General features: G+C 51.5%; 1 protein-coding gene across 4 annotated transcripts; it reads right to left on the reverse strand.

Moving 5' to 3' along the window:
* Window positions 1-43,683: 43,683 nt before the first annotated feature.
* Window positions 43,684-108,266, reverse strand: UMODL1 (uromodulin like 1). Of its 4 annotated transcripts, XM_074389232.1 has the most exons (21): window positions 108,186-108,266; window positions 103,713-103,955; window positions 96,933-97,094; window positions 95,781-95,902; window positions 91,980-92,166; window positions 90,025-90,165; window positions 81,273-81,527; window positions 79,161-79,273; window positions 77,337-77,556; window positions 72,135-72,272; window positions 70,010-71,086; window positions 68,212-68,469; window positions 66,140-66,252; window positions 62,374-62,587; window positions 60,508-60,645; window positions 59,488-59,804; window positions 57,418-57,563; window positions 56,637-56,873; window positions 56,061-56,220; window positions 54,992-55,076; window positions 43,684-49,262 (listed from the first exon to the last, which is right to left on the reverse strand). In XM_074389232.1, exons 1-21 carry the CDS (start codon window positions 108,259-108,261, stop codon window positions 49,081-49,083), a joined length of 4,584 nt encoding a protein of 1,527 aa, XP_074245333.1. In that variant the 5' UTR covers window positions 108,262-108,266; the 3' UTR covers window positions 43,684-49,080. The 4 variants fall into 4 exon arrangements, with proteins under 4 accessions (XP_074245333.1, XP_074245332.1, XP_074245331.1 ...); XM_074389231.1 differs by lacking the exons at window positions 103,713-103,955; window positions 108,186-108,266 and having other exon boundaries at window positions 43,684-44,587; window positions 49,060-49,262; window positions 96,933-97,036; XM_074389230.1 differs by lacking the exons at window positions 103,713-103,955; window positions 108,186-108,266 and having other exon boundaries at window positions 43,684-44,617; window positions 49,060-49,262; window positions 96,933-97,036.
* Between the last annotated feature and the right edge of the window lie 35,101 nt (window positions 108,267-143,367).

The following is a 143,367-nucleotide window of genomic DNA, read 5'->3' on the forward strand; positions in this document are numbered from 1 at the left end:
CCGAGGCTCTGATTAGCGATGTCTGCCACGGAACAGGGCAGGGACACTCTGCTGGAAATTTTCCAACCTTCATCACATCTTCACTCGGAACGTCAGTACCTGCCATACTTTTCCAATTCCCCGTGGAAAGCTGTGCTCTTAAATGCAAGTCGACACTTGGGTCATTTCCAGAAGTCCATAGTAGAAGCGTTATTTTGCAAGGATTCTACAACTGGGCACATACATCTAGAAATGTTCTGTCAGATGGTGTCTATGCAACGTCAGGGGAAAAGCACGCAGTCGTGTTTTGGGGAAAAGGTTTTGCTTTTCTCTACACAGAATTAAGTGTAGGCTAGAGAGCTGAGATCACTAGTTTCAAAAAGTTGAATGTTTCTCACTTCCGTGTCCAGAAAAACTTAGCTACAAAGTACATTCACAGCTACCATGTGTCACACCTGAGCTGTTACTGTAATGTTATATTGCCATACTTTATATCTCTTTAAAGCTGTGTAGACACTAATATATTTTGGGAAGTTAAATAATATATTGCCAAGTGATTTACAACATAGTTTAAAAGGCGTATTATAACTAAAATGTTACAATTCAATCATTCTGTTTTATTTATTGATTGATTTTTATTTTGAGATGGAGTTTCGCTTTTGCTGCCCAGACTGAAATGCAGTGGCACAATCTTGTCTCACTGCACCCTCTGCTTTCTGAGTTCAAGCAATTCTCCTGTCTCAGCCTCTCAAGTAGCTGGGACTGCAGGTGTGCACCGCCACGCCCAGCTAACTTTTGTATTTTCAGTAGCGATGGGGTTTCGCCATGTTGGCCAGGCTGGGCTCAAACTTCTAACCTCAGGTGATCCACCCATCTCGGCCTCTCAGAGTACTGGGATTACAGGCAAGAGCCACTGCACCTAGCCCAATCGTTATCATTTAAAAGTGTTTTTCATCTATGACTGTCCTCTAAAATGTTAGGTATCAGTGAGTCTGGGAACTTCTCCATAAGCAGTTCTTGAGGGGCAAACAAATGATTAAAGGTCTCAAGGCGAGTTTCCTGGGACTCTGAGGATAGCAGAGGATTGTTGGCTGACTGCAATATTCATGCCACCCCATTGCAAGAGTTTGCACCATGGCACTGCTCAGCTCAGAGCTAAGCCAGGGATCTGGAACTGTTGACCCGGAAGCACTCACAGGGCTTGCAACCGCTCCCAGCAGATGTAGGTGTTGGGCCTGGGGTTCATGTGGGAAGGGCTGGCTTCTGACCCCACAAACTTCAGCTTTCCACTGAAATCCACTGCCAAATGTTCATGCCTCTTAAATTTAAAAAAAAACCACTTTTTAGCAACATAACTGAGCTCAACCCATATGAAGTAACCCTATATAGGACATCTTTTTGAATGAAGGAAGGAATGAATCCATGATGAACAGACAGATAAAGAGATAGATGATAGACACACAGATAGGAAGGCAGGGAGAGAGAAAGAGAGAGGGGCTAGATTTCTAAACGAGCGAATGCCGAGCCCAGCCCCCTTCTTGCTGGGCTATATCTGACTTCCGCTCTTGGTTTCCATCTTAGCCCGAGGCCGGAGCTCTTCCTGGTTGTCAGCATTTAAGAGCCAACTTCTTAACCACTGCCTGTCTCACTGTTGCTGCCTAGGCTGTGCGACCTGATCACAGGAAATACCCTGGCGTCTCTTTCTGGCTGAGTTGTTGCTAATGTTCCTGCAGCCGTTCCCTACCTACAGAAGAGAAGGAGGCAGTGGGTGAGGCCCCCACAAACTCTAAAAGCCTAGCAGTTCCAGACTGGGGGTGGTGGGCAGTTTGCCCTCCTGGAGCACTGTCCCCACCTCACGTGGCCTTCCCGAAAAGCAGCTGCTATGTGTGAATTCGACTTAGAGGGCGCTCGGCAGGAGGAAGGAGGGGTGCTTTTCAGCCAACACTGGCTGTACACAGTTAAGTAAAATAGAAATATGGACTTCCGATCAAGCCGCTTAGATTGGCTCCTTTATCATCACTGATCTCTTCTGTCAACCAGATTTTAATGTTTCATACTTTCTTCTAAGCAGGTATCTATAAACTGCTTCTGTTATTATGAAAACAATAATAACCTGTTATCAAGTGCCTGCCCCATGCTCAGCACTCTGCTCTTAGGACAGCCTGGCACATGGGAATTATTTAGGGTGACTGACTGTCCTGGCTTTGCCAGGACTGGGAAGGAGGGGAAGGAGTTCCTGGAAGGCAGGAATTTCAGTGCTAAAACCAGGACAAGTTGGTCACTCCAAAGTGATTCCCATTTTTCCAGGTGAGGCAACTGAGGCACAGATGAGCTTATCCAGGGCACACAGCGAGTGGGGCAGCTGAGTCCTGGCCCCATTTACTCAGATTCTAGGGCCTGTGTTCTTGGCCACGCTCTCAGAAGCATAGGCCTCCTGCTGCATGTTCCTATGCACACAGAACTGTCCACTTGTCTTTCTCAGTGGTCTGGACACAAGCTTTCAGGCCATGGATGAACCCTGAAGATATAAGGAACAGACATGAGCTGCAGCGTTCAGCCCTCCTGTGGGGCACCCACCTGTCCCTTCTGGGGTACCCAAACCTTGAGTCAGCTGCCCCCACCAATGGATGCCTCCCAGCCTCCCCTGGCTCTCACCTCTACACCAGGCCTCGCCTCCATGAGCACGACTCTCAACCTACTCAAACCCCTGTCTCTCCTGTAAGCCAGGGCACTGCACTACCCATGCCAGAACAGACAACTATCCTGCTCAGCCCACCTTGCGACTTTAGGACCAAAATACTCAAAAAACAAAAAGAAGCAGAAGATCTCTTTCTAAAATGTAGGATAGATTATAACAAAATAAATACACACGAAGCGAGGCTTACAGCCTTTTTGACTCCCAACACACATATCGGACACCAATGTTAAAAACTGGGTGTATTTCTGCTGTGGACTCCCAAAACGCACATGCTGAACCCGTGATCTCCAATATGATGGTGTCTGGAGGTGCAGCCTTTGGGAGGAGATAAGGTCACGAGGGCGGGGCTCTCACGTTTGGATTGGTGCCCTTTTACAAAGAGAAAGACACCAGCACGTTTGTGCTCTGTCATCCCTACCCACCGGAGGACACAGCAAGAAGTCTTCAGTCGGTCCGCCTCAAAGAGGGCCCCCACCAGAACCTGACCCTGCTGCCACCCTGATCTCACACTTCCCAGGCTCTGGAAGTGGGAGAGAGAAACGCCTGCTGCTCATGAGCCGCCCAGTCCCCATGGCAGCCTATGCTGACTGAGGCAGACAGTGGCCCTGAGGAGTGAGGTGCTGCCGTAACCGAGACCCACAAAGACTGATGCAGCTTTGGAGCTGCATGCTGAGTGGGGGCTGGAGGAATTTTGGGGTCCATGCTAGAAAAGGCTGAGACGGCTGTGAAGGAACCCCTAAAGTCAGTTTGCTGAGGGCTCAGAAAGGAGAGAGGGGAGCTAGAAAGAAAGCATTCGTCTTCTCAGAGGACACGCAGGCGACCGTGGGCAGAATGCTGGTAGGAATGTGATGGCAAAGGCCATGTGGGTGAGGTCTCGGGAGCAAGGAGAAACGTGATACGGGACAGCGAGGAAAAGGGCTCTTTGTGACGAAGCCGCAAAACCTCGGCTGACTTGTGTTCCTGCTCTCGTGTTTTGTGGAAGGCGGAACTTGCAGAAGATGAAATGGGATCTTCAGCTGGGGATATTTCCAAGCGAAGTTGTGAAGGAGTGGCTTGGTTCCTCCGGACTGCTTACAGTGAAGTGTGGGAAAAGAGAATGGACTGAAGAAAGAATTGCTGAGCAAAACGGAACTAGAACTTAAGGATTTGGAAAAATCTCAGCCTATCCATAGCGTAACAAATGAGAAAGCACGTTGAGAAGAGAGCACAGGGTGCAGCCTCCAGAACTGTGGGAAACAGCTTTCTGTTGTTTAAGCCACACACTGTATGCTGTCGTGCTACGGCAGCCTATGTTAGTCCGTTCCCACGCTGCTGGGGAAGACATACATGAGACTGGGCAACTGGGCTCGCAGTTCCACGTGGCTGGGAGGCCTCACAATCAAGGTGGAAGGTGAAAGACACATCTTATATGGTAGCAGAAAAGAGAAGAGAGCTCGCGCAGGCGAACTCCCCTTTTAGAGCCATCGGATCTCACGGGACTCATTCACTATCACGAGAACAGCAGGGGAAAGACCTGCCCCCATGATTCGGTTACCTCCCACTGGGTTCCTCCCACAACACGTAGGAATTCAAGATGAGGTTTGGGTGGGGACACAGTCAGACCATATCACACCCAAACAGACCAAAACATCCTTCCATAACTTTCTCTTTAGTCATAACACATATGTAATTGTGAATGTGTGTGCGTGTGTGTGTGTGTGTGCGTGCGTGTGTGTTTTATGTAAGGTAGTTTTTCTTTTAAATCACTATGAAATTGTACTAGCTATGTTACTTTTTCCATACTATGAAAGCATTCCATGGCCATATGTGCAGATCCTAGCCATGATTTTATTAGCCACATCATCTTTCATTGAATTGTAAGTGTCACGATTTATTCAGCTATTCTCTGATGTAGGAACATGAAATCTGCTGCCATTTTTTTTTCCTGCTGATTCTGGCAACTCTAGCTTTTCTTTTGTGTGTGCATTCTAGAAATGATGAAAAATATATTCTTTCTCTATTAGCCATGGATTTTCCTTAACTAATAGTTTGTTTTTAAGAAATTGACTGTTTTACATTATTTTTTCCTCTTATACTTGAAATAACTGGGGCTTATTTGGTTTTGAATGACCATGTTGTTTATCCTGGTTGACGTAAGATACTGAGATACTCACATTTTAACAGAAAATAGCTTCTTGTATTGCTACGGGACTATTCTGACTGATACAAGGGAATAATGAGGCCTCATCAATCTGAAAAGCCAAAAAAGCCATGGCTCTAAGCAGTGGTGCTGATCCATGCTTAACAATCAGCTTTTGGGGTTAAAACAAAAATCCCTGACTTTTCGAGTTTGCCAAATTCCGTGGTGTAAATAGTGCTACCACTGACCAACTAAAAGTGGCCAACGTGACTTCTCTGGACACGTCAGGAAGAGAGAGGTGCAGTTGCACCCCATCACGGAGTATTTCCACCGTCAACAGCCTCCAGAACCAACAGAATAAAATGGGATAACGTAACCAGGAATTGATAAGGTTTGAGGATTTAGTACTTTGGGTTTTAAAATAATCCAATTTTGGACAAAGAGTGGGTTTAATGATTGGTCCCTGCTGGCTCGTGGAGGCTACTGCCACTTCCACTGGCTCCAAGTCCCCGCAGTTTCACTGGAGCCTTCGCCTCTTCCTCCTCTTCTTCCCCCACCACAAAATGCACACCAATGACACGTGTGAGGCTTAGCACAGCAACGAACTACTCTGCCCACCGAATTCCTCACTGCTGGGCACAGAAATTGCTTATAGTGCAAAAAACGATTTCCCCATCTTCTAACCACTAATGTTATTAAAAAACATGAGGTCCAATTGTCCAGTGGGTCCCAGGTATGTTAACTCAGAGAGCTTCTCTTCACTTTTCTAGACACACACACCACATATACACCACAAACCATGCACACAAACTATGCACACCACACATATACCCCCATATACACCACATGCACATTACACACCACACATATATACCACACACACACACATCACACACCACACACAAACCATACACACACAACACACATTTACCACATGCATATCACACACACATGCACACACAAACCAAACATATACACCACACACACAACACATACATCACATACCACTCACACCATACACACACACCACCCATGTATGCAAACACACATTCACTACATACACACCACACACATGTGCACACATATCACACATATGAACCACACACACAACACACACCTCAGATACATATCACTTATACAACACACAACACACACATCACACATGCCATAAACATAAACCACACACATCACACACCTAACACACATAGCACACCACATAAACACTCCATACACACACATACCCCACCACATACACACACTACACACACCGCACAGACACACTCACACCACACACACATACACGTTTCCCTCTTCTAATAAACATTTAGCTTTGAAGAATTTATCCACTAAGCCATTTCAGAATAGTTGGCATGTTTTCACTCTTGTCTGCCTAATTTGTTTAATGTCATGAAGTCCCAGGCCAGAGTGATGTGTGTGCTCTGAGAGTCACGCCAGCAGGCCTGGATTCCGGCCCTGGTCCCTCAGCTGAACCGTCCGTGATGCTGTACAGCCACACCACCTCTCCAGAGCTCTTCATGAATAGGCCGGATGGTGCTGCCCCAAACATAAAACCTAGAAGAACAAATCCACAGCCAAAGCCGGGTTTGGGACGCTCATGGCCAAGGATGGCACGGAAGTGCAGAGTCATGGCTGGCTGGGCTCTGGGGCTGGAGGCAGGTGTTGAAGGGTCAGGAGTGAGATGGGGATGGAGGTGGTGTCCCTGCTTAGAGCAGGGGTCAGGCCAGCCCTGCTGACGAAAGCCACTGGATAAAAATCTGCTGCTGCTGGCTGGGCTGGGCTAGGGCTTCTCGGCGGAGAACTGTGGGCAAGGGAGGGGACAGGCGTCGCAGATACAGCACGGAGACTCTGCTGGACAAGCCCCAGCCCCTGGGAAGAAGGAGGCTGGCCTGGGTGAGCCTTGGGAGGGGAGGGAGCTGGCAGTGAGAGTTGCTCCTTGGTGGGGACAAAAAAACCAGAAACCTCAGTTCTCACGCCACGGGAGCCTGCAAACCAGAGTTCTAAAACATATGGAGACGTCTAACAATCCACAGGCTTTGAATACCTTACTAAGCAGTTTCATCATAGAGTTTTCATAGTTGTCTGCCTAATTTGTGATGCTTTTTTTTTTTTTTTTTTTCTGAGATGGAGCCTTGCTCTGTCACCCAGCCTGGAGTGCAGTGGCGTGATCTCGGCTCACTGCAACCTCCACCTCCCAAGTTTAAGCAATTCTCCTGCCTCAGCCTCCTGAGTAGCTGGGACTACAGGCATGTGTCACTGCGCCTGGCTAATTTTTTTGTGTTTCTAGTAGAATTAGGATTTTGCCATGTTAGCCAGGCTGGTCTCAAACTCCTGGCCTCAAGTGATCCACCTGCCTCAGCCTCCCAAAGTGCCAGGATTACAGGCATGAGCTGCTGCACCTGGCCTTTCAAAGACTTTTTTAATGCCATGGAGTCACATAACTAAGTGCAGAGCATTCTGAAAACCGGGGCTGGCAGACCTAGATTCCAGCCCAAATGACCAGCCCCCAAGCCAGCACTGGAAACATCAGAAACATGAATTCACATCAAATAAAATTAATTTTATAGGACATTCTGGCAGAAATACTGAAGAAATCATTTAAATGTAAAAGAAGTAGAATAAATTATTAAGTAAAGAAAAAAGATCTAAAAAGAGAATCACCTTAAAAATTTTGGAAGAGTAGAATAATTAAAATTTAAAAAACAAATCTTTATACCTGGCCAAAAAAAGTAAAAACAAGAAATTGATATAGATAAAAGTAGAAATCACTGAGTTAGAAATCAGACATAAGTAGAATGAATGAATTGTCTAGTTCTTTGAAAAATATCTCTGGGATAGAAAATTCAAAAGCCAACTACAAAAGCTGGTTTTCTGCTGAATCTTGAAGCTGCATCACTGTAGTTTGTTATATGATTCTACTTTTATGTTTAGAGATTTGTATATAAAAAAGAAAGAGAGAAGAGAAATAGCAGGAAAACATTAACCAAAGAATACATGTAAATATAAGAGAAATAAATGTAAGGCAAAACCATGAGCAGTAGAGTGTCAGTACTCAATGACAAAGCTTCAATTCACCAGGACAATGAAACATATGCATCTGTAGGCAGGAGGGGGCCTTTCTCCAGCTCTCATCCTCAGGGTCTGCTGGCTTTTCCTAGGAGTGTCAATTCCCAAATACTTCTGGCCTGCCCTGCTTTCTGTAGTTCCAGAAAAGCCTTCAGACACAGAGATGCAGCCACTGCTACTTGTGAGTTATACTGAATATCCCCAAATGACGGGGCCCCAGGGACATAGGTGACACCAACCGTGTCTGCGACATGAGAGAACACAGGTATGTTTCAGGCACAAGCAGAACATTTACAGAAATTTACCTAAATCCGGACAAAGAGAAAAACTCAAGAAATGTTAAAAGTTTGGTTTCATTAACATCTTATTCTTTTCCACAATTAATAATTAAACACAAAAGAACTGGGGAGAGGGGACACATGTTTATGAATTAATAAATACACTCTAACTCACTGATGAGTCAAAAAAAGAAACTATGTTGAAATTAGAAAATAATACAAAAATTAACTCAAGGTGGATTAAACACTTAAATGTAAAACTTAAAAGCATAAAAACCCTAGAAGAAAACATAGGCAATACCATTCAGGACATAGGCATGGGCAAAGACTTCGTGACACAGCAAAAGAAACTATCATCAGGGTGAACAGGCAGTCTACAAAATGGGAGAAAATTTTTGCAATCTATCCATCTGACAAAGGGCTAATATCTAGAATCTACAAGGAATGTAAACAAATTTATGAGGAAAAAAACCAAGCAACCCCATCAAAAAGTGGGCCAAAGATATGAACAGTCACTTCTCAAAAGAAGACATTTGTGTAGCCAACAAACATATGAAAAAACGCTCATCATCACTGGTCATTAGAGAAACGCAAATCAAAACCACAAGGAGATACCATCTCATGCTCATGCCAGTCAGAATGGTGATTATTAAAAAGCCAGGAAACGATAGATGCTGGAGAGGTTGTGGAGAACTAGGAACACTTTTACACTGTTGGTGGGAGTGTAAATTGGTTCAACCATTGTGGAAGACAGTGTGGAGATTCCTCAAGGATCTAGAACTAGAAATACCATTTGACCCCGCAATCCTATTACTGGGTGTATACCCAAAGGACTATAAATTATTCTACTATAAAGACACATGCAACATATGTTTATTGCAGCACTATTTACAATAGCAAAGACTTGGAACCAACCTAAATGCCCATCAATGATAGACTGAATAAAGAAAATGTGGCACATATACACAACAGAATATCATGCAGCCACAAAAAAGAATAAGTTCCTGTCCTTTGCAGGGACTTGGATGAAGCTGGAAGCCATCATTCTCAGCAAACTAACACAGGAACAGAAAACCAAACACTGCGTGTTCTTACTCATAAGTGGGAGTTGAACAATGAGAACACATGGACACAGGGAGGGGAACATCACACACACGGCCTGTAAGGTAATGGATGCAAGGGGAGGGATAGCATTAGGACAAGTACCTAACGCATGCGGGGCTTAAAACCTACATGATGTGTTGATGGGTGCAGCAAACCACCATGGCACATGTATACCTAGGTAACAAACCTGCACGTTCTGCACGTGTATCCAAGAACGTCAAGTAAAATTTAAAAAAAAAAAAAAGAGAGAGAGAAATTAGAAAATAATATTTTAGCCATAATACACTATCTTAAATCTTTATTTTATTGTATTTGAGACAGAGTCTCACTCTGTCGCCCAGGCTGGAGTACAGTGGCACGATCTCTGCTCACTGCAACTTCTCCTGCCCAGATTCAAGCGATTCTCCTGCCTCAGTCTCCTGAGTAGCTGGAATTACAGGTGCCTGCCACCGCACCTGGCTAATTTTTGTAGTTTCAGTAGAGATGGGGTTTCACCATCTTGACCAGGCTGGTCTTGAACTCCTGATCTTGTGATCCACTGGCCTTGGCCTCCCAAAGTGCTGGGATTACAGGCGTAGCCACTACATCCTGCCAACTCTCTTAAATCTTAAAGAGTGTAGGTTAAATGTTTCTTAAAGAGATATCGGAAACCCTAAAAGCTTACATTACAAAACAGGAGAGGCTAGAAATATAATGAATTAAGCTTCCAATATAAGAAATCAGAAAAAGAACAGCCAAAAAAGCACAAAAATCCCAGAAGGAAGAAAATAATAAATACCAAACTGACGTTGGTAAATCAGAAAGCAAACGGCACCAGGTGCCTGTACACAGCTCAGATCTATGAGGTTTCTGTCTCGTTCCAGCTGTGGCCTCAGCCAACAGCTGCATGGAGACGCCATTCTCTGGCAGCTGACGGCCCTCTCTTGTTCCTTGGATGAAGAAGTCTGAGAGAATTCCATGACCTCCTCAGTAGGTCCCAGCAGGGCCAAGAAAAAAAAAATTCAACAATCGCTCAGGGCAGTGGCCAACATTTTAGAATCCAAGAAATAAAATAATTCTTTCAAGTACATGGAACCAGGTTAAATAACTGTAAATAAAGTTTTTTTAAAAAGTTTCAGCAAATTTTAAAAATTACTACCATCCAGGGCACTTTCTCAGACCTCAGCGCAATTAAATAAGAAATCAACAGCACGAGCACTTCAAAAGTATGTTTAGAAATTAAAATGTCCTGTTAAGTGACTCTGGGGTTAGGAAATGACAATTCCTAACCCAAGAATCATTTGGGTTAGGAGATGCCAGTGCCACCTGAATGGACAGAGAACACGTCATATTGTCATAGATGAATATTACCCCTAGAAGCAATTTCAAAAAAAATCAACAAACTCAAAAGTGGGTTCTCTGTAAAAGCGAATAGAATAGACAAACATCTAGCCAGAATGATATAGAAGGGGAGGGAGTGGAAAGAAAGAACAGGGGAAGAGGAAAAGGGAGTCAAGAGATCAAATGATGGCTAATGGAAAGGGGATTTACTGACAGCGAAAAGTAAAACGCATCTAAGAGATACTATGAATAACTTTGTCCAGTGAATCTGAAAGCAGCAATGGAATGGAGAATCTTCAGAAAAGTAAACATCACTAAAACGGAATCAGTAGGAAATCAACAGCCTGGAAAAACCTATAACCATTAACATGCATTGATTTGGTAATCAAAATTCTCCCACCTCCCTAGAGATTCTAGATAGAATTTCAGATAAGTTTTTATCAAATCCTCAAGAAATAGATTATCTTCATCGTACACAAGTTTTGCTATACATATACACATTAGCATTTATAAAAATGCGAAATTGTTCAGAATCCCTGAAATCAAGTTCGAAGAGTATTGGTAGAAAAATATTCTTCACAGCTATGCTTTTAAGATGCTAGTATAAGTTTAACTAGGGGAATATTCATGTACAATTCAACGAGACCAGGCCTCTACAAAAAAATACAAAATTTAGCTGGGACCTGTAGTCCCTGCTACCCTGGAGGCTGGGGCAGGAGGATCGCTTGAGCCGAGGAGGTTGAGGCTGCAGTGAGCCAAGATTGTATCACCGCACGCCAGCGTACACAACGGAGACCCTGTCTCAAAACAAAACAAAACAAAAACTGATATTATAAATGTGCAAAGAATATAAATAGGAAATTCACAGAAGAAACTCAAATATCCACCAAGCACATAAAAAGGTGTTCAGATTTGTCAGTAAACATGGAGCTGTAACTTAAAACAATGATAGACCATGTCATACTTGTTCATATGCTTAGACATTTGGAGCCTGTCAATAACAAGTGTACCCCAGCATGCAGGTAACAGGATTTCTAGCACATTCTCAGTGGAGAATAACATGATACAACCATTTTGGAGGGCGGGTTCATGGCATTTGGTGAATTTGAGGATGCGCATCCTATGTAACCTGGTCCTTTTATAGGTAAAGGAAAGAACGCAGGTGGTCAAGGTTACAAGATCAGGTGTGTGGCAGTGCCCAGCTCCGTAGGGCTCTGCTCTGCCCATTAGGCACAACTGCCTCTCAAAACAAGGGAATTAATCATGGGATTATCAATCTCTAGTGACATTTGGGCATTTTAACAAGTCCACGTTTTATTCACTCTCATGACCTCATGATTTGTTTTCTAATAACATAAAAAAGAAACTGCCGAAGTGTTTAATCCAAATGGAAAATCTAAGCACCAAATGTTAGCTCCTTGAGTGTGTCGGTACAAGAGATGTCAACATTACAAGCAGAGAAGAATAAAAAAACAGTGGGTATATTTTTAGCTTTACTGTTAACACAAAGTATTCAGTGCAATCATGTGAGAATGTTTCCAAGAACATCTCAACCACTTAAAAATGGCCTGTTTTCTAAAAAGAAACCAAATGTATTTTGCTGGAGGAAATCCATGCTTCTACGAAGTCAGTTGGACTGTTCCACCCTACAAGGGCTGAATCATGTAAGGGACTGCTTTTAAATGATTCCTCACCAATCCTAGCCATGTCTTTCATGCCCCTAATATTTTTAGCTGAAGGAACATGGGAATCCTCATCTCCAGCACCTTTCTCCAGATAAGGAAAATCCTCTGGCGTTTCCCCTATTTCACTGTGAGTGTGAGGTTAGCCTTTGGCAAGCGTTTATCCACAGCCATGTTGTGGTCCTTCTCAGCTCTGGGAAGCGCTTTGGCAGCCCAGCAGGAGGGCTCTGGTGAACCTCAGCTCTTCCAGAGGATGCACTGGAAGTTCACTTTGGGGTCTGCGTGTTCAGATCTTGACTCTTAAAGCATGCACCACTTTGAGGTTCCAGAAAGAAACACCGAAGCAGCTGCACTGTCTCTTGCTGTGACTGTGTGGCCATCAAAAACCTCCAGAAGGCTCTGGCAGCTGAGCGGGTGTAAGAGCAGGTTGCTGCTGGGGGGACTGTGAGCTTATGATCCGGGAGGGCAAAGGGCAGACCCGGGAGTAGAACAGAAGGAAACACCTTTGTAAATCTTGAAGGAAGCATGTCTTGGGTTCATTTAAAAGTGTTTACTGAGCACTGGCTAGGAAGGCACTGTGCAGAACCCGAAGCTCTGGAAAACTTGGTCCCCAGCCTCAAACTGACAGGCTAATTAATGAAGCCAAGTACTGTGCACTTGCATACACATGCCCAGACACATAAACACACATGCCCACTCGAGCCTTCAAAACATGACCAACATTTAAGCAGCATTTGATCAGATGTCCATATTTTGCAGAAGGCCAAAGGAAACAGAACTTGCTGTGAGATGAAGCAGGATGGCTTCTAGAAGGAAGAGGGAAGTGTGCCATGTCTATATTGGGGTTAAATCTGCAAGCATCACGCCCTGTATGCGGAGAAGAGCCCACTTAGTGGATGGCCAAGTGAGCAAAGGAGAAAGGTTAGGTTCCCCGATTTGCAAGAGCTAAAGTGCTTTGTTAGTGCTTCATAAAGCCAACTCCAAAACTATGGTTTGAGGTCATTTCTTACTAAAACAATCAGATTTTAAAAATCCACATGGTAGCCAAGAGAAAGCTCGCGGAGCCAAGAAGCCGAGAAGCTGCAAGGGGAAGTTGGAGTGACTGGGAGGGTTCAGCAGCAGGCAGGCGGCTTGGGTGGAGGGGTGCAGACAAGTGCTTGAAGGATATTGGGAAAATGGATTGACATTTTTAAGGCCATTGACAGGAATAGTAAGGACATCCATGGAGCTCACCTGCAGGAGGAATTCCTGGCAGGTTGAAGGTCAGTCTGTAAAGGAATTCAAATAGCCAAGGACAGTAGGTGGAGCAGCAGAAATTGCCAGGACATTCCAGTGTTAAAAAGCTCACTACTTAGAGACATTGAGGGGTGACTTGGCTAAATTTCTTAGAACTCTTTTTCCTCCCTCCCCCCCACCTCTCTCTCTCTCTTTTTTTTTTTTTTGAGACATAGTCTTGCTCTGTCGCCCATGCTGGAGTAGGGATGGGATTTCACAACATTGGCCCGGCTGGTCTTGAACTCCTGACCTCAGGTGATCCACCCTCCCCAGCCTCCCAAAGTGCTGGGGTTACAGATGTGAGCCACTGTGGCCAGCCTCTCAGAATGTTTGAAATCAAGTTTGAAGTGTATATTGCTAGAACAAATGGCCTATATGTGAGCAGTGTACATTTATGTATTGAGACCCAGCCTTGTTCCAGGGAGGATCAGGAGGATATCATCCACGCTATTTGTAGGCCTATCAACATTAAGGTCATTTAAGTCATGAACAAGGGCCAGAAAAACAGGATCTGGTGAGTTTCGTGTGTAGAGTGCCCTTCCATGTCTTTCTGATGTCAACCAACCCTCTTTCCCAGGAGGGATTGTTTCCACCTGGCCCAGGTGGGGCTGACATCTTGCCAACCACATGATCCAGCCCTGACCAATCAGAGCACCCCGCCTGCTGGCTATGGTATTGGTTTAAGCCCACTCACGTGACTCAGGCTGGGCCAATCGGACTCTCTCCTGGGCCCCAGGCAGTGGAGCCAATGGGAAAAGCTCTCTCCCTTCATTGGTGGGTTGCACCAGGGAGAATGTGTAGCCTGAGGGTCCACCTGCCTCCTCTCCAGCCTGGCCCAGAAAGTGCCTTTGAGAGACAGGAGGATGGGAAGGGGCTGGGGGAGACGAATGGCATCATTAGAGCCTGGCCAAGGCCCACTTGGGTGCACCCCGGACTTTCCACTCGTGTAAGCCAAGGGGTTCCCTGTTTTGCTTAGGTCGGTTTGAGGCGGCTTGCTGCTTAGACTAACACAGCCTTTCACCATAATGGGGTGATAAACAGCATTTTAAAGAAATTACAGAAAATAATCCCCCAAAATAGAAACTGAACCAGCTGTTAATTCAGGCCACTGAGAGAGGAATGAGCTGTAGTTTAGAGGTATAGAGAAATCTTCGCATTTATACGTTATTTCTCTAAACTAATTCTCTGTGTCTCTCTCCTTCTCTCTCTCACCCACACACACTTTAGTGAGTGTTATGAGATGAAATCAATGTTCTCGGGTGCTAGAATGTCATTAAATACTTCAGAGTAGTAATTAACTAAATGGTACCTGATCATTTTGGAAGAGTTCACGGAACTTCTCAAACAATACCTGGCTCACTTTCTTAGAGTAGTTTTTGAATTAGTTGAATCAGGCTGAACACTTCCAGAAAACTCTTAAGCTCTAGGGGTGATGACTTCTTTAAAGGCAAAGGTGATACTGACCCTATCTTCTGTGGTGGAGTTGTTGGGATTCTTAGATGATCTGGAATGTTCTGGAACAGATGTGTTGCCTCTCCTCCTTGAGGAGCCACGTGGGGTGTTTCCTGAGGAAAAAGCCCTATCCCAATTCTCCTTGGAGGACCTCCTGGGCTCGCTGCCATTCCCTGGGCAACCTCTAAATGAGAGTTCCCTTCTCCCGTGCCACCACACCCGGCAGCTCTCCACACTGGCCAGGGGCCAGATGGGCCAAGAACAGGCTTTCTCACAGGATCCTGGCCTTAGCCTTCAGGCTCAGAGAGGTTCTGGGTTCCAAGGCCCCCTGGATGCTGGGAGCCCCAGCCACTAACTCAGCTGGTCACCACTGCTCACCTGGCTGGGGCCTCACCCACGTGCTCAGAGGTGTCAGCGCTTCCCAAGGGATGCCCCTCCTCCACACTGCCTCTTCTGCCCACTCTGAGAATGCAGGTGCAAGAGAGACCACACCGGCCCAGGAGTCAGAAGACCCCTACTGGGGCCAGCTCTGTCTCGGCAGGGGTTGAGGGAGGGGTACATGGGACCTTGGCAGGTCACGGGAGGTCTCTGAGCTGTTGAACTTAATTTTAATTTTACATTTGAAAGAAAATTATTTAGCTTTTTAAATAATGTTATCGATGCCTTAAATATGCCTCTATGAAATAAGTCCTGTTCTATAATAGAAAGTTTAAACTAGCTGGGGGCTGGACACGGTGGCGCATGCCTGTAATCCCAGCACTTTGGGAGACCAAGGTGAGTGGATCACGAGGTCAGGAGATCGAAACCATCCTGGCCAACATAGTAAAACCCTATCTCTACTAAAAATACAAAAAAATTAGCCAGGAGTGGTGGCACGTGCCTACAGTCCCAGATACTCAGAAGGCTGAGGCAGGAGAATGGCTTGAACCCGGGAGGCAGAGGTTGCAATGAGCTGTGATCACGCCACTGCACTTGAGCCTGGGCAACAGAGTGAGACTCCATCTCAAAAAAAAAAGAAAAAAAGAAAAGGCAGGATGCAGTGGCTTATGCCACTGTAATCGCATCACTTTGGGAGGCTGAGGTGGGCAGATCTTCTGAGGTCAGGAGTTTGAGACCATCCTGACCAACATGGTGAAAACCCATCTCTACTAAAAACACAAAAACTAGCCAGGTGTGGTGGTGGGCATCTGTAATCCCAGCTACTCGGGAGGCTGAGGCAGAAGAATTACTTGAACCCAGGAGGTGGAGGTTGCAGTGAGCCAAGATTGCACCACCGCACTCCAGCTGGGAGACAGAGCAAGACTCCATCTCAAAACAAAACAAAACAAACAAAACTAGCTGGGGATGGGGTGAGTGGGGAGAGTATTATTTTTGTTTATTTATTTATTCATGTAGAGGCTTTTATTAAAGCACATTGTGAACATTTTTCTAATCACTCCAACATTCAAAGATTTAAAAATTAGAGAAAGGTCAGTAAAGCAGAGTGAAATATAACATAATGCTATAGCCAAGCGCGGTGGCTCAAGCCTGTAATCCCAGCACTTTGGGAGGCCAAGGCGGTTGGTCAAGAGATCGAAGTCAAGAGATCAAGACCATCCTGGTCAACATGGTGAAACCCCTTCTCTACTAAAAATACAAAAAATTAGCTGGGCATGGTGGCACATGCCTGTAATCCCAGCTACTCAGGAGGCTGAGGCAGGAGAATTGCCTGAACCCAGGAGGCGGAGGTTGCGGTGAGCCGAGATCATGCCATTGCACTCCAGACTGGGTAACAAGAGCGAAACTCCGTCTCAAAAAAAAAAAAAAAAAAAACATAATGCTATAATTGTTCTGAACTCAAAATGCTAGAAGAGAAATATTTCCACATCCTCATTTTTAGAACTGAGAGCACTGTTGCACATTGTGAGGCAGCTTTAACTATTCCTGTGGCACACAACCGCTTTAGAAAGCATTGGGGGTATAACTTTAAAGCTCTGGGCAAGAAATTTTCATATCCCAAATAATTAATAACACCCACACTATTAAGCATTCAGTGCTCCACTTTAGTTGCAGAGAATTATTTGCAGTTGATGCTGCTGCTTAGATGCCTCAGTTTCCCCAGTGAGATGTGAGGGCTAGCACGCACTCTGGGCCACTTTCCAAGCGCAGCTAGAACACAGATCCAGAGTGACCCACTCTGTTTCCAGACCCCACCTGCAGTCACATTTGTTCACAACACAGACACACCCAAGGCCTCCAGACACAATGACGCACCAAACAGGGCCACGTTCAGCAGTCCCCGGCAGGCAGCCAAACTCAGCGTCCACCTGAGTCCTGATTTGTGACTTCTGAAAGTCTATTCTTTTGAAAGCATTCTGTGACGGACATGATTTCCTCTTTCCTCTTGCCACACTTTGAATGAGAAGCTGAGCATTGGGAGGCGAGGACGGGGGGCAGGAGGCACACATAAAAGTTATCAAGGGGAGGGTGTTTATCTGGTTGTGTGGGCTAGAGCCTGCCCCAACCTGCGTGTGGCATGTGTGTTTCCGCAGGCTCGTCATTCCTTCCTTCAGTCTGCCGGTCACTCGGACAGTCAGAAAATCAGTGATGATACACGTGTTGACCTCCTGCCGAGTGCCAAGCATTGTGCTAAGGTTACGAGATGAATAGATACTGTTTCTACTCTCAAGGGCCTTATTGTCTAATGCCAGAGAATGACAAATAAATAATAACAGCATAAAAATGCTGCAACTGAGGTACAAACAGTACATTCTGGAAGCAAGAGGAAGAAGCCATGTAGTTGCTGTGTCATTTTGACATCTTATGTTAATGATGTTTGTATTTTAAAATTTTGTTTCCGTTAAATTGTGATTGTAAAAGAAGTGCTTAAAAATGATGTGGAATGTATTGTGGGATTCCTAACGTGTAAAAGTAAAATGTATGAAAACAATAGTACAAAGGAAGGGGTGGGGAAATGAAAGTACACGGTTATAGTTGTAAGATTCTTAGACTACATGGTGAACAAGTGTCCTGTCGTTTGTAGCTGGCCTGTGTCAAACTGAAGATGCCCTACAGCCTGACATTAAAAGGCAACAGACCAATCACTAAATAACAACCAAAAAAAGTACAACCAACAAGCCAGTTGTAGAGATGATATGAAACACTAAAAACCACTCAATTTAAATTTAGGTTATGGTTATTTTACCATGATTTTTAAAAACGCTAAGTAATTGCTCAAAATAGGAGAGGAAAAAAGGAAAAAGGAACAAGTAGATGATGGAACAAATGAAGCAAATCACAAGATGGTAGACTTAAACTCAGCCACACCCAAATTATCTCACGTATGATTGGGCTAAGCACTGCAATTAAAAGACAAAGATTCTCAAACTGGACAAGAAAGCGGGGCCCAAATTTATGCTGTCTACAAGAAACTGATTGTAAATGAACATAATGGCACAGATGGATTAAAAGTTAAAAAATGGGGGGAAAATATACCATATGTGTATTGGGCATGAAATTAGCTGGCATAGCTATGTTAACATCAGGCAAAGTAGACTTTAGAACAAGGAATACTACCAGGGATAGAGGGGGACATTTCAGAATGATAAGGGAAGAAATGTATTATGAGGCTATAACACTTCTAAAGGTGAATGAACCTAATTATAGAACTTCAAAAATACATAAAGGAAAAGCTGACAGATCTCAAAGAAGAAACAGACAAATCAACAATTAGAGTTGGCAATTAAACATTCTTCTCAGCAATGGAGAGAACAAGTAGACAGGAAATTAGAAAGAATATGCTTCTTACTCAGGAACAAAGTATCAGCCACTATCAACCTGCTTGCCCAATTCATAGCTACTGACACTCTACCCAATTACTGACAAATACACATTCTTTCCAAGTACATGTGGTATGCTAACCAAGACAGACCATATCCCAGGCCACTAAACAAATCACAATAAAAGTAAAGTGGTTCAAATTATGTAATACCTGTGTTTTAACCATAAAATAATTAAACTAGGAATCAGTAAGAGAAAAATATGTGGAAAATCAAATTTTAAGTATTTGGAAAATATAACTCACTTTTCAATAGCCCATAGGCTAAAGAAAAATTACAAAGGAAATTGGAATATACTTTGAATTGAACAAAAATAAAATCACATCACATCAAAATTTGTGGAATGTAGCTAAAGTAGCACTTAAAGGGAAATTGATAGCATTAAATGTTTCTGTAACAAAAGAACAAATGCCTCAAATCAGTTATCTACATTTGAAACAGAAGAAGAAAGAGAAAAACAAATTAAACTCAAATTTAGGAAGAAAGCAAATGATAAACCTAAGGGTGGAAATCAATAAAACAGGAGACAAAAAAGGAATAGAAAAATCAATGAAAATAAAAACAAGTGCTTTGACAAGATCAACACAATTAATACATCTCTTAGACAGGAAAATGAACAATTTTTTAAAAGGAGAAAAGAAAGAAGTCACCAATATCAGGAATTATAAAAAGGGCATTACTACAGATACTACAAACTTTAAAAGAATAATTAATAAAGGAATATCATGAATAAATTTACGCCAGTAAATTTGACAAATTGGTTAAAAAACGTTTCTTGAAAAATACAAACTATCATAGCTTACTCAAGAAAAAAACAAATAACCTGAATATTCCTATATCTATTAAAGAAATTGAATCTGTGGTTAAGAGCCTTCTTCAAAGAAAACTCTAGCCCCAGATGACTTCACTGGTGAATTCTAAGAAGTATTTTAGGAAGAAATAACATCAATTCTGTAAAACTCTTTTTAAAAAGCTTAGCATTCTTTTTTTGTAGAAATTGATAAGCTGATTCAAAAATTTAATATGGAAATGCAGAGGAGCTAGAACAGCCAAAAGTTTTTTTGAAAATGAATAAAATTAGAAGACTTCCACTACATACTTTCAAGGCTTATAAAGCCACAGTGATCAGGACATTGTAGGATGGATATAAACATAAACGTAAAGGTTCATGGCACAGGACAGAGAGTCCAGAAATATACGCTCAATTAATTGTTGACAAAGATGCTAAGGTAATAAAATGGGGGAAGGGATAGTCTTTCCAACAAATGGTACTGGAACAACAGGGGATCCATATAAGAGCAAGAAAAAGTAACCTCAAACCTTCCCTCACCACAAATGCGTTGAACTGTATACTTACAATGGGTGCATTACTTAACATGCAAATTACATCTCAATAAAGTTAATCTTTTAAGGGCTGTTTATTTTTTTATTTTTATTTTATTTTATTTTATTTTGAGATGGAGTCTCTCTCTGCTGTCAGGCTGGAGTGCAATGGCGCAATCTTGGCTCACTGCTTTCCCTATTCAAGGAGAATCTAAAGCCATTCTTTTATATTGCTGCTTAGGGTATTAAAACAAGTTACTCTGGAGGTTAATGCAATATGGTTGGTAAGTAAACCCTGTAAATGAACAAAGCATGAGGAAATGTAATTTCTCCACACAAGTAAGTCAAACAAACACCATAGTCTCCAGGTGAAGAGTTACATAAAATAAACCATCTTATTTTATTTATTTACTTAGCGAGTAGACTCTCATAGGGAAATTACTTCCAATAAGTGACTCTGTTTTATTGACAGCAAGATGCAGAAGTAGTTTTATATACAACTTTCCAGATAACTAAAGGTCTTTTTGTTCTCTGCAAGTGAACAAAAAGATCTACACACATTTTCAGCACAGTCTGCATATCTACACGATGTCAGACACGCCCACACTGGGACTCGAACTCTCAGATGCATTTGTCTGGCCCCTCTGCACCTGAACGTTCTCGCTCGAGTGTCCTTGCAACTTCTGGGCTCTGGTGCCAGCCATAATTTTACCCAACATCAAACCAAGATCTGGGGGTCAAATTAGTCTGTGTCTTTCTCCTTCCTCTGGCCACAGTTGCCTGACTGGACAGCTGCCTTTGACCCTGGGTGTAGGCTTAGAGGTTGTCAATCAAGAAGCTCCACCTCCTGGCCAAGTGTGGGACTTGGGCACAATCCAGGCCAAGGGGACTCTAGTTTGGAACCCGATCAGGGTGATGGAGGGATGGGGCTGAAACTGTCAAGACCAATTCCTCCCTGGGCAGTGACCTGTAGACTCAACCACCTGGACCCCCAGAGCTGCCCGGAAACTGCCCTTTCTTGCTTGGTTCTTTAGCTCCGAGTTCCCACATACCCTAGCCTCTGGGATTCTCAGCCAGATCTGTATTCCAAAAGCCTTGACTAGCTCCTCTGATCATTAGCCCCATTCTAAAACCCGGAGGCCCACGCCAGGGCTAAGGATTTTCCCAGGTAGTCGGCAGGTTGGTAGGCCAGGCTTTCTAATTAGGTCAAAGATGGCTTGGAAACCAAGATCAGGAAAGTCAGGGGCACAGCCACCATGAGGAGAGCCCAGGGACCACCAACACACGGCGGAGTCCTGAGTCAGGCAGGGCAATGGGAGGCGGCACGTGAGCACTCTCTGCGTTATTTCCCATTAACTAGTATCTTATCTACTCTTCTCGTAACAATTGTCTCAAAATAAAAAGTTTTAAACGTAGAAGTCAACAGGCTCCCACCCATTAACTACCTGCCGTACTCCCCAGGCCGCACGCAGACCTGGAGCTCAGCTCCGGCTGCACTGAGGGCTGGGCACCCGGCACATCCCCCATAACCAACTTCCACTCCATCAGCAGGCCCAACCCTGCACCCCACACCCCCCACTGAGCCCTAACATCTCCATGTCCACTCCTGTTCCCTCCTTCACCACTACCTCTTCATCCGAAGCTGGCAGGGCCCTAGGTTCACAGAGACCCTGCTCCCCATTTCTCCAGCAACTGCTCCTCAAACCCTCCTCCTCTGTCTCATCCAGGCTGTATTTTCGCCTCCTGCCCTCCAGCCCACAAACCTGTCCATCTTGCACAAGGCGGAAACAAACCCTTGGCTGCCTCTTACCATTAGCAGCCCAGGTCGCTAAGGAGCAATCTGCTTTTTGCCTCTATTCCCCATCCCTCACCCACTCCTGCACAGCCCTGTGAGTCTCCCCTCACTCACCCCTGCACAGCCCTGTGAGTCTCCCTCTGTCATTCACCCCTGCACAACCCTGTGAGTCTCCCTCTCTCACTCACCCCTGCACAGCCCTGTGAGTCTCCCTCACTCATTCACCCCTACACAGCCCTGTGAGTCTCCCTCGCTCACTCACCCCTGCACAGCCCTGTGAGTCTCCCCTCACTCACTCACCCCTGCACAGCCCTGTGAGTCTCCCCTCACTCACCCTTGCACAGCCCTGTGAGTCTCCCTCACTCACTCACCCCTGCACAGCCCTGTGAGTCTCCCTCTCTCATTCACCCCTGCTCAGCCCTGTGAGTCTCCCTCTCTCACTCACCCCTGCACAGCCCTGTGAGTCTCCCCTCACTCACTCACCCCTGCACAGCCCTGTGAGTCTCCCTCACTCACTCACCCCTGCACAGCCCTGTGAGTCTCCCCTCACTCATACAGTCCTACTCAGCCATGGGAGTGTCCTCCTCACTCACCCCTGCCCAGCCACATGAGTTTCCCCTCCCTCACCCCTGCACAGCCACGCAAGTCTCTCCCCACTTGCCCCTGTACAGCCAGGTGAGTCTCCCCGCACTGCACAGCCTTCCAAATCTGCCCCTCACTCACCCGTACTCCCCTCTTTCCTACCAAGTCCGCCTGCAGAATCTGTGGCTGTGCTGGTGCTCCGCCTCACTGGTGGCTCTGCGTCTTCCCTCCCCTGCTCCCCTTCCCTGGGCTGCTGGAGGCTCTGCTCACCCCCGCTCTGCTACTTCCTCTGTCTCCTCCGAGGTGTCTTCTAGACTCTGTTTCTTTGTCTATAGAATAAACTGGGGAAAGGCAGCCTCCTGCAGACCTTGTTGGAGTGAGGCTATCATAACTATTTTGAAAACTCAAAAGGGCTGATGAAGGGGATGTGTTTGGTGGTGTTTATACAGAGGCCTGTGGAAGGTGGGCGCTGTTTACGCAGTGTGGCCTGAGGACAGTGTGTGTGCCTGTGTGTGAGAGTCTGTGTGTCTGTACATCTGTGTGTGTCTGTATGTGTATCTGCATGTCTTGTTTCTCTGCGCATGTCTGTATGTGTGTTTGTGTGTTCCTGTATGTGTTTCTCTGTGTGTCTCTGTGTGTATCTATGTGTGTCTCTGTATGTATCTGTGTGTCAGTGTGTCTCTGTATGTTTGTGTGTGTCTCTGTGTGTTTCTGTGTGTGTCTGTGTGTGTATTTGTGTGGGTGTCTGTGTATATGTCTGGATGTATCTCTCTCTCTCTTTTTTTTTTTTTTTTTTTGAGATGGAGTCTCCCTCTGTTATGCAGGCTGTAGTGCAGTGGTGTGATCTCGGCTCATTGCAACCCCCCGCCTCCCAGGTTCAAGCAGTTCTCCTACCTCAGCCTCCTGAGTAGCAGGGATTATAGGCGTGTATGACAACGACTGGCCAATTTTTGTATTTTTGGTGGAGACAGGGTTTCACCATGTTGGCCAGTCTGATCTCAAACTCCTGACCTCAAGTGATCCGCCAGCCTTGGCTTCCCACAGCTGGAATTATAGGCATGAGCCACTGTGTTCAGCCTGTGTGTATTTCTGTGAGTGTGTCTCTGTGTCTCTGTATGTATCTGTGTGTGTTTGTGTGTGTGTCTCTGTATGTCTGTGTGTTGCGCATGTGTAACCCGCTGAGGTCAAATACACACACACTTGGTAGCCCATGCCAGTGAGTCATTATCACCCGAAGCCCAGGGCTCCTGAGTGGAGGTGTCTCAACTGTGTTTGCAAACTCATTGACAAATCTGTGATGTTCCCAGCCAGGGCTGCCTGAGAACAGTTCTTGCCCCTAGCTCACCGTCCACTGCCCTCAGTTTCTCTGGACTACAAGGAACTGTGGTTCTTCATGCCACAATCACCTTGTTGTCTCCAAAAGGAGACCTGAAAGGGGAGGTTGGCAGGGGGCAGAGGCTGGGCAGGGCTGCTAGAGGGCAAGTGGGAAGGGCCCATCTCTCCCCTCCATCTCTCCTCCTGAGCGACCCTCAGGCCAGTAAAGCTTCCTGGAGAACATTCAGGGGCTAGAAGCACTCAGGCTCCCAGGCTCATCCAACACATCCCCAGCACGGGTTGTTCCCCTGGCCTGGCACCAGACGCACACCCAGCACCTGCATTGCCTCAGTTACTGCCCTACGGCCCCAGGGAGGATATTTCCTTCCGAGATGAGGATGTGGGAGGCCCTCACGCTGGCTCAGCACCCCCCCACCCAGCCTCCACCCAGCGCCTGCCTGCTGGGCTTGCAGAGTGAGCGAGCATGGGGGCCAGCACTGCACTCTAACCCAGCACATGTCCACTGATTTCACACTCCAAGCAGAAGAGGAGGCAGAGGAGGTGGGAGCCTCCCGGGATGGGGTGCCACCACCTATTGGGATGGCAGAGACAGGAGAGGAGGCCCCGCCTCCCAGCCACCAGGGCTCTGGAGGGAGCGTGAGGGCAGAGGATGCCACAGGCGCCGGGCTCTGTGGGAACCGCAGCCTGCATCAGAGGAGCTGGCAGGTGGTACTGGTGTTTTAAGATCACGATGTGGAGTATTTTGTGTTGGTTTCAGGGCCTCGGTGGAGGGGTTGTGCCGATGCTGACACTCACCCAGCATGCGGACTCCAGTCTCCCCGCCCAGGTGTCAAATGAGCATAGCCCTGAGAATGCCCATGTGGACTCGTGCGCAGGGAAAGGGTCTGCCCCCTGCCTGGCTTTGGAGGCTGCCAGCCAGCACGGCTATCATTGTGATGACCTCACTTGGCATCTCTAGGACCCATTGGGTCTCCCCTCCACTCCCCCACTGTCATCCCATGATGAGGAGCTGCACCCACCATGGGAAGAGAAGGAACACCGCATGGCCCCCAGGGCCCCACCAGGACGGAAGCCTTCACACCTGGCTGACTGTGCCGGGGCTCCTGGGGCTGCTTCCCAATTAAATACCTCGCCTGTTTATCCTCTGAGCACACCTGGCTGCAGGGTCATGGTTCCCAGGGTCCCCTGGGGGGAACACGAATCTGCCCCCTCTAAGTCCTGGGTTCCGCATCCCTCGTGCCTCTGCAGAAAGAAACTCCTCTGTTAAGGATGTCGGGTGCCTGCTGTATTGAAGCAAAAGGGTCCAAAGGGCCCTCCAGACATAGGGGCTGAGACGAGGCATTTTCCAATGCTCCCCACCCATGTGCCAAAAGTCTTCCTGCGCCACGACCCAGGGCCCCTTCAGAACCACGTATCCATCAGCGCGTTCCCTCCCCTTGTCTGTTTCGTTCTGTGCCCAGGAAGAGGCCTACACTCTTTCTTCAGTCAAGAGCAATCCTAGCGCCTTAAGTAAATATTCTATTTGTTCTGTTGAGTGAATTGAGCAGCTGCTATGTAGGAAATGTGCTAGATTCTGAGGCACAAAAAAAGAGTTGTACGGCTCCACCATCGAGGCAGCCCCAGGCCAGTCCTAAAGCCAGAGAAGCAAGCATGATTCCCACAGGGTGGGATGGGGAAAGCCTGGGACCCTGAGAACACGGAAGGGCACTGAGCCAACGCGGAGCCGGGACAGGCTCCTGGGGAGCACAGCTGCTGGGCTGTGCCTGAGGGACCAGCAGGATGGGCCAGGCAAGGGGACGGGGTGGATGGCGTGGGTCATCCCGTGCTTGGCAGAGGGCATGGGTGCAGCAGGAGGGCTCTGGAAAGTGTGCACAGCTCGGAGGACGAGAGCACAGAGTGTGGGGTGGGGAAGGTGAGGCTGGCGGGTGGGGTTGCGGGGGAGGCCGTGGTGTGCTGGTAAATGTTTAACAACCAGCTCTCTGCAAAAGAGATGTGCGTATAAACATCCATACATCCGTTCATTCTAAATTTTATCAGTGCAAAGGAAGCATGCAATTTACCAACTGACAAATACAGAGTAGTTTTTATCCTACATTCCGTAGAGCCAGCTGGTCCACACAGAAGCTTTTGTTGATTTTTTCGCCAAAGTCTCTTATTTGTAGCTAACCTGTGGCTGCAATTCAACTACGATTTGACAACTTGTTGTGCTATTTACAATGTAACAGTTACAAGCATAAAACACTAATATTTCATTTCCTTAAGTCTAGATAATCAATAAGACCTTAAAATCAAGCTCTGATTTGTAGCACATGCTGACTTCCATGATGTAACTACTCTTGGACTGTGAGTTCCAAGCCGTCAACACGACAAAGCTCAATGCAGAGAGGTGCGCCGCAGCAAACCACCTGCCAGACGGGACTTCTGCCAAACAGAGACAGTAACTGCTGCAGCATAATTAACACAAAATTGTATCATAATAATATCATAAGATGTACAATTAATAGATTATATTAAAACGAAGGTAACAAATGCTCAAGACTCATGTTATCTTTGTTGTAATGCAATTTATTAGTTGTACATTTCAGCCGTTCCCCACTGGGCCCTCACAAGCCGGTGTGAGCTGACTCCTGCACATGCTGCCGGCAGGGACGAGACCCCGGGAGGACCGCCAGGCCAAGGCACAGAAAGGCCACAGAGAGCACAGATCGGAATGTGTCAACCAGCTGAAGCCCTTTCTGCTCCTAATCCTGGAAACCGTGGGTTGCCTTGCATGGCAAAGTGAATGAAGGCATCGGGGGAATGGAAATTGCTAAGCTACTGACCTTAACATCAGGAGATTATTATGGGTTATCCTGGTGGGCCCAAAGTAACCACCAAGATCCTTAGCTGTGAAAGAGGAGGCAGAGGAGAAGCTCAGATCAGAGGTCCTGGATGCCAGCGCTGCCTTTGGAGAGGGAGGAGGGGCCGAGAGCCAAGGCCTGCCGGGCGGCTCTCGAAGCCAGAAAAGGCAGGAAGTGGATTCTCCCTAAGCCGAGCCTCTGGAGGAAGCAACCCCACAGTACTTCGATTTTCGCTCAGGGAGACTGCTGGGCTTCAATCTCTAGACCTTCAAGAGAAAAAGTTTGCATTGTTTTAAGTGACCAGTTGTGTGGTCCTCTGTCACAGCACCCGGAGGATCCTAGCACAGGAGCCCTCTGCATTTGCACATCCCATTCGTTCAGGCTGTGACCCCAGGCTCTGTGGGCTAACAGCTGGGGGGCTCGGGCTGACCCTGCCCCATGCTCATCTATCCTGGGGCCCCAGGGCAGTTCCTCAGCTTCACTGAAGAGGAGCAGTGACGGCAGTATTGACCTTGTCCGATTGTTATGAGGATTAAGTGAGATTATAAATGTGTAGGGCTCAGTACAGGATGGAGCGCTATGAAGCTCTCCGCGGCCGTGAGCTGTGATTATCGTGAGCACAGAAGGGTTGTGTCCTTATTAAGCCCGCTTCTCTGGGAAGACTGGGCTCTCTTTTTCCTTACGCAGCAGTGATTGGAAGGCAGCCTGCGTCCTCGGGACAAGGACCACTGTGCATTGTCTCCCAACAGATGCAGCCGGAGTCTGCTCAGTCCCCCGGGCGCCATGGCCCGGGGCCAGCCAGGCTGATGGTGTTTTCGTGTTTGCCTCTGTCCATCCATGACTTGGGAGAAAGCCATCTTTGGGTGTTATTCCCTTCAAATAGATCAGCAAAGTGGAAAATTCCCCTTTTCTCGGCCACAGCTGGACGCGGGGCATCAGGACTCCCACACTGGAGTCCCCAGTGGCTCACATTTTAGGAAGATCGAAGGTGTCTGCCTCTAGCCTGACTTGCATTCTCGACTGGGAGAAGGTTGGAAAGGCCGGGCAGGTAGAACCGCCCTCCAGACCCAGAGGCAGAGACGGGCACCTGCTGAACAGCCCTCATCCTCACAAAAGCATCTTCTGAGAGAATGAGGGATAAACACCCCAGACCCAGTCTTCTGTGTCCGAGGCACCCCACACCCTGCCTCAACAGACTCCACCCTTTACCCTCTAGTGTCTGACAAGTTGGCAATCTCAGTCCTTCCAGATCAAAGGTTTGGGCTTCAAGGTCTGAACAAACCCACAGATTGGACTTGCTACCAGCAGGGTAGACCAAGGGCAGCTGAAGTGGGGGATCTTGGGCTCCCCTTTTTGTTTTGTTTGTTTTTTGAGATGGAGTCTCCTGTGTCCCCCAGGCTGGAGTGCAGTGGCGTGATCTTGGCCCACTGCAACCTCCACCTCCCGGGTTCAAGCGACTCTCCTGCCTCAGCCTCCTGAGTAGCTGGGATTACAGGTGCCCGCCACCACACCCAACTAACTATTTTTGTATTTTTAGTAGAGACAAGGTTTCACCACGTTGGCCAGGCTGGTCTTGAATTCCTGACCTCAGGCGATCCACCCACCTTAGCCTCCTGAAGTTCATGCTGGGATTACAGGCGTGAGCCACCGCGCCTGGCAGGCTCCCCTCTCTGCATCTGCCTCCTGGCCCCTCCTCTGCCCACCCTGGTCTGCTGTCTCTGATCTGTTCCTCTCTCCAGCCTAATTGGCGTCCAGGCAGATCCGAAGTGGAGGGTGGTCTGGGAAGGAGGACAAGCTCCATGGCCCTGAGTGTGAGAATCTGGGGGCCACCTCTCCCTCGCCAGCAGGTCGGGGAATGGCCTTTTCTCCAGGGGGAGGTTGGGCCTTAGGAAGAAGTGAAAGCTTTGCCTGGGGAGGCCATCTGGACGCTCCCATGTGAAATCAGTCCTGGAGAGCTGCGGCCTGGGTGGCGAGCTCCCAAGTTGCTGGGTCGTGAAGTGTTGGGACAAGGTTTGAGTGTCCGTGAATTGCAGGGAGACCCGCAGCCTCTCATTTCCGCGGCATTGCAGGGGGTGCAGAAGCTCACTGCAGACAAGGGAGAAATGCCTCCTTGCTCTGCTGCCCACGGAGAAGGCAGCCACAGGGCGCTGTGGGATTTCAGTGACCAGGCAGTTGGGGGAGGGACCCTCAAATCGCGGTTTCTCAAAAGGCCCCAAGTGTATGTGGGATGTCTCTCGGGGCAAGTTCAGACACTGGAAGGATCTCAGGTCCAAACTCAGTCGGGACATTCTGGCCATGCAGAGGGGCCATTTGCGGGGCTGGGCCAGGCCCCCGGGATGTACCCGGCCCCTGCTTGCTGCCCCATGACAAGCTCCGGGGCCAGAGCATGGGCCTCCCCTGGCTGCCCCGGGCCTCCTGCAGACCGCTCTCCTGATGGTCCCCAGCAGCTGTCTGTCCTGACCTTCGTTCTGGCTCCACGCCTCCCCACCCTCTCTGCTCCCGAGAAAGTTCTTTGGGGATAGGGCTGTGTGTCTTATTTCTCTTTATCTCCCCAGAATGTCGCTTTGCTTTGGGCATAGTAGATGCTCAGTAAATATTCACTTCACACAGCAGCTCCACGATTTATGGCACAACGCCCCACAGAGGCAGGCCCTGGGGATGGGGTTGCTGAACTTGTGACTCAGATTATCACCACTGGCAGCTGTCACACTCCACACCCACGTCCAGTCACCGGGAGCAATGGAGCCTCTCTCAGATTCTGAAATCCGCAAAAAGGACTTCAGACTTGCTTGCAGCACTGTGGAGAGAGGGCCGCTTGCCCTCCAACGCCCCCAAAACACTTGTAAGAAGCATGCTACACCACCAACAGATGCATGGATAAGGAACGCGTGGTAAATATACAGACCGGAATCTTATTTAGCCATGAAAAAGGAACGAATCTTGGCATTTGAGATGGCGTGGGTGGAATTGAAGGACATGGTGGCAAATGAAATAAGCCAGGAGCACCAAGGTCAGCACTGCATGAACTCATGTGTAGAAGCAAAAAAATTTCATCTTATGGAAGTGAAACGTGGGACAGAGGATGCCAGAGGCTGTGAAGAGGAGCAGGAGGGACTGAAGGATACAAAATTGCAGCTGTCTGAGAGGCATAGGTTCTGGCAGGCTACAGCCACAGCTCACAGTCACACAAAGTTTCAAATAGCTGGAGGGAGGAGGTTGATGTTCCCAACATGAAGGAATTCGTTCGAGATGATGAATCTGCTGATGACTCTTATCTGATCATCACACATCATCCGTATCTAACCATCACCATGTACCCCATCGATGTGTACAATTATTGTGTCAAAAAACGCTTTAAAAAGGGCGGGCGCCCTCTAGTTTATTGAATCAGAAAGCCTGTGTGTGGGGCCCAGGAGCTGCGGACAAGCCCCAGGTGGTCCTAAGATTTGGGAAAGCTCGGGAAGACCCTTCCGGGATCAAGTGCACGATGTGGCCCGGAGTCCCACTAAGAGTGTCCCTGCGGCATCACACATTTTGATATTCTGACTCCACAGATGGGCAAACCGGGGCCAGCTGCCTGCCCTTGCAGGAAGAGCCCAGTCCAGCAGGGCCTGCACATCCCCGCTACAGAACCAGGAAGGCTTCCTCAGCCACCGCCTCCAGTCAAGCCGAGCTCCCTGAGGGTGAGTTCACGGCCTCATTCTCTGTGGCCACGTGAGCATGTCGCGTGGACAGTGGAAGGGATACTGGCTCCCTCAAACTCTCCCCAGGTTGTCTCCTCCGGGCCTCCCCCAGGCCCAGCCTCTTTCTCAGCCCCCAGCAAAGCCTCTTTCACACCCCTCAGGGGTCTGTGAGGGTGATGCCTGGGTCGCGCACCTCTGGGAGCTCCGGCAGGCTGGCCCCTCTCGGCTCAGCCCTATAGACACAGGCGCCTCAACACCTAGCCTCGTGCCTCTTCCTCCATCTGTTCACTGGGGCCAGAGAACTTTCTGGATTCCATTAAATGGGAATTGCAAACCCTCAGGAAGGGAACCTCGCGTGCTCATGGCTTGGCTTGTCTAAGAATTCTAAAATAACTTCCACAAAACATTTCTTCTACTACCAGTCACAACCCCAGCTAAGACCACGGAGACTACGCAAACACACACAGACCTTCCCACCAGCCACCGGCCATGCCTTGGGAAAGGCTCAGGGTCTCTGGCCGCCTGCCTGGTGGCAAGTCCCCTTCCCCGTGGCTTCTCTGCCCACTGCTGCCTAACACAGCGCCCCAGCCGTCTCCTGTTACACGGTGGAGAAGGTTCAAGCCTCAACATCTTCATCCTAACAGAGCGGGGGACTCCCACGCCGTCACACCCCACTCTTACGGATACCCCACAGCCATGACCTGGTGGGATCAATCAATTTTCCACAGGAAATTCTGCATGTGAATTGTGTTTTTCTCACCTGTAGTTCTCTGGAGTGTTGCTGTAGTGTCTCTCCCTCGAGTGCGCTGGTGAACTTTGCAGTTCTTGGGCATCCCGGCATCATCGCTGTGAAACAGAAGCCCAGGCAGGTCAGGGGTCTGGACCTGAGGGAGGAAGCCTGGCTGAGCAGTGCCCAGGTCTCCTGCCCTCGGTCCTAGTGAGGTGAAGCCCCTCCCCAGGAAGCAAGGCGTGGCCTCAGGAGACCTGCCCAGGCACCAGCAGCAACAGCCCTTGTCACTGTTGGGGCTTCACGGGTCATGAAACAGGGCAGACACCAGAAGGGAGCCTGGAATTCCACCATCAGGAGCTGTAAAGGTTTTCAATCAGATCTATTCCACCTTCATCAAACCCATGTTCAGACCCACGTCTGCGCCCCTCTGCGTGCGCCTGAGGTCACTTCTGCCCGTGCTGGAAGGCCAAAGTCACCGCGGTTACCGATATGTTTATTTTTGCTGGGTTGATGGAGGTTTCTGCTACTTAAGAAAGAGCATTTATGAACACCCTTGGAGATGTGTAGAAGAGAATGTGGCCACAGGGCCGAGGGCGCCTGCTCTCAGCTGTGCGCTGTCAGCCGCACACGCCAGCTTTCCTTGCGGCAGGTGCGCTTCGGTTCTGCGCAGCTGAAGTCAAGGAGCTCCGAGCTTGAGCTGACGCCCACCTTGACCTTTAGAACAGCTGCGCCTGGGTGCTGGGAGCGGGGCAATTCCCCCACCCTGCAAGCAGATCAGCGCCAGCTGAGGGGCTGACCCCCAGCAGCTGGGACGCGTCTGCACGGGACTCATCCCATAAAGAGGGCTGCTCCATGGGCGCAGGCACCCTCAGACACACCCTCTCCTCCAGACCGCCTGTCCTCTGTGCGGGGAAGGGCTCACTTGGTGGGGTTGGGGTGTCCAGCCCTGCACACTCCATGGGACTGGCTCCTGCTGGGCCTCGGGATGACCTCCAAGCCCTTGGAATGTCCCGCCCAACAAGCATGTCTTTGTAGACCTGGGACCTGGGCGCTGCTGGAGGGTTTACCCTAACTAGGGGATTTAGGGTGAAGGTTTGCCTGGATCTTCTGGGGCCCTGGGCCACACAGTGTTGCACTGACCTCTTGGGGACTGGGGGCTGAGAAGCCGTGGGTGGTCAAGTGGGCGCTCCACGCCTTCATGGCTGACATCCAATAAAAACGTGGACCCCAAGGCTCACGTACATTCCCAGGGTGGCAGCAAGGTGCCGTGGGTGTTGTCACACATCAGTGCTGAGAGGACGAGCACTGTCTGGTGACCCCACTGGGAGCGGAGCCAAAAGCTTGCACCCGGCGCCTCCCAGATCCCACCTCGGGAGCCTTTCTCATCTGCCGATTTTAATCTGCCTCCTTTTGCTGTAAGAAACTGTCACTTCTGTGGTCTGTGGGTCTTTCCAGAGAAGCATCAAGCTAGTTCTGGGGACCCCAGCACATCCTTCTTCCCCCATAAACTGCCCCTGACTAGAGCCTCTGTTGAAACAGGTCGGAGATGATCCTGCCCCTGTATGACAAAAGGATTTGCTGTCTGAGATTTGACACATTTTATCATAACAGGGGTTAGGGGAAGGTAGCTATGGGGTGATGGGGAAAAGGACAGACTGGTTCCCCAGTCCTCACAACCTCCTTCCCTTGCCACTGAGACCTGAGAGAGGCCCTCACATGGCCCGGCTCAGGTCCCGGGGGTCAGGCTCCAGAGAAGCCGGGCATGAGCTCTCCCGTCCCGTGCTCCAGGGCTCCATCCCACACAGCCTGGTGCTGCTCCTGCTGATGCGCTGGGTCTTGCTCCCAGCCCGGTTTCTGAACCTCAGGGCCTTGGCGACCCGCCTAGATGTGGTGTGCTTGTCAGGCTCGACGCTGCTCGCGGATGACCGTGGGCAAGCGCTCCCTTCTCTCTGTGGCCAGTTTCTCTGGCTGAAGAATAAGGAAAACGTTTCCTGCCGCCAAGAGCACATGCAAGGGCATCCTCTCTGTGAAGTGCATAGTTCACTGCCCAGCACAAAATAAAAGTTCAGCAAACATTCGCCTTAGAAACCTTGCCTCTGCCAAAGCCAGGGAGTAGAGTCTCACTCCTGTGTCCCAATCAGCCAGCGTGGCGGTGGAGAGCACCACCCCTGAACGGGTGTCCCCAGCTGGCTGCCCGCACCCCCAACCCCGGGGCAGCCTGCTACTGAGATTTGGACACGCCCTTCCTTGCAGTGCCACCCTGTCCCCTCTGACCTGGTGTGGCCTTCTGTACAGTGGCCACTCTGCTGAGGCCCGAGTCCTGCCTGCAGCTGGGGCCACCCCCAGGATTGTCCTGATAGAGCTCACCCACCCTGCCTCCTCCAGATGCAGTTGGTGGGGCACCTGTAACTGTGTGCCAACCCACCACTGGTGCCATGCCTGGGCTGGGGTTGGGGAGCACAGTGCTGCAGACGCTAAGCTTGAGCTCTGGGGCCAGGGTGCCTGCGCTGGGATCTCGGCCTTACCGAGTTGCTTATCTTCTGTGAGCTCCTGAGTGCCCATCTGTGAGATGGGGGTGGTAACAGTTTCCAAACCATGCTGTTCCTGGAGGGCGTCATTGAGATCATGTGTGTAAACTTCTTAGCACAGCTCCCAACCCTAAGAACGTAACCAATCAATGTCTGCTCTTGCTATCCAAGTTCCGAGGGCACTGGCTATGCAGCTTGACGAGACCCCTTAATGTGCCTTGGCGTCAATTCCTCACCTGTGAAGCTGGTAGGATGCCTGGTAACTGCACGGTCTTTGTGAGGGTTGATGATGAAATGTGAAGGTCTATAAGCCCACAGTCCTGTACAGCCAACCAATCGTGCTATGCTCTATAACAGGTGTCCCCAAACTTTTTACACAGGGGGCCAGTTCACTGTCCCTCAGACCGTTGGAGGGCCGCCACATACTGTGCTCCTCTCAATGACCACCAACGAAAGAGGTGTCCCTTCCTGAAGTGCGGCGGGGGGCCGGAGAAATGGCCTGAGGGGGCTGCATGCGGCCCGTGGGCCGTAGTTTGGGGACGCCTGCTCTATATGCTCACGTGGACAGGCTGGGTGGTAGGGTCTAGTTTTGAATAGGCTGAACGCTCCTTCCAGAAGCATAGGTAGGCCCAGGACCACAGTGGAGGAGCTGGAGCCAGATGCGAAATCAGAAGCAGATCGGGGCACCCCGGAGTGCCAGGCAGCATCACAGCACAAGAACCACAGGGCTGGGCAGGGCAAGAAAGACACTGAGACTCTACCTGTGAGAGGTGTACCCCTGCAGTTAAGAAGAGCTTGAAAATAACTTGAAGGAGAAGCAGAGAAGTCGAACTAATCAGTTCTACCCCCCCAGTTCAGAAGAGCTTGACAATAACTCAAGAAGAAACAGAAATGTTGACTCTAATCAGTGGTGAAGCCACCAGGCAATGGGCACAGATTAATCCAATGGCCGGGTCAGGGAGTGATTTACATGAACCAGAGGCACACCTGGGAGATGGGCCCCTCTCGGGGATGTGGAGGTCTGTGTCAGGGCAATTTCTGAAGTTCTCATCAGTGGCATCACAGAATCATCTGATGGCCTGTGATTCCAGGTCTTAAGCCCAGACTGAAATCATGCACATTCTTGCTACAGAAAATTGCTTCCATAGTGGAGAAAGCTCTTTAACTCCAAGTAGGTTTACCATCATGTGCAGATGATGAAGTAAATCAAAACTATCATATTAATACTTTCCTGCTGTGTTCTGGAATCGTCTGTGTATGTGTTTGAAAGTGTTTACAGTGTGTAGGAGAACGAGGCATAGTAGAGGCTCCCACAGCACAGATTTTCCTAGTTGATTCCCCAGAATAGCTGATTCTGGTTTAAAATGTGCCATTCTCTACAGACTAGTGATTCTAAGTTGAAAGGTGTGAGGGAAACAGACTAGATGTAAGGAGAACTGGAATGTTTCCTGGAGTCTGGGAGCTGCCTGTTTGCAAGGGTCAGTGGTTTTCTTAGAGTCTCTGGGGTCAGGCAGCTGAAGTGCCTTAAACAGAAAACCAAATAAATGTGTAAGTTCAGTGTAAATGTCTGAGAATTGACTGTTTATGAGGGTTTTTATCAACTGAGTTCGTCAAACATTAATCAAAAGTCCCTCTGAAAGAGATTGCCAAAAACTCCCGGATGAATATAAAACAAATAAGACTCATGAATTGAATTTACTTAAGGAAGACTAATCATTTTTAAATTAACCTCAGTAAATTATGTATTAAATGTTCAAGCAGCCACGAAGGTGTTTTCTGCGCCCAGCGGCCTCCTGGAAAAACCAAGCCCTTCGCAGCCCTGGTCAGTCCCAGGCAGGAGGCCGGAGCCAGGATGCCATGGAACTGAAGTCCGAGGAGGGGCCCAGGAACCAGATCAGGACAGTGGGGAGGCCCAGGATGGTGACAGGGGTCCGGGGGCCACCTGCTCCCCGCACTATCTCCTGCCTGCCTGCCGGCGGGCAGGTATAGGAGGCAGAGGGACCCAGCAGGCTTGGAGGTGGCTGCCCCTCCCCAGCAAGGAGGGGAGGTCAGTGAGGGATCTGGACTGTGTGGCTGCCCAGAGGGAGAACCGGAAGGATCCCTGCAGATGAACAGGCCGCTGAGGAGGGCTCGCCTGGGTGCATGGGGTCCTGCCAGCCCACACGTGGATGCAGCCAGCCCTTGTAAAACCTTAGAGTTTAATGCACCTTCCAGGAAGGAAGACGATGGCCCAGGAGGGGCCTGATGGGTCAGATATTAGAAATCAGACAGTCCCAGGAAATGCCGTGTGTGATCAATAGGAGGAAGTCAGATCATGGTGGCCCTGATGAAGTGAAAGGGGCTGCGTGAGAGGATCTGTGCCTGGGGAAGAGCGGACCTGCTCCGCACGAGGCCGGTGCCTGCATGGGCGTGGGGGAGCTGCAGGCGTCACGACCTTCCACAGCTCCAGGGCACAGCGTGCAGACGGCAGAGGCCAGAAGCCACCCCAGACACCTGGTGATGCTGGCTTCCTGGAGGACCCAGCAGAAAGTGCCTGCTACATCCACAGCCAAAGCTCCAGCGCTGGCTTCCCCCTCGGTCACCGACCTCCCTCTAGGTCACCGGCCTCCCTGACCAGGGCTCCCACTGTGGTGGGGGGACGGGTGGTCCTGGGAACATGAAGTCCCAGCAAGGGCGGACCCTGGAACTGTTGCCAGTCAGGCTCCATCCCTCTGCCCCAGACCCCCGTGGATCATACCAGATAGTGACCCCCTCCCCACCCATCCTGGCTCTACCCTGGGGAGGAAGGTCCTGAAGCGAGGGCAGGCATGGAGCCAACCTGTCCTAAGCCCACTGGGGTCCCGGGATCGTGTGCACCCATGTTATGTCTTTAATATTCTCAGCCACTGCCCTGAGCACACCAAACATCTCTTTACAGAGACTAGAGTGAAGGTGGGGGTGCAGCGTGGCCAGGCGGGAGAGAGGCCCTGGCCTACCATGAGGTGCAGGGACAGAAAATGCCATCATCAAAACCAGCGTGGTCTTGCTTAGCCCAGACTCCCACCCGACGCTGCCTGTGGGAAATGGTGCCTAGGTCATGACTGCGGACAGCCTGGGCTCCGGCCCGGCCTGGCTGTGTGATCTGAGGCAGGCAGCTAATGTCTCAGGGCCTCTGTCTTTGTCCTACCATGTGGGGGTACCAGCACCTGTCCCCTAAGATGGCCTCATGGAGAAATGCACACGTGTGCAGCTCAGCAGCTCTGGGCCTCACTCACCCCTTTGAGGGTGAGCACGGCTGCTTGATGCCAAGAGGAAGTGACTTCCTTGGCATTGCTCAGCTGCCAAACGCAGAGTTCAAAGAGGACTCAAGTAGATGACCCCAGGTGGTCCCAGGCCCTGAACACCCTCCTCTGCCACCGTCAGGGGCTCCCATCTTCGTTCGGGGCTTCTAAGTGGGAATTAGAACCCTTCTTGCACGAACAACCCTGTGAGAAAGCACTGCTCGCCACCAAGAGCGTTCTCCAGGAATTACGTGACCAGGCTCTGCTAACCTTTCCCTGGCTCCCAGAAAATGTCCTAGGGAATGGAGCCTTCGGAACCTGGAGCTGGGCCAGAGCTGGAGCAAGGTCAGAGAAGCAAACATCAATGAGACTCCTTCAGAAGACACTTACGTCCCCTCTTCCAAGTTCAGGTGCAGGCTTGGGTGCTGTGAACCCAACACACAGAGGCTTCCTCTTTCCCCGGCATGTGACCTTCCGGGACTTCTCACTAATGAACCAGCAGCCTGAGGCCTCTCCCCTCAACACTGCAAATGGCCCAGCTTCAGCCCATCGGCAGCACCCAGCATCCTCCTGGCCAGAGCGATAGGCTCGGGGTTGGAGGGACCAGGTGGGACATTTCAGTCAAGAGATAAGCCCAGACTTTTAATCAGTAGTTGGGGAAGACCTAGTCTATCTTCGGCTGGACATGAACAAATGAGTAATTGGTCCTGATTACTGCTTGCAGCTACTTTGGAGCTAAGAGGGAGCTTTGGGTTAAACTAACACCATGGAATGCAAAGCAAAAGACACAAAACCTGGGCCATTGGAAGCTGCAGGAGCAAGCCACACCTGAGGTCCACCCTGCCCTTCTCACTTGCAAGGGGTCATAAATTGACTTTATTCTTAGAGCCCGTTGGAGTTGACATTCCTATCACCTGTTGCCCAAAGCCCCCTAACGATGCTAGCAACACCTTCACTTCATGGGTGGGGTAAATGTGAGGAAACTGAGGCTCAGAGAGATTGGGTGACATGCCCCACATAGCAGGGCTGAGATTCAACCTCCAAACTCTCACAACCACAAAGCCCATGCCCTTGACCTCCCACAGTCTCACACCGGTTTGTGGGGTGCAAGCTCTAGCTATGCCCTGGGTTAGGAACCTCCGCGTCGTCCGTTACTTTCTTTCCATCAGAACTGCGGCAGGAGAGGAGGGGTTCGGGTGACCAAGGGGCAAGGCAGAAGCCGCGGAGCAGCAGCTCACAGCCTCATTCCCGCGCTGACAAGACCGAAGTTTCCATCTCAGCCTCTGATCGGTCACAGGCCCGTCCTTCACACGGGGTGACTAACCGGAGGCCTCTAAGGGCACCCCGGGCGTTACCAGATTCTTTTCGCTCAATAGAAACCCTAAAGAACATGGTCTTGGGGCCCCCGAGCCGCCCGCCGCAGCCCGCTCCCGCCCCGTGGAGTGTACTTTAGCTTCAACACATCACACTTGCGTTACGTTATTTTGTTGTTTCCTTCTTTTGTTGCTTTGTGCGTTTTGTTTAACTGTTTTTTCAACACAAAGAACCTGAACAACACCCAGTCAAGACCCTTTATCCGGTAACAGAACCGCTTTGGTGTTCTGGGTGTTGCAGGTGAGGATCTACAGTCCTCGATAAGGGGAATGATTTCTGTCCACCCAAGGCTCAACAGTCCGGTCGCAGGGCCACCCCTGGGACCCGTGGTTCCCCTCAGTGTCCACACCTCGGTGCCTGCCCCTCCGGTGTCCACCCCACTCCCTGCACGCCTCCCGTGCCTGGCCATGACTGCCAGGGTGCGTGGACCTCTGACGACTCAGAAGGGCACCCAGGCCAAAGCACGTCCGTCTTGTGTCCCTCGTGGGGCCTGTGGAGTCACACTGTCCCTTCCCTCTAGTCCTCAGCACTCCTCCCCAGGAGTCCCACTTCGCACAGGCCATCTCCTGCCATGGGGACAGGCCTTGCAGAGTCAGCCTGTCTGGGCGATTGTCCCTACACCCTGAAGCTCTTGGGGATCCCCAGGGCTCTCCTCGGCTCCTTCTACGCTGACAGGCCTCTGCTGTGTGTCCACAGCCGGGCACTCACCAGCACCTGTGCACAGACCCCAGTCCAGGGCCTTTGCTCTGCCAGGACGAGGTGGGATGAGCTCCAGGTCAACACAGACCCCAGCGGTAGCAGGGGTGGAGAAGAGGTCAAGCCTGATTCACCGAACGATGACTCCCCAGTCTACCCAGTCACCACTCCAGCCATGTTTCTGACCACACTTCGAAATCTGCCAGGAGACAGGGGCCAGACTCTCGCCCCTCGCCCACCCCCGTGCCAGAGCCCGTGTACTCCTGGGGGCACCCAGGGCTGCAGATGCGTGGTGTTCTTCTCCCGGAAGAGGACTTAGGTGTTCCCCAAGGCCAGTGGGCCTTGGGCTTCTGGGGTTCTGGGTCCCTGGAGGTGCTCATGTTCAGACACCATTCGGACCTCAATCTTCCTGGCCTAGGATCCCAAGCTGCGAATCACTGTCAAGTGGAAGATCTGATGGAGGCTGAAGACCCGCCCGATCCAGGCAACTTTGGCAGTGCTGGACATGAAGCCCACAGCCCACAAGAGGCACTCAGCACCCGACACCGTGCCGAGGAGAGGCCCGTGGGCCTGTCTGCAGGGTGCCGCTGCTGCTGTGACTTCGACAGCGGGATTTGTGCTTCCGACCTCGGGAGCCTGTGCGCCGGGCCCTCGGTGGGCATCACTGATCCTTACAAGGGCCTGCAACATGACCGCATTCCACAAGACGCAGAGCCTCAGCACGGGTGAGCAGAGAACTGGGAGGACCCTGCATCAGGAGACTCCCACTGCAGCCCTCTTCCCCAAGAGGGACAGAGACAGGGCGCGGGGTGAACAGCAGACATTTAATACTCCCTCTCCAGGACAAAGCACGCGCTCAGACTAAAGAGGGCTGATAACCGCCTGGTCACGGCTGAGGACAGGCTTGGGGAGCCCCTGCCCAGCCCCTCTTATCTGACGGCTTATGGTACGCATGGCTGTTCTGGATACTCACTTCTGGCTTAGGTGCTTATTTGGCTACCTTAACAGACTCCATCACCCTCCACAGTAGATGGAGGTGTCACTGGGCACTGCGGGTGTCCCTTCCACGTGCACAGATCCTCTCCTGAGCCATAGGTATCTCACCGGGGCCTCCCAGCACCAGCTCCTGAGGCTGCTGGCTCCCTGCTACCTGTCTCAGTCACCTGTCTCAGTCCATCTGCCCCTTTCCTCCCAGAAACAGGAAGGGAGGGAAAAGAAGGTGTCTCCCATTCTTGAGAAATTCAGATAGGAGAGTGGACGTTTGTTCTGTGGTTGTCCGTGCTGTGGACGTCCGTGCTGTGGACCTCCGTGCTGTGGACGTCCGTGCTGTGGACGTCCGTGCTGTGGACCTCCGTGCTGTGGACGTCCGTGCTGTGGACCTCCGTGCTGTGGACCTCCGTGCTGTGGACCTCCGTGCTGTGGACCTCCGTGCTGTGGACCTCTGTGCTGTGGACCTCCGTGCTGTGGACGTCCGTGCTGTGGACGTCCGTGCTGTGGACCTCCGTGCTGTGGACGTCCGTGCTGTGGACCTCCGTGCTGTGGACGTCCGTGCTGTGGACCTCTGTGCTGTGGACGTCCGTGCTGTGGACGTCCGTGCTGTGGACCTCCGTGCTGTGGACGTCCGTGCTGTGGACCTCCGTGCTGTGGACCTCCGTGCTGTGGACCTCCGTGCTGTGGACGTCCGTGCTGTGGACCTCCGTGCTGTGACACCACATACACTCATTTGTCCTGCACTTTGCAATCACTTAGGCTCTGAAGACAGCCTCACCTTCCGAGCTATTTACAGGGCCTCCAAGGCACTACCTTTGCTCCCATATGCCCTGGACCCTACAGGTCACACAAGAGGCTCAAACCCAGTGAAGGAGAACAAACGGAAACCCAGGGTTGTGGCTGCAGCGGAAACACAGGGTTCCCACAGCCATGCTGGGCACTAGGTGGCTTATGTCACCATCTAGTGGCCAGCATGGAGAGATGCAGCCTGGGCCAAGTGGTCCATTGAAGGCCCCAGCGATTCTCCACCTCCATCAGACCCTCCTACACCATCAAATTCTCTTCCATCAGACCTTCCATCTCCATTAGATCTTCCACTTTACAGTGATTCGCAGCTTGGGATCCTGGGCCAGGAAGATTGAGGTCCTAATGGTGTCTGAACATGAGAACCTCCAGGGACCCAGGACCCTAAGAGCCCAAGGCTCACTGTCCGTGGGGAACCCCTAAGCCCTCTTTTCACATCTCAGAGGTACTCTGAGTTCTACAGTCTGCAAAGGCCTCCCTTCGCATCCCCCACAGGAAGCAGAGGGTGGCATGAACTTTACACCCAATGTGCTCGGTTTAAATTGCAGCTCCTTCGTGGGCAGCTATTTGACTTCAGAAAAGTTGCATATGGTCTCTGTTTCCTCAACTGTGAAGCGAGAACAATCATTTGTTGGGGGATTATAATGAGGCTTGTATAGAATGCGTCTGCACCTCTCTCACACACTCCCCCCTTCCACAGACAGGAGGACTTGAGTTACCCACTCAGTCTGTGAAGAGATCTTCTGGGGAATCTCCATGAATCCCTTCAGGACCAGGGAATCTCCATGGCCCTGAAGTCTGGCCTAACAGGTTGTACACTGCACAACCCTGGGGTGACATCTGCACTGGAGAGAAGTGAACAAATTCTACAGACATCCAGTGGCCACCCTGGGTCCCCCCTTCCTCCTTCTGTTTCAATACACTTTGGCTTTAATCTCTTAAGCCATGCCCGTGGAAAAAATCTAGGATTGGAGGGTTTAAGCTACAAGCAATATGCATGCTGAGAATACTCTTAAACAGCAGTCATGACGCAGCAGTACCCAAAGCCTTCCAATGAAGAAATGTGAACAGGTATACAAGACCATATGCATAGACATCCATTTTCTTAGTGTCTCTCCCTTCCTTCCTCCAGAGGCCTCCCTGGATTTACTGCACATATTAGAGTATCCACAGGTGTTTTTCTTCAGGTGGATTGTGAATACCTGAGGGCAAAATCTCTTCCTCATTATTCTTGTCTTCTTCATATCAGTCTATAAACTGGGACTCAATACACATTCCTTGGTTGAGTGGATGAAGGGATGGATGGATGGTTGGTTGAGTGGATGGTCAGGTGGATGGCTGGGTGAATGGATGGGTGGGTGAATGGATGGGTGGATGAATGGATGGGTGGGTGAATGGATGGGTGGTGGAGTGGATGGATGGATGGAGAGGTGGATGAGTGGGTGGATGCCTGGGTGAGTGGTTGGATGAATGGCTGAGTGAATGGATGGATGGTTGAATAGACGAACAAATGGTTAAATGGATGAATGGATGGACAGATGGGTGAATGGGTGGATGGGTGGGTGAATGGATGGATGGATGGACAGAGGAGCAGATGTGTGGACAGGTGGACAGATGGGTTGATGGGTGGATTAATGGATAAATGGACAGATAAGTGGATGTGTGGATGGGTGGACAGATGTGTGAATGGGTGGATGGTCAGGTGGATGGTTGGGTGAATGGATGGGTGGGTGAATGGATGGGTGGGCGAATGGATGGGTGGTGGAGTGGATGGATGGATGGAGAGGTGGATGAGTGGGTGGATGCCTTGGTGAGTGGTTGGATGAATGGCTGAGTGAATGGATGGATGGTTGAATAGATGAACAAATGGTTAGATGGATGAATGGATGGACAGATGGGTGAATGGGTGGATGGGTGGGTGAATGGATGGATGGATGGACAGAGGAGCAGATGTGTGGACAGGTGGACAGATGGGTTGATGGGTGGATTAATGGATAAATGGACAGCTAAGTGGATGTGTGGATGGGTGGACAGATGTGTGAATGGGTGGGTGAATAGATGGGTAGATGGTTGGATGGCTAGATGGGTGAATGAAGGAACCAGGTCAGGGGCATCTCACAGCACACATGTAATCATCACTTTCAGCACCTAGCATGGCTCCCATCATCTGATTTCAGCGTTTCCCTCCCCTACAAGACTGTGTGCTCTGTGAGGGCAGGGCTTTGTTTGCCTCTCACCATTTTGCCCAGAGCTCAGGGCTTGGAACACTGTGAGGGTTCAGGAAGTATTTGTCAAAGAATAGACTTGGGTGGGGGAGGTAGGATGAGAAGAAACCACGTTTTCATTATTATAGAAAACACAAATGAACAGACGTGGCATGTGTATTAAGATTACATGAAAGCTGTAGACAAAGTTTAAAAGACAGGATTTTTAAATGTATACCAATGACTTTATCTGAAATCCAATGAGCCACACGGTCATGGGGCTCAACACTCAGTTTTACTGAATATGTCGCGCCCTTCCAAGAAAGACAAGTGAAACTTCCTCAGCTGATATCAGAGCAGCTGGACATGACTTGAGAAGAGCCAGAGGTGTGTTCCTGGCCTCCCCAGAGTGCCGACACAGCATCAGCCCTCGGTGGAGGCCCAGTGATCCTATAATGTGACCATCCCAAATGGCGCATCCAGCACAACCAGCCACATTGCAGTGTCCTGTGCAACTGATACTACTTATCAGAATCTGTGATCCACACATATTACCCACTGTCATTCTTTACTGACTCTGAGAATATCCAGTAAATCAAAATATTCCTTTTCCCCAAATGTTCTGTATGAATGACAATTAATTATATTCAACAAAGTTAATATCATGGATTGAAAACTAAGGCCATGTTATAGTTCTAAGTTCCCTGAGGAAAAACACTCTACTTTCAGGTATGGGCTATCTAATACAATTCCAGTTTATTTCAAATAAAGTACAAAGCATTATCACTCAGGATGGTATAATGGAGAAAATGCTAGACTAAAATGCTTATATTTTAGAACCATTTTCTTGCTAATTCATTCTGTGTCCTCAATTAAGTAACTCATTGTCTCCTCTGGTTTCTCATTGTGTAGTGAGTAAATCACACTTCCTCCTGTGGTCAGTTTATGTGAAAAAAAAATGGCTGTGAAAATGCTTAGAAAAATGTAGAGTCATGTGTACATGTTATTTCTACTACTAAAGAGATTGTCATATTAATGGAGTGCCTTTTGAGTTGCTGTTGTGTAAATAAAAGCAATACCTTAGTACACAGGAGAAAAGTTGATGAGCATAAACATCCACCAAAAATAACACCAGCAGTATATTTCTAAGACTGGCCTATTTTTAAAACAGCATTAAGAGCACTGCCAGGTCTCTCTGAGAATGTGGAATATTCTGTATTTGCCAAAGAGCGATGGATGTCACGGGAGAGCAAGCCCAGGAGGAGGGTTCCGTGGTCTGCTGTGGAGGGTCACAGGTCTGGGAGGTCTGGGCTGTGGGGGCCGTGTGGGTGGTGGTAGAGCCCGGGCACCCCCAGCACTGCCCCCATCTCTCATAGCCCCTTCACCTGCCTGCGAGGTGTGGCTCCTCTGGGACCCACAGGACAGCCTGCCTCTTGGGGGAAGACAGTGGCTGCTGCCATCTTCTCTGGGCTCACTCAGGTGCTGGCAGTGCACACCCATCAGAGCAGCCCCCCATTAAGGCTTGAAGAGTTAAGAACCGAGGGATGGATGGAGGTGTAGGGAGACACCGGGGATCCCGGGGGAGCCCGCCGGGGAAGCGCCAAGGTCCTGGAGGCAGGTTGACTCACGGCGACCTGCTGGACGAAGAGGTCACCCGGGTCAGCCTGCAGGGAGGAGAGGTGAGGCTGAGACAGAAGCCCCAGGAGGATGCGTGCTGGAAAAACCACCAACCCGAGGGCGTGGCGTCTATGCGTACCGGAGAGGGACAGATGCCCCAAATGAAAATCTAGCCACTACCAGCATGCACAGTGTAACGGGGGCCGTGGGGCTGTGCCTGCTCTCAGGTGGGTGACGCTCTCACCACACCAGGGGGTGGAGGTGGCTGGGGCAGATACCTCAGCTGGACAAGCACGCCTGGGGCCCCTGCACCTTTGCACCATCCATGGAGGACCCACCGGCACTCTGGGAACATCTCTGAGTGGGGCTGCCCAAGGACCAACCTGGCAGGGGGTGGGTGGGTTGGCTGACGGTTTTCAAACAGCAGATGTCTGCAGGAACTTTAGAACTAGTGATGAGACAGTTCTCACTTCAGAAGACAGAAGCCCCAGGAGAACAAGGAAAGACGAGAGGCCAGTTTTCCCTGGGATGTTTTGATTTTGAGGAGGGGACATTCAGCATGACCTTGGCGCCAACCCACCAGACTTCCTCAGAAAGCTAGCAAGACAAACGTTGGCCGCGTTGCTGGGATTCACATCTTCAATATTAAATAAGAGGCAATGACGTTTCCTCGTAACTCTACCTGGGGAGGTGACTGGCCTCTGGCACTGGCCCCGTCTGTGATGTAAGAGTTCTGAGACCCCAGAATAATGGCACAGTAGTTACCAGGAGTCCTGGCAGGAGAGGGGCTAAGACAAAGCTATACAAGCATCCCTCTCACATTGGCCGACTCACATCCACAGCGGGTGGCATTTTCTCTGATGCAGTAGCACAGTGAGGGCAGCATGGAGGTTGCCTTTTGGAGATGTGTGCTGTAGACTTGTGCTGTGTGACCTGGGAGGAGTTCCTTGAGTTCTCTGGGCCCCGTTTCCTCACTTTAAGATTGGGGCCAGTGTCCACCACACTTCGCTGATTTGTGAAACAACTCAGTTTCACACATCTGTTATCTCAAGAGAATAAGGACCTGAGCACAGGCAAGACAGGCTTGGCTGGAGAAGCTGCCTGCCTGGTGAAGAGGGGCAGGCTGGTAGTGACAACATCTCCTGCCCAGGATGGAAGGCAATAGGGTTGATGACGAGGGGGCCTTCATGACCCAAACCCCACGGGCCACAAACCAGAGGCCAAAAGCTACCAAGCTGAGGAAGCTTACTTATTTTTCTCTATTAGAGTGTACAGTTGAACTGAAACTTCACTGCTATCTCCTGCCCCATTTGGGAATCTCATAGATGGCTGAGGACCCAGACCACAACTGAGCAGCGCCTGCCTCCTTGGGAGGCTCAGAGATCCTGGGAAGGTTCTTTCCCTGTACCCACAACAGTTTTTCCTTCTAAACTGGGACACCTTGTGCCCCCACTGCAAGAATTATGGACCCCCTTGTACAACTGCTAAAATACAAATTCTCCAGGTCTCTGATGAAGGGGAAAGGCAAGGGCATTGTTCTAAGGGCCCATCAGTCACATGCATACTGGCCTTAGAAAGGCTCTAAGGTGGCTGGGCATCATGGCTCATGCCTGTAATCCCAGCACTTTGGGAGGCTGAGGCTGGTGGATCACTTGAGGTCAGGAGTTCAAGACCAGCTGACCAACATGGTGAAACCCCATCTCTACTAAAAATACAAAAATTAGCTGAGCATGGTGGCATGCACCTGTAGTCCCAGCTACTCGGGAGGCTGAGGCAGGAGAATCACTTGAACCCGGGAGGCAGAGGTTGCAGTGAATCAAGGTTGTGTCACTGCACTCCAGCCTGGGCCACAGACTGAGACTCTGTGTAAAAACAAACAAACAAACAAACAAAAACAGAAAGAAAGGCTCTAAGCTTGGTAGCTAAGAGAGCTGACCCCAGAGCCAAATGGAAATCCCATGTAGTCCCAGCTCTGCCACCTCCTAGCCACGTGACCTGGGACATCTATCCCTTTCTGCCCTGGATTCCCATCCATAACACAGGATGCTAGTGCACAGCGCTAAGGGCGATGTCCCACTCTCAGGTGCTGCTAACGTTAGAAGATAATGTAGTTCCTTTCCCAAGAGCCTGTTTGGGGGAGCCAGTGAGAGAAAGCTGCCTGCGGAGAATCCTGGAGAGAAGGCAGCTCAGGTCTGGGAATACGTGGGTGGAAAACCCTAGCAGCAGCATGCTTGGCCTTCCTGCCCGCCATTCGAGGGCATCCAGAACATTCTTCATTTGGGGTCTTGGCTTAGAGAGTGGGCAGCTGGTATTGGGGGGATCTGCATCCCCACCCACGGTTCATGTTGAATGTGATCTCCATGTTGGAGGTGGGGCCTGGCGGGAGGTGGCTGGATCGCGGTGACGGATCCTCCATGACTGGTTCAGCACCATCCCCTTGGTGCTGTCTCCCGGTAGAGTCCTCACCAAATCTCATTAGAAGTCTGTAGCACCTGCCCCGACCCCTTCCTCCTGCTCCAGCCATGTGAGACGTGCCTGCTTCCCTTTGGCCTTCCACCATCGTTGGAAGTTTCCCGAGGCCTCCCCAGAGGCCAATGTCGCCATGCTTCCTGTACAGCCTGTGGAACCACGAGCCGACTTCATTTCTTAGGAATGACCCAGTCTCAGGCATTTCTTCATAGCAGCGTGAGACCAGCCTAATGCAGAAGTAGTGATGGGTCCATGGGAAGGTGTTTCCTGGGGTGAAGACCAGGGGGACCAGGAGAAACCTTCACAAAATAGCATTTGTTGAATCAAATTGAATTGGATGGGAAAACCGTCTGCTTCCCCAGGGAAGCAGCATTCCTCATGCTAGAGGAAATGCACTTCCGACGGGAGAGGAGATTCCTCCCATGGTCTGCAACCTCCGCAGCTAACAGGGGCATGAAGAGAGAGGGTTGGTTCCCCTAACACCGCTGGAGCTGGGGAAGTTGGTGGTGGCTTCTGGGGAGGCTGGCCAGTGTGGCGGCACGTGGCGGGAAGGTGCCCCAGAGCTGGCCTCACTCCATGTGGCCTGGGCAAGTCAGGTCCGTGGGGGAATTTTCCGTTTCCTCCATTTGAAGTTACCATGAAGCAGGCTTCTCTCATGTAAAGGTTTTTGCAAGAGAAGTAGAGAGAGAACAACAACAACAAAAATGAAAACGCAGTCACCTGCCAAAGAAACACTCGGACCACGGCAGCCTTGCTCAGTTCTGCCTCCTGAGTGGCCGAGTCCTGCCAGGTGAGGCGGATTCAGGGAGAACGTGCGGGTGAGGGAGCGGTGCCTGGGCGAAAGCCCAGCGTGGGGCCCAGGTCAGTCCCAGCCCCCTGCATCATCTCCCTAACCACGGGCACCTCTAGAGCATTTGGAGGCAGCACTCACACACCCTGCCAGATGAGCCTTGTGGTCCCTTCTCTTCTTCTTATTTATTTATTTATGTTTGAGACAGGGTCTTCCTCTGGAGTGCAGTGGGGCGGTCTCGGCTTACTGCAACCCCCACCTCCCAAGCTCAAGCGATCCTCCCACCTCAGCCTCCCGAGTAGCTGGGACCACAGGTGTGCACCACTATATCTGGCTTATTTTTGTGCCTTTTTTTTTTTTTTTTTTTGGTAGAGATGGGATCTTTCAATGTTGCCCAGGCTGGTCTTGAACTCCTAGGCTTAAGTGATCCTCCCGCCTTGGCATCCCAAAGTGCTAGGATTACAGGCATGTTCTTTGTTGGAAAAACCTCAAAATCTTTACAAAAGTCACAGTCTTGGTGTTTCCCACTAAGGGTTTATACTAACGATCCTGCCTCCATCACACTTGTCATTCATTTGTGGTGGACTATGTGCAGACCCAGGGAAAACAAGTCCACAGGGCTGATCAGCCTCCAAAGGTCATACGCAAGTCGGGGCTGTGGGCCTGAGCAGCGAGATGTGTGGGTGCACTGTGGTGTCCATGCCACGTGTGACAATCCCTGCGAGTGACGGGTTTCAGGGACACTCAGTGGAGGACAATCATTAGGCTCCGTCAGCGACGGACCCCATACGGGGCCTCTTGCACATCTTCCCATTTCAATCTCACACCCTGTACGTGGCCGGGACTGTTACCACATTTCCTTTTACAAATGAGGAAACCGAGGCATCAAGAGGCTCAAGACCTTGCCTGGGCGGCCCAGAGTGTGAGTGGCAGAGACAGGATTTGTGGTGGGCACTTGGGTCCTGTGGTCACCCGTGTCACACGCTGGTATCACGAAGCCAGTCTAGCGAGCGTGTGAAGCAAGCAAACCTTCACCAATCTACCTGTGGTGTCCCCTCTCTGCCTGCTCGTGGCTGCCTCTTCACAAGGGAGGCTGCACAACCCGTAAAGGGCCACAAAACACAGACACACACACAAATCTACCCTTGGCCGAATCCCACTCTGCCGTCCCCATCACCGTGGGAGGCCAAGGCAGGACCCACGCGTCAGACACACCCACTCCACACCCACCTTCCTGCCAGCCTGCACCTCCTATTCGTAGAACACCTGGTAGCTGAAGTTGTCGGACTGGATTTTAAAGTTGTATCTCCCATTTGTTCTCTGATAGCGCACGATCAGAAAGGTGGCTGCTCCCACCACCAGCACAAAGATGGCCCCCACGGTGAGGACCACATAGCCAGCGCCCAGGCCTGCTTCTGCACGTGGAGGCTCACCTGGGGGAAGAGACAGCCACAGGTGAGAGATCTGCCCGAAGCGGGGAAGGCGATAGACGGTGTGTGTTTTATCGTCCTGGTGAATCGAAGCTTTATTGAGTCCTGACACTCTACTGCTCACGGTTTTGCCTTCATTTTTCTGATATTTACATGTTATTTGTCAGTTTATGTTTTCCTGCTATTTCTCTTCTCTCTTTTTATTTTTTACATAAAAATGTCTAAATGTAAAAGTAGAGAGAATTGTATAGCAATCTACAATGATACAGCTTCAAGAATCAGCAGAAAATCGACTTTTGTATTTTAAACCTGTTTTTAAAGAACTAAGTAGGCAATACCATTCAGGACATAGGCATGGGCAAAGACTTCATGATTAAAACACCAAAAGCAATGGCAACAAAAGCCAAAACAGACAAATGGGATCTAATTAAACTCAGAGCTTCTGCACAGCAAAAGAAACTATCAATAGAGTGAACTGGCAAGCAACAAAATGGGGAAAAAAAATTGCAATCTACCCATCAGACAAAGGGCTAATATCCATAATCTACCTATGCAGAACTTAAACAAATTTATGAGAAAAAAAAACAAACAACCCCATCAAAAAGTGGGCAAAGGATATGAAGAGACACTTCAAAAGAAGACATGTATGCAGCCAACAAACATATGAAAAAAAGCTCATCATCACTGGGCATTAGAGAAATGCAAATTAAAACCACATTGAGATACCACCTCACACCAGTTAGAATGCCAATCATTAATAAATCAGGAGACAGATGCTGGAGAGGATGTGGAGAAACAGGAACCCTTTAACACTGTTGGTGGGAGTGTAAATTAGTTCAATCACTGTGGAAGACAGTGTGGCGATTCCTCAAGGATCTAGAGATAGAAATACCATTTGACCCAGCAATCCCATTACTGCGTATATACCCAAAGGATTATAAATCATTCTATTATAAAGACACATGCACATGTATGTTTATTGTAGCACTGTTCACAGTGAAAACTAAAAAAAGTGAAGACTTGGAACCAACCCAAATGGTCATCAATGACAGACTGGATAAAGAAAATGTGGCACATATACACCATGGAATACTATGCAGCCATAAAAAAGGATGAGTTCATGTCCTTTGAAGGGACATGGATGAAACTGGATATCATCATTCTCAGCAAACTAACACAAGAACAGAAAACCAAACACCACATGTTCTCACTCATAAGCAGGTGTTGAACAATGAGAACACATGGACACAGGGAGGGCAAAATCACACACTGGGGCCTGGTGACTTGGGGGGATGGGGAGGAATAGCAGGGGGTGGGGGGATTGGAGAAGGATAGCATTAGGAGAAATACCTAATGTAGATAACAGGGTGATGGATGCAGCGAACCACTACCATGGCACATGTATACCAATCTAACAAACCTGCGTGATCTGCACATGTACCCCAGAACTTAATGTATAATAAAAAATAAAAATAAAAAAATGTTTGAGATTATGGACATGCTAATTACCCTTATGTGATCACTAGATTGTGCATATCAAAATAGGTACCCCACAAATACGTAAAATTATTTTATTTAATAAAAAATTAAATATTGAAAACAAAATCTTGTTTTAACCCCCCCAAAAAAATCCTGACCCCCAGTACTGTGGGGCATGGCCTTCTTCGGAAATGGAATTGTTGCAGATGCAATTAGTTAAGATGAAGCCACACTGAGGTAGATCGGCCCTTAGTCCTACATGGCTGGTGTCCTTACAAAAAGAAGGCTGTGTGCACACGGACACACAAGCAGAAGGCTGTGTGCAGACGGGGGCAGAGACTGGAGGGAGGCAGATGCGAGCCAAGGTCCACCGAAGACTGACCACAGCCAGCAGAAACGAGCAAGGTGCAAGGGAGAACTCCCCCTACAAGGTTCCAAGAGACTGTGGCTTTGCCAGCACCTTGATTTTGGACTTCTGGCCTCCAGAAGTGGGAGAAAACAGATTTCTGTTGATTAAGCCACCCAGGCTGTGAGATTTTGTTACGGAGGTGCCAGGACATCGTGAGTATGATGTGAGGGCTGGGGTGGAGGGAAGCCGCAAAATGAAACCAGCCCAGTGCCCTGGGGACAGAGAGAAGAGGGCGGGTGATAACCAGCCTGGATCTGCACTCTCAGGCCCAGCTCATGCAGGTACCAGCTGTGTCAGCTTAGGCACATTCCCTAAAATCTCTGAGTTGTTCTCATTTCTTCCCTGAAGTGGAGGTGATGGTGATGGCAGGGACAGAGCATGGGAGTTCAGATGCTGTGGATGGAGGTGAGGTCCTCAGGAAACTGTCTGCCAGCCTTCTCTTACCTCTGCAGTCTCCAACCACGTTTCTGTTAATACACACTATTAAAATGTAGTCAAGTCCCCACCAACTGGGAGACTCCATGTGTCTAAAGGATTTTGCTGTGTATTTGTATGACAGTTATAGATCAAGCAAAAGCTACCAACACAATGAGAAAGAATGTCGAGCAACATGAATATGTAGTCATTGTTTTTGAGCCTGAGCAATTACACCCTTTTTACATTTGGTGCTTCCTGCTTTGTTTATGCCAGTGCAGTGCTCTACTGGTTACAAGTGAAAAGTAGCACTTATCAATAACTTCTATGGGCCAGGCTCTGTATGAAGTAGGAATTATTATTTCCATTTCACATAAGGCACAATTCACATGCAGCATGCACAAAGTTACAAAATTATTAAGTGTCAGAGTCAAGCTTTGAATCCAAGGAGCCTACTTTCAACCTCACCAATCTTAGCCTCACAAAGGATTCTTAGCTATCATTAGACACTCACAACAACCTTATGAGGTAGGCAGGGCAGGTTGCAAAGAAAAATCAGAGCATCTGAAACATAGTAGATGAATGAATTAATGAATAAGTGGATAGATGGATAGAAAAATGGACGAATGGACAGATGGATGGATGATGGGGGATGAATGGATGAATGATGGAGGTATGAACAGATGATAGAAGAATGGATGAGATGGATGAATGGGTGGATGAGAGATGAATGGATGGATGGATGGATGATAGATGAATGGATGGATTAACGAATGGATGGATGATAGATGGATAATGGATTGATAGATGACAGATGAATGGATGGATGGATGAACAGATGATAGATGAATGAATTGATGGATGAATAAATGGATGGATGAATGGATAGATGATAGATGAATGGATGGATGATAGACAAACGGATAGATGGATGGATGGATTATGGATGAATGGATGGATAGATGAATGGATGGAAGATGGATGATGGATGAATAGATGGATGATAGATGAATGGATAGATGGATGGAAGTAGATGAATAGATGAATGAATGAGTGGGTGGATGGATGATAGATGAGTGGATAGATGGATGGATGAATGGATGGATGGATGATATGTGAATGAATGAATGGGTGAATGGGTGGATGGATGATGGATGAATTAATGAATGTGTGGATGGATGACAGATGAGTAGATGGATGGATGGATGATAGACGAATGGATGATACAGGGATAGATGGATGATCACTGGATGGATGGATGATAGATGAGTGGATGGATGGATGGATGGGTGAATGGACGGATGGATGATAGATGGATGAATGAATGGGTGGATGGATGGATGAATGAATGAATGGGTAGATGGATGGATGGATGGATAATAGATGAGTGGATGGATGGATGATAGATGTGTGGATGATAGATGGATAGATGGATGAATAGGTGGATGGATGGATGATCAATGAATAGGTGGATGGATAAATGGATGGATGGAGAGATGGATGGATGGATAAATGACAGATGGAAAGATGAGTAGATAGATGTATGGGGGGATGATGGATGAACCACACAGCTCATAAGTGTCAGACTCTATAATCAAACTCAGGTGTCCCAACTCCAGGCCTCATGCTTTTCATCCCCTAGTCATGGCATTCCCTATAATATCAATGAACGAACGAGAAGTTTAATTTCTATTCATGAAAGAACACATTATCTATTAATGAGAACACATTTCATACATAAGCTCTTTCTTATAGGGTGAAAGAAATAGGCTGACCCAAGAAAATGAAGAGTGAGGAGAAGCGGGTTGTCCCAGCACCTCAACTGACCGTCACCTGATGATCAGCCCAGGGGTCTGGGACCCAAACCCAGAGATTCTGAGTGAGTAGGCCTGGGTGTGGCCTGGGACCTGTGTCTACTTTTTTAGTTTCCCAAATGCTTTGGATGAGAACCAGCAGATGAGTCAAGAAAGAGAAAGGGCAAGAAAGAAAGAGAGAAAACCAAAATAGCAGTGGCTTAAAGAACGTGAAAATTTCTTTCTTCCTGGCATAAAAGTGAGGTCAGAGTCCAGGCCTGCCTTGGTCCCTTGCCCACAGTGTCCTGGGGAAGCCAGATCCCTCCAAGGACTGGGCCCCATGGCCCTAAGGAAGAAAGCAGCAGGCAGGGCACAGCGGCTCATGTTTGTAATCCCAGCACTTTGGGAGGCTGAGGCAGGCAGATCATGAGGTCAGTAGCTCGAGACTATCCTGGCCAACACAGTGAAACCCCGTCTCTACTAAAAATACCAAAATTAGCTGGGCGTGGTGGCAGGCACCTATAATGCCAGCTACTTGGGAGGCTAAGGCAGGAGAATCACTTGAACCCAGGAGGCAGAGGTTGCAGTGAGCCAAGATCGTACAACTGTACTCCAGCCCGGGTGACAGAGCTAAACTCCATCTAAAAAAAAAAAAAAAAAAAAAAAAAAAAAAGGAAGAAGAAAAAGAAAGCGGCAGACAGTGGGCACAGACATCTTTTGAGGAGGGTGTACCTCTAAATGTTGTCACGTGACTATTCCGTTTACATCTCATCGGTCAGAACTTATTCACATGGCCACACGTCACTGCCAGGAGGTTGGAATTACAGCTTTTATTTCTGGCAGCCATGTGCCAGTAAAAGCTGGGGACTTGATTCCCATGAAAGGAGTTGAGGACAGACACCATGGGACAACTAGTGAGTTCTCTCTCAATACCCAAAGCATGCAATTTCCCCCAAACCAATTTTTTTTTTTCAAAATAAGATAATAGACCATATAGAAAATAAAATGTTTTTCTGGAAAACTGATTTGGGGTTTTGAAAATGCATGCAGTGTAATTAATTGGCTGATGGAAGTCTTAAACTGAGGGGGAACAGATATGCCATATTTTGCGTCTTTTGAATAAAACAGCTTTTTCTTGATAAATGGATAAATGGGTAAACATTTGTGCACGCACGTATGCACACACACACACACACACACACACACACACACACAAGTTGGCATGGCCTGATTATAGCTTGAGTTCTTATCTTAAAAACCTACTCGATGTATTTACCTAGTGTCAGAAAACTTCCCTGGCTTGATATGAAGCAGCTCAAAACATTTCATTATGTAACTTTGTGCCTGGCCTCTTGAAGCCTCAGTCTTTTCATCCGTAGATGGGTATGGTAATAGATGGTGTTCCCCAGGGTTGCTGAGAGGAGCATGTTACATTCTGCATGTGAAGAACTTAGCGCCATGCTGACATGTAGCAGCTCTCAGTGAATATTTACTATTAGCGTTTCTATTATTACAAGCCTTTCAGAAGTCTCTCAAGAGTCCCACATTTCAAAACAGTTGCTTTTCTGTACACACGCTGGTGAAAAGGAATTGGCTGCATCTTTTCCTTAGTTGACTAAACCAAATGATCAACTCACCTTCAGACCGAATGAGGGGTCCCCAGGACATCTGGTGTGTGGCAGGGGTTTCACTATTTTTCAGCAACCGAAAGTTATTGCAATTCTGGGTTGGGTTTTTTTCCAAGGAGAGAAACATCAAATTAGTTGAACAACATTTATGAGAAAGTAGCTCACGATCAAGGATGATCACCTGATTCATACGATTTTATCCTGCTGAAAGTTGCAAGGCAGGGGGGCTAAGTTTAGCCAGAAGAGTGGGTGACCTGGTGAGACCAGGGTTGGGGGGCCCGATGCTACAAGAGGCAGGCCCAGGCATCAGTGGAGAAAGAGGTGAGGTCTGCGAGCGCAGCAGGCTGGAGCAGACCCCCGAGCTGCTTTCGGTTCCTAGAGCAGGTTCCTTGGATCCCTTGAGGAGCGTGTCTTGGTCACGGGCCTCAGAGTCCCTCTGTGCTCTCCAAAGGCTGCAGCAGCCATTCGCTCCTCTTTACATCTTGGCCTTACAGAGAAGACTGCCTGGCTCAGTGACACTGTGGAACCTGCTCACTGTATGCCTGAGATGGGCTGCAACATATCCTCTGAGAAGGGATTGAAGTCCTAAACCCCGGTCCCCTGTGAATGTGACCTTATTTGGAAACAGATCATCAAGCTGAGGGCCGCAGGGTGGGCCCTGATCCACTATGGCTGGTGTCCTTACATAAAGGGGAAAATTGGACACAGACACAGATGTCTGCCGAGGGAAGACGAAGCAAAGAGACAGCGAAAATGCCATCTAGCAGCCAAGGAACGCCCCCGGCAGCCAGAGGCTCGGAGAGAGCCCTGGGACAGATCCTTCCTTCATAACTCTCAGAGGGAACCAGCCTGGCTGACACCTCCTTCTTCGACTTCCTGCCTCCAGAGCCGCGACAATACGTGTGGGAAGTAGAAAAGCTCCTTTTTAAAGTGTCCTTTCTTGTTAAATTATAAGTGTGCTAATAACTCTGTGAAGCCCTATCCTACGAAGCTGTCAGACATGTTAACAGAGCCTTTCGTTGTAACAGTAAGGAACACGAATCCAACCAGTTGCTTAGAAAACCAGAAAAACACTTACGATTTTGCACGTGGCCCCAGGGGAGTCCATGCAGATGCGGAGTCTGCAGTGCAGGTAGACGACGGAGTTGTGGATGAAGGAGAAGATCCTCAGCTTGAACTGGGCTCTGCTGGAGTTGCCGTTCTCAATCACGTGCGTGTATGTGTTGGGCACGGGGCAGCTGAGGAGACAGGAAATGGCACTCCTTGGTTGTCAGCAAGTCCCACTGTCCTCAGATGAGCTTACTCACGACTACATCTGAAGATGCTCACAGATCCCACAGGCTCCAGGGAAGTCGAGGCCAGGCCGCCTCATTTATTCCCCAACATGCAGGTCCTTGACAGCCCTTGCCTAGAAATCCCACAGAGCCCAGAGCCAGCCACACGGCCAGGCCAGACAACAGCAGTGCCCACACGAGCCCCACCTGTTGTTAACGAAGCATTGCTGGATGGGGGTGTCTAGACTCCTGAGCCCTACCTGTTAGAAACAAAGCCCTGGGCATTGCTGAACAAGGGCACCTGCACTCCGGAACCCTACCTGCTGGTAATGCTGGACGGGGCATCGCTGGATGGGGGATCCTGTGCTCCTGAGCCCTACCTGTTGCTAATGAAGCTGAAGGTGACCGGGTCCTGGGCGTTGCTGGACGGGGTTGCCCAGCACTCCATCAGGACCACCTTGAGGTTGCTTTTCTGCCTGTAGAGCCCCACTTCGATCTTGACGTCATCGCTGGCAGACACACTATAATTCTGAGGTATGGGAGAGTCTCCAACAAACAACTGCATTTCGGTAACAAAATGCCCAGCACCATGGAGGTCTTCGACGACGGTGTAAACCCTGCAAGAGGGAGCAGCTTGCAGGAGGTGTGTTCCAGGAGGTGCATTATCACAGCCCCTCTCGTTCCCACTTCTCCCCCGCAACATGCAGCTCCAGAGGAGCGTGTGAATGAACGAGAAGACCCACCAACCCCAAACGAGAGCACATGGAGGCCGCTTCTTCAGGGCAAGCTGGTCCAGGGGTCGCCTCCCTCACTTCTGATGGTGGAGGTGGCAGGTGAGGGGACCACCCAGCATAGAAAAAGTGGTGTCTGATGCAGGCTGTGGCGGGGGAGGGGGGCGCCGGTGGCTCACCGCAAGTGGGCCCATCCGATGGGATTGGCCAGGGGACATACTTGGCCTTCTCCGGCTGGTCCTGAGTGGAAAGTGGGAATGAAGGCTGGGGAGCCAGCAGCTGCCAATGCAGCCCGGCCATGAATATGCAGCCCGTTTGCATATTCCATCTCAAGGAAGGGTCCTTAAGTGGTTGAAACCCCAAAGAACTCTCAAACAGCAGGTGCTCTAGAGGCACGTGGTGTGGAGCAGCGGGGGCGCTTCTCCCTTACCCCCACTCTGGGGTGAAGCCGGAGGATATCAGCAGGTCGTTCTGGAAGGCGCAGTAGATGGGGCTCAGGATCTTCAGGTAGTGGATGATGCCCTCTGGGGGCAAGTCGTTCCTCAGCGTGGTCCTCACCACCGTGCTCGTCATGTTCTGATCACAAAACGGGGTGTGAGGAGTTCCCAGGCCCCAGCCGGCTCCCCATGCCCTGCTGTGGACCACGGCTCTAGGTGCTACGGTGGATGGGGGTAGGGGTCTTTTCTAAAGCCTCTCGCCAGAAGCATCGAGACCCTGGCGATTCTCCCGACCATAAATTGCCTAAGAGAGCTAAGGGTCGGCCTCTGCTGATTCCCTGTTGACCCTGAGGGGCAGAACCTGAGCCTGTGCGGATTTCGTGGCAGTTGCACAAATAAGCCTTTCTGGGAAACTTCGTTTCTGACAAATGTCAAAAACCTCCAAGAGCTCCTGTGGATTCCAGGGCCTGGGTGACTCATCAGAGACACGTTTCCCTTTTCTTCCCACGTGCCCCAAACCCTGCTGCACTTAATAATCAAGCCAGGTGTAGCTCAGCTCAGAAAAACACGGAGGTAGCTGCTGGCTGCAGAGCCCCAGTCCTGGGAGGCGCTGCCTCTCCACTGGAGCCGCGGGGGTGCGGGGGTGCTCTGAGCAACAGGCAGGCTGTCCTGTACCCTCAGCCCCTCCACCTGGCCCCACAGCCCTGCAGGAGCCCTGCGTAGGCTTGAGGATGCTGTAGCAGCCTGGGCCACATGCACCAATCACCCCAGACCTCCCTCACCATGGAAGCTGCTGAGAAGCCACAGTAGCCACGGCTCACTGCCCATACCCCTGCAGACAGGCCTTGGGGCTGCCACTGCCTGGCCTCCTGCTGGGCATCTAAGAATCTTTAAGGGAGTAAAAACTAATCCCAGGCAGTTCCCCTTAAGTTGTGCAGGTTGAGGGACTGAGGGGGTGGGGAACGTTTTATAGCTGTTGAAATGGTGCAGGTCCCTCCTTCAGCCCAGGGAGGGTCCGAGGAGCCCTCGAGGGAGGGGAATGAGCTCAGCAGAATGAGCTGTGCCTCCCAGGCAGGCTCGTGCTCTGTGGCGGCCTCGGACCGTCCATCTGAGTCCCTCAGCTTCCTGGCCACCCTCAGTCCTGGCTCCAGGCTCCAAGCGGGCTCCACACCGTGGAGTCACCTGATGTCCCTACCTCCCCACTTCGTCTCTCCGCCTCTGGGATGTTCTGGCCTCTGCTCCCCAGGGCTAGCTCCTTACTGAACCTCAAGGTCCACATCCCAGCCTCCTGCTGAGGACACCCCACCACCCCGTTCCTACCTTGTCGGCTCCCAGACATTGACACCCCATGCCCAAGGGAGTGGGCTATGGGTTTCATCTGCCGGCTTTGCCCCGCCCAGTGCCAGAGGCCACCCTGTCCCCACTAGGGGGTGTGTCCAGAGCCCCAACCAGAAGCAGCGCCCCCTGCAAGGCACCTCGAGAGGCAGAGCCACAAGGACTGGGCTGCTTCTCCCAGGTAGGGCAGCTTTGACCCTAAACTCCCACGGACCCCGCCGGGCACCCACACACTCACCCACACACGACCACGGACCCCACCGAGCACCCACACACTCACCCACACACGACCACGGACCCCACCGAGCACCCACACACTCACCCACACACGACCACGGACCCCACCGAGCACCCACACACTCACCCACACACGACCACAGACCCCGCCAGGCACCCACACACTCACTCACACACGACAGCTTGGCTTTCCTGCCTCTTCCGGTCCCCTGGTTCTCTATCCTGTCTGTGCAGGGAGGAGTTTTAAGCCCTGATTCTGAAGCCTGCCCCAGGCACTTTGCACCAGAGTCCCTGCTGGGTGGACTCACATCTTCCTTCTGCTTCTGGGGTGTAGCCTGGTCCCTGGTTGAGAGCTCAGCCCTGTCCTGACCCCCCTTGCTGGGTTCCCCTCGGAGTGCAGAGTCTTGCCTGACCCCCCATGTCAAGGCCCATGCGACCTACGGCCCTCTGCGCCCTGGCGTGCATCCTGAGCCCGGCTCTCCCGGCCTTACGCTCTGCATGACGGTCCCACAGTCGCTCCAGCCGGCCTCCAGGAGCACGTGTGTCCCATTGCTGTGGCTCACGTTGCAGGAGGGGTGGCTCAGATACAGCGAGGACTCAGGGATAGATTCCTGCTGCAGGAAGCGCTTCTGGATGGCGACAACCACCTTTTCAATCTCACAGAGCACCCTGACTGCTCCGGTCAGGTTCAGCCGTGGGGGCAGGCCCTGGGGCGTGGGGCTGGTGCCTTGCACAAAGGCAGCCTTGGACCCTGCTGTGGTGAGGGGCCTCTCCGGGCTGGTGGCGCTCTCGTTGCCAGCTGAGTCACCTGCAAGGCACAAAGAGGAACAGGCAAAGAGTGGCTCTGTGTTTGATGTTGGCATGGAGAGGAGGGAGTGAGGAGCAGGGTGGAGCTGCCCTGCACTCTGCAGCAGCCACACCTGGGAACTGCATGTTCCAGCCACAACCACACACTCACGTGCACACACGCCAGGTACATATGCACACATGCATGCACACACACACGTGCACATACACACACGTACACACAGTGCATACACACACTCACACACACACATGCACACACACACAGTGTATACACACACTAAATCCACTAAGGTGCCTCTTAACAGGAAAAGTACTGGCTGGAAAGAGTGGCCGAGAGGAAACTCCCCTTGTCACTTGTCCACGGCTGCGTGTTTCACAAGTCCGTCGCTCAGCATCTGTGCGTTCATGCCTCATGTGCGTATGCCCTTTCTCTTCATGGATATCAGAGCTAGCACTCGGAGAGATAAGGCACCTCCCAGAAGCCTGGACACGTATGAAAGAATGGGAAGGAACATGCACCCACATGCACACACGCATGTACACATACGTCTCATACACACACGTGTGCCCATATCTCACACACACAGCAAACTTGCCCAGGGCATAAAAATACGACCTCATAGGGACAAGAAGCCCTTTGCACGTGAATGTCTTTTAAAAACCCGATGATGAGACAGTATTCCAGAAAAAAATGATGACATTACCTTCACAGGGTCTCTCGGGATATTGTACAGAGAAGTCGGGGTCTCCTCCCTCACAGCTACACGTGAAAGACCCGAGGGTGTTTCGGCAGGCGGTCCCCGGCAAACAGTCATCCTCCTCCCTTTCACACTCATCGTAATCTGCACAATATTTAGAACAGAAAACACAAGAACACCCCTGGGGACTTGCAGGCTCCCGGCAACCTCTTGGGGGTGACGGCGGGGGGTAGGGGGGGTGTTGTGCATCTCACAGACAAAGCTGGAAACTCCAGCCAGAGCAGTCCACACTGAAGCTCGCCAATTCTGGAAGAGGTCGGGAGGCTTCCTGCTGCTGGGGCTGGGAGGGGCTTGGGATGTCTGCAGGGCTGTTCTGGGAGGAGGAGTCTGGCCCAAGGCTGGCGTCGGGGGTGGGCATCTGGGCAGAGCAGAGCCATCCCTTCAGTTCCAGGGAGTGACCAGGAGATACCCAGGCCCTGAGACCCATCTTGGTCAAGCCCAAGGCACCCAGGCTGTAAGCCCAACCCTGGGCAAAAGGCCCTCAGGCTGTTTGTCTGTCACCGTGAGGCTCAGTTGCTTACTGACAGCAAAACGGGTTTACTGCAGAATATGGATAAGAACCAGAAAAGCATGGCCAGGGGCATGTTGGCATGTGGGCCTACTTCCTTCCGGCCCTTTAAAACGCAGGCATGCTCTGAGAGCAGAGGTCGCCTCTGCCACCAACTAGCAGCATGCAAATTCCCATGTTTGCTCAACAACCTGGGGCAGGGACATGCGGTAACTGAGCACCTTCTCTGTCACTAGACCAGCTGCCGATTTCCAACTTTTTGGCTTTGAAAGCAACGCTGAAGGTGAACATCTTTGCATTTAAACTACAGTCCAAACTGAGACTAAATTCATTAGGACAGTCATTAGAGGTGATGTTTCAGAATCAAAGTGGATGGCCACTGTGAAAGCACTTGGCTTACATCACCAAATTCATTTCCAGGAAGCGTGAGCACATCCTCCTCCCCTCCGTAATCTGTGTAAACACCTGCCTCACTACACTTTCACCACTAGAAAAAAAGACCTTTTTTGCAGTTTGATGTTCAAAAAGTGCAACGCGTTTTAATAGGGAAGCCTTTGGTCACCACGTCCGTGTTAGCCACTGGTGTTACTGCTTCTGCACCTCATCTGTGTAGCTCTTCCGTGCATTTATCCATCAGGATCTTGGCATTTACCATCAATTTGTATGATCTCTCTACATATTTGGGATACCCATACGTCATCAAATTACTGAAAGTTTTTTGTTTACTTTGCTTTAAAATTGTGCTTTTATTTTGATCTATCTCTGCCTGTAGTCAGTATCTCATCCTTTTCCTCTGAAAATCGTATTTTCTTTAGGAAGTCCTTATTCTAAACATCAAAAATATATTCATCTTCAATTTTTAAAAGGTCTTTGGTTTCTGATACATGTATCTATAAGCCATTCATCATTTATGTTCAAGTATGATCAGAGAAAAGAATCTACATTGTCTTTTTCTCCCTGCTTTTTTTTGTTAATTATTTTTATGGGATCTCCGTGGGAACTGTGCCTGGAAGAAAGTCTGGCTGCAGAGAGGGACACATCTGCCTTCTGCCCCTGGGAACCGGCAGCCGAGGAGCGGCACACCTGGAAAGAAGACAGCACCCCCGGGGATCTGCAGATTCACCTGAAGATGTTTTCAACACTTCAACCTTCGAAACATTATCATCACAATAAGAGGGAGGGACAGAAATGTCCCTCTATTTCACATGTTCCTCTAATTCTGGGGGAGGAAGGGCCACCACACAGCATCTTTCAGAAGTGCTGGTTCCGGGACGTGGGAGAGGCGCCGTCCCAGCCTCCCGTACCCTGTATGAAGGTGTCTCCTCTGATCACCTCCAGCAGAGGCGCGGTCTGGAAGGCGGTGAGGAATGCAGAAGACACCTCCAGGACATCCAGGTCTGCGATGATCAGCAAGTGAAATTCCACCACGACGCTGCCGTTGGTGACTCCAGTGACTTCCATCCTGACCCCGCCGGCGTCCACGTGCTGACGCAGGGCAGCTGGCAGGGAGCCCCACACCTGTGGGGGAAGAGGCCACGTGACGGGATCCCCGTGCTGAGAGAAAACAGGTGCCTGTCCCAAGGCAGTTCCTCCTGGGAGTCTGCCCAGCAGCTGGGCTGGCCCGTGGCACAAAGGTCAAAGCCACAGGTTGGATCTGGGCCCTTTCCCGTCTGCCATGTTTTCAAGCCCAGCACAAATGCCTGGGAGCATCTCTGATATGAGAAGAGCCCTTGCTTCCCCCTACACCAGCAAACGGCTTCAGAAGAACACCTGTGAGTAGAGGATGGGACTCGGGGCACAGGCAGAGACCCTTCCTTATGGGGCTTAAAATTTGCTGGGGGCTCACAAGGGCTTTTAGAACCTCATACTCCTGGTTTGCAGCCACGGAGGGCAGGGGGCTGAGTGCGGGGTGGTGGGGAGGGAGGCCATCTCCGCTGCTTTCTCTGGAACAGCCCCTTTGCTCCTGGCACTGCAGAACACGCCCCCTTTCATCCTCCCTCCCTGCCTGTCCCCAGACTGTTTCCCATGAGCATTTCCACCATCCCTATTAGGACAGTGGGTTCCTGCCCCCGAACAGCCTGCTTTCTACTCTGTCTCTTCGGGCAGAGTCACACACCAGACACTATATGATTCCACGCTGACCCATCATGGTCAAAACACCCAGAAAGGCAAATAATCTTGTAATGAGCATCAATCATCCACAGTGCAAATCTCCCATGGAAAGGGCTCCTCCGGGGGTTGTCCTCACGGGTGCAGTGGCCCAAGGCCCGGGTCACGGACTCACCTCCTGGCCTCTGAGTCACCAAGGGGAAGAGATCCATCGTCCCCCTCAGAGACTTTGAACCCCAGGGAGACCCCAGCTGCCCTCAGTTGGCACGGGCAGATGACTGTTTTCATGATCATCTTCACAATCAGTTCTTCCCTCTGTCATAGTCTTGGACTAATGTCACTTTCAGCTGCATTTCAAACCAACCTCTAAGCAAAGTTCCAGGAAGTGGCGCAGAACCAGGGACCAAGGCACACAGACAATACCTCCTGGACATCCACGTCTGCGGTTACCAGCAAGTGAAACCCGGAAATGTCTCTTAACATCCTACTTCTGTGATTAAGTTGTATAGTTACTTGCTGTCCTGAAATTCTAGGCAAACAGAAGAACAGCATCCCCAAAATTGGGCAAAGGAGGAAGTGGCTCGAAGAGGAAACATTAATCAAGAAACTCGGGAAGGAAATGCAGCCACCTCGTTTGGCCGCTAGAACCAGGTGGAAGGATTCAGCATTTGTTATTTAATATTGTAATTACTATTCAACCTTATCAATCAAACCACATTATTAATCAAACCATATTATTAGTCAAACTGTCAGCAACTCTTGAATGCACGCACTGGGAGCTGGGAATGAGCTAAGCCATCGGGACTGTTCCGGAAGGCCACGGCATCTTTTCACCCACGGGTGCAGCACTGGGGGTTCCAGCCCTGCTATGATGTTACCACAGCAGACCACTCGGTGGCAGTGTCAAACCCTCTCTATGCTGAGTCTTAAACTCCCAGACTCAGGGAAAGCTACCATGTGAGATTTCAGGCAAACAAAATCACTAGATTACAACAAGGGCACTCCCTATACCTCAAAAAGTCCATAAGAATGCATGTCACTAAATGGTAACAGATAAAATCTCAGAGAATGCTGAGGGGATGGCCGGGAAGAATGTAGGAAAGAGCAGGAAAAGAACTTTTGTTGAGGAAGGACATCGCAGCAATATATATATATATATATATATTTTATTTAAACAGCATTTCACTCTTGTTGCCAGGCTGGAGTGCAATGGCACGATCTCAGCTCACCGCAACCTCCACCTCCAGGGTTCAACTGATTCTCCTGCCTCAGCCTCCCAAGTAGCTGGGATTACAGGCGTGTACCACCACGCCCAGCTAATTTTGTATTTTTAGTAGAGACGGGGTTTTCTCTATGTTGGTCAGGCTGGTCTTGAACTCCTGACCTCAGGTGATCTGCCCACCTCGGCCTCCCAAAGTGCTAAGATTACAGGTGTGAGCCACCATGCCCGGCCACGTAGTATTATTTATAACAGAATGGGGGAGCCACCCAGTGCCTGTCAGTGAATAAATGGATGAGCCTGCATGACAAGGTTGTGCCCTAGCCATAAGAAAGGATGCAGGAGAATCGCTTGAACCCGGGAGGCAGAGGTTGTGGCGAGTCGAGATCACACCATTGCACTCCAGCCTAGGCAACTACAGTGAAACTCCATCTCAAAAAAATAAATACATAAATAGTTCTGACACAGGTTGCCACATGGATGACACCTGAAAACCTCATTTTAACTGAAAGAAGCCAGACACAAAAGTCACATATTGCACAGTTCCATTTCTTTGAAATGTTCACAGGGCATATCCATAGAGATAGAAAGCAGATTTGTGGTTACCAGGGGCTGGAGGAAGTATCGAGAGGGAGTGACTTCCTTTTTTTTTTTTCTTTTTTGACATGGAGTCTTGCTCTGTTGCCCAGGCTGGAGTGCAATGGTGAGATCTCAGCTCACTGCAACCTCTGCCTTCCATATTCGAGCAATTCTCCTGCCTCAGCCTCCTGAGTAGCTGGGATTACAGGCCTATGCCACCGCACTCGGCTAATTTTTGTATTTTTATTAGAGATGGGGTTTCATAATGTTGGTCAGGCTGATCTCGAATGCCTGACCTCAGGAGATCCACCTGCCTTAGCCTCCCAAATTGCTTGGATTACAGGTGTGAGCCACCGTGCCCAGCTGGGAGTAACTTCTAATGGGTGTGAGGTTTCTTTTTGGGTGATTAAAATGTTCTGGAATTAGATAGTGGTGATGGTTGCACAATTTTGCAAAACACTCTAAACTACTGAACTCTACAGTTCAAAAGTGAAGATTTTACGGTCTATGAAATAGACCTCATTTTTTAAAGGCTTAAAAAAAAAAAAAAAAAAAAAAAAAAAAACAAGGACGGAATTTCTGCTTCATAAGTTCCAAAACTGACAAACAGGTTTCACCGGACAGAAAACCATGTGAAGCAAGGATGTGGCAGAGGAAGGGTCGTGTCTGCTGACTGTGTCTTTGCCAGGGAGGATCCAGGGACACTCAGAGAGCCAGGCCAGAGTTTAAAGTCCTGGCTTCCTTCAGAAATGAGTTCATAGGACCTATAAGCCAAATTCCTAGTTGGATGAAACAAGAATTTTTTTTTTTTTTCAGACAGGGTCTCACTCTGTTGTACAGGCTGGAGTGCAGTGGCATGATCTCTGCTTACTACAACCTCTGCCTCCCAGGTTCAAGAGATTCTCCTGTCTTAGCCTCCCGAGTAGCTGGAATCACAGGCATGCGCCACCAGGACTGGCTAATTTTTGTATTTTTTTGGTGGAGATGGGGTTTTGCCATGTTGTCCAGGCTGGTTTCGAACCCCTGAGCTCAGGCAATACGCCGCCTCTGCCTCCCAAAGTGCTAGTATTACAGACACGAGCCACGGCACCTGGCTTAGAATTCAATTAGCCTTCCACCCCTTCCCTCCCGAAAGGAATTAAGGGCTGATATCGCCAACTCACCGTCCCGAAGAACAGTTCTAGGAAATGTCGATACTCCTGGCTGCTTGCATTACCAAATGATTCTGAGTACTCGACATTTGCGATTCTGACCTTTCCAGTGAGCTTCCGGGCCACTGCAGGATGGAGGATAAGCACATTTGGAATTGGCGATGTATTCGATAACAGACTGTCATTTCAGTCTTAAAAAGCGTATTCTCACGCCGGGAAGAGCATCACACCAAGGCTGGCCTGTGCTCTAGAAGGAAGGAATAGTGCCAGGGGCCCGGGGAGGCAGCCCATCAGATTCAGGAGGACACAAGACAAAGCCTGAGCCCAGTGGGAGAACCTTCCAGAGCCAGCTCAGGCCCTGCAACTCTCCCCACAACACACACGCAGCCTTCCTTCCTTGCTGCTGTTACCCATGCCGGGATGTTCAAACAATTTACCAGCAAGCTGGCATGACTTAGAGCACGTGGAGGCACCATTAAATAACTTTGCCAGGGCCACAGGTGCAAACTGGGCTGTCCCAGGCACACCAGGACTCAGGACCCTGGCCAGGTCTCTGCTCAGAGCCCGTATAGCCACAGGGTGCCCAGGGGCCTTGTTTAGAACCAGCCCTTCTTCCTCCCCCAGCAGCCCCGCCTCCCCTGGTCTATGGGCAATCCCCATTTTGGTATCACCTGTTCCATCTGAATCTTTTCCCTCCATGGAGGGTGTCTAGGAGTATGTGGCACATAAACGTAGCCCAGGAATGTCACCACCCCATCCTGGCCTTGGCATGGCAGCCACGCCAATGTTCAGTCAGTCCCTCTAGATATTTGTGAAGCACCTGCCATGTGCCAGAGGCATTCTAGACAGTGAAGGAGAAAGACACAGCTCTCCTCTCAGGGGCTTAGAGTCCACCTCCCCAGAGTTTCTCACGAAGGCTCAAGACAAACCACAGAGCCATTCTGCTATGCATTCCCAGGCCAACCCCAAACTCTACATCCTTGACATCATTGTTGCTGCCCCTGAGGGCCTCTGCTTCAGTCTCCATGGCTGGCATGGGCAGCCCAGTCTGAAAGCCATCAGCAGCAGGACAGGCGTACAGGTGAGAACAGGTGTAGACGTGTCTGCAGGCTCGGGGTCCCACGTGCAGCCTGTCCCTTCCAGAGTAGCTGAGACCTTCGGAGGCCCAGCTCCGGCTCTCAGATGCCAGGGCCACCATGCCTGACTGCCCAGCCAGCACTGATCTCCCTCCTCTCCAGCTGGTCATGAACTTGCACAATTAACGCCGTGGACTCCATCTGTTATGTAACTTCCCAGGCCAGGGCTGACCGGTGCTTTAAAGAACATACACAAACATTCTAAACTCTTATTACTGCATCCCAATAGGCCATCTTATACCTCCCTCAAGGAGTGCGCACCCCACTGCACAGACCACTGCTGCCAACGCTTGGGAAGCTGCCGACGGTGTGAAAACCGACCTGCAACCTCACGAATGCCCTTGACTATTCAGGAAAGGTACACGGAAGAAAATACCCACATGGCAATGCTAATGGAAAAAATAGGAATTTCATCCAAGTACATGTAACATTGTCACGGCTCAGCTCCAATGCAGCAGAGTCTCTGTTTGATTCATTATTGCTCAATTCTCTACTTTGTGGCCCCGGGCTCCAGCTCCAGCAGGCTGCTCACAGATCGTCTGTGTGCCTGTTGATTATCTGTTGATGTCCTTCCTGAAAGCCAAGTCGTTTGAGACTGTTGAGGTCAGACGGGGTGGGTGCAGCTCACAGACGGGCACCGCAGATGTTTTCTGTGCCACGTCCCCACAAGGACACGGGCAGGCCAGTACCCGCAGTCCCCAGGCGCAGTCTGCAGCCCTCTGCCTGTGCCCGAAGGCTGCCTAATGCCTTTTCCTGAATAAGCTGCCTCCTACCTGGATGTTGTTGCACGCCTGCTGAGGATGAAGCTGGCCGGATACCCCTAAGCTGAGAGGAACAATGACACCTCGCAGCCCATAGACAAATCCAGCTCTCTGAAGCCTTAACCCACCGAAAGGTCTCTTTCAGACCTTTCATTCCTCTCTTTAAAAACAAATGGGAGCTCATTACCTGTCCTCACTTTCAGACGAGCTCTGGCTCCTTCTTTCCCGCATGCTTTGGCCACGATCTCTACCAGGTGCAAGACCCCAGGCTCCAGCCCCGACAGGGTCACACTCGTGTTCCAGGTCTCTAGGACCACAGTGGGGCTCCACGCAGAAGTCAGAGTGAGCTGGAAGGCAGAGCCCAGAGCAAGACCCGCCTCCCATGCCAGGTGGAGACCTGTGCTGGTCACATTGGAGACCACGATCCTCCCAATGGAGACGGGAACTGGGAAGCGCAATGTAAACACCAAAATTAAATCAAGTCATTCCTAGGAGAAAGGAGAAAAGAAGCCTCCCCCAATACCAAAAATCCAATTCATCACCATGGGGACATAAGTGATTTGCAGGTGATGTCCACCAAGGTAAGTCTTGTGATGTGTGAGTAGGATCCTGTACGAAGCTCCCGAGCCTGGGCTTCCTGGGACTGCACCCCTGCCCCTCCTCAGGATGATAGCAAATGGCTTCTGGTTTTGTTTTCTTTCAGCAGATGGTTCATATACATCCCTGAGGCCCCTGCATTCCCCAAAATGAAGGCTTCTCGAGAAGGTTCTTGGTGGCTCCTCAGATGGACTGTCCACTCTTGACCCTTGGGTGGATTTACCCAGGGTCCATCTAAGGGTCAGGATTGGTGACAATGCTGGCTAGAGAGCCATTCTTACGGAAAGACCCTAGGTCCCTTGGTAATACTGACTTACATGGGCTTAAGAATTTAGTCTTGGAGCCTGTCCTGCTAAGCAGAGGAAATGCACTGATGGAGATCACTTTTAACAGTTCATTTGGGTGAAATCTAGAGGCAGGCTATCTCTGCAAGCTCACAGGACTGTCACGGCCGAGACCCAGTTCCTGCACTGATCTGCTGTGAATTTCCCGAGATGTCACTTGGGGGCTTGGTGATGGCTAAATATTCTACAGGTAACATGGAATTGCTGGGGGTTACAGTAGGACAAGGAGTGCAAAACAGCTAAGGGGGTGCAGGAACCCTGGATGTGTAGAGCAGAGGGAAGTACGAAACACTGCTGGGTGTGCAGAAAAGCTGAAGGCAGAGCCCCTGTGAGGGTGCAGAACAGCTGGGGAAGCACGGAACAGCCGTGGGCAGAGCAGCTGGGGGTGCACGAAGCAGCTGGGGAGTCACAGGGCAGCTGGGGAGATACAGAACAGTTGGGGAGGTTCAGAACAGCTGGAGCACAGAAAAGCCAGGGGTGCAGAAAGGTTGGGGTGCAGCACACGTTGGTGCGCAGAGCAGCTGCTGGGCTGCAGAACACTTGAGAGGGTGACGGAACAGCCGAGGGGGTGGAACAGGGCATACACAACACAGCTATGGGTGTGCAGCATTCCTGGGGGTGCAGAGTTGCTGTGGGGTGTCATCACATTGATCAGGGCTGGGGAGGCTGGGGCACAGCCCTGCTAGGAGGCAGGACAGCTGGGGTGGCCAGCACCTCAGGGGATGGCTCCAGTACCTAATGTGACAAGTAAGCCCAAAGACTGCTCCTGAGGCAGACCTCTGCCCCCGCCGCTGCAAACAGGGAGCCCTGTGAGGTGGGAAGAGAGGGCTGGGACAGGTGAGAAGACCAAGCTGCCTTCCTAATTCAACCAGAAACCGTCTGCTGGACACCCCGGTTTCCTCATGCACAAGATGAGGATGCCACCTGGGCCACATTTGCAGCCTGTGCCCCCACGGCTGCAGGGGCTTTGCCACCCGAGGCTCACACAGGCTGCATGGCCCCTCTTGGTCCTGGGCCCCAGCATGCACCATTGAAGGAACTCACCACAGGCAGGGCTCTTCAGAGGTGTAAGGGTGGGGGTCGATGGCAGGTCTGCAGAGCTGGAGGGTCCACTGTCCTCATTTTGCAGCCACATGGGATTCAGAAGTGTTTCCCAGGTGGGACGGGTGGCATGCCACATGACATGGCCACTGGGGCCCTTGGTAGGGGAAGGCCAGGATGGCTCCATGGTGGAGTTTCCCAGTAACTGTTCAGGGAGGGCCAGTGGGCCATCTGTGGCCCCAGGAGGGAAGCTGTGGGTTGACCCCGGAGCCTTGAGGGAGGAGGTGGTGCCCATCACCCCGACAGTGTTCCTGTGGCCGGGGCTCCCCTGGCTGGTGCTCCCCTGGCTGGTGCTCCCCTGGCTAGGGTTTGCCTGGCTAGTGCTCCCCTGGCTGGTGCTCCCCTGGCTGGTGATCCCCTGGCTGAGGTTTGCCTGACTGGGACTTGCCTGGCTGGGACTTGCCTGGCTTGTGCTCACCTGGCTGGTGCTCCCCTGGCTGGTGCTCCCCTGGCTGGTGATCCCCTGGCTGGTGATCCCCTGGCTGGGGTTTGCCTGGCTGGGACTTGCCTGGCTGGGACTTGCCTGGCTGGGGCTCCCCTGGCTGGAGCTCCCCTGGCTGTGGCTCACCTGGCTGAGGTTGGCCTGGCTGGGGCTCCCCTGGCTGGTGCTCCCCTGGCTGGGGTTTGCCTGGCTGGGGCTCCCCTGGCTAGGGTTTGCCTGGCTAGGACTTGCCTGGCTGGTGCTCCCTTGGCTGGTGCTCCCCTGGCTGGTGCTCCCCTGACTAGAGTTTGCCTGGCTCCCCTGGTCCATCCCCAAACCTGGGGCAGTGCTGGGCGCCTCCTGCTCCACACCTTTTCCTGTGTTATTCCTGTCATACCCAACCACACTGCTGCCCCCTCTCCTGGGTGGGGGCCCTGGGGTCCAGGCCTGGCCTGCTGCTGGGGTGCCCCGAAGGTGCCCAGGGCTGGGTGACAAGGTGAAGTTCTCTAAGCCGACGGCTGTTGTTCCTGTGCCAAGAGTTGGGACCGTGACCCCTGCTGCCGCAGACAGCCCACCGCCCGTGGGGCTCACCAGGTCACCTGCCAAAACACATCCACTGTCAGAGCCTGCTGGATCCCACCCACGTGCAGCAGGACAGCTCTGCATCCATGTGGAGCTAGGCAAGGGAAGCAGGCGGGCTCAGCCAGCGTTCAGGAGTGCCTCACCGGCCGGTGTTTACAAGCTCCCTGGGGCTCCCTGGGGCTCCCTGAAGGCAAGTCACGCATTTCTGATGGATAAATGAGGAAACTGAAGCTGAGGGTGAGGGATCCACCTGGCGCGGGGCTACACAACCCCAACTTGAATGCAGGGCTTGGTTCTCACAAGCCTCAGACTGATCCATCAGGACTTTGGAAAATGGGACAACGTCCCCCAGATTTGTGCTCAGTGTGGGACTTGGTGCTGCCATCGGCTTGCAGGACATTAGGTAAATAAAAAACGCAGGAGAAGTCAAGCGTGGAATGTTAGGAAGCGGTCAGCACACGCCGCGGCTAAGGAATATTCTCCCAGGGAACAGGCCTCAGCCGCTGACTTCCAGCTAGAAAGGCCTCGTCGGGGGCTGGCAAGCCGGTGTGTGGGTGCCTCTGCCACCCCCGTGCCCGGGCGGACATTGCTAATCAGTCACTGCATTTTAGGTCTGCATGTGGCCTCCTCCTGCTGCTCAACTCAGCCCTCCAGGTATCCCCGACCCACCCGTCAGAACGATCCCACAGAAAAGATGTGGGGCTGATTCAGCAGCTCTAGAGTTCAGGGGCCCCCCTCGCGACTTCTGTGGGCCCAAGGAACTTGGCCTTCATGGACCCCTGTGCCTCTCCACTTAAAAATCTATCAAAAATTACACTTTATAATGGCATTTGGATAGAGATGAGTGTCATCCAGGCTGGATTCATTGTTTTATGTATATTTACTATCCTTCTATTAATTTCTCTTCTGGTTTTAAAAGAAATTGAAAGGAAACATTTCCGTGAGCCCCTAACATGACCAGAGGTCCTCAGCACTGCGCCTGATGGAGAATCGGACCCTGTCTCACCCCCAGATCCCCACGCAGTGGCCCTTCCCGGAGTTGGTGGTGTAGGGGAGAATACACACCCTCACAGACCCGGCCCGCACGGGAGGGCATGGCGTCCCTGGCTGTGCGGCACTGGCAGGTGTATGAGCCCTCCAGATTGACGCACTGGGCAGCCGGCGCGCAGTCGTGCTCCGCACTGTCCAAGCACTCGTCCCAGTCTGCCGGGGGAGACACAAGACAAGACCCAGGAGAAAATGGCCAGAGTGATCAGAAGACAGACCCACGCGGAAGGACTTCTCCCTGGCCATCTTTGCAGTGAATGGCCGGAGCAGGGGCACTTTTGGGGCAGACGTAGGGCATCGTCCAACACCCTCATGGCAGCTTGTGGCCTGCCCATGTCTACTTTCACATTGGTTGGCTAATTTGGGGACAAAGATTAGGAAACGTTGGTTCCTTTAGGTGATATTAGCACCCACAGGTGTGCACATATCCCTCTCTTATTTATTCTCTGTTTCCACACCCAAAAAGTTGAACTGCTTTCTCCTCTCCCTAATGTGCCCACATTCTCCAGTACTTACTGCTCAACCAAGAAACAGAAAAATGACTGAGCCGGGGCGGGGGTCCACCGGAGTCTAACATGAACTTGCCACGCCATTTTAGACCACTCAGTGGGTGTGCGCTTCCTCCTGTGCCCCAAAGACGTGGGAAGTCATGTCACTGGGGGGCCTGCCTAGGGGAAGGTGGGCGGGGACAAGGACAACGCAGTTCCCATGGGGGTGACTGAGCAGGGGTCATCGGAGCGGGCCCTGCAAGATGGTGACAGTGCCTTCTGTGAGTGCTTTCTGCAAAGCTGCAGGTGGAGGTGCCCAGGAACCAACCCATGCCCAGAGTGCCAGAGAAGCTCCGACTCAGTTGGAACTTAAGCCATGATGCGGGACCAGTTCAGGTGCATGCAAAGAAAATGCTGCCGCTGAGTGCTTAGAGGCTCCTTGCATGGTTTTTCCTGTGTGCTGCTTCTGTCTCCACAGAAGCAGCTTCGCCGGAGAACAACGCAACAGCTGTGCCACCACGCTGGCATGGCCCGGAGGCTGCCTTGCCGTCAGAACACCGCTGGTGCCAGCCCACACCTTTTCCTGGGGGGGCTACTCAACCTCCAGCCTGCAGGTACCTCTCCTGGGGTGCTCTGGGTTGGGGCTGGAGCGTAGGCTGGCTGGGCTGCTGTCCACAGAGGACAGCAGAGGCGCCAGGCAAGACGCTGGCTCAAACCACCAAGCACCTGGTGTCTATTCTGGTGCGTGGTGATTCACCTAGTCTTCACTCCCCCGTTCCCCCAGACAGCTCCCAAGTAAGCTCAGAGGAAGGCGCTGACAGCTGTATTTAGTCTTGCATTAAGCCTTGAGGCTTGCCGGCCCTGCAGTTCAAAGGAAGAGGCAGGTGTGGGAGCAGAAGAGCTGCCAGTGAGCCTCTGCAGCCTCCCGGGCTGGCCAGGCGTGGGCACTGAGGGGGCGGGAGCCCAGGGCAGGATGCTGTACGCTCCTCCCAGTGGCCCTTCAGCTGGGACAAGGGCTGAGCCCTCTCCTGGAGTGGTGGGGGCAGCTGCTCCAGAGGCTCCCAGCCCAGGTGCCCCTCCTGAGCTGGCCCCACCCAGAACAACAAGCTGGAGAGGGTCTGGGAGCAGGTACAGACCCCGGACCCCCTGGGCCACTCTGTCCCAGCAAGGCGTAGGTTCCTCTGTAGGACCATGAGCTGTCATTCAGGGCCCAGGGTGTTCTCTGGAAGTGATGCCCCTCAGACCCTCCTGGGGCCATGTGTCAGATTCACACTAGGAGAAAGAGGGCACAGAGCACCTGGGCATAATGCCACCATGAATGGACGCTGGACAAACCGCGGTGCCCGCGAGCCTAAGGAAAGGAAGCAGCCTGCAATAGGTGAGCCTGGCCAGCAGGCGAGGGGAACGGACAGCCCCAGGCCAGGACCCTCGCTCACGGCCTTTCTCCCACTCTGCAGAGGGGCTGGAAAGGCCTGGCATAGTGGCGAGGCCGGTGGGAGCAGGGGCCCAACCGAAAGCTTTGGGGAGCTCAGCTCAATCTACTCTGACTGGCTGCAGGAGAAGCAGTGTGATTCTGGGGCCCCAGAAGACCCACACGGTCTCTCATGCAGAAGGATGCCAGCGGGGGTCCCGCTCCTCTGGCCAAGGTCGGTACAGAGGTTCACAGCGGTGCCCCGCAGAAGCCCAGTGGTGGCCCTCACTCTAGGACAAACAGGCACGGTATGAGAATCTCTCCTGAGAATGGGGAAGAGGACGAGCAGGGGCCGTGCTGTTAGGAGCAAGAAATTGAATGAGAGTGATGTGAGGGGCAGAGAGAGGAGCCCCGGGACCAGGAAGGACCAGTGGGAACCCAACGGTTGCTAGGGGACCTTCCTAGGTGAGCTCTCAGCCAAGATATGAAAGTCAATCCTGGAAGAGGGTTAACCCTGAACGCGGGAGGAACATCAGAAATGCCCCGTCGCCACGCACAGGCGCTGGGCCAAACCCACACAGGCATTGTCCCTTGATTTCCCGCCCCCACCACAGGAGGGGGCATGTTGCTGTAATCTCATTTCACAGAGGAGCATCCTGAGGCCCAGAAAGAGGAAGTCATCTGTGTAGCGTCGCATAGTGAGTGTCAGAGCTGGGATTCCAACCCGTCCCGCCGCCTCCTATGAGGCGGTGAGCAGGAGGCCTGGCTGCGCTGTGAGCGGGCGGCTCCTTGGCACAGGGCTGGCTCGGCCTCCAGGCCTCCCAGCATAGGGTGTATCCTCCCGGGAAAGGACTGGAAACGTGGCCACCTACACGGTTCACCATGACTGGCTCAGGAAACCCCAGGCCCCAGGATGGATGGCCTAAGGGTACAGACAAGGTCATGACAACATGACCCCTGCACGGGCTGCAGCCCTCCTCACCCACCGGCAGTGCGTGCTCCTGAATGACTCAAGGAAGCTCCAGGTGTGCCAATGACCGTGTTTCCACGTGGACCACAGCACAAATGCCTTTTCTTCTTCCAAGGAGCTCTTTTTGTGTTCTGGTTTCTTGGTGTTTTTTTTTGGTTTGTTTTTTGTTTTTTGTTTTTTGTTTTTGCAGAGTGGTATCAAATGTCTTCTGCAGGTCCTCGCTGTGAAGGTGGGGCGGGAGTCCCCCTGGAAGCTGGGCTCGGGCCTCATGCTGCCTCCCCAGGTGGGGGCGGTGCTCATGGTTCCTCCCCCAGCCCTGGAGTCTGAAGACACCAGCGGTAACGGAGCCAAAAAATAGCAGAGGCAGGGCTGTCTCCCCAGCCACGCACAGACCAAGGCATGACCATTGCTGGCCACACAGCCAACCCCACAGCTCAGGGACTGGCCCGCGGCAGCACCTCAGCTCTGAAACGTGTAGGAAGCAACCCAAAGCCTGCGGGGACCCTGCCGGGCAAGAGCCTGCCCAAGGAGCTTAACACCTTCTGCGGGGCCACTGGAACTGCATGGGGTATGGGCGATGGGAATACTTAAGACAGAGCATCCAGTCCTCAGGATGCAAGACATGAGCCTCCTGTGGCTGCTATCCTGAACACCACCAGCTGGGGGTCCTGAAACGACACAGATGATGTATTCCCGCCATTCCAGAAGCCAGAAGTCCAAACTCAAGATATCAGCCGGGCTGCCCTCCCTCTGGGCTCCAGTAAAAGGGGCTTTCCTGTGCCTCTTCCGGTGTCCTATCTCGTGGCGCCATGAGTCCTCAGCTTGTGACTGCATCACTCCAGACTTGGCCTCTGCATCTGTGTCTCCACCTCTTGTCTCATAAAAAGACACTTGTCGCTGGACTTCAGGCCCACCCCAAATCCAGCGGCAGGAGGGCCTCATCTTGACATCCTCACCTTAATCATATCTGCAAAGATCCTTATTCCAAATAAGGTCACATTCTGAAATTCCAGGTGAACATATCTTTTTGGAGGGGCCACCATTCAACCATGACATCCCTGCTGTCCAAGTGCTCCTTTGGCCGGGCTGCAGCATCGCCCGAGCCCCGGTCCCAGGGGACAGGGGGAGGGAGGCAGGGAGGTGTGGAGGACGGGCTGGGCTGCATCCGTCTGAAGGCTGGATCCCTCTGAAGGCTGGATCACGGGGTCACACGCTGAGCACCCTGCTGGGGGCATACACTGTGGACCCACCCTTAGGCTCTACCCTGCAGCCCAGCTAGGTGGGGTCTTACTAGGTACAAGGGCCATTGCAGTATCTCCATCCTTAGGGGCTGCCAAGTAAACAGAGTGACCCCCAGGCTGAGGTTTCCAGGCACGATTTTGAAGCGCAGATGCCCCCAACACACCCCCGCCCCCAGTTCTTCCCAGCACCTCCTGGTGGGGGAAGTTTGGGACAGCAAGCAAGCATGTGGCTGAGCTCCAAGACCCAGCACCCCAGGAGACGCTCACTCCACAGATTGAGCCCAAAACTGGAGCCTGTGGATGGAGAGACTACGTCTGGCCTCCGAGCGAGGAGAGAGCTTTGTGCCTGCTGTGGGACAGCAAAACCCTGCTCTCCGTGCCTCTCTGTCTCTCTCTTTATCTCTCTGTCTTTTCAGCTGTCCTCTGTCCATGACCTCCTGCTTCAAGGCAACACCAAGTAAAATGAAATAACACACAGGGTAATGAAATAGACCCACAGAGGCTGGGCACGGTGGCTCACACCTATAATCCCAGAACTTTGGGAGGCTAAGTTGGGTGGATAATCTGAGCTGGCCAACATGGTGAGACCATTCTGGCCAACAGGGTGAAACCATGTCTCTACTAAAAATACAAAAATTAGCCAGGCGTGGTGGTGGGCACCTGCAATTCCAGCTACTCAGGAGGCTGAGGCAGGAGAATCACTTGAACCCAGGAGGCGGAGGTTGCAGTGAGCTGAGATCATGCCATTGCATTCCAGCCTGGGTAACAAGAGCAAAACTCTGTCTCAAAAAAATAGACCCACAGGTGGGCAATTGCACAGCTGCCCAGAAGCACTGGGGGGCCCTGACCACAGGCACAGTGAACTCCTGTCCCCTTCCCCAGAGGGGACCCTCCAGCCCCGTTCCATTCAGTGTCCTGGGCTGACCAGTAAGACGCAGGTGGGCTGTTCAGGGCTACTGCCCCAGCCCCTGGTTCTGGTGGAGGAAGCTAGAATAAGGATTTGCATTTCTTTACCCTTTGAGATAAAGGAAAGACTGACTCAAATAAAGTCGCCAAGAGGACTTCTGAGCTGGAGGGCAGCAGGCAGCAGAGCGGGTGGCCAGACTGTACCTTGCACGAGTGTCCCCTGCTGGTCAATCTGGAACACCGTGCTTGCCAGCAGGGGCTGGAGCATGGGGGCCAGCGCGGAGACACCCACAGGAATCTTGGGGTCCTGCACGGTGAGCCTGAGCCTCACGGCCACGCTTCCCGCCTGGAGAGCCACGATCTGCATCCTCAGTTTCCCACTTCGGTACAAGTCAGACACCACCGGCGGAAAGGAGCTCTCAACCTAGCCAAGAAGAGGCAGCAGCTACTCAGACAGGGCAGACATCCACGCACGTCTTCACCACCATTAAGCAGGGTTCCAGGCACGACCGATGGATGGCGCATGGACCCGTGTGTCTCCTCTGCAATCAACAGGAGGCACCCAGCAGCCGACCTCTCAGAGCAAGCAGAGAGCCTCCCGTTCCCAGCACCTGAGCTGAGCTCTCGCTGGGCCGGCCGGGCCTGGCCTGGTGTGTGCTGGAGACTCACAGTGACCACTGCAATCAAGCTCCCAGTCCTGGAGCATCAGATGAACAATCCCCTCTTGAGTGTCCTGAAAACTGGTGCGAAGGTCACATGTGAGAGTGTGAGAAAGACTACTGGGCTGATTGATGGATGGATTGAGAGATGGAGAGGCCCCACCAAGGAGCGATGCCTATGGCCATTTGGAGCTGTCCCCTCACTTACTAGGCTGTATCCTGCAGAAAACACACACATGGAGCCAGGTGCTCAGGACTACCCATGCCCAAGCAAGGGAGATACCAGCCTGGTTCCCTGCCTTTCCACCACCCCACACTTGCATATACAATGAGTTAACATTAAAAAGGAAGGAATTATCTGAAAACATTCAAAACTGGATTCCCCTGCAGGTGAATGTTGGGAAGCATTCCTCTGCGGCTCTCCGGCATTTCTACACATCTTGCAAGTAGAAGCACTAACTGCCCTTTTGTTCCAGAATATCTTTCCAAGGATGTTTGCATAGTGAACAGGCAGAGATAGTGGCCCCCTCCAGAGCAAAGGGCAGGCTTGTTACTGTCCAATGTAACAGATAATTTCTACTTCTGGAGCGAGTGCCTGCACCCATTACAAAAGATTCAGGTTCCCTGGGATCAGGGTTCCGCAGCTCAGGTGCAGACCCACTTTGTGCTCCTCACTCCCCTGGGCCCCTGTGCATCACCTCTGTGGGACTCAGGTGCAGGAAATGGCACAAAAGCACATGCGTGCTGCCTGCTGTGCTGTGAGTAATACAGTCTTTTGTCTCTGGCCCAGGAGTCTCATGTCTTCTGCCAGTATCCATGAAACTGTGGCAGACTCACTTGTGAGTTTGCAGGGAGGGTAAAACCTCAGACCTTATATGACTCTTGGCAGCTTAGAAAGTCCCTCTTCTCTCCAACGCCCCATCTGTGGATAGATGGTGCTCCACACTGGCCCAATTCTCCCTGGCTGTCTGCTGATGTCTCCCTTTAGCCACGAGGGAGGAATGGATGCCGTGACTGTCAGTAGATGCTTCGCTAATGAAGCTACCCCAGAGATGGAAGACAGAGCCCTCAGACAGAAGCTTCCACAGAAAACCCAGCAGTAGGATTAAGTGGTGTAGACCATTTGAATAAAGGCACGCATTTTAAAGATGGATGGCCCCAGTATCTGGATTAAGTACCAAATGAAAGCAGGGGGGAAGCTTTTGAGAAATTACTGTGCGATTTGCGTCTGGCCTCCCCTGAAGCAGAAATAACATGTATTTTTGCCACAATCCCAGAGGAAGAGCTGGGCAGGAATTAACGGCTTCTGTGTGATGGCCTCACTCAAAACACCCAAGAAAAGGTTTCTGTGTGTGCATTGTGGCTTTACCTCGTGAAGCAGTTGTCTAGAAAAGTCCTGGTACTCCACGCTGCTGAGGTCACGTAACTGCTCCGTCAAGTTCCGGTTTATGATCTTTATTCTGACTTCAAATACCCGGGCTTCTGAAACAGACAATGAAACGAATCAGCCTGTGGTCAAAAGTCGCACTCCTTTCTGTTAATGTTTTCCATGAAGCCTATTCTTTGGCGAGGAATTTTTTTTTTTAATAGATTGAGGCATGAATCTTAGATTGAGGTATCCTAATTGGGGGAAATAAATGTAAGAAATGAAAGAATGAACACACACTTTTACGTCTAGGGCAGAGGCATCCCAGGAAGGAGGTACACACGTCACACACAGGCCATACCCACAGAACCTGGGATTCAACCAGCGCCCAGAGGATCCTTTCCTGTGGGGTGACTGCAGCTTTCCTTTGCCCTATTCACAATCACAGGGCCCAGCGTGTACTCACATGGGGCCCTTACTCAGGCCTCCAACATCAGGGTGACCTACAGATTCCAACCTGCCTGGGGACGTCCCAGAATTTAGCTCTGAAAGTCCCACCTCTCAAGAACATGCTCTGTGACAGTCAATCTGGTAGGGTTGCTCACGTACAAGAGAGGTTGCCTTATTTTTGGACATTAACAAAGATGGAGAAAAGGTTCAAGATGGGACACGGGAATATTCGTCTCTCATTACTAAGAGGAAACCCAGCATGCACAACCCAAGAGCCAGCGGGCTCAGGAGCAGACCAACCACAGTTCTGCACCGTTGTCCAGTTATCTAACAGCCACCCACAGCTGTGCCCCACCCTGGCCCTCTCCCAGCTGGCAAGCTATGGGCCATCAGAGAGTGTGTCACCTATGCACGCCACACTTAAGGCCGCAGAAATGCCATCAATGTTGTATGTTGTATATTTCCCAGTTAGGGCCCCTGTAGATCTCCTGTCTTAGCAAGAGGGAGGGGCACCCCTTGTGTCCCCCATCTCTCAGGCCCCGACAAATCCCAGAGCCCTGTGGACAGGCGGCCTCCTCCAGGGCCCTGGAATTGGACTCCCTGGAGGCTCTAGGCGTCAGCTGCCACCGTAACACCTGCTGCCTCCCAGCGTCACAGGCTCATGACAAGGAGAAATTAGACAAGGTGGAATTAGACAAGCGCAAATTGAGCTGCTTAAAAAAGGCTCTACAAAAAAAAAAAAAAAAGCATTTGTATAATATGGAGAAGCAAAGAAGATGCTGAGATGTGGAATAGATTGGTAATTCAAGAGTCTTCTAGAGTATTCCAAATTATTTGTGCCTGATGTCGGAATGTAAGTATTTTTCCTGAGGGCTCGGGGTTGGTGGGGTGGGGAGGGAGCTGCTCAAGTGATCCCTGAGTTTTACCTCCTGGGGTCACTTAAGCCCAGGAGTTTGAGACCAGCCCGAGCAACCTGGCAAGACTCCATGTTTATGAAAAATTAAATAATTAGCCAGGCATGGTGGTGTGTGCCTGTGGTCCCACCTACAAGGGAGGCTGAGGTGGGAGGATCACAGGGTCACTTGAAGGCAAGGGGTCAAGGCTGCAGTGAGCTGTGATCGCACAACTGCACTCCAGCCTGAGTGACAGAGCAAGATCCTGTCTCAAAAAGAAAAAAAGTGTCCTCCCAGCACAAACATGGCGGGCACTGCATTCCCTCTACACGCATCACGTGGAAGCAAGGCTTGAAAATGATGGCAATGCTCCTCTCACGGGCAGGGAACTCAGACGGCCTCAGCGCCGCAGGGTGAGCATGACAGGTCCCGATCTGCCTGCCAGGAGCTGCCACCTTCTGCTTCATTATTACAATTTTATTTCTTTGCTTCCCTCTAGCTGATGCCTTATTGCTGCTTCTGAGTCCACACGTCACCCCTCTCAGGGCAGAGAGAGCCCTGAACAGGACGAGACGTAGGGAAGCGAGGGAGCCCGGGAAGGTCCCAGCGGGCCAGTGCACGCGGGGCAGGCTGTGGGACAGCTCAGAGGGGACGGAGGAAATGCAGAGACGTCCGAAACTACTGGTGCCCTGGTTATAGGAAAACGACCCAGGCCTGGGATCGAGGGAGGCAAGCTTGCGAGCTAACGTGGGTCTCTGGCTGGTGGCCTTACCGGTCTTGACGGTCAGTGTGGTGGAGATGTCTGCCCCGCACCCCTGGTAGCCGGTCTTCACCCTGTAGAGCACTCCAGCCTCCAGCCCAGACACCGCCAGTGCCAGGCCCCGTGTCCTGGCACTCCTGAGCAACGTCTCACCCCGGTAAACCCGGACATAGAAAGTGCGGTTCTGCGTAGAATTCAGACGCCAGGATACTTGAAAACTGCCACCGGTGACGTTGAGGATCATATAGTCACTGAGTGTAGGGCAATCTGTGGAAGCACGGAAAGAGGAGACGAGCATAGGGTCAGCGAGGGCGGCTTTATCTTCTGAAGCACGTGATGCAGCCTCGCCTCAGCTTGGTTCCCGCCGATCTATTGATCAAGTTGACCCATGGGGGACAGGACTTGCTTTTTTTTTTTTAACCAATTATAAATGAAACCCATTCATTCAAAACAGAGGCCTCGATCTTCTCTCTCTCCAGGCTTCTGAGTAATTTTGGAAGGTAGTTCAGGATTGCGCTAGGTGACGGGATATCTGAGATGAAACGGAGAAGGAAGAGGTCTGAAGCTGAAAGCACAGCCCCTCTGTCAGTCACTGAGCCATGTTAGAGGGTGGGGGTCATCCAGGTGTGCCTCGGTCTACACCGGGAATAGCGTTGAGTCATGGGGCTCATTGAGGTCCAGAATCTGTGGTTACTACAAAGTCGGAACGCTCTCTCTCTTTCGGGACCCATCAGCAGTCATTGTACAGAAAACATCTGTAGCAATGGCCCTGACAGTGTAAGGTTTCGGTGCCACATCTGCAAATACTCCCTTGCCAGCCTGTCCCAGGGCCCTGAGCCACTCTGATTCATGACAAGCACTTGATCATTTGCACAAGAACTTCTGCACTGGGCTGACTCATCACGCAGTAAACAATGACCCATCAGGAAGCAGGACTCAGGCTGTTTCCTTTATCACCCTGTTTATGCTTTCCTATTGAAATCTATGCCTTAGGGAGCAAAGCTCTGATGTACCAACCTATATATATTCTAGTGCTCAAAGAGCACTGAAGCTCTTTTTTGGTTGAAAAAATTCTGGCTGTACAGCAAGTATCTGGGCAGTAAGAATTATATAAAAACTAGATGGCCCCCAGGTTAGCCACCAATATTTTCACATCGGAAGGTAAGTTCTATTAAAAAAAAAAGCAATGAGAAACTTTTTAAAGTGTAGTTTGCAAAACCATGGTAAAGAAACTAATAATTGCATAATGTGTGGCTTCCCAAAGCCTTTTATGCAAGGATTGATAGGATATATGCTTTCCATTATCATGAAAAAATTCTGTTTTTAGACACATGTATCTGCTTTCTCTCAATAACAAATTAAAAAAAGAGAAAACCAACAATCCAACTCATTTCCCTTTTTACCTTGGCTGTCAAGAGGCTCAGAATCCAATGTAGTGCCCAGTCACCACCAGGTGAGATAGCCCTGCTGTCTCTTCCTTCCAACCCGAGACTAAGCTGCCTCTTTTGAATCTCGGTCCCTGTGAAGGTGAGCTTTTCCAATGAAAACCTGCCACTCCACCTCCCAGTAGATGGGCATCTGTTACTGGAATCTGGACAGGCTTCACTCGGACAGGGTTAGTGACATCCATCCAAATTCTGATGCGTCCTAATAACACTTTTAGGGTGCGAGGTAGAACACAGTTTTTAAAAGACACATCTATACTTTTTACAGGATTGTCCAGCGACTTTCTGCATACTGAGCAGAGAACCAGACATGGATGCTGGTTCATACTTTATGGTATTTTCTTTTGTGGCAAGAAAAGCAGAAATGCTTCAACTGAGGGTAGCCGAAAGCTAGGGACCTGAGATTGTGGGTGGCACCCCCGTCTCCAGGGTCACTGGAACCCTGAAATCAAAAAGACCCCCCACTGCCTGGCCCTCTAACAACCACTCAGCTTTTTAAAGTCTGTTTCTTGGGAACATATGTCTCACTGAGAAAGGAAGGAAGGGCTACAATTGCCTTTCCAAAAAGTCTGCTAAAAGCACTGACAGTTCTATTTTTGTGCAGTCAGGACACAGCCCGAAGCATTTTTTTTTATCCACATCAGTGGAGGATGGGGTGACAGCGAAACGCCCTGCAGATAGGAAAGTGGGTCAACGCGAGCAGGCACAGCAGCTTGAACAGCAGCCCCCAGCCCACACCCAGAGCTCCAGCCCGGCCTCCTCATTACCATCCTCTCAAACTCGACATGGAGCGAGAGAGCACATGGGTGGGACAACAGATGGCCCACCCAGATTACCGGCCACTTAGAAGCACATTCTATAAGGAGTGCTTCCGAGCAGAGTGGAGTTAAAATTAAAACGGCGTCTGTATGAATTTGAAGAGAACGCAGAGGAATAGTGTTTGGAAAGAAGGCTCAGAGGGCACAGGGCTGGCAATGCATACTTTACCTCTTTTAATAAACGTATTTCCTTTTTAATTTAAGATACCAGTGGCGTTTTGGATCACTGGATGGGGGACTTGCAAACCTGGTGTTTCAAACGCCGTGAAACCCTCCGAGGCATCTGCAGAAGCTGCCATCGGTGAATTCTGCAGCTAAGAGAGATTGCGTGCATCTGGAGAAAGAGAATCTCATCTAATCCAAAGGAATGCAGTCTCCCTGAGGCCGACGTTCCCATCCGATAGCTGTGCAGCCCTTTCTCCAGTCTGTTACTTTGAGGCATTTGGCATTGTCCATATTTGACCATGTTTGACCAATGAGGGCACCAATTTCTTATGGCTCTTTTTTTTTTTTTTTTTTTTTTGAGCATCTACTATGCACCCAGCATCACCATAAGCACTGAGAAAACAATGCTGAGTTAACGTCCACAGTGTCCAAGCCAGCACAGCCTGCATTAACAGCCATGGTAGGAACTTGCAGGGAGCTATGAATTAACTCCCTGGCATGAGCCCCCTGCAGCACTCCCTCCCATGACATCCATGTCACAAACCAGCCAAGCTATTGGCGACATGGTTATAGGTAAAGTTTCCTGGGTCTTGTGTGCACCAGGCATGGTATCTTCTGCAGTCCTTACAGCAATCCCAGGGAATAGGATCTAGGATCCCCATTTTACAGAGGACAAAACTGAGGGCTAGAAAGGTCAATGAGGTGGTAAATGGCAAAGCTGAACAATAGCAAATGGCAGAGTTCACCTGCTCTGCTACTAAGCTACCCTATCACGGTAGTAGGCTGAATCATGACCTTCAAAGATACCAGGTCCTAATCCCTGCGACCTAAGAATATGACCTTATTTGGAAAAGAAATCTTTGCAGATGTGATTCAGTGAAGTATCTTCAGACGGAAAGATTATCCTGGATTTCCCAGGTCCATCCTAAACGCAATCACAAGTGTCTTTATAAGAGAGAATCAGGGAGATTTACACACACACACACACACACACACACAGGCAATATGAAGCTGGAGTGGAGAGGTGGAGAGAGAACAAAGACTCTCACTTTGAAGATGGAGTGGGGCTAGGCATGGTGGCTCACGACTAATCCTGGCACTTAGTGAGGCCAACGTGGGTGGATGGCTTGAGCCCAGGAGTTCGAAACCAGCCTGGGCAATATAGTGAGACCCCATCTTTACAAAAAATCCAAAAATTAGCCAGACGTGGTGATGTGTGTCTGTAGTCCCAGCGACGTGGGGGGCTGAGGTAGGAGGATCAATTGACCTGGGAGATGGAGGCTGCAGTAAGCCAAAATTGTGCCACTGCACTTCAGCCTGAGTGACAGAGCAAGACCCTTTCAACAACAACAAAAAAGCCAACAAGAAGAAGGAGTGATGCAGCCACAAGTCAAGGAATGCTGGCAACCACCAGAGGGCAGAGGGGCAGGAATGAATTCTCCTAGCACCTCCGGCACAGAGACCAGAGGGCAGAGGGGCAGGAATGAATTCCCCTAGCGCCTGCGGCACACAGCCCTGCTGCCATCCTGATTTGGGCCCAGTGGTAACTATCTCAAATTTCTGGTCTTTGGAACTGTGAAAGGATACATTTCTCTTGTTCGAAGCCACCTAGTTCAGGGGTCTCTGTTAGGAAAACCCAGGAAATTTATGTATCTCCCAACCCTTCTTCTTTGACTAACTTTCAAGGCAGCTGCTCCTGTGGCTGAACAACACAGCTTGGAGAGTTTTCTTTTCTTTTCTTTTCTTTTTGAGACAAAGTCTTGTTCTTTCACCAGGCTGTAATGCAGTGGCATGATCTCAGCTCACTGCAACCTCTGCCTCCTGGGTTCAAGCGATTCTTCTGCCTCAGCCTCCAGAGTAGCTGGGATTACAGGTACCTGCCACCACACCCGGCTAATTTTTGTATGTTTAGTAGAGATGGGGTTTCACCATCTTGGCCAGGTTGGTCTTGAACTCCTGACCTCGTGATCCACCCGCCTCAGCCTCCCAAAGTGCTGGGATTACAGATGTGAGCCACTGTGCCTGGCCAGAGAGTTTTCTTTGTATTGCAAAACCAACCAACTTCTGACACGCTACGGTCAATCTCTCTTTTGTTGGACAGACCTTGGGGTGTTTTAAAATTAGAAATCTTCCTTCTACCCCTGACCCCTCCCTTCCAAGGTAGGCCCCTATAACTTGGTTATTGTTTTTTTATTAGCCAGGACACCCTCCTTTGGTTACCCTTAAATGGGGACCCTTTTCAGTGTCCCCTTAAAATGTGGCCCTAGAAAGTGCTGCTTTTGACTCTGTGTTTGTGTGACCCAAGGGCATGACAATGTGGATAATTCAAACTCCAGGCTCCAGAGCTCCTGCTTCACAGCCCTTCCCCTCCACAGGTAGGAACACCAGTCCAGCCCTTTGCCTCTTCCTGGGTAAAACACCCTGAATTCTCCACATCTGACAGTCTGGGCCCTTGCTTCTTCCAGGCAGCTGTCACCATCTCTGGCTCAGCAGGGAAGGTGCTGGGGCCGCTGTTTCCCTTAGCAACACGCACTTGGAATTCACTCTGTGTTGCGGACCTGGCAACCCCGGATGAGCGTGTCCTGCCCTATCCGAAGTGAAGCCAGGACCTCCCGTTTGTGTGTGGAGGTTGCTCGAGCGGCCCTGTGTCCTGATGCAATCTGGCAGCTCACTGTGCTGAGCAACACAGCAGAGTGTGACTGCCAACCACGAATAGAATCTAATATTTTTCCAGATGACTGACCAGGGTAAAAATAACTATTTGGAAACTACCTGTTTTTCAATCTTCTGTGCTCACAAAAGGGACAGGACTCTCACCCTGGAAGCCACGGAGTAGAAACCTATAGACGGTTCTTTGCAGAGCTTAGTGGGTGTTGTGGTGTGTGGAGGGGGCATGCAGGTCTAAGTGGATCTCAAGGCCACGTACTGCAGGGTAGTAGAGTGTTCTGAGTGTTTTGCTGCCAGATCTGGGCTGGAACTTGCCTTTTTTTTTCTTTTCTTTTTTTTTTTTTTTTTTTGTAATACCTGGAGACTCTGGGGATGGCCACAGTGATCCAGGAAACATCTAGGGAGTGCCTGCTCTTTGCGGGGTACCAGGGATTCATCTACCAGCAGGCAGAAGGCGAGGCGGCTCTCCCCACACAGCCTCATTCCGATAGGAGGGGAACATTCCTGGTTGGGGGGCAGGCAGATCTGACCCTGGAGCCCCCCACATCCACAGCTGGCTCTGGGAACTGGTCCACTCCCTCCACCCCTTGCCCGCAAGACACTGAGAAGAGCCAGCCAATCAGAACTTTAGGCTGGGTACAAGGGCTCCTGCCTGCAGTCCCAGGGCTTTGGGAAGCCGAGGAGGGAGGATCTCTTGAGGCTGGAAGCTTGAGACCAGCCTGGGCTACACAGTGGGACCTCGTCTCTACAAAACAATTTAAAAAGAGCCATCTGTGGTGGTGCATGCCTGTGGTCCCAGCTGCTCCCGAGGCTGAGGTGGGAGCCTGGGAGCTGAAGGCTGTAGTGACTGGTGATCACGCCACTGCACTCCAGCCTAGGCAGCAGAGTTAGACCCTGTCTCTACTAACTAACTAACTAACTAACTAACTAAATAAATAAATAAATAAATAAAAATCAGAACCTGATACTGCTTTTTTAAGTAAGATTCTGGAACACCAAAGAAAATAATGTAATTTTTCTAGAACTGAACCCAACTTTTGGTCCTAAGCACTCATGAAGGTAGGAAGCGGCATGGCGGTTTCCCTGGGTGCGCTGGGACGAGGGCATCCCCAGAAGATGGGGGACAGGCCATCACACTCTCAGGCAGGCCCCTGCCTGAGGGCTCCTATGGAAGACAGTCTCGGGACAGGGGCGGCGGGGAGTCGTGAGCAGCCTGGCTCATGTGTATCTGCAGAGAACCAGCTTTGGGATCTCATGCAAGAAAAGGATCTTCCTCTGCCTCAATTTCCTCTTCTGAAAAATGAGCTTAAGAAGAGTAGTTGCCCCTTGGAGTTACTGTAAGAATTTAAACACGGCAATACCCACAGAGTGCTGAGAGCAGAGCCAGTGTGGGTGAAGTCCCTGGCAGCTACCAGCTCTGCTGTTATTGTGAACAATGGGACTGTCCTCACTGTCGAGTCCCTTTTAAGGGGAAAGAACCTGCAGATTAAATGAGTAATGAATACAAATTGGGTATAAGGACATTCTCCATCACTCCTATCACGATATTATAGTTCAGACCCTCGGAAGCCACAGAAGTGCTCCCGTGATAGACTCGGAGCAATATTATATGATTGCCTTAGAAGGCCATTAGTTTTCAAGCACCAGTAATTATCCCTGTGAAGACCAGGTTTCTTCTCGGAAACTTTGTGCACTCTGTAGGAAATGAAGAAAGCAGCTTACAAAATTACACATGTAGCAAGATTTAAATAAGGTTAAAAATAAAAACCTGCGTTCGGTAAGGTCAAAACCTGGAAAGGAACAGGGAATAGGAAGAGCCCGGGATCTGGCAGGTGTGTACACCTGCAGCATCGCCTGTCTTTTGAGAGGCCCCCGGGAGTCCACAGCCTCCTCCACATCCGGCCTCCCTTCCCTCGGCCTCTTCTCAGTCAAGCTTCCCTGCAGAGCTCCGGTGTCGCCCCTTTCTCTCCTCCAGCTGTCTTCCTAACCAGGGCTGGCCGGCCGCCGGCTTCTTCCCGACTGCTCTCCTTAAGCCTGCCCCATCCCTGAGGTTCCCAGGGGCGCATTCCTGCCCGGCGGTGGCCCTCCGCACTTGCTGCCCAGCGTACGGCTTGCCCTTGCTCTCTTGGGGCTTGCTGAGCCTTCCCAGATGCCCTTGCTGCTGTTTTCCCACCGTGCCCACGTCCTCCACAGCCTCTCTTCCTGCACTGACCTGGCACCGATGGGGTTCTCTGGCCGCAGGCCCCAGGCCTCTTCCCTTCTCTCAGTCATACCGCGGTTTAAGTGTCACCTGGAGGCAGGTGACCCTGGACTCAGGAATGCAGCCGGCCCCGCCTCGGAGCTCCAGCACCACGAGTCCAACTCAGTCAGCAGCCTGGCGCCTCCACTCGCTCCATCTCAGCTGTAACACTATAGACAATGACAGCAGCCGGCGTCTTCCCTGTCCCTCCAGTGGAAACACCCTCTACTCCCTTGTTCAATCAAGACATCTGGACTCCATCTTCTTTCCTTTTTCCTCTTTTCACTGAATTCATCTGGAAGTTCCAGGGGTTCTAGCTCTAAAATGTTGCCTGAACCCCCTTCTCTACCACCTTCTGCCCCCTAGACTCCTGCATTCTGTGTATCGTCTTTACAGCACCCCCTGTGTTACAGATTACACCGTTACTTCTTATTCCAAGCCGCCTGATGGCAGAGCCAATCCTGCCTGCCAGTCCTGCTTGGTACACCCTTCCCCACTCCAGCAGGGACAGAGCCGGGCACGTTCTTCCGCATGCTTCCCCCGACGCCTAGCAGGCTCTTCTGCTCTCCAGGCTGACCCTGCAAGGCTAGGGATGGTCCCAGCTTATCCCTGAGGTTCCAGTGCAGACATCGGTCATGCCCTTTCATGTGCCAAAATGTCTCCATTTCCACAGTCCACTAGACAGGCAGAGATTAGGACCTGCTGAGGCATGCTTCCGTTACCAGCACTTAGCACAGTGAATCGCACCTAAATAAGCATGTCCTCAGCCAAAGAATGAATGTAAGAGTGGCCCACCAGGACATCAATAACGGTTGAAAGAACTAAGTATATTCTGTGCCTGTGAGCCAGCCGTTCCCTCTCAGCAAGAAGAGTCTCTGTGGTCTAAGGACCAATCAGCCTTTTAAAAATGTCTTCACCCTTTAGAAAAACAATAGTGCCGCTCACTGCCAGCGCTCATTTAATTTTCTGTTAACATGCTCTTTGCGGTTGAAAATCTGATTTTCAGTATGAAAATAAAATATAAAAACTATTCTTGGAGTTATTTCTAAACAAACCTAACAGCAGAATCGCCTGAATCATCAGAATCATCTATTTCAGAGAAACCGGGTTCAGCAAATGAATCGCTGGCCAGAAACTCGTTCGAGAGCAATGTGAGCCTCACACGGAGGAATGCTGTTTTCTAGGATTTGACATTTTCAGCGATTGAGAATCTCTGTATTTTGTAAATGAAAATACCACTACTAAAAACAGAATCCTATAAATAGAATAATGCCTTTTGTTTCCAAAGTCAATACAGCAGATTAATGCGAAAAAGCAAGATATTTCATGGCAAAGTTATCTCGGGGTAAGTGCTACAGCCACAAGCCCTGCCAGTGAGTATTCCAGAAATTAAGCCATTCCCACGCCATCCAAGAGAGCCCAGCCGTTACCTTCACACTCGGGGTTCAGCTTCCGGGGAGACGTGGCTGGAGCTTCCTGGTGACAGACGCACCGGTACGAGCCCTCCAGGTTTGTGCACAGTTCCCTTCCAGAACAGGTGTTGAGCTCGTCATAGAAACACTCGTTGACATCTACAGGGAAAGAGAGCAGGATCTGCACTCAACAGTTGCAGACACTTCATCCTCATCCACCTGCACACGCGTGGCCTCCGTGGACTCACACCGTGGATTTGTGCCATGTGACCTGAGGGGCCCCTTGGGCGGCGGTCCCGAGGGGGACTGTGGAAGCCTTGTCTTAGAGGGCCCTGTGCAGCTGCTGACCATCTTCCTCCGAGCAGCGGCCCACATTCAGGCAGGGCTCGTGGCTGGCTCACCTCGCAGCCTCCTGGGAGCAAATCACTTTGGGCTGGACTGAGTGTGAGTGATCATGAAAAGATGGGGCCAAAACATTCCACCCCAAGCAGAAAGCAAAGGAATGGGTGTTTTCTGCACCAACAAGGAAACCCAGAGCCGCCGCTGATGTTCTGAGGCTGGCCCAGGTCTCCCAGACAGAACCATCTCACAGCAACCAGCCTCAGGCATGGCCTCTTTAGAATGCTGCCCAAGCACAGAGAGGAACAAGCTCACAGGTCACCCACGAAGTACCAATGCCCCTCTCTTGGCCACAGTAAGTGGTTATTAGTTCTTTACAAATTACAGCCTATGGTCATGCAATGCTTCCCGTCCTTTTGCTGAGATGTATTGAGATTCCCAGTCATGGAGTTGCCTCTACTTTCTGACAGCGTTCAATTTAGAACAAAATCACATTTCCCAAGGCCCTCCCCAAACCACCCAGTCAAAACCCACATCCTAGAACAGGCTCTTTCCAACAGCCTCTTGCTGAGAGACTCGCTGGTTCTCCACGGCGCAGGTGCTCCCTCGCTGCCTCAAATAAGAAACTCAAATAAGGTCCGCCCACAGGTGTGCTCCTGTGACTTCTGGCCCGAGGACATGGATGGGGCAGACGCAGAGCCAACACTTTGCTTAATGGCACAAGAGCGGTGCAGCTTGGTTTTGAGGAACATGTGTGGATGGGAAGGGAGATCAATGCAATCGCTCGAGCTGTCACACGGCTCTGAGCCCCGGTCTCATCACCCGCTTCCTCACTGTCACGGAAGAGGCTTCACGAGGCAGCCACCCTCCCTCAAAGCCCCGGGAGCAGCAGGCTGGCCGGGCTGCCTCCTGCTTGGGGACAGGAAAGTGTATGGGAGCCTGGCGGTTTGCTTGGGGACTGTCTGTGGCTGCTGGAGCAGCAGGGCTGAGTCGTTGAGACAACAGAGACCACGTGGGCCCACAAAGCCAAGACTATGTACTATCTGGTCCCTTTTAGATGAGGTTTTCCAATTCCTCACATAGAACGGCAGCTACAAAGAACAGGTAATTTCTTCCAGAAACAAGGCCACGTCTATGTGCTTTGCCAGGTACAAATTCAACTTCATACAAATTCTGCTGAAGGAGCATTTGAGGTACAAGGATGTCCTTGGCAAGCGTGGGAAAGAGGTGAGAGGGAAATTTAGGAAACCAGAGAACCGAAGGAACACGTTCTTCGTGTGTGGCTCTGGGATTTGCATTCCAGTGTCCACTAGGATGGACGGAGAAGCCTGCCGAGGGGGAAGGAGGCCAGAGGGAGCCGAGGAGAGATGGAGGGAAGGAGAGAAGGGCGGGAAATGCGGGCTGGAACACGTTCTCGAGGTCTGTACTTGGGGACTTGGAGTTTACAGGGTGAGCTGAAGGTGGGTCCCACGCCTGTGAGGTGAACACACTTGAACCAGTTACTCTTTCACTCCTGAACTTAAACCTCCTTTTAAAGACAAAGGACTGGCCTGGCCTTAGCAGCCACCTTGCATTTTGGCTGTTCAGGGGCCACCTTGCAACCTCCCCAGAGGGACGACCGAGGGAAGCCTGACCTTGCACCTGGACGCTGATCACTTCGTAGACACGCTTTGCGATGTCGCCCAGCAGGCCGGAGACGTCAGCCACGGGCAATGGCCGAGGCAGGCCCAGCAGCAGCCGCGACACCGTGGTGGAGGCATCCCCAGGGACCGAGTGCAGGTGGTGGACAGTGGAGGCCAGTGGTTGCAGGGCACTGGTGACCTGTGAAGTCAGAATCAAAGCATCACACAGCAGAAGGACACCCCGTCAGACAAGGAGACTGAGGCCACAGAGCTGAAATGAACTGTACACACACACACACACACACACACACACACACACACACACACACCATTCCGCTCCTCAGAACAGAACCTGTACAGTACTTATACATCTGTCACTATCCCAGTAAGAGTCCTGTAAACCAGACTACCAATACCTTTCAGCGCCAGCTGTTACGGGCCGAATTCCTTCCCTTAAAATCCATATGTCATCCCAGCACTTTGGGAGGCCGAGGCGGGCTGATCATGAGGTCAAGAGATCGAGACTATCCAGACCAACATAATGAAACCCCGTCTCTACTAAAAATACAAAAATCAGCTGGTTGTGATGGCACCTGTAGTCCCAGCTACTCAGGAGGCTGAGACAGGAGAATCGCTTGAACCCTGGAAGCAGAGGTTGCAGCGAGCTGAGCTTGCCTCACTGCACTCTAACCTGGCGACAGAGTGAGACATTGTCTCAAAAAAAAAAAAAAAAAAAATCCGTATGTTGAAGTCCTAACTTCCAGTACCTCAAAATATGACCTGATTTGGAAATAGGGTCACTGTGGATATGATTAGTGAGGATAGATTCTAATCCAGTATGGCTGGTGCCATCATCAAAGGGGAGATTTGAACACAGAAACAGACATGAACGAGGTGAAGGCAATGTGAAGAGACAGACAGCCGTCTGCACGCCGAGGAGAGAGGTCTGGAGGTCCAGGAGGAACCAGCCCTGCCGACACCAGGATTTCAGGCTTTCCTGCTCCCGGAATGGTGAGAGAGTAAGTTTCTGTGGGTTGAAGCCCCCAGTCTGTGGTCCTCGGTTACAGTGGCCCCAGGACCCTAATATAGCAGCCAGCCCCGGGACCCTCCGTCTCCCACCCCTGCCAAGACCGCAGGTCTCTTGCAGCTGACGACAGAGAATTAGAACCAGAATTAGACAATTCGAGATCAAAAGCCACGGTCTCCTGTTGTACACAACCAGTTATTTTTTTGAGGTTTGATGATCACTTTTCTCATTTCATATGCATTATTTTTATTTCAGCTTAATATCTTGAAATCTCAACCCTTGGGAAGCCAGGTGAACCGGTAACTCCACAGCCAAGCCGGCGGCCACCAAAATAAACTTTGCCAGCAAACCCCCAAGTCTCCACTGAGAACCCCAAAGGAGGTTTGGAGAGAGCCGGAGTCCTTCTCCGAGACACACTTGAAACCCCTTCCTGGGAGGAGATGTGGCTGGTAATTTAGAAGACGGAACTGGGAACCAGCCCTGGCCTCATCGGAACCCCTCATTCAGCAGCAGAAACGGGCCTCGGAGCCCAGCGCCTGAGGCTGCCAGACCCCTGTGCAAGGCAGGCGCTTCTGCGGGGCGTCATGGTCTGGTTGGAGATGAAATCTATGCGGGGAGCAGCAGGCGGCACACAGCAACACTGAAAACTCTGCCACCACGAGGTCTCCGGCCCCGCACACACCAGGAAGCTCAGGAACCACCTCAAGCTCTTTCCATGCATGATTTAAACGCATGGCCCAGTCTCAGGCAGAGTTAGGATGATTTCTTCTATTTATGTATTTATTTAGAGACAGAGTCTCGCTCTTGTTGCCCGGGTTGGAGTGCAGTGGCACAATCTCGGCTCACTGCAACCTCCACCTTCCAGTTCAAGCAATTCTTCTGCCTCAGCCTCCCCAGTAGCTGGGATTACAGGCACCTGCCACCATGCTTGTATTTCTAGTAGAGACAGGGTTTCATCATGTTGGCCAGGCTGGTCTTGAACTCCTGACCTCAGGTGATCCGCCTGCCTCGGCCTCCCAAAGTGCTGGGATTACAGGTGTGAGCCACCACTCCTGGCTGATTATATTTAATGGAGGAGGCACAGAGAGGTTAAGTGACTTTCCCAAGGTCACACAGCTGATGAGTGGCAACATCAAGGCCAGACAGTGTGGCTTTAGAGCCTGCTTCTTAACGGCTAATTGAGCAGCCCCCTGAACAAGCTAAGGGGAAACAGGAATCACTCCCAGCCTGAGCTGTTAAGGCTGAGGCTGTAGACTACCCGTCCAGCAGCCCCCTGGCCAGTGGCCCAGAACAACATGAGGTGAGCACCATTTGCCCTGGGCTCCCAGCCAGCTTAGTCTAAAGTAGGCGTCCCCAAACTTTTTACACAGGGGGCCAGTTCACTGGCCCTCAGACCGTTGGAGGGCCGCCACATACTGTGCTCCTCTCACTGACCACCAATGAAAGAGGTGCCCCTTCCTGAAGTGCGGTGGGGGGCCGGATAAATGGCCTCAGGGGGCCGCATGCGGCCTGCAGGCCGTAGTTTCGGGATGCCTGGTCTAAAGGCTAAGGAACACCCCAACCCCGGGTCTGACACCAAGACCCCCAGGCACATGTGGGATGCACACAAGATCTGAAGCGCAGAACAGCTACACAGATGCCAAAGAAAACGCGGGTCCCCTTGTCTGAAGAGTGTTCGTCATTTCCAGAGGCAACGGCAGCACATTAGACCAAGCTGGGGCCCCTCTGAGCGCAGGCTCCTGTCAGCAGGTGGCCCCGAGGTCAGACCATCCCCAGGGAGGGCGGCCTTGGGGACACGCAGCACCCTATCCACGCTGGGATTCCCGAGACTAGTGGTGGCCTGAGCTCGAGAAGATATCCTGATTGGAAATCACTGATGAGGGCCAGAAAGTGTGAGCCGTGGCATCAGTGGGTCTCAGCCAGGGTGTTTGTTTTCATCCCCTGGGGACAGTGGGCCATGTCTGGAGACAGTCTGGGATATCGCCCTGGGGTGTGCTCCTGACTTGTGTGGAGAGGCCAGGGGTGCTGCCAACCATCGGACCACAGGGTGCTCTCCAGCCCCAGGCTAGGGTTTCTGATTTAGCACCCCCAGGATGGTGTGGGCTTCTAAAAAGCAAGAGCCAGAACTTGAGGGATTTGGGAGTGAGGCTGGTGAGGGACGAGCTCAGGGCTCAGACTGTCTCTGCTGGGACTCGAGACTTCTGCAAGCGTAGGGATCCGTGCTCTCCCCCACAACAGGCGGGCCTGTGAGGACACACACATCACAACTCATCCAATGACACATTTCAGTTGTCTGCACTTTGTTGCACACACAGAGGTAAATGGTACCTCTTCGAAGCTGATTTTTTTAAGGATTAGAATTTGGGGCCAGGCACAGTGGCTCACAGCTGTAACCCCAGCACTTTGGGAGGCCAAGGCAAGCAGATCACCTGAGGTCGGAGTTCAAGACCATCCTGGCCAACATGGTGAAACCCCGTCTCTCCTAAAAATACAAAAATTAGCAGGGCATGATGGTGGGTGCCTGTAATCTCAGCTACTCAGGAGGCTGAGGCAGGAGAATTGCTTTAACCCAGGAGGTGGAGGTTGCAGTGAGCCAAGATCATGCCACTGTACTCCAGCCTGGGCGACTCTGTCTCAAAGAAAAAATTGGTTCAGACTCAGTCATTTGGGGTCACTAGTAGAACATCACCCTCCCCAGCCCCCAGGTCTGTTCCACAGCCCCACCTGGGTCTGCCTGAGCAGCTGCCGAAAGCAGCGTGCAGACAGCCCCTATCTTTCTCACCTACCAAGGAGTGCAGGAGGCGCGTGTGGTTCAGGAGCCTGGGGTCCGCCTGCTGGAGTTCCTTGAAGTCCATTTTCACCAGCATGGTGACGTTGTACCAGGAGCCCACGGGGTGCCTCTCTGGAGCTATATAAGGGCAAACGATGATGATTGTGGCCCCAGGACAGGTGGAAGTCACAAGAGCCACTGGGGTGGGGGAGGGGGCAGGAGAGGAAGCAAGAGGCCCTTCTCTGCATTTACCTTCCTGCACAAAGGCATCTGCCCCAGGAGATGGCAGGATGTCCCCCTGCCTGTCCCTCACTCCTCTCCATCCTGATGTCCCTGAGGACCACTGATCCCTGCTCAGGGGTGAGCTGGGCCTCGACCCACAGCAGCAGGCCTTCCCTTGAAGAGATTGGCTTAGGAGTTAATAGAGCCTGTCAGCCTCACTATGCTGTCATATGTATTGATATGGAAAACTATTTTATTCTGTCATTATTTTACTGACACTACAAATATTGGATAGTATAGTATGTCACACAATACATATTACATAATAGCTTGTAATATAATGATAGATTATCATATAACACTTGACACTGTGTATGTTGTTTTATCACTTCATTCTATACTAACGCCATAATACATATTTAAAATATTAAATAATATGCCACATTACATATAACATATCTATGCCATCCCATTCTCTTGTATGCAGATCCCAATCGAAAGAGAACTTTCCAGACCAGCCCGGGCATTTGAGGCAGCAGGGACATCTACCGGCGCTGCGGAGCTCATCGGGCCCCTGCGGTGCTGCGCGTGCAGCCAGCTTCACACCTGCGACAGATCCACCTGGGGCTCCTGCCTCCCCAGGCAAACTGGGAAATCCGCTCCGCTGGAGTGGATTTGGTCTCTGCTGCATCAAAAGTGTCTTACCATTTCAGGGCTCCTGCGAGCGCCATGAGCTCGTCTCCCCTGAGACTTCAGTGGCCAGATTTTGACTAAGAAATTATCTGAGAGCAGACATCACCTGTGCACACAGTGGGGGCTCCCTGTGAAAAGGGCTGGGCTCCCAGAAACCCTCTCCTCCCCACACCTCCACGTAGACCACACAGCTCAGGCCTCATCGAGACCCTCCTGGGCTGCAGGTCCATGAGCACAGCCCGCAGCAGCCTACCTTGGGGTGCAGGGGCCATGCAACCATAGCGCCCTGACCAGGGGCAGCACTTCTGAAGTCCAGGACAGTCAGTGTCCAAGCTGCAGGAGGAGGTGGATGGTTCAGGTTCCTCTGCAGGGCAGACCCCAGGTCTTGATGTGAACTCGCTGGACCGATTGAGGGCTGGGAGAAAATGATATAATTAGTGATGCTGGCCGTAAAAGACAAAGCCCTTATTTGCTGCCCAGGGACCTGATGTGGGTGCTTCCTGGTGCTGAAGTCTGCCTGAGGGTCTGTGGCCTGTTCAGGACCCATCCCCATGGGCAGACACCCGCCCCACTGGAGGGCCGTTGGCTTGCCTCTCCTATCCTCTGCCCATCTGTCCTGCCAGGGCAGCTTCAGCTGGGGTCCTGGGGGTCTCTGTTTTCTTTAGGCCTCAGGAGTCCAGGTCCAGGGGGCTCCACCACCCCCTGAGAGAGCCCCTGCTGCTTCAAGTCCTGATAGCTCACTCATTCATTCATTCATTCATTCATTCAATGTTTGTTGAGCACCTGCTCTGTGCCCAGTGCAATGCTGGATACCCAGGGCCCAGCCTTCAGGAAACGTATATTCCAGTGGGGGAACAATAGTGGAAGGAGACCGACAGATGCTCAGACAGGGTGAGAGCTTCAGGGTTGCAGCCGCGTGGGGGGCGGGAGTCTGGGAAGGCCGCTCTGGAGAGGGGCTCATGCCTGGGCTGGGCCAGGGGGAGCTCGGAGCAGCCCGCAGACATCAGCCCCGGCGCCCGAGAGGCGAGGTGTGGGCCTGGAGTGGGGCGTGGTGGGGGCTGGCCCAGGTGACAGTGCAGGCGAGTGCAGCATGGGACCCTGGGGAGATCAGGTGGGGGCGCCCACAAGATGTACTGACAGGATGGGGGTGTCATAGAAGAAGAAGCTTCAGGAAGGCTCCCAGGTTTGGGGCCTGGCACCCCTAGGGCTCCATTCCTGAGCTGGGGAAAGCTGTGGGAAGAACGGCCTGGGGTAGACCAGGAGAGTGGAGGCGCAAATGTGAGGTCTGACACGTCCACTGCTCGCCCACGTGGAGACGAACGACAGAGTGACAGCGGAGGCGGCCGCTGAGACCAGCCCACCGGCGGCTGGCTGCACAACTCCCAGCCCTTCACTGTGTGAGCGCAGCTCGGGCGCAGCTCCAGACACAGAAATGCGCCGAGCCTCTGCAGGAGACAAAGACAAGGAGGGCGCGAGGCCAGCCGGTGGAGTCCCCATGCGAGGTGCGCGGGTCCCAGGGACCGGACCTCAGCCAGGGCTGCAGGGAGAGGCCACGGTGGGCCTTCCGGAAGAAGGCTCGTAGAGCTCTCAGAAAGCACAGCAGGAGTCAGAACCCACCCCGAGGGAAGCCGTCAGGAGCCCAGGGGCTGCCGTTCAGAGCTCCGAGGAGCACAGGACGAGGGAAAAGAGAAGAAACGGAACCCCACAGGGCGGAGACAGCGGAGCGTGAGCCCGATGCTGACGGAGCCTGCAGTGCGCCCTCGCCAAGACGGCCGGGGTGGGCCCAGGGCAGGAGACGACCCCATCTGAGAAGGTGGAGCTCCAAGAGGCTGAGGGCATACTGACCCCTGGATTCATACTGCGAAGAGGACACAGCGAAGAGGACACAGAGGGAGGAGGGACCCTGGCGCTGGGCCCCAGAGAAGGCTTGCCCAGCTCCGCAGCCTCCATAGCCAGCCACCCTGATGATGGGTACCATCCCACTGGGGCTTTACTCAGAGCTGTCCGGCTCATGCCCAGATGCATGGCAAACTCTGTGTGTCTATGGCCCGGGGAGGTTTAGAAGCACAGCCCGAGACCCCTCAGAGCCCAGAAGACTAGAGGAGACCAGCTGGTAACTGGGTCCTGAACTCACACCCTGCGACGGCAGGGAAAACTTGTGAGATCGGTCAAGTGGAAGGGAAGCCTCCAGGCTGGGTCCCAGGGACCGGCCTCTCAGGTCCCCCAGGGTCCGCAGAGACTTGCAACCAAGAAAGAAGGTGGCGGCCCTGCTGGGAACCTGGAGGTCGCTGTTTTGTCTCCCAGTGCAAAAAGCAAAGGCCACAGGGTTAATCCAACATAGGGACTCGATGGAAGGTGGGCTCCTGGGACAGAAAAGACATTTGGGAAAAGCAGGGAAATCCAAATAAAGTATGGCATTCACTGACGATGCCCAGTGTGTCGGCCCCTGAGGACAAATAGGCCCGAGAGATGTAAGAGGCTGAGGTTAGGGGAAGCTGGGGTGTACAGGACCTTCCTGCATTATCTTTAAGACTTTCCCGCAAATCTAAAACTATTCTGAACTAAAAGGTTTACTTAAACAGAAACAATCCCCTCAAAAATTGGCTTCCAAAAATAGTTGCCTAATCACCAGGGCGTGTTTTAGAGTGAAAGGGCTGCATCTTGACTGGGTAGTGCCGGGAGGCCCCTCCATCCCTCGGCACTGGCCACCTGACTGAACGCCCTGAGAACGCTGAACGAGTCCAACTTGGTAGAAAGTCAAAAATCTCCCTCTTCCCTAACTTAATGCAAACAATAAAACACAACTGTTCAGCTCCTGGCAACACGGTTAGTCATGGTCCAGGGAGGCGACAGGGGAGCTTTCTGTGTGAGCCACAAACCCAAGGCTCCCGGGGCTGAGGATCGGAAGGGCTGGGGAGGAGTCATTCCTGTCTCCCTCCTCCCTCCTTGGTGCCTCTTTGCCAGGTCGGGACAGGAAGTTCTCATCAAAGGGCCCCTGATCATCAGCATGCGGCGACAGGAAGTTTTGGGGCATCTCCTGGTCCGGTGGGGTCCTGGACTTGCCCAACAAGGCTGAGTTTGCCAGGAGGCTGATTCTGTGCAGAACTGGGGTGTCACTGGAATTGCAGATCACAGCTAAGTGCTGGGTTCCACTTCTCAGAATCCAACTTGTGCCCTGCTGTATTTGCACTCTGTGATGTTCATCACAGCATTATGTGTGATCATGAATAATTAGAAAGAACGGAACATTAAGTGGTGAGAGCTTGCTCAACAAAGGCTGATGCGTTTATGAGCTCATGCCATGTGGCCATGAAAGCCGGCAGTGGGGTGACGCTTACGGACGTGAAAGCTGCCAGGGATAGATTGCTGAGTGGTAAAATCATGCTACAGATGTCTTGGATGCAGTGACCATCCTCTTGTGAAATGTCTGCCCTGGAGGGAAGAACACGTGAAAGGTGGTTACTCACGAGCGGCAGGTTTGGGATAGTTTCCTCTCGTTCTTTGTGTTTCCAAATGTTCTGTATGGTTCATGTATTCATGTTTGTAAGCATGTTTTTTCAAAAACTTAAAATAATGCACAAGTTGCCATTGCAGTCCAAATGCGGGACTGAGCGAGTTGAAAAGTCACCGGAAGTCATACCACGTGCATGTTCATGCTTCCCTTCCCTTTTCTGCATAAGTCATTATTGAGTGGGAGGAGAAAGAAGGAAACGCCGCTGGCATTTTACCGCTGCCTGGGGGACAGGACTGCAAGGCTCAGAGCCCCAGGCGGCTGAGGGCATGTCACCCACACTCAGGCAACCTGGAGGCCCCGCCACAGAAGAAGGAGCGTCTCCCACCCTTCATGCCTCCCGGTATTTCCAGGTGCCTCCAGCATCTGTCAGGTCCAGCTTTGGGCCCTGCTTCATTCTGTACAAATCAGAGTCACAGCTCTCGACAGGTTCGTCCCTGAGACCATCTCACCTCCAGCTCCAAGGAGCCAACCTGCCACATGGCATCCCGGGAAAAGCATCCATTAACCCTTCAGGCTTTGATCAAAAGAGCTGTGCAAGCAGGAGAAGGCTGTGCTTGCCAGAATCCAGGGTGGAAATCCGCCCGCCACAGGCACCTTCACATTAGCAGCGTGATGTCTCCAAGCTTCGGGCTGGGAAGAGATAGAGGCCCACGGGATCCAGGCCCTCTGGCGGCAGGAACTGCAGAAGCTTCGTGGACTGAGCCCTTCACCAGGCCCCAGCACAGGGAGGGACCTTCCTGAGAAAGAACCCTGTGTTCTCAGTGCCCTGAAATGTTCCTCCTCCTGCAATCGCCACAGCCACAGTACTCAAATGCCACAAACTCCCTACACTAAAGTGCAGCTTGGTAAACCCCCCAAAATCTGCCTGAGGGTCCAAGAGCCCCAGGCCCACATCCCCAGCCTGCCTCCCAGGAGCTGTGCCACAGTGGTGGAGGCTCAGGTCTCCCCTAGCCTGGATCCCCACCTGCAGAGCCAGGGACGCTCGGTCCTTTGGTGTCTGAGATTGGAGAGTCTCCTGCCCTGGCTTCTTAGAAAGAATGCACACAGCCAATGCCCGTTCTGCTGCGTCATCTCTTCCTTCCTCCATCTGGGTCTGCCCCCTCTTCACTGTGCCAGAGTGAGCCTTCTAGAACCTGAGGAACCATGTACTGAGGGGCTCAGGGCCCACAGGGTGAGTCCACTTCCCCTCCGGCCCCACGTCCCTCCCTGCGGCCTCGCTTTCCCCTCCCTGCAGCTCCCCAGGGCAGCCCACTCTTACCCACAGGACTCCCTGACTGCAAGGGTATGGCCCTGGAGAGCCTCTAATTAAAGGTGCTCACATCCTGAAAATGGAGCCGATTCCCACAAGAGGCTCTTCCTGGAGGTTGGTCTACAGAGGGGGAGGAGGATGAGGGGCAGGTGGTGGGGAGGGGCCTCCCTGTCTTCTGGGACGGAATTAACTTGTTTGCTGCAGCCGGCCAGGGTCTCTTACAGAAGGTGATGGTAGGCATGGGTGGGGCTGGTCTGGCCCTGCCAAGCGAGGGCAAGGAGGAGCTGCCAATCAGCCTCCCCCAGAGCCTCCTCCCCACAGTGCCCACAGGCAGGGAGAGAGGTGGCCTTCACAGATAAAACAGGACAGGATGGGGCAGGGCATGTCCTGACTGCGAAGCCCACGTGCTCTAAACCAAGGTGCTGTGGCCCCGACACCTGTGTCCTAATGACTCCCGTCAACCTCCAAGAAAGGGGAGGCTGCCCGCAGGGCAGGGGTGGCAGCAACCGTGGCTCAGCAGGCTAGCCCCTCTGTGCGTGTGGCCCTCAGAGAAAGGGAAAGTGGAACTGGGCGGCAGGCATCAGGACAGGGAGCATCTCCTTAGACCAGCACCTGAGCAGCACGGCCAGGTCACAGCTTCTCCCTGCCAGTGGCCCTCGGGGGAACCAATGAGAGTACGGAAGAGCCATTGCTCTGGGGTCAGCTGGCCCTGGTTGGCTTCTATTGGTGATGAAAGTGTTCTCTGGGGTCAGCTGGCCCTGCCTGGCTTCTATTGGTGATGAAAGTGTTCTCTGGGTTCAGCTGGCCCTGCCTGGTTTCTATTGGTGATGAAAGTGTTCTCTGGGGTCAGCTGGTCCTGCCTGGTTTCTATTGGTGATGAAAGCGTGGCTCTGGGATCAGCTGGTCCTGCCTGGTTTCTATTGGTGATGAAAGTGTGGCTCTGGGGTCAGCTGGTCCTGCCTGGTTTCTGTTGGTGTTGGAGGTGTTGGTCATGGTGTTGTTTTAACACTCCTGAAAGAGGAACACGCCTGTTAAATGGCACACCTGGAACCATAAGGCCCTCTCTGTGCCTGGCTCTCTGAATGGGACAGCAGAAAAGCATCAGCCCTCCCTGTCATCTGTGAAATCGCACTGGAGGCTGAGGGAGGGCCCACTCGGGATGGCCCAGCATGCCGGTCTATGCAGACCCCCTGGGGCCCTTGGTTTCTGGAGGAGGCAGGCACCCTGGTTTGGGCAGTCCGTGCCCCATTCTGCGGTGTCCTGGTCTCAGTCCACAAGGAAGGATCCTGTAGGATCCCCGTGGGGGCACCCAGGAGCTGGTGGCTTCTGCACTTTAGAGATCACAGCCCTTGTGTCTCAGTGACCCAGGCCGACACCTAGCTGGAGCCACACCCTCCCACATCCTTCCACAGTGGGGCTGTGAGGCAGGACCTTCTGACTATACAGAAACTCACTGCAGACCTGCTATTGACTCAAAATTAGCGCGTGCGCACGCGCGCGCGCGCGCACACACACACACACACACCCCTCTCCTGGAAGAGGTCACCTGCGTGTCAGTAGGCTGAACCCTGAGCCCCTGCCCCATCCCAATGCCTCCGACCCTGGCCCAGCATAACCACACCAGTCACCCCGGTAACTGGCCCCAGGCATCCTACAGGCCCACAGCTTTCAAGCTGCACTGAGGAAGCGGGAGACTCTGGGCACTTAGGGTGGTAGCTCGGGGCTCCTTCCATCTCTTTCATGTATTCGAGTTCAGAATAGGATTTGGTGGCAAAAGCATTTCACTGCAGCTTTTAGCAAGAAGAGGCCGCTGCAGAAGAGTGCAGTGCTGCTCTCACACTCTGCGGCGTGTGAGAATCACTCTGGGAGCTTTGAAAACTCCCGACACCCGTGCCATGCGACGGACCAATTCCCTCCCACTCTCTCAGAATGAGACCCAGGCATCTGCATTTTTAGAGCTGCCCAGGAGCCCTCTGAGAACAACAGAGTTTCTCAAAGTGCAGTCCCTGGGCCAGCAGCATTAGCGTCACCCAGGAATTTGTCAGAATGGCCAATTCTTACATTTCACCCCCACCCACAGACTCAGAAACCTGGGGGTGGGGCCAGGGACAGCCCTGCCAATGACCCTGCTGCGCAGTCAAGGCTGGGAACTGTGCTCCTGGAAGACCTAGCAAATTCCGGGCCAATGGATACCAATGGTGACTGTCCCATCAGGAGTCCCGATGGCGAGGGCGGCCCCGCCCCAGCCCAACAGCCCTGGCTGGACTCACGCAAGACGCAGTAGAGGCCGAGCTGCTCATAGCCCTGGCAGCAGTCAGTCACGTTCCTGGACTTGGGGACCTCCACCACCAGGTACCGGGTCCCGTAAACAGTCTTGGGGCACCGCCTCCAGGGGATCCAGCCGCCACAGGACACATAGGTTGTGTAGGATGTCTGCACGGCCTCCACCTTCTGTTCAGTGTAGGTCACGCGGTGGCTGCACAGCTGGTAGCCCAACAGGGACAGGCCTTTTTCTAAAAGAGAGGCAAGCAAGGAGGCAGACCGAGACCAGAAGAGGGAGGGACGCCAGGATCAGATCCCTGGAGCTGCGATCTGCAAGGCGCCCTCTGCAACAGCAAGTGAGGCCAGAGCTCCCACACTTGGCAGGCCTTCAGGAGCTGCCCACCAGCCTTCTCCACAGGCCTTTTCCTACTAGTGGGCTGGGAAGGCTGCTGCGTGAGTGAACGCAGAGGAATGAAGCACAAACGTAGCCTGGCCTGCTAAGAAAGCTGCTGTGAGCAAGGAGGAGACGCCACCTGGCCCCACATATGCTTCCCTGAGCACAGTGATCTCACGACCAGTATAAGAAGGAAAGAGCCCAGCACTGGGATCAACGCTCAGAGATCACGTCCCCTTTTCCTGCTCCATGTGGGCTGATTCCACAGGCCGCAGAATCTCGTGCACATCTATCTCTTGGTCCCCCTGAGTCTCAAGGTTGCCCTCTGGGAAAGGAACGTGCCTCTCTCTGCAGTGCACGCTGAAGGCCTGCTGTGGCCAGGGCCTGAAAATGACAGCTTTCTTTTCAGTGACGTGGAAGGGAAGTAAACAGGTAATTAAAGCACACGTGAGAAGTTTGTCTATGATAAAAGATCAGTTCAGACTGGGCGTGGTGGCTCAGGCCTGTAATCCCAGCACTTTGGGAGGCTGAGGTGGGCAGATCATTTGAGGTCAGGAGTTCGAGACCAGCCTGGCCAACATGGTGAAACACCGTCTCTACCAAAAATATATTTTTTAAAAAAGGCTGGGTATGGTGGTGCATACCTGTAATCCCAGCTGCTGGGAGGCTGAGGCAGGATAATTGCTTGAACCCAGGAGGCAGAGATTTCGGTGAGCTGAGATGGTGCCACTGCACTCCAGCCTGGGCAACAGAGTGAGATTCCATCTCAAAAAAAAAAAAAAAAAGACTAGTTCAACTGTTCAGTCGTTACCACTGTGATCAGAGGGAGGCATGGTCACCCCTGCAGCAGGACAGGCATCAAGTTCACCGTATTGGGCCCCACGCGTCTCTCACTGGAGCCCGGTTCCTAGGCATAAGGCCCATCACCGTCTTATCAATGTGATACTCGGTTCTCCAGACCTTGCCCCATGACATTCACCACGCGCCTCTTCATCATGGACATCTTTCAACATGGTGCCTGGGCTCCCCATCTCCCAGGCAACCCCTATTGCCTAATTCGAATCAATTGTGTTTCTCCAAAAATTCATATGTAAAGTCCTAAACCCCAGTAACTCGGAGTCTGACCTTATCTGCAGCTGAGTCTTATGGAGGCTATCAAGCTAAAGTGAAGACATTAGTGTGGGCCCTAATGCAATATGACTGGTCCTTATAGTAAAGGGAAATGTAGAGACAGACAGGCACACAGGGAGAAGAGGGCAGAAACCGGGGTGAGGCTTCTACCAGCCAAGAACACCAAAGATTGCCAGCAAGCCTGGAAGCTGGAGCCTGGAGCAGAGATTCCCACAGAACTCAGGAGGGGCCAGCCCGCCTGCACCCTCATCTTAGACGTCTGGCCTCCAGAACTGTGAGAGAATCAATCCATTTTTTGCCATTTAAGCCACCTCGGCTGTGTTTCATTGTCACACCAGCCCTAGCGAGTGAACACAGCGATGGTGAAGGGTCCCCTCCTGCTCCCCCGTGGCACCTAGCAGGGGGCTCTGAGTTTGTGGATGCTCCCTGCAGGACGAACGGAGGGTTTGACCTACAGTGCTTGCATTTCAGATACTCAACTAGGCTCTAAGCTTTACTTACAGCCAAGAGGTGGGGCTCAGTATTACGGTTTACTTTCCTCAGTGAGCACCTGGATTGATTTCTGTGGAGGAAGGTGGAGATGGGAGCAGACATGATCACAAAACCTGTCCTGTCCTTATTCCCTCCACTGAGGCAGCCTCTCTGCGGATTCCCTGCTTGGACCTCACAGCAACCTACCAGTGTGCAGAAAGCTGGACTCAGGGGGCTTGTTACTCGCCCCAGGAAGAAGCAGGGCAGAGCCAGCCCTCAAACCAGGTGAGGGAGAGGCTGCAGCTTTGCTCTAGGCGGAACACGGGTGCTGGACCACATGCTTGCCACACAGCGACCCCACTCCACAAGTAACAGGGACTGGAGCTGCAACGTCCTCTGGGGGCTGCACCTCAAATCACCCTGTGGGCTCAGCAGGGCCTCTGGGGATGGGGACCACCTGCTGCTTGCCATCACCAACGGGGTAGTTCCACAAAGGAATGGAGACCCTTGTCATAGGGGGTGGGACAGGACAAGTCAGCTTCTGGGACCAAGGCATCTTGGCCCAGAGCCTAGAAGTGACTTACCTGAGGAACGGGGGAATACCGCCAGAGGAACGCAGTCACCTACTCAGTGACCACACCAAACTAGCAAAGCCCGAGGACTTCCTGCACTGAGAACCTAGCAGGGTGGATCTAGCTTGTGTTTTTCCTCTTAACCTGAGCAGAGATGCCAACCACATTAAGGACACTTATAGCTCCGGGTCTCTAGAGAGATGTCAGGGCCCCGTCTAATCATTACAGGGCCCCGGCTGATCCACAGCAGAGCCCTCCTTCACTCACACGTGCACACACACATATGCACACACACACGCATGCGCACACGCACGCACGCTCGTCTCCTCTGGAACCTGGGAGGTGTTGGTCCTGTTTTGTCTTTTACATTTCATCCAAGGTCACATGTCATCCCAAGGCTGGCTTCTTGACTGAGCCCAGAGAAGAAAGTGTTTAGCAGATCCTGGCATTCTGCAAAGCCCTGCAAGGGCCATCGCAGTAGGAACCGGGCGTCCTGGATTCCGCTCTCAGAGCGGGGAAGCCTAACGCTCCGAGGCCGACGAGAATTCTGGGGTCAGACAAACCTGCACTCACACCCAGGCTCATGAACACTTGCTGTGTGATTCTGTGCCCATGTCACGCCTTCCAGGTGCCCTCCTCTTGTCATCTGTGAAATCACAGCCATGCCCTGTGGCTGCAGAAGGCTGAGGTGGAGCCATGCCCCTGAAGGCAGTGCTGGTCCAGGGAAAATTCGGGGTGGGTAGACGTGGGGTTGCTAAGGTTCAGCCAGGTGTCCTCATATACAATGAGGGGTTCTGGAAACGCCTCTTAAGACCTTCTCCAGCTTGCCATGATTCCCACCCATTATGCACCTGAACTGTGGTGTCTATACATTACCTGTTCCAATAGAGACATCCATTTCACAAATCACAGTAAAAGGAAAATCCTGCTTCTGGGTGAAAAACTTTAAGCCAGTACGAAAGCTTCGTAGATTTTAGAAACAGAATGCATCCCTTTAAATTTCTAACTGAATAAGACAGATTTTCAGAGGAAAATGATTTCAAAGTCTGCAGTCCCGTTTCCTCGATTCCAGGGTTTCAGAACTCCCACGTGTTTTAGCGGCTGCTGTGCCCTCTGCATGCCTGGGAAAACTGGCGCTGCCCCGGCTCCCTCTGTGACTCTGCCCTTGGAGAGCTGCGTGCCCTATGCTGAGTCCCTGATCCACTCTGGGTCTGCCTTTCTTTCTTGTTTTTGTTTTGTATTTTTTTTGTTGTTTTGTTTTGAGGGATTTCGCTCTGTCACCCAGGCTGGAGTGCTGTGGAACAATCTCGGCTCACTGCAGCCTCAACCTCCCAAGCTCCAGCGATCCTCCCACCCCAGCCTCCTGGGTAGCTGGGACCACAAGTGTGCACCACCACGCCTGGCTAATTTTACTTTTGTTTTTTGTAGAGATGGGGTTTCATGATGTTGCCCAGGCTCAGTCTCCCCTTTTTTTTTTTCAATCTGTAAGCGAGGACTTGAATGCAGCAAGGTTCTGGAGACCTTTCCTCTGTGTCTGTAGGACACTCTTCTCAGCGGGATCCAAGGACCCACAGCATCTGCATCACCCACAGACAGGCAGCGTTCCAGGCCCTGTGCCCCAGACCTGCTAGCTAAGAATCTGCATTTTACTCCCATGAACACCCAGGCGATTCTGCAGCAGGCTCCCACTGGGGCAGTCCCCTTCCCAAAAGCCTACCCAGCATTCCTGCCCCACCTCCACAGCTGCTACCGTGTACACTTATGAAAAGCTTGGCCACCATGGAACAGATGTCAGCTCTCAAAGCAAAGGTGTTCTTGCCTGCCCAGGTCTCAGTAGGGGGTTGTCCTCATGAGAGCCATGCCAAGGAGCCCCCTTCCTCAAGAACTGCCCATGCCAAGCCCATAGCCCTCACCTGTGAAGCCGCTGGCCTGGCTGGGGCCCACAGCACTGACCAGAGCCAGCAGGGCCAGCCCTGAGGTCCTGAGCATCGTCCGGTAGTGGTGGTGGCACAGGGCTCTGGGCCTCTACCAAGCAGCCTGGGTCTCTCCTATGCAGGGCACATAGGGGCCAGAGCTGCCTGGACCCAGAAAAGGGGACTTTCTGTCCCCTGCACTGCTGTGGTGGCAATGGCTTCAGAGGAAGCACCACTGGGAGCAGTCCCTTATTCCTGCTGGTTAACGCCCACCACTGCCATGGCCGTTTCCCTGGGGGCACCTGCGTGTCACAGCCTATTCGGCTCCAAGCAGATGACATCTCTTAGGAAATGTGAGTACCCACAGCCCAGCCTGCATCACTGGATTCCATCTCGTTGTTACGCAGAAAACACATTTCAGACCCAAATCTGACTCTCTCCATCAAACACAGAGTATTCTCTTACCCTATCATTCCAAACTGGCAGGAGAAAACAGCATCAAATCAAAGTGGTACATCGCATTCAGAAAAGCATCTGTCACACGGTTCCACAATGCACTTCAAAAGTCATAAAAATGTCCAGGTGCTTTGACCCAGTCCTCTCCTCCTGGAGCTTGGGCTGAGAACACGAAGCTGTGGTCACAGGGATGTACAATACTTATTATGACTTAAAGTGGAAAATTACATGATTGAACAACCACAGGAGAATGGAAGAGTAATTACTACAGAGCATCTGGATGCAGTATTACACAGGCATTGAAATGCTCACCATGAAGATTTAGCAGCATAAAAAAAACCACTTAACAATGTGAAATCAAAACAGCAATGCATAAAATTTCATCTCCATGAAAATGGCAACATACACATGGAGAAAACTCCAGAAAGAGCCATCAGAAGGGAAGAAAATATTTTGAAGAGTGATAAGAATATAGGTGATTTATATTTTATTTTGGTAACCATCACGGTGTATGTGAAGTAGGTTTTTAGATTTCATGTTAAGTTCTTTCTTGTTTATGATGTCTTTGTACCACACTGCTGATTGCCTCTTACTGCTTGGTGCTGACTGCCGAAGCCTAATTTTTAACTTTGGATGAATAAGATCTCGTTGATTTTGCTGAGGAAACATTCAGATGAATTAACGAAGATTCGTCTTGGCTGTGTGGTTCGGGAGCATAACTCCCTGGTGTTCTAGAAACAAAACAATTTCCTCCAGAAGGGACCTTCTTACCTAACACCCTCACCAACGTTGCTACCTCTTTTATTCTCTGTAGGCTGATCTCTGAGACGATGAACTGCTGCATTTGCTTGGTTAGTAACTACATGTCAGATGCCACGACAAGAATACAAAAAGGCTGGAAATGTTCACACAGTGAAGGGGCTGTGCCCAGCAGGTGTTCTTGGAAGATGCAGCCTTTATAGAAAAACAAAAGCTTCACACAGAATCAACTCGTTAAAAAAGGTTTTAATAGGAGAAGAATAAATGTTAAAGCTAGGATATAATAAGAAAATGAAATTTGATGAACACTAAAAGAATAAAAGTATTATGATTTAAGTAAATCTGGACTTTTAAAATGCAAGGTGAATTTGTATTATGTTTTATAAGTCATCTCAGAATGTTTGCTACTATAATGTATGAATGTTTCTATAAAATATGAAGGTAAGATCGGGGATAATATTATGGGTTAAACTCAGATTTGTCTGGTGCACCATTGTCTCTCATCTTCACGACTGCTCTATGAATTAGGTCCTTTGTCCCCATTATATAGGTGAGAAAACAGGTTCAGAAGGCCACACAGCAGTAAACAGGAGATTAAACTTAGACTCGTCCAAGCCTCAAGCCAGCGTTCTTCACACTCTACTCCACTGTCAGTCTACCATGATTTAACCACAGACCCCAAGACGGGGACAAAGTCAAGACATTTTACCAGTTGAGGACTTCATAATCATTTACAATCTTCTGTAAAACATCATTCTAACATGCTATCTCCTTATATTAAGCGATTAAAGAAAAAATCTCAAAATGAACAGTGTGTTTCTAGCTTGTTCTCTCCTTCAACCTCCCTTTCATTCTTTCATACAGGCACAATGAAAGATACCCCTGCCTCTGTGTGTGTGTGTGTGTATGTGTGAGTGCGTGTGTGTGTGTGTGTGTGTGTGTGTTTCTGTGTTTAATCCACAGAAGGTATTTTTCTCCAGTTATTCTTTATGCATATTTTTCTGCACGATGGCCAGAGGGATTTTCCATGTTTGCACTGTCTATGTAAACACTTTGAGAAGAAAAACAACCCCATACTGTAACCCAACAGAGAGGAAATTCTCCGGCACGTGGTGCCCAACACTCCTGGGCATGCAATGGAAAAATGTTTTAAACTTGGAAGAGACTGAGTCATCCAGTCCAGCATCCAGCCCCATCCAGGTGGCTCTCTGACAGCAGCACTGACTTAATACCGTGTTTCTCAGGATGTGGGTGAGGACTGCCTGCCTGGTGAGGAGACATATAGAAAATGCAGGCCCCCAGCCTCGCCCCTCACTCACTGGGCACTGGAGGATGGGCCCCTGGCATCCAGGGGGTGACTTGGGTGCTCACACGACCTTGAGGACGGGACGTCATCCTCCTGAACACCAGGCCATAAACCCAGCGGGATGGCCCCTTCTGTGGACAGATGGCTCTGCCCAGAAATTCCTCCCAACATGGAATCACGGTTGGCCTTCCCGCTGGAGCAGTCACACCCAAGGAGCCTGGCCCCCCTGCCTCACTGGACGGTGAGCGGTACTCCTGCATGCAGCAGCCTTCAGACCCTTCTGGAGAGTTCTCTGGGCCTCCTCTGTTTTGCTCCCCCGAATCTCTCCCTCACACAGACACGTGCCCTTGTTCCTTTTTTCTGTTTCTGTTTGCCTTTCTGATCACAGCCTGGATGATTTTTCCCTTTTCACATTCCACTTTGGAGACCACTGCCCTCCTTCCATGGGCAGCAGTTGCTGGGTTAGATGGACAGTGAGGGTGCAGCCTGGGTCGGGACTTTGTCTGCAAGCCTCGAGGAGTGGGGTGGGCATGCTGCTTTCTCGCTCTGGAGCCAGACAGATTGGAAGGTAAGGAGACACCAGAAACTCCCAGAAGAGGTGCCAGGGCCCTCAGAGACGCTTCTGTAACACAGCAAAGGCGTATCTAAGACCAGGGAAGCTGGAGACATGCACGTGCCAGTGTGTTTTCAGACCCTGCATGCCTCACAGTGAAACCTGGGGAAAGCCCTGGATTTGAAGCCAGATGCCCTTGGTCAGTCCTTGTTCTGCCAACAGCCGGACAGGGTCCCATGGGTGGCATTTGTCCTCTTGTGCCACAGTTTCCTAAATGGGAAATGACTAAAATGGAATAGTGATCCCTTCTAATTTAGTGGTGTTTCAATGCCTCCTGATTTTATAAAAACCAAATGAACGTATGGGAATGCCTTCTAGAACTAGAGAGTATTTTAAGTATCCATGATTTATTGTCATTAGATATAAGTAAGGCCATTACTGGGGAAATATAATTAAAAATAGAATATGCTCCCAACCCAGAAAACCTCTCCACAAAGGTGGAAGAGAAAGAAAAGTTTTGTTATTGAACAACCATCAAGCCAGAAGGTGTTATGCATCACAGGCAAGGCTAACAGATTGCAAAGAAAGGCTCTCACTCTTTTGAAGACTCAAGCAGGTACAACTCACTGCACACGTGTTTTCAACATAAACAATGACCAGTCCTTAAGGAAGAGACCCTGACAGTGCCATTTGTCACAAACTGCTGACTCCAGAGCCACCTGATCATTGGGGTTACCATCTGTGTTTGTTAATTGCCTGTATCTAGAAGAAGAATAAACTCTTATCTTCATAACATTAACACGAGGTCATTTTGCAACTTGAAGCAAGATGCACTAAGTTAGGCTCTCGGCTTCTCTCAGAATCCAGAGAAGAGGTGCCATCTCCTTTGATGTTTACAGTTCAAAATGGGCTTCCAGGTCCTTGAGAAAGACATGCTAGGTCACAAGGCAAGAAACTACCAATCTAGTCTTCAAAACAATGTATATACATTTCAAACAGGGAAGAAAGTACTTCAAATAGAATCTCTCAAAAGTAAATCCTCAGGTCCAGGTGTGGTGGCTCATGCCTATAATTCTAGCACTTTGGGAGGCCAAACAAGGCAGATCACCTGAGGTCAGGAGTTCAAGACCAGCCTGGCCAACATGGTGAAACCCCCCTCTCTACTAGAAATACAAAAAAATTAGCCAGGCACAGTGGCACACACCTGTAATCCCAGCTACTTAGGAAGCTGAAGCAGGAGCATCTCTTGAACCCAGAAGGTGGAGGTTGCAGTGAGCCGAGATTGCACCACTGCACTCCAGTCTGGGCTACAAAGTGAGACTCCATTTCAAAAAAAAAAAAGTAGATGTTCAGAGAAAATTTCTTCCCTTCTTTTCAATCAGGAGAATCAAGTCGCTATTTTTAATTTGTCTCTGTCCATGAAGGGCATGAGGTGGTCTCAAGGACCTAGGCACTTACCAGACAAGGCTGGCCTCGGTGCCCGCCAGGGCCTCTTCAACTCTGAGACTGTGAGCATCAAGGATAAGCTTTGGAACCTATTGACAACATCATACACACCACGATCAGGAATCTGTCAGTCCTAACAAGTGGCGTTAGGACAAAGGATTTGCGGTTCTTATAAACAAACGAACGTAAGTCAGAAGCAAAGATCCACCCACATCTGGGTCCTGGGACCCAGTGGTGGAAGGCAGCGTGGTCTGGAGAATGGGGTGCCAGCCAGGCCCTGTGTCCCGACTTCAGCCTGTCTGTAAGAGCTGGCACAGTCCTTGGCCACCTGGACTTCAGGGTCTTGATTCCAGAGAGTGAAAAGAGGAGAGGACAGCTCCAACCACACCGGCACCAGCATTTCATGACTGGATCATCTGTCAGGACGGGTCAGACCACGGTGCTTCCAGAACCATCTGGGCTGTTCTGCACCAGTCACAGATATCATCATGTGGCTTTGATATCATGAAGCAGGAGCAATAAAATCTGAACTGAAATGCAATAATTACAAGAATGAGTTTATAGCGGGACATCTTAGAAAGCTTTCTACTGGAGGATTCCAAATAAGTGATGCCAAACTCAGAGGGGACTGTTATCCGCCAGCCCTCATCACAACAAGCAGGTGCTCTGTCACAGTCATTCCCGGAAAACACCAGGGTCCCAGGGCACAGAGTCTGTCTACTGGGACTACCGTTGGGATAAAAGCATATCACAACAGTGAGTGCCCCTACCTTGAGTCAGGCTTTAATTTTTAAGATGAAAAGAGAGAAGGTATATATTCCTCCAGCCCCAAGGATTTTTAGAACAGGATACAACTGATTCAATAGCAATAAATGACTTTTAAATTCTCAGATATGCATTCTTTGTCAGGATTCTCCAGGGAAACAAAAAACTGATAATAAAGGAAATTTGTGGGCTGGGTGCAGTGGCTCATGCCTATAATCCCAGCACATTCGGCGGCCAAGGCAGGTGAATCACCTGAGATCAGGAGTTTGAGACCAGCCTGGACAACATGGCAAAAACTCATTTCTACTAACAATACAAAAATTAGCTGGGTATGGTGGTGGCTGCCTGTAGTCCCAGCTACTTGGGAGGCTGAGGCAGGGGAATCGCTCGAACCAACCTGGGAGGCAGAGGTTGCGGTGAGCCAAGATCGAGCCATTGCACTCCAGCCTGGGTGACAAAAGCAAAACTCAGCCTCAAAAGAAAAGAAAAGAAAAGAAAAGAAAAGAAAAAGAAATCTGTGATGATAAGAAATTGGCTCACACAGTTGTGGAGCTTAAGTCCAACACCACGTGCAGGGCGAACAGGCAGGCTGGAGCCCGGGACAGCCAGTGCGTAGCTCCAGTGCCAACGCGGGCCCAGGGAGAGCCACTGTTTCCATTCAAGTCCAAAGGCAGCGAAAAGCTGATGTTCCAGTTCAAAGGCCGTCCGGTAGGAGGGGTTCTCTCCTCCTCGTGGGCAGGGGCAGCCCTTCAGCTAATTTCACGAGGCCCACCGCATCCTGCCTGCCACAGTCTATTGATTCAAATATTCATCCAATTAGATCAGAGGAGGGACCTGCCGAGGCACGGCTGGCAGAGAAACCATCGGGCTGGACTGTCAGCTGAGAACTCCAGGGATCTGATTCACTGACAGCCTTGCAGACATTCACCTTGGGCTCCACAAACTGCCAGAACCACTCCCACCCCAAGCCCAAAGGCATCCAAACAACAGCCAATTTATTTCAGATTGACACAGGTCCTAATGTACAAGTCAGCCCACACATCCCACGTACTCTGAGCAGCTCTTGTTGCTCACCCCAAATAAACTCTGCTGGAACTAGGGGGCCGCAGGGTGTAGAGAAGAGGGAAGACGGGCAGAGGGCAAAAGCGGGTGGTTTGTTCTGTGCCACCCATGGGAGGCTGGTGCACACCGCTGCTTCTGAAGGGCTTCCTGTTTTAACTGCAGTGCTGAGACACGGTGGCTCTCACACCCTCTAATTCGGGCAAAGCCGCCACTGAGACTTAGGGGAGGTGGGGGACAAGCAAGTGGCCATTTGGGAGTGAAGTTCACAGTGGCTCCCGGCATGCACCAGCCCAGTCTTAGAGGGAAGGATTCCTCCAGGGGGACTAAGACCAGAGGTTTCTACTGCTCCTGCCCCAAGCATCCCGTGAGCAACCTCCCTGGGATGGGTTCCTGTGTCCCAGGCATCTCTCAAGAGGAAAGAACTTCACCACCTTTGCCAGGAAAATCTCCTGATATCCAAGATGGGCTGCTCACCTGGTGGGAAGCTCTTTAACAAAATCGCAGTGAGTGGCCTCCAGCCCCAGGAAAAGCAGCTTAGAATCTCGCCTGGTGGAACCCCAAGGGGCAGCAACGTTGATAGCCTCAACCCAGTCCAAGCACAGGGCAGCTTGTCAATGAGGCAGTGAAAGCAAAGGGCCCCTGGCCAAGGTTACCCTGTGCAGTGGGCTGAACGGCAGCCCCTCACCACTCCCGGCCCTCCACAAAAGATATGTCCAAGTCCTGAACGTAAACTGATTTGGAAACAGGGTCTTTCTGCAGATGCACTTCACATGAGATCATCCTGGACTTGGGGTGAACCTAAGTCCAACGGCTGGTGGCCTTACAAGAGAAAGGAGAGGGAGATGAGAGGTGCCTGGAGGGAAACCCTGAGATGTGGAGACTAGAGTGATCCGTCTACAATGAGCCGGGGGAGGCCAGGAAGTTCCCACCCCAGAGCCTAGAGAGGCAGGGGACAGTTTCTCACTCACAGCCTCCAGCAGAAACCAGCACTGCCAGCACCTTGATTTCAGACCTGCAGCCTCCCAGCCCGTGGTTTCTTCTCCGCACAGCAGCCCCAGGACGTTGGCTAGGGACGCACCCTCGCTCGCCGCGGGACCCCTCTGTCGGCTCTTCTCACCACCCACGTTTGCCCTCTGCCCATCTCCCCTCTCCTCCACCCCTGCGAGTCCCACCCCCGTTCCAGCAGAGTTTATTTGGGGTGAACAGCAAGAGGCCCTCGGTGCATGTGGGGTGCGTGGGCTGACTGGTACGTTAGGACGTGTGTCAGTCCGAAATAACCCGGCCATTCTAACGATGCCTTTGGACTTGAGGGGGTGTCTGACAGGTTGCAGAGCCCAAGGTGAATGTCCCCAAGGCTGCTGGCGAAATGACTCAGATCCGTGGTGGTCGTGATGGACAGTCAGCCCCTCCCTAGTTTCTCCAGAGAACTTGTTTCTCTGCTAGCCACACCTCTGCAGGCGCCTCCCTTAGATCTAATCCATCTGTAACGCTTTCATCTCTCTGAGAAATGTCTCCCCGCGCCCCTGGCAGATGAGAGCAGCGCTCGGGGCTGGATGTATTATCTCACCACATCTGCTTCACTTTCCCCTGCAGAGGCGGCTCGGCGTTGGCACTGGCTATGGCCAGGCACAGCCCTAACTTGCTTCTTCACGATCCTTCCCCCACTTTCATTTGGAAACGTTCTCACATTCTCTGCTTCTTGTAACCTCGACCGTGGGTAATGTTGAGAAACTGTCATTTTTGTCCCAAGGCCCTTCTCCCTGTTGGACGGTCCCAGGGCTCAGCACGGCGGCCTTAGCAGGGCAGAGAGGGAAAAGGCCGGGAGCCCAGCCTGGGGTGCAACCCAGATTCTTTGCCTGCCACGAGTTCACATGGGGAAGGCCGATTTGTCCTGAGGAAGCCACAGTTCAAGGGCTCACCATGATGCAGATGACAGTGGCCGGCAGTCCCTACTGTCCTGCTGTTGATCTTGCTGATTTTCTGAGACAGAGATGACCTCAGAGCCTCTTGGGTGGCGAGGAAAGCTCCCAAGATCAAAGCCAGGGCCGGTCACTGGGTGCCGCTGTGTAGGGTTTTGCCCTGGGGACAGAGGAGGAAATTGAGGGCTGAGAAGATGCTGCCTCACCTGCCCCTGAGAGAGCCCGGCGGCCGCACTGCTCCCACAGACCAGTGTTCAAGACCCGGCTCTCCGCACGGCAGGTGCTGGGGCTTGCTGGGGACCTGTGTGGGATCCGAGCGCAGGGACAGCCTGCAGCCTGTAACCTGTCACCGCTTCTTCCTTCCAGAAAAAAAAACAAATACGTGCCTTGCCAGGGCAGGCCCAGCCCTGCAGGTTCAACTTCTGAAGCAGCTCAGGCAGAAGGTGGAAAACAGGAAGTGAGACCTGGGTGGTGGGAGGAGGGTGTGGGCGGGGGGCGGGATGCTGATACAGAAAACTCACATTTGAGAAAAACGAAATGCACAAGAAAAGAGAGGGAGAGAGAGGGAAGACACCAGCACGACCTCCCCGTGGATGTGCCCGCGTTTCTGTCTCAGAGCCTGCCCCCAACTGGCTCACGCCCTGCCTGCTGCCAGCCACCCCAGGGCCTCAACAGGACAGCTCACAGCCTCCAAAAGCCTTAAAGTCTCTTGTGGGCGATATCGCGGCCCTCAGAATGATATGTTGAAGTCCTACCCCTCCAAACATGTGAATGCGATCTTATTTGGGAACAGAGTATTTGCAGGTGTGGTTAAGAGGAGGTCAGATCGGAGTAGGGTGGGCCCTCAATCTAACATGTCCTTATAAAAGGAGAGAAATTTGGATGCAGACGCACAGAGAAGGGAGCACCATGAGACAGCGGAGGCGGAGGCGGAGGGAGGCGGCTGCAGCCGGGGCGCGCCAGGGACCGTGGGTCCCCGCACGCACCAGCGCAGGCCAGGAGGGCTCTGCCCAGACGGCCGACTCTTGGCCTGGCGACCTCCAGAGCTGTGAGGGCGTCTGTGTCGGCTGCTCAAGCTCCCGTTTGCGCTGCTTTATTCCCAGCCTAAGCCGACTCGCAGAGCCTAATCTCACTACCAGTTACGCCCAGACAACAGGGTCCGTGGTACCAAGGCTAGGCCTGAAGGGAGAAGGGTCAGCTGGGCCCTCTAGCGAGGCTGGGGCGGGAGCCGTCCTCACCCAGGAGCCCGTGCGGAGGGCAGGGAGGCCGGAGCGCAGGGCACGAGATGCATTCCCCCGCCCCATCACTCCACCCTTCCGGCCACACGCCAGGCCCCCGCCCTGCCCAGCCCCCAGGACAGTGTAGACGCTGAGAGCTCTGCCTCTCTGGAAGTGGGCATCAAGGCAGTCAGTCCCCCGGTCACCGTCGGTCCCCTGCGCAAGGTGCGACCCTTACAGGGCTATGGCGGCCATGGCCTCTAGATCACTCAGGGCCGAATCAGAAGAGGCTGACTTCAATTTCAGCAGGAATATAGGTCAGGTAAGGAGGGCTGTTAAGCCCCAGCCTGCTTTGTCTGAGGCGCTGTGATGAGAAACACCGGTGCTGGGTGAATCTGCCAGGCAGGCAGTGCTCCCCCACCTACGCTGTGCATCCCCACTGGGGCCCTCCAGCCTCCATGCCTGAGTGACAGCTTCAGAGCAAGGGAGGCTCCCTCCGGCACGGGTGGTGTCACCTCGACTGTGGGTAATGTTGTGGAGGGTAGACAAGGAGCTCAGCCCAGAGGTGCCGCGACTGGGGAACAGAGACATCAAGGCCCACTGGCCGCTGCAGAAGACACGGAGGAGGAGGGCTGCTTGGGACCTTGCAGAGCCAGGTCTAACCCCGGATCAACTGGCATTTGCTTTCTAGATGGCCTATGGAAGACACGTGGCCTAGCCTCTCATCTGCAAATGAAGCAAAAGTACACGCCCACCAGTGGCAACTGAGCCAGCTTGCTCCGGGAGCCCAGAATGCAATTGGCGCCTCGGAGAGCCTGGCTTCCTTACTTCCTCCTCAGGAAGATCGCGTGCAAGAGTGACCCTGATATCAGCCTTCCCTGCTAAGAAGGGCTGTGTCATGTCCACTGCAGTCACTGTCCACGGTCCACTGTCCGTGGGAACTGCTAGCCAGACGGACTCCTTGCCATCGGTGGTCTCTGGGCATAGGCAGGCAGGCAGCAAAGGCCTGGCCTACAGGTAGCCCCCAAATGGCCCAGTCGGGGGACGTTCAGCCTGGGCCCGGTCAGCCTGGGCCCGGTCAGGGCTTCCAAGGGGGCCCAGCAGTAGCCGGCCAGTGCTGAGGCAAGCAGGTGACAGCATGATGGGCAGGACAGTGTGGGTCACAACAACATAAGGCCACAGACACGGGATTGGGGGTGGGGACCAGGCAGCTGGCCTCGGGAAGGCCCTGGCCTCGGAAAGGCAGGGCTGACTCCAGGCCCAGAAACTACCGACACTGGGACGAAAAATGGCAAGAGCCATCCCCAGGGGCGGTGAGCCACTGAGCAGCTGACCAGAACCAGAGCTCAGCGGAGGCAAAGCTGAGCAGCAACGAATCCAGGGTCCACGTCAGCCTGGGGTCAGAAGCCAAGTTCTAGCAACACAATCGGGGCCCTGCCCGGGAGGACTCTAGGCCACAAATCAGCATCAGGACAAGGGAAGAACAAATATTGACCCGATCAGTGCCAGCTCAAACGCTCATTCCTCCCTGCCGCCTACCAGTGCTCGGCCCGCGGCCATCCCACTCCCCGACACCCAAAACAGCGTTTCGCTGTCGCCTCTCTCAGGGCATCGGTCCCTTTCTGCTGTGTGACAATGTGAGTGAGGTTCTCCCCTGCCCGGATGGGTGACGGGCAGCACAAAGGGAGGAGTGGGGCTGGGTGTGGTGCCTCACGCCTGTAATCCCAGCACTTTGGGAGGCTGAGGCAGGAGGATCACTTCACACCAAGAACTAGAGACCAGCCTGGTTGCCCAGGCAACGTAGTGAGACCCCTGTCTCTACAAAACAATACGAAAGAAAGTGCCAGGCATGGTGCTGTGTGCCGGTAGACCCAGCTACTCAGGAGGCTGAGGCAGGAAGATCACTTGAGCCCAGGAGGTCTAGGCTGCAGTGAGCCATGTTCAGGCCACTGCACTCCAGCCTGGGCAGCAGAACAAGACCCTGTATCAAAAACAAAACGAAACAAAGCAAAATCAGAAGGAGGAATCAGGACCCAAGACTACTTCCTCCTGAGGCCCAGCCCATGTCTGGCATACAGCAGGTACTCAGTACGTGCTGGTTACATGGCCTGGGGTCAGCCCACATGCACACGGGCGAGGGCCAGGAAGAAGCAGGCAGAAGAGGGCTCCCCACAGCCGCTGTGTTCCCACTTCCCGGGCGAGCATCATCTTTTAAGGACCTCTCCATGGTCTCGCAGAACCACAGCTGTGTTTCCCAGAACAGCAGTGATCAGTAGGAACGCACTGCATTCTGACATTCAAGGCTCAGACGGGTGGCGTGTTCTTTCCCATGGAGATCACACACCAGGAAAGTCACTTTTTCAGCAGCTCTTTTCATCTGCCTCCTGCCGAGAGAATCCAGGAGTGAGAGGAAGTCACTCCCAGCTGAGAAACTGGTGCCCTGTGATCCTTTGGTCTTGGGAATATATTTAAGTGCCATGTGATTATATAGTGAAAATTCTTAGAAGGGTGGTGGCTCCCTCTAAAGCTGACCATTTGACAAACCGCTAACCTAGAAAAAGACTCTCACTATTGCTCCGTAAAGATGAAGGGGGCCTCAGAAGCTGACGGCACCCCCACTTCATCCTCCCGGCTTCTCTACCTTTCCAGGCGCACAGAACGCTCGGACGTTACGAGAACCGTGACGCAGGGCAGGCACTGCACGGGGGCTCTTTCCCGGCAGGTGGGAAGACCCACTGGAAACTCCTGGCCAGGAATTCAAACGCATGACCCAGACATCGATGCTGCAGAAATCGCTGCCAGAAACCCAGCCCGGTGATGAGGCCATGGCGTCTTAGCCTGCTGGCGGGCGAGGTGACTGCCGTCACCCAGGGGGTTTATGGCTCCTAAAAACTGGGAGTTTCCCTCCAGATGAGTAACTTCTTTTTCCATTTTCCAAAGATTAGGAGGTTTTTGTTAAGAAATACATTTGGAGTGATGTTAGGAAAAACATACCCTTCCCCCAAAACCCCAAAGAATGTGAAGAAAGTCCATCCGCACACTCAGCAGCCAAGTGGCTTTCCTGCAGAAGGACGGGTGTGCTCCCCAGTGCCGACATTTGCATAGTAAATGAGGGAGTGTTTACCACGCAGTGTTCGGTAGTTTGAGGCTTGTGTAAATAAAAGATAGACAGATGAGAAAACCCAAGTGGAAAGACCGGCTTGGAACGTCTCACTGACTGACTGGTGGAGACATGGGGAGCGTTTTTCCATCCCAGAAGGAAAAAGAGAGAGCAGCATTTCCAGCAAGACTTTCCAGGGAGTCTGCGGAACTCGTTAGGGAGGCGTGATCTCTGCAGTGTCTGGGGAAAGCACCTCGAGTAAGGGTCTCCGCAGAGTGTCGGAAGGGAAGAACAAGTTGTCAGGGTGGCGGTGGGGGGGGCGCACCCTGAGAAGGAAGAGATAACCAAGACATGTTTGAATTGTGTCTCCTCAAAATTCATATCCACCCAGAATCTGCGGGTGGGACCTTATTTGGAAAGGGCCGTTGCAGATGGGAGGATGGAGATGGATCGTCCTGGCCTAGCGCGGCCCCTCATCCAGGGAGAGCGTCCTTCTAAGCGACAGCAAAGGACTCCGAGGAGGCGGCAGTTGGAGACGTGGCTGTGTGCCAAGGAGCCCCACGGTTTGCCTGTAACACCAGCAGCTGGAAGACGCAAGGAGGGCGTCTCCCCGGGACCCTCCAGCGGAGCCACACTCGTACCGAGAAAGAGATCTGTTTGATCACCAACGCCGACGCCTCCGGATGCTAGACGGGGTACAGATTTTTAATGGGGTTTACCCTCAAGATTGCCCAAAATATTTTTAGAAAATCTGTTGAGGACACTGTGGGGCTAGCTGGCGGTGAGGACGGAGGTTGGAGCTTAGGTGTTCTGAAGCCCCAGCCTGGCCTGCAAGTGGAGGTGGCTCCTTCTTGTTTGGCCTGTCCTTGCCGTGGTCTGTGAGACAAAGTGGGAGGACAGCACTGAGCCAATTCCGGGAGAGCCAGGTGGCCAGGGGGTAGGGAACAGGACCAGAGCTACCCCACCAGGTTCTGCTTGGCCACAGCTTTACGGGCGTCAACCAGCCACGTGGCCTGCACGACCTCTGTGCCTACCTGTCAAGGCTGGCGCAGGGCGCCCTCCAGGGCTTTCAGAACCCAAACCCAGTGATGTAAGAGGCAAAATTATTTCAACTCTCCTTTCATCCATTTTTATAAAGTAGAAATAAAATGACCTTTTGCTCATCCAATCTGTCCTCTTGGAAATAACCTTTCTTGGAAGAAAGAAATACAGAACGGGAAACACAGAGAGTGATGGTGGCTCCTGGAGGTCAGGCTGTCCCCCTGCACTTCTGTCCTGTTCCTCACATTCAGCACCCCACACCCCCCACCACCTTTACTCCTGGTCCAAGTCTGGGTCTTGGTCCTACGGACAGCTCCCAGGCCATGCCTTGGAGTTTCAGCAGAGAATTCTGTGACTTTGCCCTCCTACTGTATCCCCACTATTGCTGAGAACTCCCCAAAACGGCACCCTCTGACCACCTGCAGCCCGAAACCCCAGTGACTCAGAAGAGGGGAGCAGGGCGCACCCCTCCTCCCGCCGCCTCTGGCCTGCTCAGCCCTGCCTTCCTCATGTGTAGAAAGTCCCGGGGACTGAGGCGCTGCTCGGCTTCCTGCCCCAGCACATTTTGGGGTTGTACTTGTGATATAATGGACGATCTCTGCTCGGAAGCAGACGGGGACAGACCCCAGGTGGGCGGTGAAGTGGGCACTAGGGTGTCGCCCCACTGTTTTTGGAAGGGGTCCCCCTTCCTCCTCCTCCCTGCTATTCCATGGTCTCTGGTTGCCAGGCTCATAATGCCCACCCACCCCACTGTTCTTTCCACCCAGGGAGCCAGAACCACCCACGTGTGTGTGGGGAGCCAGGTGAGGGCACAGCAGGGCTTGGTTGGCCACCTGCAGCCTGTCATGCCACCTGTCCACCTGAAGGCCACTCCTAAGCCTCTGTCCACTCTGGTTAACGCTGGTGAACACACAGGTCCTCGTCCCCGTGGATCTGGCTACACCCCTGATTCACATCACACAGGGAGAGGAAAGCCTGGTGAACCCTGATGTGCTGCAGAAGTGGGTGAGATGGCAGTCAAGTCAGTCTGTGCCCACATATAGGAATAGCTCCCCTAGAGAAGACCCAGGGCCACAAAGCGTTCGGAGCTCTGCCGTGGATAGGAACTCATGTTTATTTGGTAGAGTCAAAAATGAAACAAGGGAGTCAAGAAGTTCCTCCCAGCTGGTTTTGCTCAGACAGGAAAAGGTTTCTCGTGGCCCGAAGTGAGTGGCAACAGTTCCTCCAGCAGTGACGGGCTACCTGACCAGGAGCATTCACGTAGACCAAAGGCTGCGGGGTTCCGGCAGCTGGAGCAGCAGGCCCGGCTCGGAGCGTGGTGAAGGCCGTGCTGGGCCGCAGGGGTATTCTCTGCCACAGGAGAGTGGTCCCTAAAGGAAGAAGTGAGATTGTCCAAGGAGCAGGAGGGAAGCTTCAGGGACAGAGGACAGCAACAGGATACGCTGAACTTGGATGGTTCGAGAACGTTCAAAGGCCAAAGCCATCCTCGTGCGGCCACTTACGCTTTCAGGAAGGAGGGGCGGCGTGGGCCCAGACGGGATCTGAGAGAGAGGCTGGGCCTGTGTGAACATCACACACCCCCACTCCTGCTGGAGAAGGGAGCTCAGGTGGGCTGAGGCATTCGCAGATTCCGTGTCCACAACGCCATCCATGGAAGGCTTTGCGCCAAAGCCATAAAGAATGAGAGCAGGGCCAGGGAGCCAGCCCAGGATGACTGAAGGCTCAGCGAGTTCTCTGAGCCTCCGAGGGTCCCCTGCCTGGGCGTTCTCTGTGCCACAGGCAGGAGTGGTCATCGCTTAGAGGTTTTCTAAGGGCTGAGTGAGAGACAGAGGCAACGAGTTTCTGTCAAAGCCTCCAACACCGAGGAGGTATCGGAATAACTGCCAGGGGGGGCTGCTGGGTCCCAGGGGGAAGCCCAGGCTCTTAGTCCGCAGGGGCTGAGACCTTTGCTTATCAACTCTGCAACCTCAGGCGATGACTCGTCGTGGGCCTCAGTTTATCTGTCTGTGAGGAACTAACACACTAGGTAAAGTGGGGTAGTAGGAGGCACTGAGCAGGTTAGTTCTTGTTCCTACATCCCCAGGACAAGACTTCCTCCCAAGACAGGTGATCCAGTGACAAACTCATTCATACCTAGACGTGAACAGCTGAGCCCTGGTCCTTCCCTGAAAACCATGGAAGAGGGTTGGGCGCAGTAGCTCAGGACTGTAACCCCAACACTTTGGGAGACCAAGGCTGAGCTCAGGAGTTCCAGACCAGCCTGGGCAACATAATGAAACCTCGTCTGTAGAAAAAAATCAAAAAAATTAGCCAAGTGTGATGGCATGTACCTGGAGTCCCAGCTACTTGGGAGGCTGAGGTGGGAGGATCAGCTGAGCCCGCAGTGAGCTGTGATGGCACCACTGCACTCCAGCCTGGGTAACAGAGTGAGACCCTGCCTCCAACAAAAGAAAACAGTGGAAGAGATGACAAACCAAGTTACCAGACTCCTGGTGTCTAAGAGTACAGAAATGCCAATGGGGCCGCCAGCAGCAGTAAGAATAAATTTTTGATTTTCCACACAATTTTTGGAGAACTGGCTCTTGGTTTACCAATTTGAATTTGGATAAATTTTAACAGACTTCAGATGGATGGAAACACAGCAGCAGATGAAGTTGAACTTTCTGGAAGGTTACCGGTGTTACGCTCTGGAATGGCTGACATCTGTAAAAGACTTTAGTGTGCTGCTGTGGAGCAGCTGGAACACACAAGCATTGCTGGTGCATATAGAGTGGTGCCTCCATCTGGAAAGGAGTCTAGAAGTCTCTTATAAAACAAAAGATACGCCTATCCCAGACCCAACCATTTCAATCCTATATTTACTCAAAGGAAAATTTATGTCCACAAAAATATTTGGTCACACCAGTTTTATGAATAATAGCCAAAACCCAGAAACAGCCCATTAAGAAGAGAATGTAAAAACAAATTATGATATCTTCTGAACAAAGAAGATATCACTAACAAAAAGAAATGAATTCTCAGCGCACCACAAATGACACAAATACAGCAGAAAGCACACAATGGAAGAAGCCAGATAGAACTGACTATGTACAACACGACTCCCTTTCTATAAAGTTCTAGAACAGGCAAAACAAATCTATGGTGAAGAAAACCTAAGAGCAGTGCTTCCTTTTAAAGAGTGAAGGGGGTATTGCTTGGAAAGGGTATTAGAGAACGTTCTAGGATTTTGGAGATGTTCTAAGCCTTGAAGGAAGTTATACATTTGTCAGAACTCAATGAATGTACACTTAGCACCTGCACATTACACTGTATCTACATTTTACCTCAAAAAATGGCTGTAAACACATATGAAGCTCTAATTAATGATATGCCAGGTGAAATATTTAGGAGAACAAATGGAGTTCTGCAAGTTACTTTGAAATGCATTAAACCCAGGATGCCACAGGTTGATGGATGAGAGATAATGGGTGGGTAGATGTGTGGTAAAGTACCGCAAATGTTCACGGTAGAACCTAGTGTCTACTTTATGATTGTTTCCATTTTTCTGTGTGTTTTGAAAATTTTTGTAATACAGTGTTTCAGGTAACATTTTGCTCCTGGGAAGTGCCTTCGCTCCCCCGTCTAGGGCAGGGAGCCCTCAGCAGGGAGAGTGCTCTGCAGCTCGTAGGGCTTCCCACGTCCTCCCCACCTGCTGCTTCGTCTTTCCCTGGGCACCTGTTAACATCCAAGCCACTTGCTAGGTACTTTTCTACGCATGGCCTCATGAATCCTTAAAACAGCTCCCTGACTTGAGAGGGTGCTAATGCACTCATTTCATGGTAGAAAATGAGGCTGCCAACGAAGATCATCTGATTCCTGCGCCCTACCCTGCCTCAACAAGGACCTGGGTGCTTTGTGCAGACATATGGACTCAGGGGCTGCCTGAGAACAGACCCCCCACTCAGTGGAGTACTCCAGCCCTCACAGTGTAACCAGGAGGTAGCATGGTGACCTCTGAGCTGGTAAACTCTGGGACGTGACCTCTGGAGGCAGCTTCGGGAACAGCCTAGTTACACCCTTTACTAGCTGGATCACCTCGAGCAAGTTTCCTACACACCCTGCACCTCATCCTCCTCTCCTGCAAATAAGAACAAATGTTCGAGAAACGTCGTTATCCAATCACATTTAGGAAGGTGAGACCAGTCCAAAGCCCCACATGGAAAAATTCTAATGTGTGGCCCAAGCGAAGTTTAGTTCATTTTTAAGTGTTTCCTATTTATCCATAAAGCATTCTGGACATTTTGCTAGTAGGTAAAATGTGTAATAAACATTTAAAAGTTGAGGTTTTTCAAATACTTATAGCTAACTGATCTTCAACAAAGCAAACAAAAATATAAAGTGGGGACAGGACACTCTTTTCAACACACGGTGCTGGGATAACTGGCTAGCCTCGTGTAGGAGAATGAAACTGGATCCTGGGCTCTCACCTTATACAACAATCAGCTCAAGATGGATTAAAGACTTAAACCTATAAAAATTCTAGAAACTATAAAAATTCTAGAAGGTAACATTGGAAAAAAACCCTTCTAGACATTGGCTTAGGTGAGAATTTCATGTCCAAGAACCCAAAAGCAAATGCAATAAAAACAAAGATAAATAGCTGGGACCTAATTAAACTAAAGAGCTTTCAAAAGGCAAAAGGAACAGTCAGCAGAGTAAACAGACAACCACAGAGTGGGAGATAATCCTCCCAATCTATACATCTGACAAAGGACTCATATCCAGAATCCGCAACAAACTTGAACAAATCAGTAAGAAAAAAACAATCGCATCAAAAAGTGGGCTAAGGACATGAATAGACAATTCTCAAAAGAAGATATACAAATGGCCAATAAATGTGTGGAAAAAAAATGCTCAGTATCACTAATAATCAGAGAAAGGCAAATCAAAACCACAATGTGATACCACCTCACTCCTGCAAGGATGGCCATAATCAAACAACAGTAGACGTTGGTGCAGATGTGGTGGAACAGGGAACACTTCTTCCCTGCTGGTGGGAATGTAAAACTAGGGCAGCTACTATGGAAAACAGTGTAGCTGAAGGTGGAACTTCCATTTGATCCACCAATCCCACTGCTGGATATCTACCCAGAGAAAAAGAAGTCATTATTTGAAAAAGATACTTGCACACATGTTGATAGCCGCACAACTCACAATTGCAAAGTTGTGGAACCAGCCCAAATGCCCATCAAAGAATGAGTGGATACAGAAACTGTGATATATATGGAATGCTAGGCAGCTGTAAAAAGAAATGAATTAGCAGCATTTGCAGTGACCTGGATGAGACTGGAGACTATTAACCTAAGTGACGTAACTCAGGAATGGAAAATCAAACATCGTACGTTCTCATTGATATGTGAGAGCTAAGCTATGAGGATGCAAAGGCATAAGAATGGTCCAATGCACTCTGGGGACTCGTGGGGAAGAATGGGAGGGGGCAAGGGGTAAAAGTCTACAAATCTGGCACAGTGTACATGGCTTGGGCAATGAGTACACCCAAATCTCACAAATCACCACCAAAGAACTTATGTAACCAAATACCACCTGCCCCCCAGTAATTTATGGAAAAGTTTTTTTAAGTTGGGGTTTTAACATAAAAGCCAGCTTGGAAATGTATCTTAATTTTGCATGTGTCCTCTGCCTGCTGGAAGCAGAGCCTGGAAGTCAGGTCAGGACGCTGCAGTCTAAGGCCCCCTGCCGGCTCGGGGCCTAAGGGTGGGGCCAAGAGCGATCACATCATCACCTCTCACTCCCCTGTCTGCACCACACAGGCCCTCAGAGAGATAAAGGCACCCCACAAAAGGGCTTTGAGGTTGAGGGTGACCGACATCGCATCAGGACAAAGAATGATTATTTGGTTACAGAAAGAGAGGCTGATCAAGTAAAAATCTAGTAACTTGCAGCTTTCATTTGGCAGGTAAGTTTTCATTCCCTTGGGATCAGAGCAAACTTTGTAATTAAATTTGTGATCAAAGAGCGTGGCCAGCAATCTGCTTTTTAACCCAAAAGCAGCATCTGAAACCAGGGTCAAAACTGAAGAACCAGGGGCTGCCTTCTCAGTCATACAGACTCGGAGGAGGCCGGCATCCAGATGGCATCACTTCATACACTGCAAACCTGAAAGCAGGCCACTGTACCCACCTGCTCCCCAGAGGTCAGCCACGTGCGGAGATCTGCCCAGCGGATAGGTTTTTGGATTTTGTTTGCTGATTGGTGGGAACAATTTGTGGATTTCAATCCTTTCCATAAAAGCGACTTTGATCTTGTTGGTTCTAGTTTTGCACTTTCTTGGTTTTTTTTTTGAGAAGGAGTCTTGCTCTGTCACCCAGGCTGGAGTGCAATGGCACTGTCTGGGCTCACTGCAACCTCCCCTTCCCAGGTTCAAGCAATTCTCCTGCCTCAGTCTCCTGAGTAGCTGGGATTACAGGCACCTGCCACCATGCCCAGCTAATATTTATATTTTTAGTAGAGACAGGGTTTTACCATATTGGCCAGTTGGTCTCGAACTCCTGACCTCATGATCCACCCGCCTCAGTCTCCCAAAGTGCTGGAGTTATAGGTGTTAGCAACCACATCTGGCCCCTGTACTTTCTTTACTAAAGAAAATGAAAATAATTTTTCGCTCAATGTCATCATGATGATAAGGCCAAATGCAACACAAATTCAAGAGAGGATCCTAAACTGGAAAAAAAGTGGTTGCAAAGGTCATTGTGTTTGAGTAAGGATGATGTGACGGATTCTAGGATAGGGCATAGCAATACCAGTGATGCCAGAGAATGAGTAATTCTTAGCAACACATACCAAAGCTTAGGGGAAGAAACCTGATATCTCCAACGTCTTTAAACAGTCCTTGCCCTAAAATCTATATGTGTGTGTGTGTGTGTGTGTGTGTGTGTGTGTGTATCTATGTACACACAGACACACATATACATGTACACGCATATTTACATACATATGTATATTCACATATATACACAAATACACACATATGTATATGCACACATACACATATACACACATATATTTACATAGACACATATTTAAATACACATGTATAGGCAAATATATACATATACACATATATGCACATATATGCATGTCACATATATTTACATACACATGTGTATATGCACACATATACACATACACACATATATTTACATGCACAGATATAGACGCATGCATGCATATATTTACATATACACATATATGCATGTGTATACACATATATACATATGTTTACATTCACATATGTATATGCACATATATACACACATATATGAAAAGATATGTACACAGGCAGAGCTGGTATATCTAAGAAAAGATATATACCAAGAGATTATACTAGAAAGAAGATATTAAGCAAACGAGACAAAATGCTCACAATTAATGAATTGGTTGAAGGGTACAAACATTTCTTTGTGCTATTCTTGCAACTTTTTTCTAAGGCTAAAATTATATATCACAATAGCTAATGTGTGAATCATGATGGCAACACACTGCATAATCTCAGTAGAGGTGGCCTGGGGACGCTGGGCGTGTGGCCGGAAGAATAAAGGCAGGAGTGAGGCACCCTGGGGTGCATCCATATCTGTGAGTGAAGACTTCTTGCAGCCTGAGCAGCTGCCCAGAGCTTCTGGGGAGCGCACGGGTTTAAAGAGCACTCGCAAGCCAAAGGCCGCCATCGGGGCTGCATCAGCTGCTCCTTGCTGGGCTGTGTAGAAAACTCTCCCTTCTTGGAGACATCGGTGGCCCACGGAATGCACAGGGATGCTGCTGGCCACACACCTGGTGACAGAGGGTCTAGGGAATGGGCACATCCTGCCGCGAGTCCTTTCCTCCATGGCCCCTCTCACAGCTCTCGGAGCCTGGTCCTGCCCTGCAGCCTGTGCAGGCTCGTCTGTGATGAGAAACACCCAGTCTCCAGTCGATGAAATGCTCAGGGTGAGGCAGTGCCCTGCACCACACGAACATCAGCTCACACGGAGTGTCTAGAGTGGGACACCCAGGCTGGGCCGGCCGCCTGGTTCTGAGCCTTGCCTTCTGACCCCGCACAGCTATGGTGGTTTCCCCTGGACTGCAGAGCTGAAGGCCCCCAGGGCTCGTGCCAAGTCCCCCAGTCTCTGAGCTGGGCATCTCCTGGGTTCCTTCTCCCAACGACAGGTCCACGGCTACTCTTCTCAGAAGCAGGACCACAGAGTGAGGAAAACCAGGCCCACAGTCCCCTCTACACAGGCACTGCTCACCTGCCCCCAGCCTGACCCTGCATCACACACAGCGTCAGGCCCTTGTCTCATACGCGTATCTGATTTCCACTCCATTCATTCAAAACATGTTGTCTAAGCATTTACCACATGCCAGACCCTGTGCTGGGCTCTGGAGTAGGAGGTGACAGTTCACTGAGGCTCCTTGGTCTCTAGGAGGCAGGGTCGACTCTGCCTGGCTCTCCAGGGCTCAGCCTGAAGTTCAGCCTGAATCTATCACCACCCTGTCCTTGACATGCCAACAGGTGAGCACCCCACTTCTACCCCCTCCGCCAGGTCTCTTTGCGGAGGTCCAGGCCCCGCTCAGCTGCCCCCTTGGACCCTGATGTCCACCTCCACGCCCAGAGCTCCTCATTCTCTTCCTGACTCTCATTTCCCTCCACAGCTCTCTCCTCTCCCTAGGCCTGACGTTCTCCTACCCACACCTTCATAGATGATGAGTAAGTGGGTCTTTCCTTAGGTTCCTGCAAATACAGACTTATTGCACATCCACACTGATGCCAGAAAGGTCATGGCTACGTGTTGACCTACAGTAATGATGGAGACCCCAGCACCCAGCATGGGCACAGCACGATGCTAAGGAGAAGCAAAGAGCAAGCCAGCTCTGGATGTCTCCTGGAGTCAAGCGAAGCTTGTGTCCTGGCTGCTCAAAGTGCACCCCCAGACCAGCAACATCAGTGTTATCTGGGAGCTTGCAAGACTCCCATGCCTGCCCCGACTCACTGGATCAGGATCTGCAGCTCTACAGGTCTACAGGTGGTTCTTGGGCCAATTCATGTTTGAGGAAAAATTGGTTTAGGTTGTACTTTTTATGGGAAAGAAGACCTTTTTTTTTTTTTTTTTTTTGAAGAGACAGAGTCTCTCTCTGTCACCCAGGCTGGAGTGCAGTTGTGTGATCATAGGTCATTGCAGCCTCAGCCTCCTAGGCTCAAGTGATCCTCCCATCTCAAAGAACTGGGCTACAGATGTAAGCCACCACATCTGGGTAATTTATTTTTATTTTTGTAGAGATGGTGGTTCTGCCATGTTGTCCAGGCTGATCTCGAACTCCTAGGCTCAAGCAATCCTCCTGCCTCAGTCTCCCAAAGTGCTGGGATTACAGGCAAGAGCTATTGCACCCAGCCAGGAAACAAATGTTTTAATCAAAGCTGTTAAGCCCAGGAAGCAATAGAGGAAGGTCAGACACAGATTCCCGTGTAGATTCCTACCACCATCCACTCCATCTGTCCCTGACCCGTGACAAGCAGCTAATATACCTGTCATAGAAGAGGTCAGTTAGACGCCCTCGGCAGGTGGTCAGAGCTACCTGCTCATTGTTACTGGGGAAGAAAGAAACATTAGAATGTTTTCCTGGAGGCCCCTGGGAAACCAGCCCCTATCTACCTGTGCGTTCGTGCAGCTCCTGTTCCCTGAACCTCCACCATTTAACAGCTCAGCACCTTGTTAGCAAAAACCATCATCGTGCGGGCACCGGACACGTGCATCAGCCAGCGGTGTGGGCGGGGCTGCTGGGAAGGCATCCACTGTGTGTCATAGACCTGCCCTGGGCAGCAGCCAGTTGGTGACCTCACACGTGGCCTTCGCCTCGGCCTTGTGGGAATGACCTAAATAAAGCTGGAGTGAAGCATTTCCTCCTGAGAGTCTACAAGGCAGGCGCATTACTCAGAAAATAAAATGCAGTGGTAATGACTTCAGAATCTTAAAATAAGTCCCATTTAGCCAAAGTAAATTTCCCAAGGCCTAATAGTCTAGCTTGGTGTGGGGCATAACGTACCCTCTAAATTCTCAGATATGCAATGGGTATCTTTCCTATAGGTAAGAAATGGTGAGAATCAATCTCTCGGAGCAGAAAGCACCCTGGTGCAGTCACCCCAGATTTAGCTCGATGATGTCATCCAATTACCCGACAGACATGGAAACCGATGGCTCCCCAACTGTTTGGACTGGAGATGCTTAAGCCCAATTGTGGCTTCCTGGAATTCTTCCTCCCCCAGCACAGTCCCTGGGAAACCAAATATTTTTTCTCACTGAGACAGGTTTTGAATAAATACTGCCATTAAAGATTCCATGGTACTTCAAATAAACATGGGATCGTCAGTTACCAACGTCTAAATCTTGCCTTATTGTTTTGAAAACAAATTTTAAAGACGATTATTCTCCCACCCTCTGCTTGACTTGAATCTGTTGAAATAGCCCATCTTTCACCTTTGCATTTAGGGACACAGAGAAAGGACAAGCATGGTGGATGCTGCTCCTTGCCCTGCAACAATGCTGCCGCTGGGGAAGCAGGTGTTTCTTCCTGAGCAAGCCATCTTGTCCCGGGCAGAGGTTGAATAACTACCTTGGCTCTCTGCACTGAGCTTTAGGGGAAACATCAGTGGAAAGCACATAAAACGCTGCTCTCAGACTTGTTGGGCAGCCGGCCTCCGTGTGGTTTAAGCAGAGGTGGACATGGAGATTGCAGTTGCGTAAAAGTAAAAGGACTCTCATTGTGACCTAAAGTCACCTGCCACGTTACCTGCCAAGTCCAGATCCTTTAAGGAACAAGGACTATGGTTTGGATAGTTGTCCCCTGCAAGCTTCATGTTGAAATTTAGTCTCCCAGCCCGGGCACGGTGGTTCAAGCCTGTCATCCCAGAACTTTGGGGGGGCCAAGGTGAGTGAATCGCTTGAGCCCAGGAGTTCAAGACCAGCCTGGGCAGCATAGCAAGGCACCCCCCATACAAAAAAAAAATACAGAAATTAGCCAAGCATGGTGGTACACACCTGTAGTTCCAGCTACTAGGGAAGCTGAGCCTCAGGGAGGATCACCTGAGCCTGGGAGGTTGAGGCTGCAGTGGAAAAAGAAATTTGAGTAAATAAATGTGGTCTCAGTGTTGGAGGTGGCGCCTATTGGGAAGCATTTGGGTGAGGAGGGGAGATCCCTCATGAATGGACTAATGCCCTCCCTGAAGGTGAGTGGGTTCTCACTTATTAGTTCCCAAGAAAGCCGATTGCTGGAAAAGACCTGGCACTTGCCTCCTTCCCGCTGGGTCCTCCTAGCCCTGTGATCTCTGCACACCCAGCTCCGCTTTGCACTCCCCCATGAGCGGAAGCAGCCTGAGGCTTTCCCCAGATGCAGATGCCCAACCATGGACTCTTCCAGCCAACTGGAATCATGAACCAAATAAACCATACATGTATATATACACATGCATACATACACACAGTATATATGCATATATAGACTATCCAGCCTCAGCATTCCTTTATAGGGGCACAATTAACAAACTAACCCAAGCAGGGACGGGAAATAAAACTAACTATGATTAAGCTCAACATGGAAAGCAAGCGCCTCTAATCTACCTGATATTTGTAGCTAGCTCACATAGCAGCTGCCCCACTCCCTTGGGGAAAGGGATTTCTGATCGCCAAGGACACTAGTGGTTATGGTGTCATTTGGTCATAAAGCTGTTAGAGATAACTGTCCCCATCTGCTTCCAAATGAACTTGTGTGGCCCTGGCCCTCCATGTCACTCTTGAGCAGCCAGCACCCCCCACCTCCCCTCGCCCACACATGCCACCCCCTTGGGGGGTGTCTGGGGAGGGGAATAGGGGTCACATGAGCCTAAGTCAGATAGAGTTAGACGTTCAGAACCACTGGGACAGAGTGGAGGGATGATATGCAAACACACCTTGTTATTGTACCTCCAATACACCCTCTACCGTTAATTCCAGCACTCAACAAGAGCTGGATGCATGTGAATTCCATTTTCAACTCAATGCAAAGCCGATTTCAAATTCTCTGTCCTTCCACCTTTTCAGGCTCCAGGTGCCTCCACTGCATTCTGTGCCCGGACAGACACCAGGACAGGCAGCCAACTGCAAGGAACCATGGGAATATAGCTGCTCTAAGTAGGCCAGGAAGGGAAGGGGACTTTCCGAAGATGAGCATCTGGTGAGCTGGGAGGGGAAGGGCAGTAAAAACATGGCATTTCACTGGGCGCAGTGGTTCACTCCTGTAATCCCAGCACTTTGGGAGGCAGAGGCAGGCAGATCACCTGAGGTCAGAAGTTCCAGACCAGTCTGGCCAACACAGTGAAATCCTGTCTTTAATAAAAAATATATCTATACAAAACATTAGCTGGGTGTGGTGGCAGGCACCTGTAATCCCAGTTACGTGGGAGCCTGAGGCAGGAGAATTGCTTGAACCCAGGAGGAGGAGGTTGCAGTGAGCCGAGACTGCACCAGTGCACTCCAGCCTGGATGACACAGCAAGACTCTGACAAAAAAAAAAAAAAAAAAAAAAACCTAAAAACATGGGATTCATGGCTCTTGAGAGTCTGAAGGTGGGAACATTTGTTCTAATGCTCCATCCACCCCCACCCAACATCACTTAGGTGCTATCTCCCTCAGGAGAGATGAGATGGGAGAAGCTGAAGGAGCTGGCCTGTGTCCCACCCAGTCACTCGGGGGCCTGGAGGAGGGCATGGTCAGGATTGAGGTCTGCTTCTAAAGGGTACATCCTTCATCCCATCCCTGGCCAACTCCCAGGGCTCATCCCAGCCAGCCCCCAGGGAGACCTCCACACCCCCAAACCCTAAAGCAGGCCTCCCTGAGAGCCACAGGGATGATGGGGAGGAGGGAGTTTCTGTGGCTCAGCCCTCACCTCCTCCAGTGGCCACTGGCTGACAGAGGCCCAGACAGGACTGAACAGAACCAGAGGAGCAGGTTGGGTGGGGCTGTGAGGACAGGTGAAAGCCTGCACCTGGGCCAGAGGAAGGTTGGCCTTCATGTTCATGGTCAAGTCCAGGATGTGGCTCCCACCTGTCATCCCTGCACTTTAGGAAGCTGAGGCGGTGGATCATTTGAGGTCAGGAGTTTGAGACCATCCTGGCCAACATGGTGAAACGCCATCTCTACTAAAAATACAAAAAATTAGCCGGGCATGAAGGTAGGTGCCTGTAATCCCAGCTACTCAGGAGACTGAGGCACGAGAATCGCTAGAAATCAGGAGGCCAGGGTTGCAGTGAGTCAAGATCTCACCACTGCACTCCAGCCTGGGCAACAGAGCGAGACTCTATCTCAAAAATAAAATAAAATAAAACAAAACAAAATCCAGGGTATGTGACCAAGGAGATCCTCTTAAAGTTAGAAAGAGGAAAATAAGAAAATTCTACATATTTAATGCAATACATGATCAACTTTCAAAATCAATTCCTTTCTTCTCCCTTCAACCGAACCCATGCTGTGGCTGCCTGGCTGAAGATATAAACAGCTGCGTCGAATCCATGCAGTGATAGAAGTTGGGGGTCCAGCTTCTGTAGGATTACCTCCAATGCCAGCGACCACCAGCTCCCAAAGAAGCCCATTCTGGCGGCTCAAAGCCGCAGCCAGCAGGATGCAGGCATGGGGCTGCAGGGAGGTGCCTGAGCCCGGAATGGTGAGCCCAGAAGATGCCGAGCTGAGGCAGGCTGGTGGCGAGGGGCATGGAACGGGATACATGAGGTGGGCGGGAAGCCCCAGGCCAAAAAGTGTGAGACATGTGGGAGCTCGTCCAGCTTCTAAAGGGACACCAGTGGAGTCCCAAGGTTACATGTGGCTCTCAGTCAGTCGTCGGACAAGTGATGCCCTTAGCTCTTAGGGACTAGACTGGAACTCACAGATGGAGCTGCTGCAGCCAGGCCTACATGGCCACCTTCCTGTGCACCCACAATTGTCCAGAGAAGAGCCATTGTCACCAGTCCCAGCCAGAACCCAGCCACGAGGCATCACCCTTTACTAGCTGGTGGGCTGCACTTAGCTTCACTGAGCCCCAGCTTCCTCCTGGGTGAAATGAGGCTAAAGAAAACCTCGCTCACAAGTTATTGTCAGGATCAAAGGAAACCGTAGATGTGAAATGCTCGGCAAGATGGAGCCTGCTTTTAGTTGTCATTGTCACTGTTCGTGTCATTGGAAACGCCACCCATGGTATTAAAGTAGACTCTGTGCCACCTCTCAGTGTTGGTGGGTGTCCTGGGGCTCGCACATTCCCCTCCCCACCTTCAGGTGGAGACCACCAACCCTTGTGCATCACGTTACCAGTGCATGATTACCACAGCCTTCCTGCTCCGACTTCTTAAACCACATGAGTTCCAAGCACTGAGGGGAGGGATCTGTGGGAGGAGCAGGGGCTGGGACGACCGTTCCATAACAAAAGGGTAAACAGATGCTCCGAAATACTGTGCTTTTAGAAATCTGTGGTCCTCGGAGTCCTGCTGCCTCCCCCAAGCATCCCACCTGGGCCCCATAGTGGGCTGGGCTTCCGCCACATCCTCAGGCAGCGCAGATGAGCACCAAGGGGCTGGCAGAGACTGACCTGCATCCACCAGAGCCGGCCCGACAACTATGCACCAGCTAGTGACTGTCACAGGTGAAATATAATTAATGACGTCATCTTGGGCAACCTGGGCTTGATTCTGCTTTGGGCGGTAATTACATCACAGGCCTGGAGCCTTAGAAGGAAGCGGGACTGTGAGCGTAGCCTCCGCCTATGCTTGGCTCTGGGTGGGGCCACAGCAAAGCATCTGCCTTCTGGATTCACCTCCATTATCAACTTAAAAACCTGCAGCCGCTGCAGGCTCAAGAGCACAGGATGCTTTAGACACCCGCTTTCTGCCATCCGCAGTATTTCTGTGTATTTCAGATCTCACCCTGCAGGAGACACTGGTGGGATGGCATGGAGGGAAGAGGCGTGTGCAGGGGGGCAGGCGCAGGATCCGAGCTGACCTCGAAGGTGCCTCCCGGTGTGATTTAAAACTGGTTAGGAAGGTCGCCCCACCCCAAATCCATGCCTGCGGGATCCCTCCCCTCCTCCTCTTCACACCTAATTGGGGTGGGACAGCAGTGTGCAGCTACGTGTTGATTTTACAGGGCAAATTGACTGAGACACAAGTTTTTAAATGTCAGAAAACCTAGCTTCAAATAAGTAAATTGGACTCTTTATGACTCAATAAAATGTTTCACTGAGTATTATTCCTAAGATATTTTCTCGATTTTAAAAATTATGCAGCCGGGTGGGGTGGCTCACACCTGTAAACCTAGCACTTTGGAGAGCCAAGGTGGGTGGGGATCCCTTGAGCTCAGGAGTTCAAGACCAGCTTGGGCAACATGGCAAAATCTCATCTGTACAAAAAATTCGCTAGGTGTGGTGGTGTGTGCCTACAGTCCCAGCTACTTGGGAGGCTGAGGTGGGAGGATTGCTTGGGCCCAGGAGGCTGAGGTTGCAATGAGCTGAGACTGTGCCAGTGCACTCCAGCCTGGGTGACAGAGCAAGACCCTGTCTCAAAATAATAATAATAATAATAATAATAATAATAATAATGCACTGTTCCCAACTTTTCCATTAAACTGACAGAGCTGATCGTAGTACATACAAAGAACTTTCGTGAGAGTCTTTGCCTCATTTCACTTCCCTCCCTTGAAACCCTAAGACAAAGATTTGGGGGCAAGCAGTTGATTTTGGGGGTGATCCCAGGACGCACAGTGAATGTGGGAGGACAGGTACCCTAGAGAGAGGGTCCCGGCTAGAGGGGACTTCGGTTCGTCCCACTCACTGGGACTGCACTGATGTCTGAGCAGAACATGCCCAGAGCTGCTCCATGGAGGGAGGAGGGAGCTGGGACATTTATCCAACAATGCTCATCCTCCTCGGCTGGGGGTCACTTCTCGGACCTTACCATGTGGTCCTTTAGCCTCCCTGTGAACAGGGCCAGAGAGAAAACATCTTCAGGAAAGACCAGCAGGGGACATCCCTGGGGGGTGTGGTGGACACCCTGGCCTCCAGTAGGATGAATGACAGTTGGTTTCATCCCCTGCACACGGCAGAGCTGCCATCTGAATGTGGCTCTGAAGAATGTGGGTGCTGCAGAACAGCCACATCGGAGCCATGGAAGAGTCACATCAGAGCCACAGAACAGTCGCATCAGTTGCATGGGATTCTCCAAGGGCCGCTTTTCTCTGCTGCACTCCCTGCTTCCCCACCGTCACTCACCCCAGGCAAAGTGAGAACAGAAGCTCACAGACCCTCGCCCCCACAACTCACTTCTCCGCACCTGCCTTTCTGCTTCAAGGGACCCCAAAGCCTCCCAGCTGTTCATGACGGAGCCTGGAGGCCCACCCTGCACCTCTTCCTGAACTTCTCATCGGCCTCTGGCCCTGGGGCACCCAGGACCTTCTGACCATTCTCCGTTCTTTCTCCGTGCAGCCTCCCTGCTCTTCTGGCCATCACTCTTGCCCAAACTGCGACCTTCCTTCACTCCAGAGAGAAGGGAGTGACCACTCGCTGCTGTCCACTGCTGGTTTCGGTCCACACTGATTCACGCCCCAGCCCAGGGCCTGGCATTGCAGCGCTCCATGAGCAGTTCCCAGGCAGGTGAGTGAACGAGCAGTTGGACGGCCTTTCAAACGTGCCCGGAATGAGTCGTCCTTCGCTCCAGTAAGGAAACGCACACACACGTCTGCACACACACAGGCACAGTCCTTTCCGCGCCGCTCCAGTGCCCGCTCTCAGCCTAAACATCACACTCATGGATGGCCTCACTGGCCGTGAAGCCACATGGGCCCCACCGCACTGCCCTGGACTTCCTCATCGCAATGGAGTTAGAGGCCTGTATCGGTCTGTATTCGGGAGTCATCTGTCTCCATGACACTGTAAACTCCTGCAGGGCCGGGATAACCACAGAATCCCCAGGCCCTGCTACCAAGCAAGGACCCAACCACGCATCCAGCGATGATGCAAGAATGAGTCAAAAGGAATTTGAGGAGGTGGCTGCAGTTGGTCCTCTGAGCTCGGAGGGCTCCCTCTGGAATCGTGAGGGTCTGGGTTGCAAAGGAGTGGAGAGCTCAAAGCTGCCATCAAGTGGGAAACAGGGACTGGGAAGCAAAAAGGGCAGAAGCCTGCTGGGGGCGGCAGAAGCGGCTCCAGGACACCCGATACAGGGAGCTTGGCCCCTGCTTCGTCATCCGCAGCCCAGGAAAGAGTCTTTGTCAAGACATCAGCTCAGAACATAGTGGGGCAAAAAAGTACGTGAGGCAGAGAGCCTCGTGAGGAAGCGCTGCCTCCTCTTCCAGCTGCTGAACAGGCTCCGTGCAAACTGAGCCCCACGGAGGGAGGGGCCCTCTCAGCTCCAGAGCCCCAGGAAACAGTGGGGCAGGCTGAAACCCGGCAGTGAGGCCCCAGGGCTGCCGGGGAGCTTCCAAGGGCCAGGCCAATCTCCAGGGCCTGAAGTCATGTGGTCCGTGAGGCACCCAGAGACAACTTGCAGAGATAAGCAGGGCTGCCTGACGGGGGTGCGGTGGTGGGGATGCCACGTTTACCCTCCTCCCCAGCAGACTCTGGAATGACAGCAGGAAGAAAGTGTGGGCATCCAGCGTTTCAGGACAGGGAGGGGCAGGCATGCTCATGACAGGTGAGGAGAGGCTGGAGCTCCCTCAGAACTATTGACCAAGCCTCCCCCAGCAGCGGCCCTGCAGTCAGCCCAGGGCACCCAGCCCAAGCTCCAACCTGGCCAGGGTTGGGCAAGATGACCCCTCCACAAGAATTGAGAAACTCTCTGGATATGCTTCAACCAGAGAGTCAGGGAAGAACCATGGAAAACAGGCCTGGGCCTGTCGATACTGGGGGAAGGCCAGTGTCCTCCAAAACTAGCGACTTTTGGGATCTCTTACAGCTCCCTTTCTTGTGAAACCTTGCCTGTTTCCCTGCCGTTGCCAAGAGTAAAACCCAGGTGTCTGTTTCCCGTCAGTGCCGTAACGAAGCCCACAAGCTCAGGGGCTTAGAGCTACACATGTTCATTATCTGTTACAGACTGTGTGTGTCCCACCCACATTCAGTGTTGAAATCTTAACCCCCAAGGTGTGGTATGAGGACGTGGAGCCTTTGGGAGGTGATTAGGTCATGGGGATGGGGCTCTGGTGAGTGGGATTAATGCCCTTATGAAAGGGAGTCTAGACAGAGACCTTTCATCCCTTCCACAGGTGAGGACACAGGAGGAAGATGCCAGCTATAAACCAGGAAGCAGCGCTCGCCAGGCACTACATCTGCCTTGATCTTGGGCTTCCCAGCTTCCAGAACCGTGAGAAAGAAACATCTGTGGTTTATAAACCGCCCGGTCTGTGGTGTTTTGTTTCAGCAGGCCAGGCAGAGCAACATGTCACCCTACAGTTTCCGATGACACAAGTCTAAGATCAAGGTGTCAGCAGTGCTGCGTTCCTTTCGTTTCGGGAGAGAATCCATTTCCTGCCTTTTCAGCTCCTAGCTGCTGCCTGCATCCCCTGGCTCGTGGCCCCTCCTCCGTCTTCAAGGCCAGAGGGCAGCCTCTTTGAACTTGCCTCCAGTTCTGATCTCCACTTCCTTCCTTGACCCTCCTGCCCTCCCTCTTTCCCTGCATGGCCCCTTATGATGACACTTGGGGCCCACCTGGATATCCGGGAAAACCTCTCCAGCTCAGGACTCTTCATTTAGTCACGTCCCCTGAGTGCCTTTGTCTTGTAAGGTCACATATGTGGGGATTAGGAGGCAGACATCTTGAAGGGAGGCAGACATTATTCAGTCTACCACAGAATGAAAAGTGCTTCAGGCACTTGTTCTCAAGGTGACAGAGTGTAGAAGGCAGCGAGGGGCTTGAGTGCAGCTCCAGGATTGTGGGGCTGAGGGCACAGGGGCCGGGGACCCGAGGACGGGAGCGCCGTAGGCCAGTGGGAAAGAACAGCAAGCCGGGAGCTGCGCGGAACTGAGAATGGCCCCATCATTCAGCCAGCAGGGAGTTGGGGTTCACCATTTCAGGTATAGGCAGGATTGGGAAAACACGCTCTGGAAGGGCATCTCTACCTGCAGGGTCATCGTCATCGCCATCCTTCTAATGCCATGACCAACATGGTGAAACCCTGCCTCTGCTTAAAATATATGTATACAAATAAATCAGCTGGGCCTGGTGGCAGGTGCCTGTAATCCCAGCTACTCAGGAGGCTGAGGCAGGAGAATTGTTTGAGCCCGGGAGGTGGAGGTTGCGGTGAGCCGAGACTGTGCCATCGCACTCCAGCTTGGGCAATAGAGCAAACTCTGTCTTAGGAAAAAGAAAAAAACCAGGAGGGGGGAAGAGATTTGGAAGAGGTGGGCTTGCACCCACTTCCCTCAAAGGCAGGCTCCTCCGTCTGAGCCGCTCTGAGGATGGTGAGGCATCTCCCACGTGGGTCAGCACTCGAGAGAGTTGTGGGGTCCAACTTGTTATGGGCTGCATATGAAGGGAAGTTCTGGGATGGCTGGAGACAGAGTCAGCCTTCCCCTGCAGTGCTGAGCCTCAGCCAGCACAGGGACCCCCAAAGGCAAGACTGAGACCAAGGACTGCCTCCCAGAAGCACCTCTTAAACTCCTGCCCTTGGGGCATGGACAGAGCAGCCTCCCGAAGTCACTGCATTGGCCCCGCCGCTAGATCTCACATCTGTAAGGAGGGAAGGAGAGCCCAGTTGTGCCTGGTCAGGTTGCTATTTTGAAATAGGCCACCTGGTTCAACCACAAACACCTTTAATCAGCCAACAATGCGATTTCCAGAGTCCCCGCCAGCTCCTCACTGGGCTCTGCCCTTGCTTGTGGCTGCGGATCCCGTTTGTATCTGGGCCAGGTTCCCCATCGTTGCCTGCGGCGAGTCTCTGCACTGTGACCGCCGGGTGCTGTGGCCTTCAGGGTCTCGTCCACCCACGTGGTCCCCACCCCCGAGTTTGTAGCTGCCTAGGGGGCGGGCAGTTCGTGCTGAGGGCCACAGGGTCTGAGCTCACCCAGGTCTCACCCTTTCTTCACCCCACTTACTTTTCCAATCTGCAAAACTCCAAGTCACTCCTTTTACAGAGAAAACACATGGAAATGTTAACATGGATTAAGATCAAGCTAAAGCCAAGAAAAGAAAACCAAAGTGAAGAGGAAGGGAAAAGCTACGCATTGCCTTTGCCAATCGCAGCCCTCTCGGCTCTTTCCAATGGTACGCGGCTGTCTGGGTTTTGAAAGCACTTTCTCCGAGTGGCGAGTGCGGGGCCTCAGGGTGGCCGGCAGAGGCGTGCATTCGGGGATCCCTCTTCCTTCATGGGCCACGAGAAAGCAGAGTCGTACATCTGGGAACAAGAAGGACATCCCCTGTATCTCAGTGCACCAGACTCACATAACCCAGAGATTCTCACATCCCTTCAGGGCCAGAAAAGAGGGAGGCATTTCTAGTCACCAAATGTACACTCAGGTACTTTTTTTTAACCTCTTCGGACTAAGATGCTTTCATTCATCTTGAACCTCAGAAAATGTTAGGATGTTGTGAGCTGCACGTAGCAAAGACCTTATTGTAGTGGCTTAAACACAGAAAGATTTCATTCTCATACGTGAAACAAGTGTAAAAGCAGGTGTTCTGGTGCAGATGTGGAAGCCACCAGACTCCCAGGCTGCTTCTGGTTTTGTGTTCTGCCACATGCGGCTTCCCTTCTCAGAGGCAACTCATGGAACAATATGGCTGCTGGAACACCAGCCATGACCTACATATTCCAGGCAACAGAAAGAAGCAGGGGGACCCAAGAGAACTGCCACCTCCCCTTGATGAAGACTTCCCAGAACCCCCACGGCACATTGCCTGGAGGTCTTTCTGGCAGAACATCATACGAGGGCCAAAAGGAACAAGAGGCTGGGAGAGGGGGTCTTGGAGCTGGGCACGTTAACTACTCCAAATAAAACTGGAGCTCTGTTGCTAAGAAGGAAGGGAAGGTGGAGGGTGGATGTGGGGGTGGGAACCAGCCATCTCTGCCACAGAGATTTATCCAGTTCAAAAGAAAGTCCTTACAGGCAATCATTATCAAAGTCACCTTCCTTTATTTACAAAGTTAACATGTGAAGCGAGGCAGAGCTGTAGCTGGCGGTGACAGCGTTGTTTCTTAGGCATGTGAGCGTGTTGCTAAAAACAACAGCGGTTTCTGCACCCACGGCCCCGTGTGTGGACCGAACCGTCATGAACACGCATTTATTTAGCACTTCCCGAGTGCACGAAGCCTCCAACCTCGACCCTGGACTTGGAGCCTACAGTATTTGTAAGACTTCTAACTGAAGTCAAAGGCCACTTCGGACTGCCTTGTTCCTTGTATTAATTTATTAGGGCTTCCATAACAAGACACCACAGACTGGCTGGCTTAAATGACAGACATTTATTTTCTAACAGTTCTGGAGGCTGGAAGTTCGAGGTCAGGGCATTGGCAGCGCTGCTGCCCA

This window comes from Saimiri boliviensis, chromosome 18, assembly GCF_048565385.1.
Source record: "Saimiri boliviensis isolate mSaiBol1 chromosome 18, mSaiBol1.pri, whole genome shotgun sequence".
In the NCBI taxonomy this organism is placed as follows: domain Eukaryota; kingdom Metazoa; phylum Chordata; class Mammalia; order Primates; family Cebidae; genus Saimiri; species Saimiri boliviensis.

What these genes read in the sequence shown, in the direction of transcription:
- UMODL1 (XM_074389232.1), bottom strand. Translation starts at nt 108,261, where the DNA reads ATGCTCAGGACCTCAGGGCTGGCCCTGCTGGCTCTGGTCAGTGCTGTG. An exon ending in CGGCCTCTACTGCGTCTTGC is followed by an intron (nt 97,095 to 103,712) that starts GTGAGTCCAGCC and finishes ATTTTCTCCCAG; the next exon opens with CCCTCAATCGGTCCAGCGAG. An exon ending in TAGAACTGTTCTTCGGGACG is followed by an intron (nt 62,588 to 66,139) that starts GTGAGTTGGCGA and finishes CTTCCCCCACAG; the next exon opens with GTGTGGGGCTCCCTGCCAGC.